This window comes from Lucilia sericata, unplaced genomic scaffold (genome assembly GCF_015586225.1).
Source record: "Lucilia sericata isolate MDLA Ls3-8-SP2 unplaced genomic scaffold, ASM1558622v1 Contig000461F_arrow, whole genome shotgun sequence".
Lineage (NCBI taxonomy): Eukaryota > Metazoa > Arthropoda > Insecta > Diptera > Calliphoridae > Lucilia > Lucilia sericata.
The window spans coordinates 70,001-195,000 of record NW_023994476.1 but is presented as its reverse complement, the minus strand read 5'-3'; the positions used below and the strand labels follow the sequence as shown (position 1 = coordinate 195,000).

General features: G+C 31.2%; 10 protein-coding genes and 2 pseudogenes across 15 annotated transcripts in view; 5 read left to right on the top strand and 7 right to left on the bottom strand.

Moving 5' to 3' along the window:
• LOC119605148 (lambda-crystallin homolog) overlaps window positions 1–2,126 on the top strand; it is an 8,234-nt gene extending 6,108 nt beyond the window's left edge. Inside the window, exon 3 of the mRNA XM_037958123.1 lies at window positions 1,367–2,126. Coding sequence (XP_037814051.1) covers window positions 1,367–1,903 — 537 coding nt within the window. The 3' untranslated portion in view covers window positions 1,904–2,126. The remainder of the gene's footprint in view (window positions 1–1,366) is intronic.
• Window positions 2,127–5,685: 3,559 nt separating this feature from the next.
• Window positions 5,686–13,798, bottom strand: LOC119605146 (protein rogdi-like). 3 transcript variants are annotated; one of them, XM_037958120.1, is made up of 6 exons: window positions 13,684–13,798; window positions 12,654–12,725; window positions 12,450–12,581; window positions 12,211–12,368; window positions 7,177–7,297; window positions 5,686–7,101 (listed from the first exon to the last, which is right to left on the bottom strand). In XM_037958120.1, exons 1-6 carry the CDS (start codon window positions 13,717–13,719, stop codon window positions 6,859–6,861), a joined length of 762 nt encoding a protein of 253 aa, XP_037814048.1. In that variant the 5' UTR covers window positions 13,720–13,798; the 3' UTR covers window positions 5,686–6,858. The 3 variants fall into 3 exon arrangements, with proteins under 3 accessions (XP_037814048.1, XP_037814047.1, XP_037814049.1); XM_037958119.1 differs by lacking the exon at window positions 13,684–13,798 and adding an exon at window positions 13,102–13,257; XM_037958121.1 differs by lacking the exon at window positions 13,684–13,798 and adding an exon at window positions 12,863–12,987.
• A 387-nt stretch (window positions 13,799–14,185) lies between these two features.
• Window positions 14,186–17,761, bottom strand: LOC119605160. The gene is made up of 3 exons (XM_037958134.1): window positions 15,634–17,761; window positions 14,365–15,085; window positions 14,186–14,307 (listed from the first exon to the last, which is right to left on the bottom strand). Exons 1-3 carry the CDS (start codon window positions 17,601–17,603, stop codon window positions 14,230–14,232), a joined length of 2,769 nt encoding a protein of 922 aa, XP_037814062.1. The 5' UTR covers window positions 17,604–17,761; the 3' UTR covers window positions 14,186–14,229.
• A 318-nt stretch (window positions 17,762–18,079) lies between these two features.
• Window positions 18,080–20,442, top strand: LOC119605156 (dynactin subunit 4). The gene is made up of 6 exons (XM_037958129.1): window positions 18,080–18,343; window positions 18,410–18,555; window positions 18,660–18,796; window positions 18,937–19,254; window positions 19,316–19,940; window positions 20,003–20,442. Exons 1-6 carry the CDS (start codon window positions 18,215–18,217, stop codon window positions 20,211–20,213), a joined length of 1,566 nt encoding a protein of 521 aa, XP_037814057.1. The 5' UTR covers window positions 18,080–18,214; the 3' UTR covers window positions 20,214–20,442.
• Window positions 20,443–20,818: 376 nt separating this feature from the next.
• LOC119605145 (IWS1-like protein) lies at window positions 20,819–24,015 on the bottom strand. 3 transcript variants are annotated; one of them, XM_037958116.1, is made up of 6 exons: window positions 23,953–24,015; window positions 23,794–23,859; window positions 22,461–23,657; window positions 22,223–22,397; window positions 21,788–22,151; window positions 20,819–21,722 (listed from the first exon to the last, which is right to left on the bottom strand). In XM_037958116.1, the coding sequence occupies exons 2-6, from the start codon at window positions 23,810–23,812 to the stop codon at window positions 21,186–21,188; spliced, it is 2,292 nt and encodes a 763-aa protein (XP_037814044.1). In that variant the 5' UTR covers window positions 23,813–23,859; window positions 23,953–24,015; the 3' UTR covers window positions 20,819–21,185. The 3 variants fall into 3 exon arrangements, with proteins under 3 accessions (XP_037814044.1, XP_037814045.1, XP_037814043.1); XM_037958117.1 differs by lacking the exon at window positions 23,953–24,015 and adding an exon at window positions 23,922–23,939; XM_037958115.1 differs by having other exon boundaries at window positions 23,794–23,995.
• A 327-nt stretch (window positions 24,016–24,342) lies between these two features.
• Window positions 24,343–30,994, top strand: LOC119605151 (exonuclease mut-7 homolog). The gene is made up of 7 exons (XM_037958126.1): window positions 24,343–24,820; window positions 25,742–25,879; window positions 25,953–26,164; window positions 26,230–26,435; window positions 26,506–27,777; window positions 29,971–30,526; window positions 30,590–30,994. The coding sequence occupies exons 1-7, from the start codon at window positions 24,610–24,612 to the stop codon at window positions 30,710–30,712; spliced, it is 2,718 nt and encodes a 905-aa protein (XP_037814054.1). The 5' UTR covers window positions 24,343–24,609; the 3' UTR covers window positions 30,713–30,994.
• A 3,914-nt stretch (window positions 30,995–34,908) lies between these two features.
• On the top strand, window positions 34,909–35,666 carry LOC119605163. 2 transcript variants are annotated; one of them, XM_037958139.1, is made up of 4 exons: window positions 34,909–34,986; window positions 35,052–35,204; window positions 35,265–35,425; window positions 35,492–35,525. In XM_037958139.1, the coding sequence occupies exons 1-4, from the start codon at window positions 34,924–34,926 to the stop codon at window positions 35,514–35,516; spliced, it is 402 nt and encodes a 133-aa protein (XP_037814067.1). In that variant the 5' UTR covers window positions 34,909–34,923; the 3' UTR covers window positions 35,517–35,525. The 2 variants fall into 2 exon arrangements, with proteins under 2 accessions (XP_037814067.1, XP_037814066.1); XM_037958138.1 differs by having other exon boundaries at window positions 35,265–35,666.
• A 1,220-nt stretch (window positions 35,667–36,886) lies between these two features.
• LOC119605143 lies at window positions 36,887–38,381 on the top strand (annotated as a pseudogene).
• A 458-nt stretch (window positions 38,382–38,839) lies between these two features.
• Window positions 38,840–39,792, bottom strand: LOC119605147 (antigen 5 like allergen Cul n 1-like). Its single transcript, XM_037958122.1, has 3 exons — window positions 39,627–39,792; window positions 39,183–39,571; window positions 38,840–39,114 (listed from the first exon to the last, which is right to left on the bottom strand). The coding sequence occupies exons 1-3, from the start codon at window positions 39,750–39,752 to the stop codon at window positions 38,883–38,885; spliced, it is 747 nt and encodes a 248-aa protein (XP_037814050.1). The 5' UTR covers window positions 39,753–39,792; the 3' UTR covers window positions 38,840–38,882.
• A 3,802-nt stretch (window positions 39,793–43,594) lies between these two features.
• On the bottom strand, window positions 43,595–44,538 carry LOC119605153 (annotated as a pseudogene).
• Window positions 44,539–55,970: 11,432 nt separating this feature from the next.
• LOC119605155 (antigen 5 like allergen Cul n 1-like) lies at window positions 55,971–56,903 on the bottom strand. The gene is made up of 3 exons (XM_037958127.1): window positions 56,770–56,903; window positions 56,329–56,714; window positions 55,971–56,258 (listed from the first exon to the last, which is right to left on the bottom strand). Exons 1-3 carry the CDS (start codon window positions 56,899–56,901, stop codon window positions 56,006–56,008), a joined length of 771 nt encoding a protein of 256 aa, XP_037814055.1. The 5' UTR covers window positions 56,902–56,903; the 3' UTR covers window positions 55,971–56,005.
• A 257-nt stretch (window positions 56,904–57,160) lies between these two features.
• Window positions 57,161–63,448, bottom strand: LOC119605150 (venom allergen 3 homolog). The gene is made up of 2 exons (XM_037958125.1): window positions 62,398–63,448; window positions 57,161–57,516 (listed from the first exon to the last, which is right to left on the bottom strand). The coding sequence occupies exons 1-2, from the start codon at window positions 63,255–63,257 to the stop codon at window positions 57,231–57,233; spliced, it is 1,146 nt and encodes a 381-aa protein (XP_037814053.1). The 5' UTR covers window positions 63,258–63,448; the 3' UTR covers window positions 57,161–57,230.
• Between the last annotated feature and the right edge of the window lie 61,552 nt (window positions 63,449–125,000).

Here is a 125,000-nt window from a genome sequence, read left to right as displayed (position 1 = left end):
AAGACCAACAAAAATATATAGTGTTTGTTTCATCGGGACAGAGAAAAACATTAGATAAGATAAACAGTTTTTCAAGCGGAATGGTAAAAATAAGCTATAATAAAACGTTAAATTGTTAAAGTTAAAACCGTTACCGTTAAAACATCAAAAGATAACTCAAAACAAGAAGTTTTCAAGTTTTAGATTAGGATAGGATTAGGATAACGAAAACCATTTTATAAAGCAAGATGTCTACGTCCTGTTATATCGTCTATTTTTTGTCTGTAGAAAAGTATACAAAAAGATGTCTGAGTTTCGAGTCCTTCAGACTCCCAGACGAATACTGTGCCTTACAAGCGTCGTAACTCGTCGTAACGGAATCGCATCATTCTGGGGTCTGTTGTGTCAATTTATGTCGAGAATAAGGTCGCATTTAGAACATTGATATGTTCTATGGAGTATTCTTATCTAGTCGTAGAATATAGGAATGGTGTGATGGCTAGCAGGACACTGCAATGTATAGATAATGAGTTGGCAAGACAAGGTTCTAACCTGGGCCTAAATGGAAGTATATGGTTCTATAAAACAGTTCATTTGTCACTCTAATCTCTGATAGTTTCCGAAAAACTTTCAATTAAGTTTTCTACTAGTAAATAGGACAATACAATAGTGTTCTGGATCGCTAATCGCATGAGTATACTTCCTTCATTACCAGATTCTTTTCGTCTCGTGTGAATCCACGCAAAACTGTCTATCTCCTTCAGTTATCACAGACTACAATTAGTTAATTTGTTATCAGATATTACTGCTCCGTATAATAACTTCTCCAGACGTTGTCATAATGAGGATAAGAGGAGAATAGGTAGTCCATCTTCTTTGTTACAGTCAAGTCCTAGAAACTGTTAGATCTCAGGGTCACTTCAATGATATATCCGATGTTTTATTAGAACGATGAATTCATTTTTGAATTTGTCAAATTGGGTGTGAACTCGAAATTTTAACTTACTGCACTAGGTCTGTATTTAAGTTCCCCTTCTTTCTCGTCTCTCCTTTTTCCTTTCCCCCTTTATCTTTCAATCCACACTCTGCCTTTATCTATAGTCTTCTAAGCATTTTTATAAATAGATCAATCCGGACCCAAGTAAAGCTGTACCGATTTTTTGACAAGCAGCTGCTCATAAACCTAACCATACTTAGGCCGGGTATCTTGGGCCTCAGTCTTATTACATACCTCTCTTCCTTCAGTCTTTCTATTCAAACTTTCTCGCTATTTTAATCTTGTTAGACCACAGCATCTTCCGCATTTTATGGATTATAATATATCAAGAAATTATTATAAACATATTTACCGTTTAATAACTTATTTGTTTTCCATCCTACATTACAGGTCCTCGTATCTCACCCCGTAAATCCACCCTATTATGTACCCCTAGTTGAAGTAGTACCCGCACCCTGGACTAAACCAGAAGTTGTTACCAAAACTCGTGCTATTATGGAAGAAATCGGTCAGAAACCCGTAACATTGAGCCGTGAAATAGAAGGTTTCGCTCTCAATCGTATACAATACGCCATACTTAACGAATGCTGGCATTTGGTTAACGATGGTATACTCGATGTTAAGGATGTTGATAGTGTTATGTCAGACGGTTTGGGTATGCGTTATGCCTTCTTGGGACCCCTAGAAACAGCTCATCTTAATGCCGAAGGCATGACTAACTATTTTGAACGTTATACCAATACCATTTATGCTGTTAGTAAAACTTTTAATCCAACACCCAAAATGGAAGGACCCACTGCTGTGGCGGTAGCTAAGCAACTGGAACAAATGGTGCCTCTGGATAAATTGGCTGAACGCAGAAATTATCGTGATAATTGCTTGACCCAATTGAGTATATTGAAACAACAGTTGAATAAGAAAAACTAAGTTTTATTTTATTGTTTTCTTAACATTTTATTGAAACTTTAAATCATGCCTTTTTGTTATAATTAATTAAATATTAAACAATAATAACAATTATATTTTAATTTTATTTTCACATTATTCTTTGTATATATGTATGTATGTATAATGAAATTGCATTTAAAAGTGCTTTAATACTTTAAATCGTCTGTTTTTTAATAAAATTTTTTCTTGTTTTTAAATAATATTATTGTGTAAGAGAACAATTTATCAATTAGTTTTTGAAAACAATTTGTTATATTTTAATATACTTACTAGCTAAAATATATAATTAATTAAGTACCATTTAAAGAAATCAGTTCTTAAAATTATTTAAACTTTTTGTTAGTAACGACATTTTGAGACAAAGTGAAAATTTTAGATTTATAGAAGAAAATTTTTTTTTAAATAGAAAGAAAGTAAAGTTAGTAGAGAAAATTTAATAAAACTTTTAGATAGAATTTTTTAATAAAAATAGAATAGAAACGTTCAAAATGCTTACATGGTTAATTCACTGGTTAATTTAAAGTAAAATTAAAATAATTTTAAATTCCTAACATATATAAACAAAAAATTATGAAAAATTTGTTAAAGGAATTTAAGAATTTAACGTTTAAAGTACATGTATTTGACTAGTCCGAAATAAAAAATTCTTTACACACTTTTAGTCATCCAAGTTATCGTATCCACTAATCTGATTCGTAATATGTTCAATAATTCGGCACTTGTTTAAATCTAAACATACATGGGAGTAGTTAATTATATCGACTAATTAATTGACGATTTCATTAGCATTAAATTGAAAAAAATTATAATTATTTTTTTTTTTTCATTAGCATTATTTTGTCTAATGGTAATGGTTTTTAATGAAACGATTTCATTAGTAATTATTTAAAAATAAATTTTCATTACCATTATTCAATGGATTTTCAAAATTTTCGAACATTAGTTGGAATTTCGAAATTAATTTCGAATATCCGAACATTATAATGTATTGTCATTAGGTGAAATCATGTATGCCAAATTTCAGCACATTCGGACTAGAAGAACTAGTTTTAACAGCTTTAAAAATTTTTCGAACACGAGTTCGAATTTTCGAAATTTTTTTTTTAGGTTTTATGACACATAGATTAATTTAAAAACATAAAAAAATTTTCGAAAATAACTTCGAATTTTCGAACTTAATTTCGAATATTCGAACATATTATTGTATTGTCATCAGATGTACTTATGACTGCAAAATTTCAATTTGGGCTACGGGAACTGGCTTTCAAACCAAACATCTTCGAAAAATTTTCCTTAATATATTTTTCGACAATTATAAATACTAATTAAATTCGTTTTTGAAAATTCATTATCAAATTCATTACCATTATCAAAAAAAGTTATGAAAAAAATATAATTTTCATTAAATGGTACTTAAAATATTTTTCATTACAATTTTTTCTATAAATGGTAATGAAATTTTAATGCTTAATGAAAAATTCCCATGTATGAATCTAAATAGTATTACAATAACTCGATGCAATCGTTTTTAGTAAAAAGAAAATTCTGAATACCAAGATTCTTCAGTATTCGCATCAGGTGTTATTCAGGTCTGAGTCGTTGCCATTATTTTTTAAGAACGTTACATCTTACTCTCATTGAGTCTTCAATATTAGGATCAGTCGTAATTCAGGTCTGAGTCATTATTTTTTAAGCACAATTAGGTTTGTTGCAGAGTTTTCGACAGAGTTACGTCTAACTCGCACTAAGTCTTCTATATTAGCATCAGTCATAATTCAGGACTAAGTCATCGCATCATCGCCATTATTGTTAAAGAACGGTAAGGCTTGTTTTTGCTGCCGTGCTTTCAACTGAGTTATATTTCATTCGCACTAATTTAATGCATTACTTAGTATAACTGTTTCTAAATTAAGCATTGTCTTCATTAAACGCGTGCTTTCGTTTTAACGCGGAGTGAGGTTACAAGGAATATTTTTGATAAAACTCTGTTCGATGTTTCAACTTCTTATTTGAAGGTATAGGTCGTTGGGTGGGGTTTCTTCGAACCTATGCTTGATGAACAGCTATCCTAACTTAAAACCCGGAATATTATGGTGACTGTCAGTTTTGGGGAATGTCATATATACAGTTCTGTATCACGGAAGGTTCATTCTTTAGAAACTAAAACACCAGTCGAGGTCAAACCCAATCTGAAGGGAATGTTAGACATCGGTTTATATGATTCAGACGCATTTGTCATGTCACCATGCAGATCGATCAATAAATGAAATATATTCTGCCATCGTCAAGCTTCGATTTGATCTTCCGGAGCAGAATTTCAACAAATGCGAACTGATCTTTAAATACTGTAGCAGTTTTTGCCACTACAATTACGCACTAATTTCGAAGTAGAAAGCGCTAGCCGGTATGGACACAGAAACCTTGTTAGCTTGTTACTTACTTGGAGCTAACAAGGAGCATAATTGCACCAGTCCCCTTTCGCTGAGTAATACCCAGTGGAAAAATTCGAAGCTGACAAAATGTTGGCTTATGGAAAGTAACAATGTTACCTGAGGAATCATTCCAACTTTAACATGACACAGTTGGATGCTCTCCCTAGGCATGTCTTGGATCGTAATACGTATACAGCCATTTCGAACGTTATTCACAGAGAATGCCCACCGTCTATAGCAGAAATAGAGAAGAACCTGCCACGCAAAGCAAAATATATGCTTAGCATCAGAACAGGGTCCCTATGTAACCCACCACATATTCAACTCTCTAGCCCACTTGCTCTTAACTTTGTGGTCAGACTGAACACTTGAGGTTCGTGGTCTGGTTGTAGAAATAATAGGAGCGCAAGAATTATAAAATACTTCGCATAACTATATTTCAATTTCACGTGGATTTCAAAACGGCATTAGCTTTCAGAGGCTCACCCGTCCCTAAGAGTAACAAGAAAAGTGGAAGTGTGGGTTTATTCATTGAATCATACTTCAGAATATCCAAGAAATATCTGCTATTAGACGAGCAGAGAACTGGCTGTTTAAATACTGATAGCTAATCCTATAGATATCTATCGGATGTCTTTGCGATATTTAGGATATCGCTAGTATGGCTTCCTGATAATAAGAAATACCAGGATAAAGCTGATGAATTAGAAATCAACTTTACCGGTATCTCTGTATCCAATTGTAAGTCATTCCTTTAAAATAAACTGTATGAAAAGTCTCCAGTCAGACTTCGAGATTCCTCCTCTATATGATGGGTTAAGATCACGATTACGTGATCGCGCAAAGAGCGCAAAAAAATGCTATTATCAGTAATTACTTGACACTTAGTCATTAGGCATTTACCGACAACAGAGAGTATTACTTTGTTACTCCCTTTCCGTCAGACATGGAGGATCTATCTGGGATAAATCTTAAGCATATTTTCAACTCTATCAATGAAATCAGATGGTTTAATCTTGGAAGAAGAGAGCATTACTCATTGCATACTTCTGTGATCACTAGTAATACAATGTGATCTGAAATTATACGGAGCTGTTCAGAGAGTGATCGCTCCTTGAGACTGATCTAACCTCAAACACGATCATGCTAATATATCTAACAAAAATGAGGTGAATGAACGAGCCAAAACTTGTTACCCCTTTACAAGAGATAAATAGGCTTGAGAGTTGGACTTTTGCTTTCGGTATATGTTCTAAAGTATCTTAATGATTCATCATAACCTTCTTAAGATCTACACTACAATATCGATGTAGATTTGGTTTTTTGAGACATTGGTAAGATCATGACTGATGTTTTCACTGGAGCGTCATGGTATACTGAAACGAGTAGGTTTGAACAAAGTAGAGTATTCGAATTGTGAGTTATTTTTATAATTTCTTGTTGTTGTTACTTCTTCTATCAAATATTCAGACCAAAACATATAGGGCGCGATTAAAAGTCTCATAACTCTTGTACTTTACAACTAAAAATGTGTTTACGTGTTTCTGTTAATTAAAATCGTTTTGTATTTTTAGTTATAACTATTTAAAAAATAAAAATTTTAATAAATTTTAACTTTTTTTGTCACACTGTAAATTCGCTAAAGTACACAATAAAGATAAATTTAAGATTTTTTTTTTAGTTAAACTTTCAAATTGACACATAATTTAAAAATTGAGCCGTTTTTAAAAGATTTTTAAAGAATTAAAGAAAATAATATACTGGCAAGTAGGCAGGTTTGTATTATAATAAATAAACAAAAGCAAATAAGTTGAGATCTTTGTTTTTAAAAAAAATACTGTTTAATAAACTTCAAATTTAACGGTTAAAAGCATTAAAATTTGGAATTTTTTGAAACGGAGGGCGGGGGTTTTCAATTAAACATAAAAGCTTTTTACTTAATTTATAAGCTTTACGTTATTTATTTGGTTTCTACTATTATTTAAATAATCTTGCTTAAATGTTATTGTCATTATTGTATGCATTGTTTAATTTATTTCTTTAAATATTTTACTTTAGTTACTAACCATTTTTTAGCAATGCATTTTTTTATAATTATTTAATTAGGATTATTTTTGTTATGTTTTCTAAAATAAAAACAAAGAAACAAATTGCTTTTGTTTTAGTTAAAATGAAGTAAGTAAGTAGAGTCCTTCACTGGACTCTTGTCCATTTCAAGTTCACGTTTAACTTAATAAACTTAATAACTATTTTTTTTTTTTTTTGTTTAAATAGCTTAAGTACAATAATTAATACATTCACATACTGTTTGTAGTTATTTTTGTTGTTGTTTGTAGTATAAGTACATTAATTAGTGACATACATACATATTTCTAAATGTATGTATGTATGAACTTGGCTTAGTTTTTTTTTATATATTTGCTAAATAAAATTTATATAAACAGAAATAAATGGGGGATTTTTCTCTTGTAATTTTGTGAAAACATTTAAACATAAATTTTACTAACTTATGGTATCCATTTTAAATGCATTCATTTTATCTTTAAGCTGTTGACACAAAGTCAAACCAACGGTAAATAATACTAAAACATCATTAAGCCAACCTACCGAACATTCGGCCTGTGTTGCCTCCATTTTCATAGTACCCTGAACATTTAGCAATTGATAGACTGCTATAATCAATTTATGACATTGTAAGAAAAATGATATTGCTTGATCTTCGGGTAGATTGGGCGATAAAGATTTCTATATATTTTGTTTTATTTTTTTTTATTAATTTATTTTCTGAATACTATCAAAATAAAATTGAGAAGTACTTACCATATTTCGTCCTTTCATTAAATCATCTATAGATTTTTTCTTTGGTATTATAAGACTAGTGCGTCCACGTTGTAAAGCTCCTATTAGTTCGGTGATTATTTGTAAAACTTCCTCGGATGATCTGAAATTATTTAAATTATTTTTTAAAGCCAATTTATATTTTTCTTATGGAAGAATTTTGATTTCTAAACTCTTTTATAGAAAATGCTCGATCAATTTTATTTTTATAGATAAATTTTAATAAATATTCTATTTTTAAAGAAAATTATTGTATTGAGAATTTAGATAAATTGGGCTCTATCTTAGCTATAACTGAACTAGAACTGAACGAGAACTGAACAAGAACTGAACAAGAACTGAACAAGAACTGAACAAGAACTGAACAAGAACTGAACAAGAACTGAACTAGAACTGAACTAGAACTGAACAAGAACTGAACAAGAACTGAACAAGAAGTGAACAAGAACTGAACTAGAACTGAACTTGAACTGAACTATAACTGAACTAGAACTGAACTAGAACTGAACTAGAACAGAACTAGAACTGAACTAGAACTGAACTAGAACTGAACTAGAACTAAACTAGATCTGAACTAGAACTGAACTAGAACTGAACTAGAACTGAACTAGAACTGAACTAGAACTGAACTAGAACTGAACTAGAACTGAACTGAACTAGAACAGAACTGGAACAGAACTAGAACTGAACTAGAACTGAACTAGAACTGAACTAGAACTGAACTAGAACTGAACTAGAACTGAACTAGAATTGAACTAGAACTGAACTAGAACTGAACTAGAATAGAACTGAACTAGAACTGAACTAGAAACTGAACTAGAATTGAACTAGAACTGAACTAGAACTGAACTAGAACTGAACTAGAACTGAACTAGAACTGAACTAGAACTGAACTAGAACTGAACTAGATCTGAACTAGAACTGAACTAGAACTGAACTAGAACTGAACTAGAACTGAACTAGAACTGAACTAGAACTAAACTAGAACTGAACTAGAACTGAACTAGAACTGAACTAGAACTGAACTAGAACTGAACTAGAACTGAACTAGAACTGAACAGAACTAGAACAGAACTAGAACTGAACTAAAACTGAACTAGAACTGAACTAGAACTGAACTAGAACTGAACTAGAACTGAACTAGAACATAACTAGAACTGAACTAGAACTGAACTAGAACTGAACTAGAACTGAACTAGAGCTGAACTAGAACTGAACAAGAACTGAACAAGAAGTGAACAAGAACTGAACTAGAACTGAACTTGAACTGAACTATAACAGAACTAGAACTGAACTGGAACTGAACTAGAACTGAACTAGAACTGAACTAGAACTGAACTAGAACTGAACTAGAACTGAACTAGAACTGAACTAGAACTGAACTAGAACTGAACTAGAACTGAACTAGAACTGAACTAGAACTGAACTAGAACTGAACTAGAACTGAACTAGAACTGAACTAGAACTGAACTAGAACTGAACTAGAACTGAACTAGAACTAAACTAGAACTGAACTAGAACTGAACTAGAACTGAACTAGAACTGAACTAGAACTGAACTAGAACTAAACTAGAACTGAACTATAACTGAACTAGAACTGAACTAGAACTGAACTAGAACTGAACTAGAACTGAACTAGAACTGAACTAGAACTGAACTAGAACTGAACTAGAACTGAACTAGAACTGAACTAGAACTGAACTAGAGCTGAACTAGAACTGAACAAGAACTGAACAAGAAGTGAACAAGAACTGAACTAGAACTGAACTTGAACTGAACTATAACAGAACTAGAACTGAACTGGAACTGAACTAGAACTGAACTAGAACTGAACTAGAACTGAACTAGAACTGAACTAGAACTGAACTAGAACTGAACTAGAACTGAACTAGAACTGAACTAGAACTGAACTAGAACTGAACTAGAACTGAACTAGAACTGAACTAGAACTGAACTAGAACTGAACTAGAACTGAACTAGAACTGAACTAGAACTGAACTAGAACTGAACTAGAACTGAACTAGAACTGAACTAGAACTGAACTAGAACTGAACTAGAACTGAACTAGAACTAAACTAGAACTGAACTAGAACTGAACTAGAACTGAACTAGAACTGAACTAGAACTGAACTAGAACTGAACTAGAACTGAACTAGAACTGAACTAGAACTGAACTAGAACTGAACTAGAATTGAACTAGAACTGAACTAGAACTGAACTAGAACTGAACTAGAACTGAACTAGAACTGAACTAGAACTGAACTAGAACTGAACTAGAACTGAACTAGAACTGAACTAGAACTGAACTAGAACTGAACTAGAACTGAACTAGAACTGAACTAGAACTGAACTAGAACTGAACTAGAACTGAACTTGAACTGAACTATAACAGAACTAGAACTGAACTGAACTGAACTAGAACTGAACTAGAACTGAACTAGAACTGAACTAGAACTGAACTAGAACTGAACTAGAACTGAACTAGAACTGAACTAGAACTGAACTAGAACTGAACTAGAACTGAACTAGAACTGAACTAGAACTGAACTAGAACTGAACTAGAACTGAACTAGAACTGAACTAGAACTGAACTAGAACTGAACTAGAACTGAACTAGAACTGAACTAGAACTGAACTAGAACTGAACTAGAACTGAACTAGAACTGAACTAGAACTGAACTAGAACTGAACTAGAACTGAACTAGAACTGAACTAGAACTGAACTAGAACTGAACTAGAACTGAACTAGAACTGAACTAGAATGAACTAGAACTGAACTAGAACTGAACTAGAACTGAACTAGAACTGAACTAGAACTGAACTAGAACTGAACTAGAACTGAACTAGAACTGAACTAGAACTGAACTAGAACTGAACTAGAACTGAACTAGAACTGAACTAGAACTGAACTAGAACTGAACTAGAACTGAACTAGAACTGAACTAGAACTGAACTAGAACTGAACTAGAACTGAACTAGAACTGAACTAGAACTGAACTAGAACTGAACTAGAACTGAACTAGAACTGAACTAGAACTGAACTAGAACTGAACTAGAACTGAACTAGAACTGAACTAGAACTGACTAGAACTGAACTAGAACTGAACTAGAACTGAACTAGAACTGAACAAGAACTGAACTAGAACTGAACTAGAACTGAACTAAAGAACACTTTCAAAGTATGTAGATGAGTTTCTTAAAAAAATATTAAATATTGATGATGATTGTCTTATAGAAAGTTTTCAATGCTGATGATGTTTTTATAGAAATTTTGCAAATTTTATATTTTCTAACGAAAACTCCAGTCATCTAACATTTTCCTATGGAATACATTATGTATTGACAAATTTTACATCTCTTGTTTTAAATCTCTTTACAAAGTTATATTATCTTTACAATTTCATATGTAAAATGTTTGGTGCCTTTTTTGTATTATACATGCAGTTGAATTGAATACAAGTATAAAAAATTTATTTAAAATTCAAGAATTAAACATCAGTTTTAATTATAATTGGTATATATATATTACTAAGATGTTTTTTTTTTTAAACTTTATTTACTAAAGATGCTGTCTGTATATATGTATTTCATTAACATTCAAGTCATTAATAATAAATTAGTGAATCCGAATAATTGCACGTACGTTAACGAAATTTATTTTTAAACCATGTAATCATCTAATATCAAAAGCTAAGTTTTCAGATGCAATACATGCTTTCTGTTCAGGTAACAATAAAAAATATATATAATCTAGGTATAAGCTTAGATACATACTAGAATGTACATTGTACATATTTCAATGGCAGTCTTTTTTATATAAAAACAAACATATGCATTGTATTTTTTTCGAATTTATAAAAGTACCGATCAAAACAATGATTGTGACACTTGTATAGTGAAAATTTGAGTTATACGAATTTAAAGTGAGTTTTTAGCTAAGTAATACGTACTTTACTTATAACAGATAGATAGATAGAATTCTTTGAATTTTAAACATTTAGTAAGATGTTTTTCATTATTGTCACGTACTTTAATGCTTGTCATTATAAGGAATTATGATTCATTTCAATAACAATTAAAAGATTCATATAGGAATCACATTTAATAAAGTTTTTGGCATTTTAATTTAAACTGAACTAGAACTTAATTAGCAATGAATTAGAACTGAACTGAACTAGAACTGAACTAGAACTGAACTAGAACTAAACTAGAACTGAACTAGAACTGAACTAGAATTGAACTAGAACTGAACTAGAACTGAACTAGAACTGAACTAGAACAGAACTAGAACAGAACTAGAACTGAACTAGAACTGAACTAGAACTGAACTAGAACTGAACTAGAACTGAACTAGAACTGAACTAGAACTGAACTAGAACTGAACTAGAACTGAACTACAACTGAACTAGAACTGAACTAGAACTGAACTAGAACTGAACTAGAACTGAACTAGAACTGAACTAGAACTGAACTAGAACTGAACTAGAACTGAACTAGAACTGAACTAGAACTGAACTAGAACTGAACTAGAACTGAACTAGAACTGAACTAGAACTGAACTAGAACTGAACTAGAACTGAACTAGAACTGAACTAGAACTGAACTAGAACTGAACAAGAACTGAACTAGAACTGAACTAGAACCGAACAAGAACTGAACTTGAACTGAACTAGAACTGAACTAGAACGAAACAAGAACTGAAGTGGAACTGCACTAGAACTGAACTAGAAGTGAACTATAACTGAATTACATTTAAAGTAGAACTCACCTAGAACTTTTTTATTTTAGATCGGATTATCACTCATTTCAATAAACAGAAAAAGTTCGTTACGTTTTTTTTTTTATTTGTAGACAATTTTTGTTTAATCTTGTTTTAAAATTGTTAAATATTTTACCAATATTACTTTAGGTTTTAGCAAATATTTTTTAAAAATAACCTTTACTTGTTTTATTATACCAAATAATTCATAGCAATTAATAATGAATATGTAGTAGGTACATATATAAAAGACTTACCGAAATTTATAATTCTCATCGACATTATCGATGTGATTGATGGCCTGTTGCAAATGATTGGCAGCGTCTTGTACTTGTTGCAATTTCCAGGGGGCATCTGAAGTAATAGCAGTACGTTGAACTTGACTAGAGGAACGTTTTAATTTGAAACTGATGTCCTGCATATAATAAACATAAAACAAGTAAAATGTATTTATTTGATAAAGAGAGTGTGTTAACAATTTAACAAGAACACCTACCGCTTGTGTTATACTATCACCCGTCAAAGTTACCGAACATTTTAATTGTTCCTGGGCTGCTACTAAATGGAATTTTTCTGTACGCTTGCCCTCATTATCGTATAAGGGTACCGGGAAGCGGCGAGCACATTCCTATTAGTAAGATTAAAAATACATTTAAGATTATTGTTAACCATTATGGTGTTATTAGTGTTCAACACTTACCACTAATATTTCCCTTAACTTTCTGAGTATAGAGTGTACCTCATCCCTCATTACCCATTCAAATTCAATTTGCTGGAAATTAAAATGTTTTTTTTTTTATAAAAAATTAATTGTAAACAGCAGATTTTTTTTTGTATATTCTGGTTTTGTGCAAAATTTATATTTTCTTTAAATAAAGTTAATAAATATTTCAATTAAACAATAAGTACTTTTGCTCTTCTTGTTGTTGGGAACAATCAACAAACACATTGTGTAAATCTGGTAGTAATAAATTAGTTTGTTTTTGTATTTGTTTTTCAATTTCAATTTAATATTGGTATTTTTCACACAGTGGCCCCAAAGTGTGTGTGTTATGATACCCTACACCGCTATGAGGGTAGGTTGCAAAATGTTTGTCCTTCAGCCACAACATACCAATTCACTTAGAATCATTTTTCAGATAGCCTACCTTAAGAACCATCTCTCGATAATCACTATACATATTTATCAAAATTCTCTTGAACATGTTGTTATCCAGATCCAAATTAATCATAAATAACTTTCATACGTCCTGAAATCTCATTCCGGTATTCTAAGAAGATCAGGCCCGCTGCCGAAAAAAGCTTTTTCATTAATAAATCTATAATTCTAATTTCCCAAAATTATGGCTGTAGGGTATCATCTACAACGGTCTGACCGTCTTTACCTTTTTACTAGCTTTATTAAGAAATATATGTGTTTGTTGTTGTATTTGTTCTAAATACATTTTCTTTTGTAGTGGTTGTTGTTGTTCTTATACTTGTTCGGTTTTTTTCCCATACAAAATATTGATTTTTTGTTTGGTTGTTTTTTTTTTCATTCTTTTCTTGAAATTGGGTCTGCAATTTTTTCACCAATTTTAAAACATAAATTTAACACTTAAACTTTATTAGTTTTACTTATTTTTCATATTCTTTATAAAGTTTACAAACTTTTCCATTAATTTATGTAATTTTAATTAATTTTTTTATGATTTTTATATTAACAATTTAAATTTTAATTGAACACTTACAAGGTTCTTCACCTCTTCACTTTCGATATCAGCCATTGTTTGTGGCAATTTTTGACAACTGTATGCAGTTTTTTGTTACCATTATTTTTGTTGTTGTTGTTATACCCAATCAGCTGTTGGGTGGTTGTTGTTGTGAGAGAGCTTAACAGTGAAACAAATTTAGCGTTTTTTTCTATTATGTAGTTAAAAGGAAATTTATCCCAGTATTTGTTTTAACAACATTGACCGAAAATTGACAATAACAAAATTTAAATCGAATGAACTGTTAGACAGTGGGTTGTAATTAATGTTTAGAAGAAGAAATTATACGTAAAAAATTAATCTAAAATATCTGAACAAACCATTCTTTCTTTTTATAGAAAATGTTAAATAAATTTCTTTCTATTTTAATACTGATCGAAAAGAAATTTATAAAAATTTTATTGAAAACAAATTAAGCAGGAAAACTAAAATATGAAGAAAAAAGTAAAACAAAATAAGGGGTCAACAGTAAATCTATTTATATCTAGGATACTTATTAAAATAAGACAAAAAATATATATGAAATTAAGGACGTTTATTTTCCTTATTTCTGGTCGATAAGGCAGAGCCACCAACGGATATGCGAGAACTCAAACGGCTTGTCTGAAATGAAAAACATTAAAAAAAAAATCTACATTAAAAAAATACAACAAAACTTACCGGCTTCACAGTAGCTGTCTTAGCTGGGGCCGGCTTAACTGGTGTTTTAGAAATTTTAGCTCCCGCTGATGTGGATAGACGTGTGCTGCTAGTTGAAACTTTAGAAGATGAAGCTGCTGTAGCAGCAGCCGCTGCTAGGCCAACACTGCTAACACGAGGTTTTAATGGGGACTTCGCTTTAAATTCCGTTATAGTACGTCTCTTTAAACCCGCTGATGCAGTCGAATTCGAGGAGGACGACGATTTTGGATTGGGTGTGGCAGACATATAAGAATAACGTGGTTTATTAACTGGTCCTGTGGTGCGTTTTAATGGCGAAGTAAATGCAGCTGGGGTAGAACAGGCATTTGGATAGCCCACTCCCAAGCTAGATGCTGAACCCTTTGTTGACATGGGTGTTGTGGGTACTCTACTAACTTTCGAAAGACTTTGTAGAGATGAATTATGAAGTGTTGAAGACTTGCCATTATTATTGTCTGGTGTTGGAGGTGAAGTTTTTAACATGGGCGCTACTTTCTTTACAGGTATGGTAGCCTTTAGGGGACCAGATTTTATTATGGATTCTGTATTGTGTTTAGGTTTTTTCTTGAGATCCGGTTTAAATGTTGGCAAGTTGTTAGATGGCATAGACATAGGTCTAACAATGGCCTGTTGCTGACCTTCGTGATGAGTATCCAAAGTTTGGGTTCTTCGTATGTTAGTAGGATTTTTATTATCAGATCTAGGGGATATTAGAAAGTAATGTTGTGATTAAATTCAAAAGATTTTGAATATTTGTTATATGGAAATATTGTTTTTGCAAGATCATCGTATATGAACAAATTCCAAATCTATCTATATATCTATCTATCTATCTATCTATCTATCTATCTATCTATCTATCTATCTATCTATCTATCTATCTATCTATCTATCTATCTATCTATCTATCTATCTATATATCTATCTATCTATCTATCTATCTATCTATCTATCTATCTATCTATCTATCTATCTATCTATCTATCTATCTATCTATCTATCTATCTATCTATCTATCTATCTATCTATCTATCTATCTATCTATCTATCTATCTATCTATCTATCTATCTATCTATCTATCTATCTATCTATCTATCTATCTATCTATCTATCTATCTATCTATCTATCTATCTATTTATCTATCTATCTATCTATCTATCTATCTATCTATCTATCTATCTATTCTATCTATCTATCTATCTATCTATCTATCTTCCTTTCTATTGTCCCTTTAAAAACTACTTACCCAAATCCTGTACGTCTAACACCCACTTGAGCTGTATACGGTGTACCACTGGAATACGAGTTACGTCTGATCATTCGAGCTGGGGTCTTAAATTCCGGAGTATCCTTGTCTCCGGAAGGTGGTGTAGTCGTGACTGGTGGTGAATCGTCCATTTGTACCCGTTGCTGCTTCTGAATGCTGCGTGGTGTAGGCGGCTGTAGGGGCAACTGAACAATTTTCACTTTGTCATGTATCGAGAGCGATTGAGAACGACGACGACCCACAGGATTGACTTTTGTCAAGTCCGGTGAACCATCATTAATGGAATTTTCCAAATAACTAGCCACTAGGGCAGATCGTTGTTTAGCATCCACAATATTTTGTTGGGAATTGTTAATATGAGAATGATTCAATTGATTCGCATTCATGACTACAATAAAAGTGGGATTGTGATTTGTGGGATGATTATCCGAAGAGTTGTTAATGAAAAGTTTACTCAATTGTTCCATAATGTCATTAACATCAGGTTGCATATTGTGACCAACATTTGCTGTGTTATTATTATCTTCATAGTTGTAATCAGAAGTTGAAGGTTGTGGTGATAAGGGGGCAATTTCGGGTAAATTTAAATCTTGTTTGTCTTCGGCAGATTCACCATCATATGTGGCCGAGGAGCTAATCATACAATTGGGCATTTCTTGCACCAGAGGCTGATTATCACCATCATAAGTGGCCGAAGAACTAGTCATACAATTAGGCATGTCCTGCACCAAGGGTCGATTATTAAATTCGTTCTCTTCATTATCCTGCAGCTCAAGATCGAAAGTACCCTGTCGTTTAATAGGTTGTGGTGGTACTCCTAACATATCCACCGGTTTGAGGGTTTCTTCTGCATCTGCAGGTTTTAGGGCTGAACTAAGAGATTCTAATAATTCACTAGCCTGTTGTTTCTTATTCTTATCTACCATTTCACCACTTGCTATTAAGGATTTGAGATTATGTATAAGAGAGGAAATTTCCTGCTGTTGGTTATTATTGATTTCATCACGTTTAGCTTTCAATTTAGCTTTAATAGCTTCTAAATTGGGTAGAGCCTTTTCTAAAGTGTTGGCACTCTTAACAACATCAGGTGTAATGGGAGTGGTGTTGGTAGAAATTGGCTCTACTACTGGTGAAGGTAATTCATTTAATATGGGAATTTTTAACATTTCCAAATCGGCCTCGAAATTTTTCTCTGAATCAATAAAGTTGGGAGGTTCTTGAGACATTATATCTTCATCTTCCACCAGTTTTAAGGGAGACTCTGACGCCAACAAATGTTCGCCAAATTCTGCTGCCCGCGATAACATGGAGGAAACTGGTGTACCCAATATATCCTCAAATTCCAAGGAAGCTTTACGTGCTACTGGTGAACTAAAGGCAGCATTGGAAATGCTTAGTTTTAATAATCTTTTGCGATATTCCATATTTTTCTTTAATTTTGCCGAGGCTGATGTCTCTGCACTACTGTTGGGATTAGAGTCGCTATCGGGGCCACTAACACTATCTGGTGGTTGTTTTTCCAACAACATAATAGGTGGACTTTCTTCTTCTAATTCGGGGGGCTTAAATTTATTTAATTCTTCCGCCAATAAGTGGGGAGTTTCAGGCATTTGCTCCTCATCTAGTAGATTATCATCACTCAAAGACAATAGGTTGCCCAGTTTTACTTCTGGCTTAGGTTTGAGCGCCTGTTGTGCCTTCCAACAGGCCTCCTTTTCTACGATATCAAAAGGATCATCTATGCGATGAGCCAATTTTTGTACACAATCAAAAGGATTATTATCTAAACTTTTGCGCCAATTGTTCGGTATAAAAGGTGGTGGACCCTCCAATGAAGGCGCGGACGGTTGTGGTTCAAATTCAGTCTTAATTGGTGCTGGAATGTTGCAGGGACTGTCATCATCTTCTAAACTTAAATCTATTAAATTAGCACAGTTAAAATCACTCATTTTCAAGTAAATTGTTTAAATAAATACACTATGTTTTATATTTTATTATTTTTCTTGTAGAATTGTTATATTTTGTGGTCATTTAAGTGAAAAATTCCGATAGTCCTTTCAAAAAATCAAGCGGCATTTTTTTAAAACTTGAAAGACAAAAAAATAGTGTTTTTACCTGTCAACAAAAAATACTGGGAAAAAGGTAACACAACAATATGGTGAAAAAAGTGTAGTCAACTTTATACTTTTCAGACAAGCAAAAATGACAGTCAGTACATATTTTTGAACATATAAATGAAAAACACAAAAATATTTAGTATTTTTGACTTTCATGACAAGATTACATTATAAAAGTAAAAAGTGAATGAAAAACAAATAAAAAACAATAGAAACATTAAAAGAGATGTGAAAGCATCTCTTACAGCAATGTTAACATTAAATAAAATTTTCTTTGAAATCACAACAATGATATTACTAAATAAAAGTAATGCCAAGTTCAAAAATGATACTTCTGACAGCTGTTCAGTGGATTGATGTCATTAGTCCAACAACAAATAAGAAAAATTGCAAATTTTTGCATTTGTTATAATTTAAAATAAAACATTTAAATTTCCTAAGAAATGGCCAACTTTATGCAAGATAGCGTGGTAAAATATGCCTGCTCCTGCGGCATATTGAATCCCATAAGTAAGCTGTTCTTTTGTCGCCACTGTCCCAAGCTGAGGTGTGGTTTCTGTGTCTGCCACGAAGTGAGTAATAATTAACTGGTTAAACAAAACTGTTTTTTTTAATTTCTATTGCCATTGCCTTTTAAGGTTGACTCACATTTCTGTTCGAATTGTTTGGAGAACATACCCTCATCGGAGGTGCGTCACAAGAAAAATTGTTGTGCCAATTGTTTTGATTGTCCTTGCTGTCAACATACTCTGTCGGCTCGTGCCACCACTGTGATTGTACAGAAGTGAGTTGGATGTTGTAGTTTACTTAATTAGAATATGTTGTAGTTTACTTAATTAGAATATAAAAAATATTATTATTTGTGTGTTTGCCTTATAATTTTCTTAGAAAGCCAGATGAGGCCAAGGAAGGTGAGGAGGCTAAGCCGGATGCTTCTAAGGTTATTACCAAGAAAATGTATTATTTATCTTGTTTGGCATGTCGTTGGACTTCAAGAGATGTTGGTATACCCGATCAATCTGTAGGTAGGTAGCATTTTTCTATAAAGGAAACCAATTTTTTCGAACATTTTCTACAAAAAGGAAAGTTTTATGAAAATTTTCTATAAAAAGACATTTTATAAAATTTTTCTAAAAAATGAAAAAATTAATTTAATATTTTCCAGCTACTGGCGCCTGGCCTGACAACGAATGTGCTTACCAAACACGTTTCAATGCTTTGGCCGAATACTATCAAGCTGTGGTGCAACAGGATAAACAAGAACGGCAAGAGTACTTAAGACGTAAAGCTCCTAAGGCCCACAAATTTCCCAGTCTTACCGATCGTACTGGCTTAACTGTATCCATAATACGACGACAAATGGGCTGGTCCGATAAGAATACACAAAAAGCTAAACCAGTCAATATAGCACCATCAATAGAAAGTGCTGATGTGGGAGAATTACCGGAAAGTATTTTTACGCAGAAAATTAATTTGCGCAATAGTAAGTAAATAAAAATTAAAGACAAAAAACCTTTTGTTTAACTAAAATTTCTTTCGAACAGTTACCACGGTTAAGCAACGTCACAATCAACCTTGTGAGCAACCCTTTACTATTAATAAACTTTATCCGCAACGTCGTTGCATGTGGATTAAACGTTCTTTACGCTGTCGTCAGTGTGAACATAATGTTATTAAACCGGAATATCATCCTACTTCGGTTAAATATCGCATACAACTGTTTGCTAGTTATCATGTGCCCGATGTTTTGCTGGTCAGTTGTGATGAACCGCTTAAAGCCGGACAATTGAATTCATTTACTCTGAAACTAAGTAATCCAACTATGCATGATATGATTATAAAAATCTTGGAATTACCTTCCTTAGAGGAGGAATTACAATTAATTGAAGAGTTTAAACGTTCTTGCACATTGAAGGACTCTTCATTAACTGCTGCTACCGCTATGGATTCTTTGAAATCTTTAACTGGTTCTCCTAGCTTAACTGGTACCAATAGTTTAACTAATACTTCTCTGGTAAGGCAAACTTCTATACATGAAGAGCCCCGAGTGGTGAAACAAAAAGTTAATTCCAAACTACTACCTTTGGAAACTGAATTTACTTTAAATTTACGTGATGACTCCAAGGAATTCGATGAGGAACCTCAGTCAGCACAAAAGGAGGAACCTAAGTGAGTTGATGGCATTTTATTTTAATAAATTTATATTATTTTTATTAAATTTGTGTTTGCAGATTTATTGTTTGGCGCAAATCCAATAAGGTATTACTACGTTTACAATTTACTCCCGATGCTGATTTGAAACCAGGAGAGGATGTTTATGTTGGCTTTAATTTGCTCTACACTTATGTCAATACCGTTACTAATACTCCCGAAAAGAAGGAACCAACTACTCATAACTTAAACTGTCGTGTTTTCGTTAAGGTTGGATCTATTGAAGGTTGATAGTTCGAAAGTTATAAAATGGAAAGGTTCATTGGTAAATGCTGTAAATTTGAAGAATATTGAAGCCGTGATTTGCAAATATTGTAAATGAATTTTCTTTTCGACGTTTTGCCGCATTTACCTCCGTTACCGCATTGTATTGATTAATTTATTTTCTGTAAGCGTTTGCTTTTAATTTTAAGCTTGAAATGAAATATACATACGTATTGGAAATATTACTAATATAAAATAATGGATTCATAAATTAACTTCGCCATAATTTTCTTAATGATTAAATACAATTCAGAATGCAAATTGTTAGTTACATCGTAGCGAAAGATTCATAAAAATTAGAATTCAAGTACATATTTAATTCAACAGCAGTAAGTCGCGGCATGTCCCCATAAAAGATGTCGCATTCTAGATTTATCGCACTCACTCTTCTGCGTAGATAGTTATAGGAGACTCTAATACTAAAATAAAAATAACTCGTAAAATAAATTCAATCCTGGGCTCCTTTTTTCTTTTCATTTCTCCTTACTTATGACATAAAGACCAGGGAACCTTTTTTCTTGTTATTTCTTTTTACACTACCTTGTGGAATGAAAATTAAAACATTGAGCCAGTGGTTTTAATTTTATATATTTTTATTTAGCAGCCATATGGAAATCGGTCCTGCACATACTTCTTGCAAATTTATATGTTGGGGCTATAATCCAATCTTACAAAGAGTAAATGATTTCATTGCTGAAGTAACATACTGACACGTTCACTAATACGGCTGCATGTATTTACTAATATTTATAAATAAAGGAAATGGGATACTTTTTTAAATATATTTAAAAAAATTACATTAAACAAAATGTTAAATGAAATCATTGAAATTAGGTAGCAAAAAAAAAAAAAAAGAAGAAAAAAAAACTTATAAATTCTAATTTGGACATAAATTGATGATAATTTCTATTAAATAAGTATTCCCCATACTATATGCATTTATAAAGCCATCTTACGGCCCTCTATAGAAATCTCCACAGCTCTGCGTGAACCACCCTTAAGTCTTTTTTGATCGAGGAACTTTTTCATATGCTTTTCGAAACGATTCGGTTTACGTTTCTGTGGTCCTGATACCGTACCCTCTACCGTCGACTTGGGTCTAACCAAATAATCCTTGTTTGAAGGCAATGGTACACGGGCACGTGCCACCCAACCAGGATCACCAGGACCTAAAGGTTTCTCTTCGCTGGTGGTGAGGGCAGAATGTAAACCTTTACGTTTCTTGGATGTTGTTGGTTCTGGTTCAGGTGTTTTCTTACGGGTATTTTGTATTTGACGCATGTCTCTTTCCTGTCGTTCCTCCTTGGACATGGCCTTGAAATCACAACTTAAATTGAAAATAGGACGAGCCCATTCCGAGATAATACGGCCAGCTCTATCACGATTTTGTTTAGTTTCCTTAGGATGTTTATACAAGTACATAACAGCTTTTCCAATGCCAGATTGTTTAAGGTAACTTTTGTCAATGGGAGGAAACTGAAATGAACAGCGAAGAAATTAATTAGAACTTAATTAAAACGTTTACTTAGTTAAATACTCACATCTGCTAATAATTTTAGAATACTTTCTCTGATCTGCAAGCAGGGTAAACTTTTGTTGGGTAATGGTGCCAACCAATCTGTTAGTACATTGAGTATATTGTGTTCCAAAAAGGCCAATTGTAAATCTTTCTTAATCAACTGTGACATACATTGTTTTAGAATAGCAATTTTCTTTGTGGCCGGTTTTCCTTCTACATTCAATTGACGATCTTCATCAGAAGCACTTTTCATATTCATTATTAACTGATCTATAAGATCATCATTGTCGTTAATTAAATCAATATCACGCTTGCGACGCTTGAAACGCTTTTCTTCCCTCTTACGCATTAACATGGCATCAAAATCGGAAACAAAATTGTCGTTTCTAAAACGAAAAAATAAAAAATTACAAGAGTGATTTAATTTAATTCTTATTTATGCACAATATCATCTTACCCTCTGTCACTGTCTATGGGTATATTCTCATCATCTGAACTGTCTACTACTTTTTTACTCTCGGCCTGAGCACCTCCTTCCTCTTCATTTACCGCCTTATCCTCGTCATCGTCTTCATTATCGGTATCCGTAATTTTTGGTCGCTTCTTTTGGGCCGATGATGGATCATCTTCTCCTGGAATAGAAATATAATTATTTTAAATTTTGTATTTTTGTAAAAAAATTTTAATTTACTTACCCTCTGAATCACTTAGAACGTTACGTTTGTGTGCTTTTTTAGCTTTGGAAGTAGGTGATATAGAACCACTACGTGATCGAGATCTTGATCTGGATTTCGATCGTGATCTTGATCTAGAGACTGAGCGAGAACGAGATCTACTACCGGATTTACTACGAGAACGAGACCGTGATCTCGATGATCTGGAACCACTGCGAGAGCGTGATCTTGATCTAGAAGCTGCAGAGCCTGAACGTGAGCGACGACTAACTGATCTCGAACGACGACGAGAGCCACTACGAGATCTTGATCTGGAACCACTGCCGCTGCGACTACGTCTAGATCCAGAACGACTACGCGAGCGCCTAGAACCGCTTCGTGATCGTCGAGAACCACTGCGTGATCGTCTGGAACCACTGCGTGAACGCGAACGAGAGCCAGATTTAGAACGACTACGTGATCGGGAGCCCGATCCTGAACGAGAACGTCTTGACCCGGAGCGTGATCGTCTTGAACCTGATCTAGATCTACGAGAACCTGAACGTGACCTTTGGGAGCCAGAACGAGATCTTCTGGAACCTGATCGGGATCTTCTTGAGCCTGATCTTGATCTTCTTGAACCAGATCTTGATCTCCTGGAACCAGAACGGGAGCGGCTACGTGATCTACTTCCCGATCGACTTCTTTTTGAGCCACTTCTGGAGCGACGAGAACCAGAACGACTTCTACGGGAACCACTACGTGAACGTCTGCCTGGAGAGCCGCTCACAGACCGAGATCTACTGCGACTTTTTGATTTTGAACCACTACGACTCCGCTGACGACTGCGACTACGGCTTTTACGACTTTCATCACCATTTTTCTGAGGACTGCCACTACGACTGCGGCTACGTGACTTTGAACTTCTACCACCCTCCTTTTCGTCTACCTCACCCGTTGTATTGGGTGAGGCTGGTCCTGCATTTGAACTTCGAGAACGAGACCTCGAACGAGATTTACTAGATCTCTCTGTATCTTTTGATATATTTGCTTCATTTGGGCTTGGAGATCGTGACTTACTAGATCTCCCTTCTTTAGAGGTATTGGCGGCGTCTTCTGCATCAGACGTCACAGATCTGCTGCGACTTCTGGATTTGCGCATTTTCTCCGGCGAAGGTGAAGCCGGTTGTTCATTTTCCTTAGGTTTTTCTACGCCACATTCTGTTGTTCCATTTTCACCTGTAAATATAAAGAAATTTGGAAAATTTAAAAAATTAAAACCTTGAACACCTAACCTCAACTTGGAAATTATAGAAAAGAAGTACGTTGATCAAAATTTCTAGGAAGTTTTCTTTGTGCTGCAAACAATACGTACCATTTTCTACAGAAGGCATTTTATCTTTACAATTTATACACAAACAGTGCCGGAAAGACCGGAATGCTTAAATTAAATAAGTAGAATTAGTATTAGTTTTATTTTCTTCTATCCAAATAAAAAATTACGCGTCTCAAAGAAAATTTTTTTCTTCTTTACTTTTATAAAATGATGCTGCTTCTTCTTCTTATTCACTTTTTTATTTGACAAACAGTGTTGATATTTTAGCGATTTTTAGATTAGTTTAGCGGTTAAAGTTTAAGTAATTCGCAGAAAATGTTGATTGCCAGTCAAATACTATATATTTATAGATTTTTATCATAGAGTTTAAGCAGATTTAAGAATTATACATCATGTGCTAATAAATTGTAAATATGTATTAACAACGAAATTTTAAATTATTTTCAGGAATATGCTTGTCAAGTAAAGTTATCAACATTGTTTATCACAATTTACAATATGGCTGCCCTGTTTTGAGCTGTGTTTAGTAAATAAACAAAAGCTATAATAACAGAGTTGTTTAGTATCTATTAAGAGCCGCTGAAGTTGTTTAACGTCGTCACCGTGAGGTTTGGTCGGCACAGATTTCTAATTGTGTAGCAAAAAAAATATATAAATTGTTTCATTTGTGTTGTTGTTCTGCTACGAAGAAAAATGCAATATTTATTTATACATAAATTTGCATATTATCAAGTTTAACATATTACAAAGAAAGAAAAAAATATGAAAAACTAATTAAAGTTTTGTAGTTTAATAAAAATACAAAATATATTACTACTATTTTCCTTTGGGGATTTCGTTTGTTATTGAAACAAAATGTTACCCTATCGTGGTATACCAGCTGGCTACGAGGACGAAAATGATGAGGATGATTTGGATTTAATGACGTATTCTACGCAAAATTTAAAAATCACTGTGGTACCTGATATAACCACAGCAGCTGGTTTGAATGGCCAAAATTTCGATTGTAAATTAAGTCCTGAGATGGAACAATGGTTTGAGGACTTTCGAGAGACGTACAATAAATGTAAGTTAGTCGTTTCCTGGAAATTAGCTAAATTGTTTAGAAAGTATGTTGGAAGGGAGAGAATAAGTTAAAAAATATTTGGGAGTTAAATACCAATGTTATGTTTCAAGTAGCTTTTTCTTAAAACACAGTGGAGCTGGACAAATAAAATAATAGATAAATTTTTCTACGTTTTAGAATTATTGAAGAGTACTATAAAAAGTACTGTAAATTTACTAATAATATTTCTTTAAAAAACAATTTTTCAAATATTTTACACTATAATAAAAAAAATCTTGCAAATTTTCTATAAAAAGACAAGTTTTGCGAAAATTTTCTATTAAAAGAGGAAAAGAGAAGTTTTGCGAAAATATTCTATAAAAAGAGAAGTTTTGCGAAAATATTATATAAAAAGAGAAATTTTGCGAAAATTTTCAATAAAAAGAGAAATTTTGCGAAAATTTTCTATAAAAAGAGAAATTTTACGATAAAAATTTCTATGAAATGAGAAATTTAGCAAAAATTTTACGATAAAATTTTCTATGAAATGAGAAATTTAGCAAAAATTTTCTTTAAAAAGAGAAGCTTTGCGAAAATATTATATAAAAATAGAAATTTTGCGATAATTTTCTATAAAAAGAGAAATTTTGCGAAAAATTGTCTAAGCAAAGAGAAATTTTACGATAAAATTTTCTATGAAATGAGAAATTTAGCAAAAATTTTCTTTAAAAAGAGAAAGTTTGCGAAAATTTTCCATAAAAAGAGAAATTGCGAAAATTTTCTATAAAAACATAATTTTATGATAATTTTCTAAAAAAGAGAAATTTTTTAAAAATTTTCTATTAAAAGTGAATTTTTGCAAAAAAAAAAAGAGAAATTTTGCGAAAATTTCCTAAAAAAATGTTCTGTACGAGACAATTTAATGACTTTTTTTGCTTCCAGGTAAACGCACTCCTGCTACACTGCATCAATTAAAATTAGTACTCTCCAGGGATCCTCAACCTTTGCTACAGGCATTAAAACTCTTTGCCTCCAGTCCAGGTTGTAATTATTTAAAAAATAAAAATATGGCTCTATTTAGTAAGTTTTTCAACATACATTAAGTACAAAATTTCATAAAGAAAACCAATTCCCAACTCTTCAAATTGTTTAGTACTTGAAACTGTTTGTGAACTTTATAAACAGCATCCAACTATAGAAGCATCTTGTGATGACAATACACGTATGGTGGCTTTTAATTTTGTGAAAACCTGTGGTATAGTGCCACTCTACAAGGCTGTGACAGAAACGTATCAATTACAAAAAATTCAACAACATTTAATACCAAAATTACAAACACTACAGGCAGAAGGATTTTACAAAGATGTAAGATGTTTTCTTTAATAACAATTATAAAACACGATTTCAATTTAAAGTTATTTTTCATTTAGGCTGCTTATTGGTCTATATTTCTAAATGTTACGCATATTTTTGGTTTATTTGATCTCATATTGCCGTTAATATTACAAGATAAAATTTCCTTAGCTGAGGAATTTTTAAGAGTAGCCCACGAGCAACAATTACCTACAGTACAATTTTTGGATGCTTTGTTAGATCGCAAAAAGACTGTATATGAAAATTGTGATGAAGTATTAAAGTGAGTTGTAGATTTTCTTGTCATTTTTCTATTGTAGATAAAAAAAAACATTTTTAATTTCCTATTACAGAAAATACAAATATTCAGAAATTAAACATAATATACTTAGTTACCGTCCTATGTCCAAGCTAGTTACCCGTTTAGCTAAGAAATACAATATAGACTTTCAATATACACCCAATTTGAAATATTCGAAATCGTGTTCTTATTTGCATTATCTATTTCACAAATATCAAGATGGTGGCATGAGTTTTGATTCTTGGCGTGAATTGGCCCGTGAGGAAGCCAACAAAAGTAAAGCTTTACAATTGGATCTTATTACGAAGATAACAGGTGCTGGTGATTTAGAGGAGGCCACCTATTGGGCACAATTATATAAAATTCCTTTAGAGGAATGTCCCTTAGCATTACAATTAAAACTAGAGAATCTCGATGGTACTACAAAGAAAAATACCCAAAAATCTAATTCCAGCAGCAGTTCAAATGAATCCTGGGATAAGGGGGCAGCTACACCTACTCCCAAGAAACATAAACATTACGCATCAGCCTATTTGAAAAAAGATGAATATTTATCCCTAAAATTACCTGCTGAATCTATAGTATTGGTGGATAGTAAACCAAAGTTCCTAGATATGTTGTCATATTTAGAGCAACATTTACTCATTGGTTTCGATTCAGAGTGGAAGCCTTCGGTGTCAAATGATAATCGTGTCTCACTCATACAACTGGCCACCATAGAAAGAGTTTACTTGGTAGATTGTTTATCTCCCCATTTAGATGAACGTTTGTGGAAACTAATGGGTCGTAAGATTTTTAATAATTTAGAAATATTAAAATTAGGTTTCTCTCTACACTACGATCTACAAATGTTGCATAAATCTTTGCCTTTACAATTGAATCTCCAGGCTACATCCTGTTATTTGGATTTACGTGATCTATGGCGTCGTTTGAAATATATGCAAATTTCTCCCTTTCCCTATGAACAAATCTCGGTGGCGGGAGAAAGTCTTTGCGCCTTAACGGAAATGTGTTTGGGCAAAAAGTTGGACAAATCAAATCAATGCTCAAACTGGGCCAATCGTCCTCTAAGACATGATCAAATAGTATATGCTGCTCTTGATGCTCATTGTTTATTGCAAATCTATCAGGTATTGACGGAGCTTTTATTGCGGATTGGCATTAATATTGATGCTGTGGTAGAGGATATTACCAACTCTAAATCGGGTTATTTGTTTCGCATGAAAGCAAAAACTAGTTCGGGCAATTCGGCTTCAAGCAATCGGAGTTGGCAGCAAAATGGCAATGAAATGGAGAGAAATAAATCGAGAGCGACAATTGGAAAGTAAGTAAAAATGAGAAATTTTGTTTTTTTTTATAAAAAGAGAAATTTTATGAAAATTTTCTATAAAAAGAGAAATTTTGTAAAAGTTTTCTATAAGAAGAGAATTTTGTGAAAATTTTTCTTAAAAACAGAAAGAAATTTTGTTGAAAATTTTCTATAAAAACATAAATTTTGTTAAAAATTTTCTATAAAAAGAGAAATTTTGTTAAAAATTTTATATAAAAATAGAAATTTAGTTAAAAATTTTCTATAAAAAGACAAATTTTGTTAAAAATTTTCCGAAAATTTTCTATAAAAAGAGAAATTTTCCGAAAATTTTTTATAAAAAGAGAAATTTTCCGAACATTTTTTATAAAAAGAGAAATTTTGTGAAAATTTTTTAATAAAAGAGAAATTTTGTGAAAATTTTCTATAAAAAGAGAAATTTTGTGAAAATTTTCTATAAAAAGAGAAATTTTGTGAAAATTTTCTATAAAAAGAGAAATTTTGTGAAAATTTTCTATAAAAAGAGAAATTTTGTGAAAATTTTCTATAAAAAGAGAAATTTTGTGAAAATTTTCTATAAAAAGAGAAATTTTGTGAAAATTTTCTATAAAAAGAGAAATTTTGTGAAAATTTTCTATAAAAAGAGAAATTTTGTGAAAATTTTCTATAAAAAGAGAAATTTTGTGAAAATTTTCCATAAAAAGAGAAGATTTTGTGAAAATTTTCCATAAAAAGAGAAATTTTGTGAAAATTTTCTATAAAAAGAGAAATTTTGTGAAAATTTTCCATAAAAAGAGAAGATTTTGTGAAAATTTTCCATAAAAAGAGAAGATTTTGTGAAAATTTTCCATAAAAAGAGAAGATTTTGTGAAAATTTTCCATAAAAAGAGAAGATTTTGTGAAAATTTTCCATAAAAAGAGAAATTTTGTGAAAATTTTCCATAAAAAGAGAAATTTTGTGAAAATTTTCCATAAAAAGAGAAATTTTGTGAAAATTTTCTATAAAAAGAGAAATTTTGTGGAAAGATTCTATAAAAAGAGAAATTTTGTGAAAATTTTCTATAAAAAGAGAAGATTTTGTGAAAATTTTCCATAAAAAGTGAAGATTTTGTGAAAATTTTCTGCAAAAAGATAAATTTTGTGAAAATTTTTTTTGAAAACAGAAACTTTGTTAAAAATTTTCTATAGAAAGATAAATTTTGTTAAAAATTTTCTATAGAAAGATAAATTTTGTTAAAAATTTTCTATAGAAAGAGAAATTTTGTTAAAAATTTTCTATAGAAAGAGAAATTTTGTGAAAATTTTCTATAGAAAGAAAAATTTTGTGAAAATTTTCTATAAAAAGAGAAATTTTGTGAAAGTTTTCTATAAAAAGAGACATTTTGTGAAAGTTTTCTATAAAAAGAGAAAGTTTGAGAAAATGTTTCTATAAAAAGAGAAATTTTGGAAAATTTTCTATAAAAAGAGAAATTTTGTGAAAATTTTCTATAAAAAGAGAAATTTTGTGAAAATTTTCTATAAAAAGAGAATTTTTGTGAAAATTTTCTATAAAAAGAGAAATTTTGTGAAAATTTTCTATAAAAAGAGAAATTTTGTGAAAGTTTTCTATAAGAGAATTTTGTTAAAAATTTTCTATAAAAAGAGAAATTTTGATAAAAATTTTCTATAAAAAGAGAAATTTTGTTAAAAATTTTCTATAAAAAGAGAAATTTTGTTAAAAATTTTCTATAAAAAGAGAAATTTTGTTAAAATTTTCTATAAAAAGAGAAATTTTGTGAAAAATTTCTATAAAAAGAGAAATTTTGTAAAAACTTTCTATAAAAAGAGAAATTTTGTGAAAATTTTTCTATGAAAAGAAAAATTTTTGTGAAAATTTTTCTATGAAAAGAAAAATTTTGTGAAAATTTTTCTATGAAAAGAAAAATTTTGTGAAAATTTTCTATGAAAAGAGAAATTTTGTAAAAATTTTCTATAAAAAGAGAAATTTTGTAAAAATTTTCTATAAAAAGAGAAATTTTGAGAAAATTTTCTATAAAAGGAGAAAGTTTGCGAAAATTTTCTATAAAAAGGAAAATTTTCTATAGAAAGAGAAATTTTACTATAAAAAGAGAAATTTTTCTAAAATTTTCTTTAAAAAGACAACATTTCAAAAATATCCTTAAAAAAGGGAAACATTTTTTATTTAAATATTTCTTAATCTATCCCTAGATCATCCAATATAAAATTTCTTTGTGATTCAATGCTTATTGGCCTATCGAAAGAATTGCGCAAACTAGGACTCGATTGTGTGGAAATTCATAATAATGTCGACATCAATCGTTATATCGATATGGCACGCAATGAACAACGTTTTGTACTCACCAGAGATTCAAGATATTTAACCTTTTCACGCGATTTGCCACAAAACCAATGTTTACAAATACCTTCGGATTCTGCAGAGATGCAAGTACTTAATATCTTACAATATTTTCAAATACAAATCGATCGGCGGTCACTCTACACACGCTGTACACAATGTAATGGCAATGATTTTTTGTTGGCCAATCGTAATGAAATGAAATTAATGCGTTTTTCACAATTGCGTCGCAATGAAGCCAATGACATGCTGCCACCTTATGAAGAGAGTCCAGAGAAATTGTGGAAATTGCAGCGTGTAAACGATCATATCATTGAGACGAAGACCACTTTGCGTGGTAAATATATAAAAGTAAATCGTATAAATCCGTATGTTCTAAACAATCAAAATTATTTCTTTATATGTGATGTAAGTCTAACATTTATTTGTGGTTTACTATTCATTTAACAATTTTCTTTTGATTTCTTTTAGAATTGTGGTCTATGTACTTGGCCTGATGCCGTACATTTGCATCAATCTGTTTTGGAATATTTATATCCAAACTCAGCATCTGGTTATGCCACTAGTAATTACAATACAAATGTATCCCAGTGATAAATTATTATTTAGATGTTCTACCTATAAAATATAATAGCAATTGAATTTGCTATAATTTCCATGAATTTATTGTAGAGATTTAATAAGTTTTTTTTAGTTTTTTTCTTTTGAATGAATGAAATGAAAATCAAACTGCAATGTGTGATTATTTTTTTTTTTAATTTTGTTTTAATTTCTATACCTGAAAATATTTTTCTTATTTTTTCATCCTAACTATAAAACAATATATTATAATATTATATTTAAATAAAGCTGAATTGTTATTTGTATAATGGATAATTGTAGTTGTTTTAACTTCAAAATTATGGGAACGAAATTACACCCAATTTAGACAAATTTCTATAAAAAGAGCAATTTTCTGAAAATTGTTCTTAGATTTTTAAATATTGTTCACATCAACTCCCACAAAATTATATATACATACATATATACATAAATACATATGAATCAATTAATTAGCCCAATATCAGGTAATTGCGTCTTTAAATCAATATAATTGCATTGACAAATTTTTTTATAAATATCAATCAAGCTTCAATTCAAGGTTAAAATAGGTTAGCTTATGTTAGGACAGAAAGGCTTTAAAACAGAATGGCTGTAGTATCTAACTAACTAACTACTAACTAACTAACTAACTAACTAACTAACTAACTAACTAACTAACTACTAACTAACTAACTAACTAACTACTAACTAACTACTAACTAACTAACTACTAACTAACTAACTAACTAACTAACTAACTAACTAACTAACTACTACTAACTAACTAACTACTAACTAACTAACTAACTAACTAACTAACTAACTAACTAACTAACTAACTACTAACTAACTAACTAACTAACTAACTAACTAACTAACTAACTAACTAACTAACTAACTAACTAACTAACTAACTAACTAACTAACTAACTAACTACTAACTAACTAACTAACTAACTAACTAACTAACTAACTAACTAACTAACTAACTAACTACTAACTAACTAACTAACTACTAACTAACTAACTACTAACTAACTAACTAACTAACTAACTAACTAACTAACTAACTAACTAACTAACTACTAACTAACTAACTAACTAACTAACTAACTAACTAACTAACTAACTAACTAACTAACTAACTAACTAACTAACTAACTAACTAACTAACTAACTAACTAACTAACTAACTAACTAACTAACTAACTAACTAACTAACTACTAACTAACTAACTAACTAACTAACTAACTAACTAACTAACTAACTAACTAACTAACTAACTAACTAACTACTAACTAACTAACTAACTACTAACTAACTAACTAACTAACTAACTAACTAACTAACTAACTAACTAACTAACTAACTAACTAACTAACTAACTAACTAACTAACTAACTAACTACTAACTAACTAACTAACTAACTAACTAACTAACTACTAACTAACTAACTACTAACTAACTCTAACTAACTAACTAACTAACTACTAACTAACTAACTAACTAACTAACTAACTAACTAACTAACTACTAACTACTAACTAACTAACTAACTAACTAACTAACTAACTAACTAACTAACTAACTAACTACTAACTAACTAACTAACTAACTAACTACTAACTAACTAACTAACTAACTAACTAACTAACTAACTAACTAACTAACTAACTAACTAACTAACTAACTAACTAACTAACTAACTAACTAACTAACTAACTAACTAACTAACTAACTAACTAACTAACTACTAACTAACTACTAACTACTACTAACTAACTAACTAACTACTAACTAATAACTAACTAACTACTAACTAACTAACTAACTAACTAACTAACTAACTACTAACTAACTAACTACTAACTACTAACTAACTAACTAACTAACTAACTAACTAACTAACTAACTAACTAACTAACTACTAAACTAACTAACTAACTAACTACTAACTAACTAACTAACTAACTAACTAAAACTAAAAACTAACTAACTAACTTAACTAACTAACTAACTAACTACTAACTAACTAACTAACTAACTAACTAACTAACTAACTACTAACTAACTAACTAACTAACTACTACTAACTAACTAACTAACTAACTAACTAACTAACTAACAACTACTAACTAACTAACTAACTACTAACTAACTACTAACTAACTAACTAACTACTAACTAACTACTAACTAACTAACTAACTAACTAACTAACTAACTAACTAACTACTAACTAACTAACTACAACTAACTAACTAACTAACTAACTAACTAACTACTAACTAACTAACTAACTAACTAACTAACTAACTAACTAACTAACTACTAACTAACTAACTACTACTAACTAACTAACTAACTAACTACAACTAACTAACTAACTACTAACTAACTAACTAACTAACTAACTAACTAACTAACTAACTAACTAACTAACTCCTAACTAACTAACTAACTACTAACTACTAACTAACTAACTACTAACTAACTACTAACTAACTACTAACTAACTAACTAACTAACTAACTAACTAACTAACTAACTAACTACTAACTAACTAACTAACTAACTAACTAACTAACTAACTAACTAACTAACTAACTAACTAACTAACTAACTAACTAACTAACTAACTAACTACTAACTAACTAACTACTAACTAACTAACTAACTAACTAACTACTAACTAACTAACTAACTAACTAACTAACTCCTAACTAACTAACTAACTAACTAACTAACTAACTACTAACTAACTAACTAACTAACTAACTAACTAACTACTAACTAACTACTAACTAACTAACTACTAACTAACTAACTAACTACTAACTACTAACTAACTAACTCACTAACTACTAACTAACTACTAACTAACTAACTAACTAACTAACTAACTAACTAACTAACTAACTACTACTAACTAACTAACTAACTAACTAACTACTACTAACTAACTAACTAACTTAACTAACTAACTAACTAACTAACTACTAACTACTAACTAACTAACTAACTAACTAACTAACTAACTAACTAACTAAAACTAACTAACTAACTAACTAACTAACTAACTACTACTACTAACTACTAACTACTAACTAACTAACTAACTAACTAACTAACTAACTAACTACTAACTAACTAACTAACTAACTAACTAACTAACTAACTAACTACTAACTAACTACTAACTAACGAACTAACTAACTAACTAACTAACTAAACTAACTAACTAACTAACTAACTAACTAACTAACTAACTAAACTAACTAACTACTAACTAACTAACTAACTAACTAACTAACTAACTAACTAACTAACTACTAACTAACTAACTACTAACTAACTACCTAACTAACTAACTAACTAACTACTACTAACTAACTAACTAACTAACTAACTAACTAACTAACTAACTAACTACACTAACTAACTAACTAACTAACTAACTAACTACTAACTAACTAACTACTACTAACTAACTAACTAACTACTAACACTAACTAACTAACTAACTAACTAACTACTAACTAACTAACTACACTAACTAACTAACTAACTAACTAACTAACTAACTAACTAACTAACTAACTAACTAACTAACTAACTAACTAACTATTTAACTAACTAACAAGTTTTTACGCTTTTTCCTAATGTCATTTCGAAGAACCTTTGCGGGCTAAATGAAGCTTCTCTCCGGAGTTTCAAAAGGATTAGTTGAATCCCTTGATGTCAGTTTTCTTTATTTTTAGTACTAGAATTTTGTGTCATAATTCGTTATGAAAGATCAGGTTAAAATGAGAGGATATAACACTCTGACATTTACATTCTCAGTCAGAATTGATTTTTGATTATATCTCGAGGTAAAAACTTTTGAAACTCTTTAAAGAGAGAAAATTTCGAAAGTTATTATTTTTATAAATAAAGAAAGTTTTCGGGAATTCTAGAGAGCAGTTCAAATAAAATTCCATTAGTATGTTGTCCAATAATGACTAGAGCATAATCAAGGGAATCCACCTTACTGGAAGATGAACAAACAATATAGACAATTCTAATAATTAAATGATAGCCAATGATCATTATAATATATAGTATTTATATTAATTTGAGTAAAATTAATTTAGTTATAATTATTTTAATTAATAAACCATAAAGGTATAAAATTCTAAAGTAGCTTTAATAAATAATGTGAAAACCATTTATTATTTTGAAAATGTTTTCAAAAGGTAACGTTTTAATAATCGGCTGCATTTTAGTAATTTCTAATAAACTTACCGTAAGTAAAATTAATAGAATTTCGTGCAGTCCGAAAATAAACTAAACTATATAATCTTGAAGCAGTATTCACACGTACGTTTCACCAATGTAGTGTGTGAATGTGTGGATCCTACTTTTTGCACTATTGAACGTTGTGATCTAATTGCAATTTCCCGAGATTCAAAAAATATGACACTTAAGGCGGTACTACTACAGTTACCTATAACTGATTTTGAGGTGATATTATAGAATTCTTTATTTCCTATCTAATATAAAATCTTTTTAATTTATTCGCAGTTAAGAATACAAGTCATGAAAAGGGCTAATGGTTGGAAACCATTTCTATACGATTTAACCGTAAATTGTAATTTTACTAAGAAATTAAATGTTGTCACCAGATTGATTTGGAATGGTGTTCGAAATTATTCAAATGTTAAACATGATTGTCCTTATAATGTGTGTGTGTGTTTAATATTTATTTATAAATTTATAAGAAATTTAATTTGTATCCAAAAAAATTTCAGCAAAATTTGGAAGCAATCAATTTAAATAATGCTGCTATAGAGAAGGCCTTAGGTCCTTTGCCAGTTCCTGAGGGTGAATATGCGATTTTTACAACGTGGAAAACTTTAAATGTAACTAGAGGAACATTAAATGTGTTTGGTGCTTTTTATTAATCAAAACTTAAATATATCAGTGTTAAAATAATATATTTCGATCCACAATTCTAACAGAGTTAGATCATTTTTATAAGTCGTTTTATCGATATCCACCTGTTAAAAGGATAATCTAATTCTAGGCTATAATGAACCCAGGTTCTTGGACATACTTAAATACCTATGCTTAATCCTTGATCGACAATTAAAATTGAGAGTTAGCAGCTATGATAATATTAGGGCCGGTTATGGAAAAAAGTGTAACATAATAACTATTATGAAGAGTTCTCCGTACAAAGCTTTAGAGACCTTGCTGGTTATTCGCCCGATCGAAATGCATATACATAATTTAATGTTTAGTCTTTAGGAAAATTGACTAAAGTCCAAGTTCCAAGACTCATCACCAATGAATACAGAAAGGACGTGACTGATTGCATACCGGAAACATAAATTGTCGGGAACAGAGAAACATTGGTACGATATACGATATGTTGGATCGGGCCATAATTGATCATAATATTCCATATAAAGTCCACTTTCGAAAATCACTTAATAGTAAATAAGTCATGAATTAATAACGTTATCGCGATAAAATTATACTCGCATATGATCGGCCTATAATTGGTTTTAGCTTCCATATAAAGGCCTCTTCTTATGATATCGGTATAAAATTATATTATATTGTAAATATAAAAATCATTCTGCGATACTTTTTCCGGGTCGATCCATTAGTTGCTTATTATTTAAGCTTTCTGTTTTAATTTTATAAAAGGTTTATAAATCAAATTTTATTTGGAAAATTTACAAAAAACTTTTAATAATTTTTATAAAATTATATTAAAATAATATGCAATGGTGTGGAAAATTGACTTAGTTTTATTATAATTATTAAAAACAAGTTAGCATGGCCGGCCATATAATACCCTACACAATAATTCAGAAAATGATTCGATTGGTTACCAGCGGTATAGCAAACTCAATATTTGAACTATTTAGAAATATTGTAAATAATATAATTAGTTTTTAATTTATGTTTAAATTAATTAACCACATATAGTATTTTAATTTAGCATAAACAATTAATAATTATAATTTATCCACACGTTTAATATTTAGGTTTGGTACATTGTTTATTATTTTCAAAATCATTTCAATTAAAATAATGTTTTCAAAAAGTCAAATGATCGGTTTTATTTTGATGTTTATTTGCCCTAAACATATAGTAAGTATAATTTAATTGATTTTGAGTTATTGGGAGATATTATGTATATGTATTATTGAACACAGTATTCACGCGTACGTTTTACTAATGTGGCATGTACAAATTTGGATCCTTCGTTTTGCAATATTGAATGTTGTAAACTTGTTGCAGTTTCAAGAGATGCTAAATATATGACCCTGAAAGCTATACTATTGCAGGTTCCAGTAACTGACTTCGAGGTAAGATTGCTTTTACATATCTACATACTTAGATGTATGTATGTAAACTGATTCTGTCATTTGGAAAGTAATATTGATTTATATTTTGGGTCCTTATAAAATCGAAATTGACCCATATTCAGTTCCAGTTCAGTTCTAGTTCAGTTCTAGTTCAGTTCTAGTTCAGTTCTAGTTCAGTTCTAGTTCAGTTCTAGTTCAGTTCTAGTTCAGTTCTAGTTCAGTTCTAGTTCAGTTCTAGTTCAGTTCTAGTTCAGTTCTAGTTCAGTTCTAGTTCAGTTCTAGTTCAGTTCTAGTTCAGTTCTAGTTCAGTTCTAGTTCAGTTCTAGTTCAGTTCTAGTTCATAGTTCATTTAGTTCAGTTCTAGGTTTCAGTTCTAGTTCAGTTCTAGTTCAGTTCTAGTTCAGTTCTAGTTCAGTTCTAGTTCGTTCTAGTTCAGTTCTAGTTCAGTTCTAGTTCAGTTTAGTTCAGTTTTAGTTCAGTTCTAGTTCTAGTTCAGTTCTAGTTCAGTTCTAGTTCAGTTCTAGTTCAGTTCTAGTTCAGTTCTAGTTCAGTTCTAGTTCAGTTCTAGTTCAGTTCTAGTCAGTTCTAGTTCAGTTCTAGTTCAGTTCTAGTTCAGTTCTAGTTCAGTTCTAGTTCTAGTTCAGTTCTAGTTCAGTTCTAGTCTCAGTTCTAGTTCAGTTCTAGTTCAGTTCTAGTTCTAGTTCTAGTTCAGTTCTAGTTCAGTTCTAGTTCAGTTCTAGTTCAGTTCTAGTTCAGTTCTAGTTCAGTTCTAGTTCAGTTCTAGTTCAGTTCTAGTTCAGTTTCTAGTTCAGTTCTAGTCTAGTTCAGTTCTAGTTCAGTTCTAGTTCAGTTCTAGTTCAGTTCTAGTTCTGTTCTAGTTCTGTTCTAGTTCTAGTTCAGTTCTAGTTCAGTTCTTGATATTTTGTGGATTTTAATTCCAATTATTGATTTTTTCCAGCTAAGAATACAAATAATGAAAAGAGCCAATGTTTGGAAACCATTTCTATACGATTTAACAGTTAAATGTAATTTTCCAAAAAAATTAAATCCGGTCACCAGATTACTTTGGAATTTCTCAAATATAAAACACGATTGTCCATATGATGTAAGAGCAATCTGATATTAGAATTTTAAATTTCTATCTGAACCTTAATGAATATTTCAGCAAACTTTGGAAACACTTAATTTAACTAATGCAATAATAGAGGATGCATTTCGAGCTCTGCCCGTTCCACAAGGAGAATATGGATTTTTTACAACATGGAAAGCTTATAATAAAACCCGAGCAACTATAAACTTTTATGGTATTATATATTAATTGAATAATTGAATTAGAAATTAAAAATTAATTTATAATGAAAGTGTAATAAAAGAATTTGAAGTGGAAGTAGTAAAGGTAAGTGCTTTATGGGTAAAGCTAACGGATTTAATTTCTGACAGCGTTTTGAGATAATTGTTTTGGATAAGTTTTGATTTAACACTGAATTTATAATTTTAATAATTTTGAAATATTAATATTCAAATTAAATCGTGTGGAAAATTAATTTAGTATTTTTGTAGTATTTGCATACAATTTAAACATTTTAAGTTGTAAAAAAATATTTATTATTTATTTATTTTAATGTAAATTTTTAACAATTGTTCATAACTGTTAAATTTCCCAAAAACTTTGGAAAGTTTGGTCTGAATTAATTAATTTGTTTAATTGATTATTGTATTATCTTATTTTTCATGATTGTTATACCCTGTAATGTCCCCGATAAAACAAATTTATTGAAATGCCGTTCAAAATATTTATTTCAGAATTACTTTTCAATTATTAATATTTTTCTCGAAGAGAACACAAAGAAGGAAATCTCTTATGGGTACCACTAGCACATTTAGAGGCAGTTGGACCTTGTTCATAAACCGGAGCTCCATTTATATTAGTATAAGCATAATTACAGGTCATTAACTGTTGAATATATGCATTTCTATTATGTCTCAAGATAGCGCAACCCACATGAGTAGCTTTATCTTGTATCATAGCCGTAAAATGACCAATAGCTTTGCTGGAATATAGGAAACATAAAAAATATATAAATAATCTGAAATTTTTAAATTTAAAATAACATCTTACCCAGTATTTGGTTTTGAATAACTTTGGATAACATCCACCGGACAATCTTTATATTCATTAAACCAACGTTGTATATGATTATTAACAACTTGTAGAACAGTCTTTTGCATGCCTTTCCAGGAGGATATTGCAATGTTTTGTCCAGCATATGGAAAATCTTTAGTGTTGCGACATTGATCATGACGCATTTGACATTGTTTAACATTATACTCAGCCAGTTTGGCTAATTCGTTATTCCAAATCATGCCCGCCATACGTGCGGCTGGGGGAAATTTACCAAAACCCTGGGCGATTTGATTACGCAAGGCATTGTGCTTATTGACAATTTGGGTTCGTATAGCTGGTGTTATTTGAATTATTCTAGGATTTCTACAAATTGCTGCAAAATTCTGTAATTAATTATAATTTAAAATAGTTTAGGAAATATTTAGTAAATTTACTTACTCCATTATTGTTGCATCCAATGTGTTTTCTACCATTTCTACACAGATTTGCACTACAGTAATCTGTTTGGGCAAAAACTGCTGGCAGTAGTACCAGGAGTAAAGTATAAATTTTACCGCTGAACATTTAATTATCTATAATTCAAACACGTTCGGCAGATAACTGTCATTTTAACACTTAGTTCTAATGAATTTTATATAGTCACGCAATGGAAAATATATACAGTGAAGAGAAAAATTTAGCGCACAATTTTTTCAGTTCTATTTCGGCATTATTTCAAGTTCAAGTTCAGATGTAGTTCAGATCTAGTTCAAGTTCAAGTTCAGATGTAGTTCAGTTCTATTTTAGTTCTAGTTCAGTTCTAGTTCAGTTCTAGTTCAGTTCTAGTTTAGTTCTAGTTCAGTTCTAGTTCAGTTCTAGTTCAGTTCTAGTTCAGTTCTAGTTCAGTTCTAGTTCAGTTCTAGTTCAGTTCTAGTTCAGTTCTAGTTCAGTTCTAGTTCAGTTCTAGTTCAGTTCTAGTTCAGTTCTAGTTCAGTTCTAGTTCAGTTCTAGTTCAGTTCTAGTTCAGTTCTAGTTCAGTTCTAGTTCAGTTCTAGTTCAGTTCTAGTTCAGTTCTAGTTCAGTTCTAGTTCAGTTCTAGTTCAGTTTAGTTCTAGTTCAGTTTAGTTCTAGTTCAGTTTAGTTCTAGTTCAGTTTAGTTCTAGTTCAGTTTAGTTCTAGCTCAGTTTAGTTCTAGTTCAGTTTAGTTCTAGTTCAGTTCTAGTTCAGTTCTAGTTCAGTTCTAGTTCAGTTTTAGTTTAGTTCTAGTTCAGTTCTAGTTCAGTTCTAGTTCAGTTCTAGTTCAGTTCTAGTTCAGTTCTAGTTCAGTTCTAGTTCAGTTCTAGTTCAGTTCTAGTTCAGTTCTAGTTCAGTTCTAGTTCAGTTCTAGTTCAGTTCTAGTTCAGTTCTAGTTCAGTTCTAGTTCAGTTCTAGTTCAGTTCTAGTTCAGTTCTAGTTCAGTTCTAGTTCAGTTCTAGTTCAGTTCTAGTTCAGTTCTAGTTCAGTTCTAGTTCAGTTCTAGTTCTAGTTCAGTTCTAGTTCAGTTCTAGTTCAGTTCTAGTTCAGTTCTAGTTCAGTTCTAGTTCAGTTCTAGTTCAGTTCTAGTTCAGTTCTAGTTCAGTTCTAGTTCAGTTCTAGTTCAGTTCTAGTTCAGTTCTAGTTCAGTTCTAGTTCAGTTCTAGTTCAGTTCTAGTTCAGTTCTAGTTCAGTTCTAGTTCAGTTCTAGGTTAGTTCTTGTGCGAACACTTTATCCACTCAGTGTATTACCAAATTCCCGCTTAAACTATATTTAAATAAATATTAGTTATTTTAGTTATTTACTTTCAAATACTGTTGTTTGCGAAATTTCAAACAATTGTATTTGCCTTTCCTATAGTTTCTAAATTATAATATTTTTATTTAATTTGCAAAAACGTGGACTTTTTATTTCAAAAATTAGCAAACCTCTTTGTTGTTAAAATATTTATTTCCAGGCTTCCCTTAAAATATACATGTTGATATGGAAATTTTTAAATTATCATTAAATTGACTACAGATGCATTTTCTACAATAACATGATCTTTGACAAGTTCCTAAAGAAATATGATCTCTGACAAGCTTTTTTAAGAAAACTATCTATCTACCAGTTTTCTAAAAAAATCTGACCTTTGAAAGAAAACTGATCTTTGAAAAATTTTTTAAGGAAAAGTGATCTTGGAAATCTAAAAAAATCTAAGGAAATCTGATCTTTAAAAAGTTTTTTAAAGAAAAGTGATATTTGAAAAGTTTTCCAAAGAAAACTCATCTTTGAAAAGTTTTGTAAAGAAAACTGATTTTTGAAATGTTTTCTAAAGAAAACAGATCTTTGAAAAGTTTTTTGAAGAAAACTAATGTTTGAGAAGTTTTCTAAAAAAATGATTTTTGATAAGTTTTGACAAATTTTCTAAGGAAAACTGATATTCGACAAATTTTCTAAACAAAACTGACTTAATATAAAAATAAGAAAATGAAGTTAATATACAAATTGATCGTAATTAGTGAATGATCTCGAGTTTTAAGTTCTAATCGAAAAAATACAAGTTTAATTGATCGTATTTAGTGAATGATCTTCTTGTTAACATGGCATGTGTTTAGTAGAACACAGCTAAATAAATAATCGTGTATCAAGAAGTTTGAGCATTTTATAGAAGTGCGTTAAATTTATGTAAATATTAGATATATATTATGGGTTCATTAAACAGTTTTAATAACAGCTGTTGGTATATAAGTAAAACTGTTCTAAAATTAAACTAACAAGGCCATTTTCTATAAAATCTATATATATAAAAATGAATGTGTGTTTGTTTGTATATTTGTATGTTTGAACGTTATAGACTACTAAACGGCTGAACCGATTTTCTTGAAATTTTCACAGCATATTCCTGCATGTCTGGAATAGGTAATAGGCTACTTTTTATTTCGAAATTTCAAGTGGGCGATGAGCCACGCCCACATTAAGAAAATATAAAATCCGTATATTTTAGATAATATAACAGTTAGAGTCCTCAAATTTTGTCGGAGCCACTTTAGTGTCAATATGATCATTTAGGACAAAAAGTAGGCGGACTAGCATTAGGGGGCGTGGTACCTCCCATATCTATATATATAAAAATGAATGTGTGTTTGTTTGTATGTTTGTATGTTTGAACGTTATAGACTACTAAACGGCTGAACCGATTTTCTTGAAATTTTCACAGCGTATTCCGGCATGTCTGGAATAGGTAATAGGCTACTTTTTATTTCGAAAATTGAAGTGGGCGATGAGCCACGCCCACATTAAGAAAATATAAAATCCGTATATTTGAGATAATATAACAGTTAGAGTCCTCAAATTTTTTCGGAGCCACTTTAGTGTCAATATGATCATTTAGGACAAAAAGTAGGCGGACTAGCATTAGGGGGCGTGGCACCTCCCATATAAATTAGACACAAAAATTCGTTTATCTGGGAAACTAATATAACTAAATTCTTAAAATTTAGCACGAAGAACTTTAACATCCATGTAAACATTTTGGGTAATAAATTGGGGGACTACCCATGAGGGGAGCGGCACCTCCCATATTAATTAAAAACAAAAATTCGTTGATCTGGGAAACTAATAGAACTAAATTCTTAAAACTTTGCACGTGGCACCTCCCATATAAATTAAATACAAAAATACGTTTATCTTGGAAACTATTACAGTTAGAATCTTAAAATTTTGCACGAAAAACTTTAACCTCCCTCAAAACATTTTGGGTAATAAATTGGCGGACTACCCATGAGGGGAGCGGCACCTCCTATATTAATTAAAGACAAAAATTCGTTTATCTGGAAAATTAATGGAACTAAATTCTTCAAATTTTGCACGAAGAACTTAAATATTCATTTGAACATTTTGGAGGAAAAAAGCGGTCTTTCATCTGGGGGGTCTTGAAGCCCCCACATGAATCAAATAGAAAAATTCGTATATCTGAGAAACTATTAGAGCTAGAATCTTCAAATTTTACATGGAGAACTTTGAAATTCATGTGAACATTTAGAGCATAACGGGCGGACTTTCAATGGGTGGCTTGGCACAACATATATGAATTAAATACAAAATTTCGTGCATATTGGAAACTCTTATATTATTCAAATTTTTTATAGATAGATAGAAATTGGCGATAGATAGAAACTGGCGAACTTGCAATAATTTGCTTGACATCTTTCATATGTAACATATAATAAATCTGGTATTTATTTATACATATTCCTTTTAGGGTAGCAAAGCACACTGGGTATAGCTAGTATTAAATATAACTCTTTTAAATAAATAAAAGTATTTTTTAAAGAAACCCCTTACCCTAGACTACTAAATCCTTAAGCAAAAGTAAACTTTCAATTATAAAAGCTTAAGAATCAAATTAAGAAAATGCTTTGAATTTTATATGTTGTATATGCTTTTATTTAATTTTTTATTTTAAATTATATTTTTCCTTAATGGAACATAAGGACTTATACTTTTTATCTTTGCCAGTTTTACACTTTGAGGCACTGCGACCTGCACGATATACGGGAGATTTCTTCATATTAGTATAAGCATAATTACAGGTCATAATCTGTTGTGTGGAACCACTCTTTCTGCTTCTCATGATAGCACAACCAATATGTGTAGATTTATCTTGAACCATGGCAGTGAAATGGCCAAAAGCTTTGCTGAAATTTTATGAAAATTAAAAAATAAAATATTTCAAAATATTTTGTGCAAATAACTACATACCCCGTTTTAGGACTAGAATAACTTTTTATAACACTTAAGGGACAATTTTTATATTCATTAAACCAATTCTGTATATGGGTATTGACAACTTGACCGACTGACATATCCTTACCACTCCATGTAGTCATGGCTATATTTTGTCCAGCATGTGGAAAATCTTTAGTATTGCGACATTTATCATGTTGCATTTTACATTGTTTGACATTGTACTCGGCAATTTTGGCTAATTCGTTGCTCCAGACCATGGTGGCCATACGTTCAGCTTTCGGGAATTTGCCGAAACCTGCTGCTATTTTATTACGTAGGGTATTGTGTTTGTTGAGGATACGGTTACGTAAAGCAGGAGTTATTTTTATAATTTTAGCATTTTTACAACCTGAGGCAAATTTCTATAAGAAACGGAGAGTAATCGGTAGGTTTAGAATCTGTTTAACATAATGTTTATTTCGCAAACTTACTCCCTTATTTCCACATGCAATATGTTTCCACTTTTACACAAATTAGCACGACAATAATTAGTTTGCGCTAAAACTGCTGGCATTACTACCAGTAGTAAAATACATATTTTACCGTTAAACATTTGAATATTTATTATTCTTAGACGTTTGAAATATAACTGATATTTTAATATCTAGATCAAATCTGTTTTATACTTAGAAAATGTAGCAAGTAATATTTACAGTGGCTGGAAAGATTGTACTTATAATACATAGTACGTAAACAATTTGTATCTGTTCGCTCTTTAAAATCAGAGTTTTCTAAATCGCAATCAAAATTTACTCAAATGTTATTCATATACTTTCATCAGTGGATTAAGAAATTCACGCTTTGTAAATATTTTGAAAATTTTGTTTATTTTTAAATGTTATTTATTTACTTTATTTAGAATTATGTTTTTGTCATTTGATATTTATGGTTTTCCAATGTTTCTATAAGACGATTGATTGCAAACGAACCAATCTTATTGACATAAACTTAGAAATTTTCACATTCAATCAGTCATGCGATTTTGAAATTTTAAAATAGTACTGACTTATATCAAAAACAAGAAAGAGTGCACAGCTACGCCTAATCTTACATACTAGACTAATTATAGACTCAAGTAAAGATTATACTAAAGACTAGACTATAAATAGACTATAGACTAGACTATGAACTAGACTATAGACTAGACTAGAGACTAGACTATAGACTAGACTATAGACTAGACTATAGACTAGACTATAGACTAGACTATAGACTAGACTATAGACTAGACTATAGACTAGACTATAGACTAGACTATAGACTAGACTATAGACTAGACTATAGACTAGACTATAGACTAGACTATAGACTAGACTATACTAGACTATAGACCTAGACTATAGACTAGACTATAGACTAGACTATAGACTAGACTATAGACTAGACTATAGACTATACTATAGACTAGACTATAGACTAGACTATATACTAGACTATAGACTAGACTATAGACTAGACTACAGACTAGACTATAGACTAGACTATAGACTAGACTATAGACTAACTATAGACTAGACTATAGACTAGACTATAGACTAGACTATAGACTAGACTATAGACTAGACTATAGACTAGACTATAGACTAGACTATAGACTAGACTATAGACTAGACTATAGACTAGACTATAGACTAGACTATAGACTAGACTATAGACTATAGACTAGACTATAGACTAGACTATGACTAGACTATAGACTAGACTATAGACTAGACTATAGACTAGACTATAGACTAGACTATAGACTAGACTATAGACTAGACTATAGACTAGACTATAGACTAGACTATAGACTAGACTATAGACTAGACTATAGACTAGACTATAGACTAGACTATAGACTAGAACTATAGACTAGACTATAGACTAGACTATAGACTAGACTATAGACTAGACATAGACTGCTATAGACTAGACTATAGACTAGACTATAGACTAGACTATAGACTAGACTATAGACTAGACTATAGACTAGACTATAGCTAGACTATAGACGAACTATAGCTAGACTATAGACTAGACTATAGACTAGACTATAGACTAGACTATAAGACTAGACTATAGACTAGACTAATAGACTAGACTATATAGACTAGACTATAGACTAGACTATAGACTAGACTATATACTAGACTATAGACTAGACTATAGACTAGACTATAGACTAGACTATAGACTAGACTATAGACTAGACTATAGACTAGACTATAGACTAGACTATAGACTAGACTATAGACTAGACTATGACTAGACTATAGACTAGACTATGACTAGACTATAGACTAGACTATAGACTAGACTATAGACTAGACTATAGACTAGACTAACTAGACTATAGACTAGACTAGACTATAGACTATACTATACTAGACTATAGACTAGACTATAGACTAGACTATAGACTAGACTATAGACTAGACTATACTATAGACTAGACTATAGACTAGACTAGACTAGACTATAGACTAGACTATACTATACTATAGACTAGACTATAGACTATAAGAGAGACTAGACTATAGACTATGACTAGACTAGACTATAGATTAGACTAGACTAGACTATAGACTAGACTATAGACTAGACTATAGACTAGACTATAGACTAGACTACTATAGACTAGACTATAAACTAGACTATAGACTAAACTATAGACTAGACTATAGACTAGACTATAGACTAGACTATAGACTAGACTATAGACTAGACCTATAGACTAGACTATAGACTAGACTATAGACTAGACTATAGACTAGACATAGACTAGACTATAGACTAGACTATAGACTAGACTATAGACTAACTATAGACTAGACTATAGACTAGACTATAGACTAGACTATAGACTAGACTATAGACTAGACTATACTAGACTATGACTAGACTATAGACTAGACTATAGACTAGACTATAGACATAGACTATAGACTAGACTATAGACTAGACTATAGACTAGACTATAGACTAGACTATAGACTAGACTATAGACTAGACTATAGACTAGACTATAGACTAGACTATAGACTAGACTATAGACTAGACTATAGACTAGACTATAGAGACTATAGACTATAGACTAGACTATAGACTAGACTATAGACTAGACTATAGACTAGACTATAGACCTAGACTATAGACTAGACTATAGACCTAGAACTATAGACTAGACTATAGACTAGACATAGACTAGACTATAGACTAGATATAGACTAGACTATAGACTAGACTATAGACTAGACTATAGACTAGACTATAGACTAGACTATAGACTAGACTATAGACTAGACTATAGACTAGACTATAGACTAGACTATAGACTAGACTATAGACTAGACTATAGACTAGACTATAGACTAGACTATAGACTAGACTATAGACTAGACTATAGACTAGACTATAGACTAGACTATAGACTAGACTATAGACTAGACTATAGACTAGACTATAGACTAGACTATAGACTACTATAGACTAGACGATAGACTAGACTATAGACTAGACTATAGACTAGACTATAGACTAGACTATAGACTAGACTATAGACTAGACTATAGACTAGACTATAGACTAGACTATAGACTAGACTATAGACTAGACTATAGACTAGACTATAGACTAGACTATAGACTAGACTATAGACTAGACTATAGACTAGACTATAGACTAGACTATAGACTAGACTATAGACTAGACTATAGACTAGACTATAGACTAGACTATAGACTAGACTATAGACTAGACTATAGACTAGACTATAGACTAGACTATAGACTAGACTATAGACTAGACTATAGACTAGACTATAGACTGACTAGACTAGACTATAGACTAGACTATGACTAGACTATAGACTAACTATAGACTAGACTATAGACTAGACTATAGACTAGACTTAGACTAGACTATAGACTAGACTATAGACCTAGACTATAGACTAGACTATAGACTAGACTATAGACTAGACTATAGACTAGACTATAGACTAGACTATAGACTAGACTATAGACTAGACTATAGACTAGACTATAGACTAGACTATAGACTAGACCTATAGACTAGACTATAGACTAGACTATAGACTAGACTATAGACTAGAACTATAGACTAGACTATAGACTAGACTAGAGACTAGACTATAGACTAGACTAGACTAGACTATAGACTAACTATAGACGAGACTATAGACTAGACTATAGACTAGACTATAGACTAGACTATAGACTAGACTATAGACTAGACTAATAGACTAGAGACTATAGACTGAGACTATAGACTAGCTATAGACTAGACTATAGACTAGACTATAGACTAGACTATAGACTAGACTATAGACTAGACTATAGACTAGACTATAGACTAGACTATAGACTAGACTATAGACTAGACTATAGACTAGACCTATAGACTAGACTATAGACTAGACTATAGACTAGACTATAGACTAGACTATAGACTAGACTATAGACTAGACTATAGACTAGACTATAGACTAGACTATAGACTAGACTATAGACTAGACTATAGACTAACTATAGACTAGACTATAGACTAGACTATAGACTAGACTATAGACTAGACTATAGACTAGACTATAGACTAGACTATAGACTAGACTATACTAGACTATAGACTAGACTATAGACTAGACTATAACTAGACTATAGACTAGACTATAGACTAGACTATAGACTAGACTATAGACTAGACTATAGACTAGACTAAGACTAGACTATAGACTAGACTATAGACTAGACTATAGACTAGACTATAGACTAGACTATAGACTAGACTATAGACTAGACTATAGACTAGACTATAGACTAGACTATAGACTAGACTATAGACTAGACTATAGACTAGACTATAGACTAGACTATAGACTAGACTATAGACTAGACTATAGACTAGACTATAGACTAGACTATAGACTAGACTATAGACTAGACTATAGACTAGACTATAGACTAGACTATAGACTAGACTAGGACTGACTAAGACTAGACTATAGACTAGACTATAGACTAGACTATAGACTAGACTATAGACTAGACTATAGACTAGCTATAGACTAGACTATAGAACTAGACTATAGACTAGACTATAGACTAGACTATATCTGACTATAACAGACTATAGACTAGACTATAGACTAGACTATAGACTAGACTATAGACTAGACTATAGACTAGACTATAGGACTAGACGATAGCGACTATAGACTAGACTATAGACTAGACTATAGACTGACTATAGACTAGACTATAGACTAGACTATAGAGCTATACTAGAGACTAGACTATAGACTAGACTATAGACTAGACTATAGACTAGACTATAGACTAGACTCTAGACTAGACTTAGACTAGACTATAGACTAGACTATAGACTAGACTATAGACTATAGCTAGACTATAGACTAGACTATAGACTAGACTATAGACTAAATTAGACTAGACTATAGACTATAGACTAGACTATAGTCTAGTCTATAGTCCTAGTACTATAGATCTAGACTATAGACTAGACTATAGACTAGACTATAGACTAGACTATAGACTAGACTATAGACTAGACTATAGACTAGACTATAGACTAGACTATAGACTAGACTATAGACTAGACTATAGACTATAGACTAGACTATAGACTAGACTATAGACTATATAGACTACTAGACTATAGACTAGACTATAGACTAGACTATAGACTAGACTATAGACTAGACTATAGACTAGACTATAGACTAGACTATAGACTAGACTATAGACTAGACTATAGACTAGACATAGACTAGACTATAGACTAGACTATAGACTAGACTATAGACTAGACTATAGACTAGACTATGGACTAGACTATAGACCTAGACTATAGACTAGGACTATGGACTAGACTATAGACTAGACTATAGACTAGACTATAGACTAGACTATAGACTAGACTATAGACTAGACTATGACTAGACTATAGACTAGACTATAGACTAGACTATAGATTAGACTATAGACTAGACTATGGACTAGACTATGGACTAGACTATAGACTAGACTATGGACTATAATATAGACTCGACTATAGACTAGACTATAGACTAGACTATAGACTAGACTATAGACTAGACTATAGACTAGACTATAGACTAGACTATAGACTAGACTATGGACTAGACTATAGACTAGACTATAGACTAGACTATAGATTAGACTATAGACTAGACTATGGACTAGACTATGGACTAGACTATAGACTAGACTATGGACTAGAATATAGACTCGACTATGGACTAGACTACAGGTTATACTATGGACTTGCCTATATATTATAGACTAGACTATAGACTATAGAGTCGAATAGAACTAGAACTGAACAAGAACTGAATTAGAACTGAACTAGAACTGAACTAGAAGTGAACTACAACTGAACTAGAACTGAACTAGAACTGAACAAGAACTGAATTAGAACTGAACTAGAACTGAACTAGAAGTGAACTACAACTGAACTAGAACTGAACTAGAACTGAACTAGAACTGAACTAGAACTGAACTAGAACTGAACTAGAACTGAACTAGAACTGAACTAGAACTGAACTAGAACTGAACTAGAACTGAACTAGAACTGAACTAGAACTGAACTAGAACTAAACTAGAACTGAACTAGAACTGAACTAGAACTGAACTAGAACTGAACTAGAACTGAACTAGAACTGAACTAGAACTGAACTAGAACTGAACTAGAACTGAACTAGAACTGAATTAGAACTGAACTAGAACTGAACTGGAACTGAACTAGAACTGAACTAGAACTGAACTAGAACTGAACTAGAACTGAACTAGAACTGAACTAGAACTGAACTAGAACTGAACTAGAACTGAACTAGAAGTGAACTAGAACTGAACTAGAATTTAACTAGAACTGAACTAGAATTTAACTAGAACTGAACTAGAACTGAAACAAAATATTAATAAAACTACCCAGCAATTCTTACATTTTCATAAAAAATTTAATTTACTTTTTTTGTTATTTTAACGCCTTTTTTTGCATATATGTACGATTTTTAATTTCCTTTACTAAACTTTCGAACTTTTCCTCTTTTATATAAAGCTTTCTTATTACTCCCCATACCACCCCACACTTCTCACTACTGAATCTCTTTCCTTTTAATCCACTCACGCATTTTACTTTTATCCCATTTACTCCCTCTTCGAAAATAACAACAACCACACATAACTTTTTGCAACAGAGTACCAATGACAATAACAACAACAATTACTTGCATTTTGCTTTTAGTTTTCTAGAAATTTCTGAAGTGTTCGGTTGCCCGGTGATTTGCGTTCGCTTAATTAATTAATAAATCCTATTAAAAGTTAATAAATTGCAAATAGTTTTACATAATTATTTAGTTTAAATGTTGTTTAATATTCGTGTGTAAAAATATCGTTAAAAAATATCAAGTAAATTAGTTAAATTTTGTTGAATAATTTTGCAATTTTGTGCCGGTCGCTTTGTTGCTTTGGCCATTCGTTTGTAGGTATACATATAAATTGTTTGTTTGTGTGAATGTGTATGGCTGATTGGTTGGTTGGTCGCTTGTTTAGTGGAATAGCGAAAAAGAAATAAAAAGTAAAGAAAAGGCTTAAGAAAAAGCTTTTAGTGCAAAGAAAAAAAGAGGCAAAATAAAGTTAAATAAGCTTTTATGTGCAGTGAAAAAATATAAAGAGGAAATAAATTCCATATCGTTAAAAAAGCTTTATAAAAGTCAAATAAAAAGGTTGTTAGAATAAATCACATACATATCAAATTAAAGAAAGGAAACAAGTGCTAAATAGGTGAGTGATTATTTTAAATTTACATAACACAGTGAGACAAAATAAACATTTCATGAACATTGACAACTTTGTCGAGGGACGTTTTCTTGTCACTGAATCTATTCCGACATTCATCATGTTGCATTTTACATTGTTTGACATTGTATTCAGCTATTTTGGCCAATTCGCTGCTCAAAACCATGGTAGCCATACGTTCAGCTTTCGGGAATTTACCGAAAGCAGAATGATGCATATTTTGCCGTTAAGCATTTGAATATTTGTTTTTTCTGGAAAGTTCGAAATATAACTGTTTATTTAACACCTATTAATATTTAACAAATTAATATTATACTTAAACAATGTAGTTGAAATTATTTACAGTGACCTAAAATTTTAAAATTTCATTTAATACTATTAATTCAAACAAATTTGTTTTCTAATACTCCTTCAGGAAACAAATTACCTTTTTTTTTGATAAAACTGAACCGAAATAAGATAAGTGTAATTAGACATTAGATATCAACAATTTATTATTTATTTCTACAATTTTGATTGTGCTCTATTGTGTTTTGTTAAGGCATTAAAGCGTTAATATTGTTACTAATACAACGGAAATCAGCGTTAGCAATAAGTTTTAACTGTTTCGAATCTGTTGCCAACCATGAAAAGAAAATTTTAGTCAAAACAAATAAAAAGGCAGAGCGCAGTAGTTGGCCTTAACGAGTTCTAGTTCTAATTTGTAGGACCAATGTAATGTGAGTGTTTATATTTTTAAAATAATATTTACGGGTTTAAAATAATAACGTTTGAATATTTGTTAATATTTATTTAAAACTGTAAACACAGTGGTGTAGATCTTAAGCAGTAATCTATTTATTTGACTTATGTATGAAACACAATTAAATAAATAATTTTGAGACATGGAGTCATTTGCGCATTAGAAACAAAAGTTTAAAATTTGTAACACTTTGTTTTCTGTAATACTTATGATAATTAAACAAATTCAGCTTTGAACGAACGAACGAACGAACGAACGAACGAACTAACTAACTAACTAACTAACTAACTAACTAACTAACTAACTAACTAACTAACTAACTAACTAACTAACTAACTAACTAACTACTAACTAACTAACTAACTAACTACACTAACTAACTAACTAACTAACTAACTAACTAACTAACTAACTAACTAACTAACTACTAACTAACTAACTAACTAACTAACTAACTAACTAACTAACTAACTAACTAACTAACTAACTAACTAACTAACTAACTAACTAACTAACTAACTAACTAACTAACTAACTAACTACTAACTACTAACTACTAACTAACTAACTAACTAACTAACTAACTAACTAACTAACTACTAACTAACTAACTAACTACTACTAACTAACTAACTAACTAACTAACTAACTACTAACTAACTACTAACTAACTAACTAACTAACTAACTAACTAACTAACTAACTAACTAACTAACTAACTAACTAACTAACTAACTAACTAACTAACTAACTAACTAACTAACTAACTAACTAACTAACTACTAACTAACTAACTAACTAACTAACTAACTAACTAACTAACTAACTAACTAACTAACTAACTAACTAACTAACTAACTAACTAACTAACTAACTAACTAACTACTAACTAACTAACTAACTAACTAACTAACTAACTAACTAACTAACTAACTAACTAACTAACTAACTAACTAACTAACTAACTAACTAACTAACTAACTAACTAACTACTAACTAACTAACTAACTAACTAACTAACTAACTAACTAACTAACTAACTAACTACTAACTAACTAACTAACTAACTAACTAACTAACTAACTAACTAACTAACTAACTAACTACTAACTAACTAACTAACTAACTAACTACTAACTAACTAACTAACTAACTAACTACTAACTAACTAACTAACTAACTAACTAACTAACTACTAACTAACTAACTACTAACTAACTAACTAACTAACTAACTAACTAACTAACTAACTAACTAACTAACTACTAACTAACTAACTACTAACTAACTAACTAACTAACTAACTAACTAACTAACTACTAACTAACTAACTAACTAACTACTACTAACTAACTAACTAACTAACTAACTAACTAACTAACTAACTAACTAACTAACTAACTAACTAACTAACTAACTAACTAACTAACTAACTAACTAACTAACTAACTACTAACTAACTAACTAACTAACTAACTAACTAACTAACTAACTAACTAACTAACTAACTAACTAACTAACTAACTAACTAACTAACTAACTAACTAACTAACTAACTAACTAACTAACTACTAACTAACTAACTAACTAACTAACTAACTAACTAACTAACTAACTAACTAACTAACTAACTAACTACTAACTAACTAACTAACTAACTAACTAACTAATACTAACTAACTAACTAACTAACTAACTAACTAACTAACTAACTAACTAACTAACTAACTAACTAACTAACTACTAACTAACTAACTAACTAACTAACTAACTAACTAACTAACTAACTAACTAACTAACTAACTAACTAACTAACTAACTAACTAACTAACTAACTAACTAACTACTAACTAACTAACTACACTAACTAACTAACTAACTAACTAACTAACTAACTAACTAACTACTAACTAACTAACTAACTAACTAACTAACTAACTAACTACTAACTAACGAACTAACTAACTAACTAACTAACTAACTAACTAACTAACTAACTAACTACTAACTAACTAACTACTAACTAACTAACTAACTACTAACTAACTAACTAACTAACTACTAACTAACTAACTAACTAACTACTACTAACTACTAACTAACTAACTAACTAACTAACTAACTAACTAACTAACTAACTAACTAACTAACTACTAACTAACTAACTACTACTAACTAACTAACTACTAACTAACTAACTAACTAACTAACTAACTAACTAACTAACTAACTAACTAACTAACTAACTAACTAACTAACTAACTAACTAACTAACTAACTAACTAACTAACTAACTAACTAACTAACTAACTAACTAACTAACTAACTAACTAACTAACTAACGAACGAACGAACGAACGAACGAACGAACGAACGAACGAACGAACGAACTAACTAACTAACTAACTAACTAACTAACTAACTAACTAACTATACATACATACATCATTTGTAGTACAAGCCGCGTATTGCATCGACTTGTATCTTTGCACACATGTCACACATTACATACACACTAACAAATTACCAATGCCCTGTATTACCACTCTCAAACAAATACAAGCTGTATAACCAACATATTACTGCCTTATCTCTGTTCTTTATGCTTTTATTTATAATTTGTTGAGGAAATTTTTAGAGGTAGTCTCAGATTTTTGCCCATATCTCAGTTATTTATGGACCGATTTTTCTGATTTTTAATAGGAAACGGAATGACAAAATGACCTTCTCACGAAGGTGAAGGGTATAAAAAGAACAACGGATATTGACATTTTTCATTTTGAATTCAGAAAAGTAATTACATAATTAATTAAAAATTACATTTTTCATTTAAAATTCAGAAAAGTGCAATTGAAATTAATATGTTTTATTTAAATTTCTGAACAAAATAATTGAAATTTTGAGTTAAAAAAAAACATTAAAAATAAGATTTTTTAGTTGAAATTCAGAACAAATGATATTGAGAATAATTCAATTATGTTTGTGATTTTAAATAAAAAGACAAGAAATAATAATTTAATAGTTTTTTTCTTATGTAAAACTAATTCATTTCCTTGTGAATACTAAATGAAAAATCTCACTTGAATTGATCATTTTCGAATTTGAAATTGAAAATAACAGTTATAATTTGGCTTCTCTGAGTTTTATTGGTCTTTAGTGAAAATTCTCAATTAATATTTTCTGAATTTATAATAAAAAAGAGTTTCTAAGTTCAACTATAATAGAACTGAAAAAGACCTGCAGAAGTGATGCAGGTTTGTCATAGAAGTGATGTCGTTTATATTTGATTCCAAATTCACTACATCTGAAGTCATTTTTTAAGAAGTGAATTTAATGTTTTGTTTGAAAGTGAAATTGTGGTATTATAGAAAAAAAAAACTAAATGGACTTAAAAAAAAAAACTTCTAAAGAAGTTAAAAAAAAATTGCCTTTTAAATCGGACATTTGTCACATTTTTGTTTTTATTTAAACATTAATATTTGTCACTTTTAAGATTGTAATTCTCATTGACAGAACATAACGACTTAAAATTAGGATTGCGACCAGTAGTGCATTTCGAGGCCGTACGTCCATGCCTATAAACGGCTGAACCTAGAATATTCGTATAAGAATAATTACAGGTCATTAACTGCATAGTTTGACCATTCGATCTTTGACGTAAGATGGCACAACCCACAGCCATGTTTTTCTCCTGAACCATAGCGGTAAAGTGACCAGATTTGGAACTGAAATTAGAGGAAATACCAGTGATAGTTTTTGTAAAAAACCACTTAAATTGTTCAGTGTTTTACTTACATATTTTTCAACTTCCTAATATCACTCATAGAACACTTTTTATGCTCTGAAAACCAAGATTGAATCTGTTGTATTAATACGGCACCAACAGGTTTCTTCTGGCCACTCCAAGAACTTTTCGCTATATTTTGTCCAGCAAAACTAAACTTGTCGGTATTGCGACATTTGTCATGTGACATTTTACATTGTTTGACATTATATACAGCCAGTCTAGCTAATTCGGGACTCCAACGTATCGTAGCCATACGAACGGCTCCCTTCAAACCATTAACTTTACCGCTAGCCACACGATTTCTCAAAGAATTATGTTTTTGGACAATTTTTCTTTGTAATTTAGGGGTTATACGTATAATTTTGGCATTTTTTGCACAGGCACCAGCAAATTTCTAGAAAATGGAAGAATTCATTTATAATTTTCGGTAATTTTGTATTCAAACTTACTCCATTATTGTTGCAGGCAATATGTTTTCCCTTTTTACACAAATTAGCCTTACAATAGTTGGTCTGCGACAGGGAGAACTCGATTATACAAAGAGTTAGTAAAACAGCAAAAATTATCTTGAATTGATACATGTTTATAGTTAAAGGTAAAAGTTTAAACTGACTAACTGTCTAAAAAGTATTTTTATTAAAACTGAAGTTCTTTTAAACAAAATTTGGATAATGTTTGAACAAATGTTTCATTGTTGCAACTTGCTATTATTCTGGTATATTTCTAAATATATCAAACACAAATGCATTTATATGTTGACCTATATTTTGAACCAATTGAGTTAAACATCTGTTATTAGGTAAAAACTGCAAGTCATACTTTCTCAGTTCAATTCTTTCTTAATTCTCTTTATTCTTATTACTAAATTCTTATTTAACACACTAATACTTAATTGTATAACAATTAATCTCTATATACGCAATACTAAATTACTATTATTTTCATCTTCTATTGCTTCATATTCATACGTGGGTTTCTTCCAATCACACAGACCTGGATATTTTTCACTAATCTTGTAATTACATTTTGATGCTGTGGGCCCTGTCTGATAAACCGGTTCATCGGAAAAGTTATTATAGTCATAATTACAAGTCATTAGGATTTGGGTTAAATTTGATACGTAAAAGCGTATGGCAGCACAGCCGACATGATGTACACGATCGCCCACCATGGCGGTAAAATGACCGATTACTTTTCTGAAAAGAGAAAAATTTCAATGTTAGAAAAATTTATATTTTGATGAATTTTAATTTGCTATATTTAGCTCTGTCCGTTGCAAAATATTTAATATATCTGCAAAATCGGTCCACTAACTAAAAAATTTCAGACAACTTCGAGAAAATTGTGTTTTCTCCCCTATTCTTTAGTAGTTTTATTATGTCATTTCTTATGTTTTTCATTCACAGATGAAATTTATTCAAAAATATAGAAATCAATCAATAAAATATCCTCTAGCCCCCATACTAAGGTACATATTTATTCCCAGATAACAGATTTATCATTAAGAACTCCCTCCAAATTATCGTTATCATCACAAAAATGTTCAGATATACATATAATAACAACAGAAATCATATCAACAACCAAGATTTCGATCGGCCCATAATAGGTCATAGGTCTATTTCCAAAAATTACTTAAATGCTCTCAACTAATGTATATATATAAAAATGAATGTGTGTTTGTATGTTTGTATGTTTGAACGTTATAGACTACAAAACTGCTAAACAGATTTTCTTGAAATTTTCACAGCGTATTCCTGTATGTCTGGAATAGGTAATAGGCTACTTTTTATTTTGAAATTTCAAGTGGGCGAGGTGCCACGCCCATATTAGAAAACATTAAATCCGTATATTTGAGATAATATAACAGTTAGAGTCCTCAAATTTTGTTGGAGCCACTTTAGTGTCAATATGATTATTTAGGACAAAAAGTAGGCGGACTAGCATTAGGGGGCGTGGCACCTCCCATATAAATTAAAAACAAAAATTCGTTTATCTTAGAAATAATTACAGTTAGAATCTTAAAATTTTGCACAAATAACTTTAACATCCAAGTTAACATTTTGGGAAATAAATTGGCGGACTACCCATGAGGGGAGCGGCACCTCCCATATTAATTAAATGCAAAAATTCGTTTATCTGGGAAACTAATAGAACTAAATTCTTCAACTTTTGCACTAAGAATTTAAATATTCGTCTGAACATTTTGGATGAAAAAGATCGGACTTCCATCTGGGGGAGGGGGGGGCTTGGAGTCCCCATATGAATTAAATAGAAAAATTCGTATATCTGAGAAACTATTAGAGCTAGAATCTTCAAATTTTACTTGAAGAACTTTGACATTAGGGTATAACGGGCGGACTTTCAATGGGGGACTTGGTATCTCCCATATTAATTAAATACAAAATTTCGTTTATCTGGGTAACTAATAGAACTAGATTCTTCAAATTTTGCACAAATTACTTTAATATTCATCTAAACATTTTGGAGAAAAAAGGGAGGGCTTTTATCTTGGGGGCTTGAAACCCCCACATGAATTTAATAGAAAAATTCCTATATCTGAGAAACTATTAGATGTAGAATCTTTAAATATTACATGAAGTACTTCGACATTAATGTGAACATTTAGGGAATAATTGGCGGACTTTAAATGGGGGACTTGGAACTTCCCATATTAATTAAATACAAAAATTAATTTATCTGGGAAACTAATAGAACTAGATTCTTCAAATTTTGCATAAATTACTTTAATATTCAACTGAACATTTTGGGGGAAAACGAGCGGACTTTCATATGGGGGGCGTGGAGCCCCCATATGAATTAATTAGAAAAAATCGTATATCTTAGAAACTATTAGAGCTAGATTCTTCAAATTTTACTTGAAAAATTTTGACATTTATCTGAACAATTAGAGTATAACGGTCGGACTTTCAATGGGGAACTTGACAACTCCCATATGACTTAAATATAAAATTTCGTTTATCTGGGAAACTAATAGAACTAGATTCTTCAAATTTTGCAGAAATTACTTCAATAATCATCTGAATATTTTGGAGGAAAAAGATCGGGATTTCATCTGTGGGAGCTTGAAGCCCCCACATGAATGAAATAGAAAAATTGTATATCTGGAAACTACTAGAGCTAGAATCTTAAAATTTTACATAAAAAACTCTGACATTCATGTAAACATTTAGAGACTAACGGGCGAGCTTTCAATTGGGGGCTTGGCACTACATAAATGAATTAAATACAAAATTTCGTATATCTTGGAAACTATTATATTATTCAAATTTTTCATAGATAGATAGAAATTGGCGAACTTTCAGTAATTTGCTTGGCATCTCTAATATGTAACATATTGTAAATCTAGAGAACTATTGCAGTTAGAATCTTCAAAATCGTTAAGTGGGTTTTTTATTTATACTGCTTTTTGGGTAGCAAAGCACACTGGGTAAAGCTAGTTAACCTATAAAGTTACGAAATTTGTTTCACATCGGAATGAAGTGGGCACAGCTCCCATGTAAGCTCAACTTGGAGAGATAGTGTAGCGTTGCCTTTAAATCAGCGAGTATCGGAAACTAGTTTCCTAATATCAGAGGAACACAGACCATGTCACGTGAACACCTGCTTTGAAGGCTTAATTTCACGGTGATCTTTTTCATTCACAGGATGAACTTTTTTGACGACTCACCACCGCCCCTTTGTGTATATTACACTACGATGGTAATTTTTTGGTTTAGTCGGTCATGTATAAGAATTTTGCTCAAGTACGTTAGCTATCTAATATCTGACCCTTGCTTCCCCGTTGCTTAATTTTCAAGATGCAAAAACATCACTATCGTTTGCAACGCAGATGGGATGGCCTTAGTTAAGTAGGCAACAGCATCTATAGACATAATCGGTAGATCGAAACAGTTCCACCATCCAGACGAGGTACTGTTCTGGCTCACAGAGAGCACACTGTGGTAAACCTGGTATGAACAGATTAAACTTTGAACTTACCCAGACGGAAAAATTCAATGATATCAATTGTATGAGATACCTTGCATCTATCACCATTTAACCCAGCACACTTTCATTCATCCGAAATACTCACTCTAGATATACGGGTGGGTAAGGCCCGCATACCCCGTACCATAACACTTCATACTAACTCATTTTCAGCACCGAACTTATCCAAAATTATAAACATTACCGTGCCTAAGTCTTTTAACTGATATTCTATTACTGCGAATTTCTACCCTGAATGGACCTCTCCAATAACCGGGGCAAGACAAAGTCCTGAAATTCTGCCCTGCGGTTTACCGGTTTCCCTGGTACCAGATTATGTGGTACTCTGGATCAACCCCATGTCAAATCATTCCAAGGAAGGATACATTTGATCATCACTAGTTTATTGTTCCACAGAATCAGTACCTCCAGTATACTCGAGGTATTGGTAGCACCTCTTTTTCTCGAGATTGCAATAACACCAAGATGAGGGTCTTTCATCCAGGAAACAGTCCCCGAAGGGATAGCAGTGAAACACAACCCACATTACGATGGAGATATTGTGGTTCAACCCCATGTCAAATCATTCCAAGGAAGGGCCGAGGATACATTTGATCATCATTAGTTTATAGTTCCAGCAGACTGGAGGTACTGGTAGCTCTTTTTATCGGGATTGCAATTACACCAAGATGAGGTTCTTTCATCAAGGTAACAGTCCCCGAGGAGATAGCAGTAGGACAGTGAAGTAGCTTTCTCCTACACGCGGTCGAGTAGCTTTAAACAATACTTTGAAGCATACATACGAGTTACTATAGTTATTCCATTTTTGGTCGTATATAATAAACCCGAGGCCCTTAAATGCTTCCTTCGACACTTGAAATATGTGTTGACTCGCATACCAAGAAAATCAAGAGCTCAACATCCACTTAATTTTACATGATGCAACATGATCTGACAGACGTTGAAATCTATTCGCATGTCCCTATTCTGAGATTACCTTGTGGTACCATATATAACAACATGCCAACCCAAAATTATGAATTGAACTATATACATTTTTTCCGATAAAAGGCCTTGTAGGTCTTTCACAGAGCGACTGACACGAAAGCTGGCGGTCGGTAAGAAAATTTGTTGGACGCTGAATACTTAACAAGATGTTATTTTCAATAACTTAAAAAATTGCTGAACAAATTGCTAATAAATGGTGTTACATCAGAAATCTTCAGCATATAGAAAATTCATTGGCAGGATATAGAATGCTCAAGAGATTAGCAAATTAATGAGCATTGTTTCTAGACTTGTGCTGGTATGCCATTTGACCCCAACGACAAGCGAGGTGTCACGCCCATATATAGAATAAGTATTAAATGTCGCTTATCTCAAAACCTACAACAGCTAAAGCCCTCAATGCTTGTATGAACAACTTTGACTTCCATATTAACATATCCTGATAAAAAAGGCGACTGAGCTGTAGTGGGCGTGGCATCTCCCATATAAAGTACATTTTAAATTAGTATATCTGAGATAATATAACAGCAAAGCCATCGACATGAATAATTAGGACAGAAATAGTGGGCGTGGCACCTCCCATATGGATTAAATACTAAAATTCGTTCATCTGGCAAATCATTAGAGCTAGAATCTTAAACTTTTGTGCGAAAGGCTTTAACATTTGTGAGCAGTTGTTGCTAAATGGGCGGACATTCATTAAGGGGCCTTGGAAACTCCCATATAACTGAAATACAAATATTTTTATATCTGAGAAACTTTGACATTCATGTGAATATTAGGGTAATATTCACGTGGCGGACTAGAAATTGACCCCTATATGAATTAAATGCATATAGGGAAACTATTAAAGCTGGAATCTTTAAAAAACATAAAGTGGGTTTTAATATTTATATTTTTTACGGTAGCGAAGCATACTGGGTATAACTAGTTAAGTTTTATATATTTTTAAACAAATAGAGAATTTTAATTTCCTAATTCTTTAAATAGATTTAAAAACCAACATGTCAAATTCCTACAGTTTTATACTGTACTCTGTTACAAAAGCAACAACAACAACAACAAAAAAGAAAACTTACCTCTCTGGATGCAAATGAAATGAATCGATAAATGTTTGATTTGCATCCTTATGTTCCTTATACCAATTGACAATGAAATTCTTCATACGTTTCGAATGTGATGTGATATTAGCGCCTTTCCAAAAATAACCAATATTCTGACCACTATACGGGTAACGCGGTGAATTGTGGCATAAATCATGTTCGAATCTGCAACGTTTTACATGCAACGTAGCTAAATACTCTAATTCATTGTCCCATTTAAGTTGTGGCATATGAGATGCCGTCTTATAGCCGTCCACTTGGCCGGATGCGATGCGAGAACGTGCCAAATTATGCAAATCTAAAATGAGGTTTCGTCGTCGTTCGCTCATTTTCAGAAGATGTGGTTGTGAACCGCAAGCTGGACCGAAATTACCATTATTTTTGCAAGCAATATGAGGTTTAATGTTCGTATGGGTGCCATTATAGAATTCACACAAAGAGGGTGAACAGTATTGGTTGCTGGAAGATGAGGTATCTTCAGTGCTAAGAAGAGGAGGAGAAGGAGTAGGAGTTGCAGTTGCTGATGTTGTTGCTGAAGTTGTTGTTGAAGTAGTTGTTGCTTCAGTTGCAGGTTTTGAAGTTGAATTAGTGTGATTGATGATGCCTTCTGTAGTGGATGAAGTCGTCATGGAGGATGTTATTAAATTTTCTGTATTGATTCCATTTTTGTGTGTTGTAGTATCGCTAATATTTAGCTCAATTTTAATCTTTACAAAATCTGTTTTATTTGAATTTAAATGTTCAGTTACATTTTTTTGGTTTCCGTGTGCTGTCACTTGTAACCTTATGCAGCCCAACAATATAACTATGGTTATTAATCTTCTCATTTTTATCATTAATCGTTTTTTAAATTTTGTGTATTTTTTGTTGTTATGTTTTAAAGATTCTCACTATTATAAAAATTATTTTTTTAATTTTTTTTTTTGATTTTAGAATTCTTTTTTATAATTATTCTTTTGTTTGATGTTTTCGTTTGTATCTTTACTTTTTAGCTTTCCGTTAACAAATTCAACCGTTCAACGATCATTCTATGGCTTCAGTCAAATACAAACTGATTTTGCATTTATGCAATCTATCTAATAAATTAGAAAACTATTTTGAATTTTATTTTGTCGAGATTTTTGCTATTGTTTAATGTTTAGTTAATTAATAGATAGCAACATGGCAACATGTTGCCAGCAACATTTGTTGCTTAGGCAGAGAAAGTTTATGTGTGGGGTTAAGGCATATTAACAATATCATTAGAATTTTAAGTGTAATTTCGAACGAGTCAAGTCTATAATCCAGAGTATAAGTATTTCAGACAATATACTAGACTCTAATTTAGGCTGTAGATAATACTATTGACCTGCCGATATGTCAGACAATAGCCAAGGCTAACTAACTAACATTCTATAGAAAAGACTATACTCTAGACTATAGTCTTGTCTATATCTAGACTATAGTATTGTCTATAATCTAGACTATAGTTTTATCTATAATCTATACTATAGTCTTGTCTATAGTGTAGACTATAGTCTAGACTATAGACTTGTCTTTAGTCTAGATAAAAGTCTTGTCTACAGTCTAGACTATAGCCTAGACTAAAATCTAGACTATAGTCTTGTCTATGGTCTAGACTATAGTCTTGTCTATGGTCTAGACTATAGTCTTGTCTATAGTCTAGACTATAGTCTTGTCTATAGTCTAGACTATAGTCTTGTCTATAGTCTAGACTATAGTCTTGTCTATAGTCTAGACTATAGTCTTGTCTATAGTCTAGACTATAGTCTTGTCTATAGTCTAGACTATAGTCTTGTCTATAGTCTAGACTATAGTCTTGTCTATAGTCTAGACTATAGTCTTGTCTATAGTCTAGACTATAGTCTTGTCTATAGTCTAAACTATAGTCTTGTCTATAGTCAAAACTATAGTCTTGGCTATAGTCTAGACTATAGTGTCGTCTATAGTCTAGACTATAGTCTCTTCTATAGTCTATACTATAGGTTTGTCTATAGTCTAGACTATAGACAATACTATATTCTAGACTATAGACAAGACTATAGTTTAGACCATAAACAAGACTATAGTCTAGACCATAGACAAGACTATGGTCTAGACTATAGTCTTGTCTATATCGTCTTGTCTATGGTCTAGTCTACAGTCTTGTATATAGTCTAGACTACAGTTTTGTCTATAGTCTTGTCTATAGTCTAGACTATAGACTTGTTTAAGGTCTAGACTATAGTCTTGTCTATAGTCTAGACTATAGTCTTGTCTATAGTCTAGAATATAGTATTGTCTATAGTCTAGAATATAGTATTGTTTATAGTCTAGACTATAGACAAAGCTATAGTGTAGACTATAGACTATAGAAGAGACTATAGTCTTGTCTATAGTCTAGAATATAGTCTTGTCTAGTATAGTATAGTCTAGACTAAGTCTTGTCTATGGTCTAGACTATTGTCTTGTCTATGGTCTAGACTATAGTCATGTTTATGGTCTAGACTATAGTCTTTTCTATAGTCTAGACTATAGTCTTATCTATAGTCTAGAATATAGTATTGTCTATAGGTTAGACTATAGTCTTGTCTATAGTCTAGACTATAGTCTTTTCTATAGTCTAGACTATAGTCTTTTCTATAGTCTAGACTATAGTCTTGTCTATAGTCTAGACTATAGCCTTGTCTAGTATAGTATAGTCTAGACTAAGTCTTGTCTATGGTCTAGACTATAGTCTTGTCTATAGTCTTGTCGATAGTCTGGACTATTGTCGTACTTATAATTTCAACTATAGTCTTGTCTAATGTTTGGAATATAATCTTGTCTATCGTCTTGTTTTAAAGAGGTCAGAGAAGGGAAATATTTGTTTTGCCCTTATTAGTTTCTTCTTCCCCAATATTACACATTTACCATATGAAAACCACTATCACTGGTAACCTACATACATATCAAAATTTAATTATAATAAAAATCCCATTCTTACTTAAAGACCCAATAAACCAGTAGTGATAACACTTTCTCATTCTATACTTCTTTCCACTTATCTGTCTAATTTATTATGCAATTTAATTAAAAACATAAGGTTAGAAATTTCTCATAAATATTTTTAGCAGCATCTTTAACAAATTAAATATAAATTTTCTCTATAAAGATATAAATAATAAATTTTTTAATATTGTCATGTAAATTAATTTTAGCTTGTTTTCAAACCGCATTTTATTAAATCGGTTAAAGAGGTGAGTAAAATATACATATGTATAAAATATATAGAGCAATGTGTCAATGAACTAAATATTTTAAATAAAAATCGGTATGTTTATTGTTAAAAAAAAAAACAAATTTTAAATCTTTAAATTTTTAAAAGAATATTATATTTACTAATACTATGGTTGAATGCGCTTTTATACAATTAATATTTTAATATATTAATTTATAATAAAATTATTCACTTCTTTAATTAATAAACAATAACTGTGAAAAATTAATTAACAATTTATAAGCGTAGCAAATACAATAAAAATCTAAAAAAATGTTTAATCATTGTTTACAAAACTATATTGTGTACAAATTCTAGTCATGCTATAATCGGTAGTATTTACATACATATGCAAGTTCATTCATATAAAATCCTACAGCCTCAGTTATATAAACACCTTAGCGTAATAGACTTTTGTAACCATAGAAATACGATCCAAACTAGATGGGTGAAATTATTCAAAAACATACTCTATTGATAAGGTAATTTTGACATTTTTGATATTTTCTAGACTCAATACAAGTGCCCTCAGAGAATATGGTTTAATGATTTTATCTATATTCTTTATTTTAATCTTCTTAACTAGCTTTAAAATAATATTGACATTCGATATAAAACAATTTTATAAGAATCATGTCTTCATTAAATTTCATAAGATCAATACATAATTGCCCCTAACATCAAATAAATCACTTTGTACCATCTTATCTTTATATTAATTTCTATTGCGTTTTTGAATATGTGTAACGGGAACTAAAGTTTAGAATATACTTATTAGTGCCGCACAATAATCTAGGTCATACACCCACCTTAAAATAATCGGCTTGTAATCATTTCCAGAGTCTATTTAGCTATCCGTTTGTTCGTCCCTGTAAACCTTGAGGTCGCAATTTTAAAGATAATTCAATGAAATTTGGGACAAAGTTTGTTGAAAATGAATTATATTGGTCCATTATTCCATCTAGCCTCTACAAAACTGAACCGAATAGGGCTTAAAAGCTCAAAATTGAGCTCATGAATATTAAAAGGATAAATACGTTTTATATAAATGTGGATCTATTCATTAAATTTTAAGAGGATTGATACACATAGTCCCCCGGTGTAAAGCATCTTTTAGTTAGTTAGTTAGTAAGTTAGTTAGTTAGTTAGTTAGTTAGTTAGTTAGTTAGTTAGTTAGTTAGTTAGTTAGTTAGTTAGTAGTTAGTTTAGTTAGTTAGTTAGTTAGTTAGTTAGTTAGTTAGTTAGTTAGTTAGTTAGTTAGTTAGTTAGTTAGTTAGTAGTTAGTTAGTTAGTTTAGTTAGTTAGTTAGTTAGTTAGTTAGTTAGTAGTTAGTTAGTAGTTAGTTAGTTAGTTAGTTAGTTAGTTAGTTAGTAGTAGTTAGTTAGTTAGTAGTTAGTTAGTTAGTTAGTTAGTTAGTTAGTTAGTTAGTTAGTTAGTTAGTTAGTTAGTTAGTTAGTTAGTTAGTTAGTTGTAGTTAGTTAGTTAGTTAGTTAGTTAGTTAGTTAGTAGTTAGTTAGTTAGTTAGTTAGTTAGTTAGTTAGTTAGTTAGTTAGTTAGTTAGTTAGTTAGTTAGTTAGTTAGTTAGTTAGTTAGTTAGTTAGTTAGTTAGTTAGTTAGTAGTTAGTTAGTTAGTTAGTTAGTTAGTTAGTTAGTTAGTTAGTTAGTTAGTTAGTTAGTTAGTAGTTAGTTAGTAGTTAGTTAGTTAGTTAGTTAGTAGTTAGTTAGTTAGTTAGTTAGTTAGTTAGTTAGTTAGTTAGTTAGTTAGTTAGTTAGTTAGTTAGTTAGTTAGTTAGTTAGTTAGTTAGTAGTTAGTTAGTTAGTTAGTTAGTTAGTTAGTTAGTTAGTTAGTTAGTAGTTATTAGTTAGTTAGTTAGTTAGTTAGTTAGTTAGTTAGTTAGTTAGTTAGTTAGTTAGTTAGTTAGTTAGTTAGTTAGTTAGTAGTTAGTTAGTTAGTTAGTAGTTAGTTAGTTAGTTAGTTAGTTAGTTAGTAGTTAGTTAGTTAGTTAGTTAGTTAGTTAGTTAGTTAGTTAGTTAGTTAGTTAGTTAGTTAGTTAGTTAGTTAGTTAGTTAGTTAGTTAGTTTAGTTAGTTAGTTAGTTAGTTAGTTAGTTAGTTAGTAGTTAGTTAGTTAGTTAGTTAGTTAGTTAGTAGTTAGTTAGTTAGTAGTTAGTTAGTTAGTAGTTAGTTAGTTAGTAGTTAGTTAGTTAGTTAGTTAGTTAGTTAGTTAGTTAGTTAGTTAGTTAGTTAGTTAGTTAGTTAGTTAGTTAGTTAGTTAGTTAGTTAGTTAGTTAGTTAGTTAGTTAGTAGTTAGTTAGTTAGTTAGTTAGTTAGTTAGTTAGTTAGTTAGTTAGTTAGTTAGTTAGTTAGTTAGTTAGTTAGTTAGTAGTTAGTTAGTTAGTTAGTTAGTTAGTTAGTAGTTAGTTAGTTAGTTAGTTAGTTAGTTAGTTAGTTAGTTAGTTAGTTAGTTAGTTAGTTAGTTAGTTAGTTAGTAGTTAGTTAGTTAGTTAGTTAGTTAGTTAGTTAGTTAGTTAGTTAGTTAGTTAGTTAGTTAGTTAGTTAGTTAGTTAGTTAGTTAGTTAGTTAGTTAGTTAGTTAGTTAGTTAGTTAGTTAGTTAGTTAGTTAGTTAGTTAGTAGTTAGTTAGTTAGTTAGTTAGTTAGTTAGTTAGTTAGTTAGTTAGTTAGTTAGTTAGTTAGTTAGTTAGTTAGTTAGTTAGTTAGTTAGTTAGTTAGTTAGTTAGTTAGTTAGTTAGTTAGTTAGTTAGTAGTTAGTTAGTTAGTTAGTTAGTTAGTTAGTTAGTTAGTTAGTTAGTTAGTTAGTTAGTTAGTTAGTTAGTTAGTTAGTTAGTTAGTTAGTTAGTTAGTTAGTTAGTTAGTTAGTTAGTTAGTAGTTAGTTAGTTAGTTAGTTAGTTAGTTAGTAGTTAGTTAGTTAGTTAGTTAGTTAGTTAGTTAGTTAGTTAGTTAGTTAGTTAGTTAGTTAGTTAGTTAGTTAGTTAGTAGTTAGTTAGTTAGTTAGTTAGTTAGTTAGTAGTTAGTTAGTTAGTTAGTTAGTTAGTTAGTTAGTTAGTTAGTTAGTTAGTTAGTAGTTAGTTAGTTAGTTAGTTAGTTAGTTAGTTAGTTAGTTAGTTAGTTAGTTAGTAGTTAGTTAGTTAGTTAGTTAGTTAGTTAGTTAGTTAGTTAGTTAGTTAGTTAGTTAGTTAGTTAGTTAGTTAGTTAGTTAGTTAGTTAGTTAGTTAGTTAGTTAGTTAGTTAGTTAGTTAGTTAGTTAGTTAGTTAGTTAGTTAGTTAGTTAGTTAGTTAGTTAGTTAGTTAGTTAGTTAGTTAGTTAGTAGTTAGTTAGTTAGTAGTTAGTTAGTTAGTTAGTTAGTTAGTTAGTTAGTTAGTTAGTTAGTTAGTTAGTTAGTTAGTTAGTTAGTTAGTTAGTTAGTTAGTTAGTAGTTAGTTAGTTAGTTAGTTAGTTAGTTAGTTAGTTAGTTAGTTAGTTAGTTAGTTAGTTAGTTAGTTAATTAATTAATTAATTAGTTAAACTCGCAAGGCAAGGGAATCAAGTTTTCAAGCAAGTAACAGTCGCTACCAAGTTTTTATTGGGTTGACTTAAACTGCAATCAAATTCAAATATTTTTTTATTTATGGCCAATTCCGTATAATTATATACATTACTTACTGTTTATTCCCAATTAGTACTTCAGCTGCAACATGTGAAAGGAATTGGAAGAGAAAATCGCATTTAATTGCTAAATTATTTATGATTTCCTAAGATTTATGGATAAAAATTGTTTACCCTCATAGAAATTTGCTCGCACTTATAATTTAATCAAATATCCATACAGAATTTTAGTTTGTTCATTTTTTAAAATTGTACACATTTCATTTCAGTATGCTTTAAACACATACTTTTCTCCGAGTGTAACCATTGATATCTTCAGTCATTTCTCATATTAAAAAATAAATCTGAAATAAAAAGTGAGGCGAAGTGATGAATATGTTTTATTTTCTTTTAAAAACGTTAGAGCAGTAAAACTTAAACGAAATATTAGTTAAACACCTTTAAATCTTCTGTATATTTATTGTTTATAGCTTTTTTTCATTTACTAATTAAACGAAAAATAAACGTAATCAAACAAATAAATAAACGATGGAAAAATAATTTGCATAAAATATGATTAATAATACGATGATAAAACGCAAATGATTTGTTGTTTTTTTTTGTGTATTTTATATCTGTTTTTTTGCTTCAGTTCATTGATTATTACCGTTGTTTAGATTATTATCAAATTTATTGTTTTGTGTTTACAAATTGTTTAGGTGTACCCTATAGTTGGTAGTGGAGAATATTGATGAAATTACATTGCTCATTAATATTAGATAGAAATATAACGACCATAATCAAAAACCTAACGTTTTCATTCAAAATCTTTCAGTAAATACTTTTCTTGACCGGACCTAATCATCCAAAAAGCTTAATAAACCATCACTGTCCTATTTTATATTATAGTTTTTGTTCTTATAATTAACTAACGCTTACTAAATTCCAGAAATTCCCTCTAAGTCCCTGTTAAAAAAAACTCTTAATAATAAACTCGTTGAAATCATTTCTAACGGAAGATTTTGCATAACCGCAATTCTGTAATCATCATCGTCGTTGTCTAATTTAAAACTGTTAAAATAACCGAACAAATATTTTATATCTCATACATCTGACTGATGTGTACGCAATCATCGCATGTTGAGAAGTGATTAAAATACCAAATAGAAATTTGCATTAAAAAGAAATTAATAAGAATTATAATTATGAAATTGTTATATCCAAAGATTTTTAAATATATTAAGAATCTAAACAAATTCGTATGGTGTCATTGTCTCTTAAGTCTTCGTCATTATTAAAAATTTTAAAATTGAAAGAATTAAAAATGTAAAGTATAAAAAATTTGTGATTTGTATGTCAAATTTAACGATATACAGTCATCACGGTACACTGAAAAGAATTATGGGAAAAGTTGAATAGAACTATTTGCGTCATCAATATACTATATATATATAAACTAGACTATAGACTAGACTATACTATAGACTTAACTATAGACAAGACTATAGACTACAATTTAGACTAGAATATAGACTAAACTACAGACTAGACTAAAGACTAGACTATAGACTATGGACTAGACTATAGACTAGACTATGGACTAGACTATAGACTAGACTATGGACTAGACTATAGACTAGACTATGGACTGTACACTAGACTATAAACTATACTATAGACTATACTATAGACTAGACTATAGACTAGACTATAGACTAAACTATAGACTAGACTATAGACTAGACTATAGACTAGACTATAGACAAGACTAGACTATAACTAGACTATAGACTAGACTATAGACTAGACTATAGACTAGACTATAGACTAGACTATAGACTAGACTATAGACTAGACTATAGACTAGACTATAGACTAGACTATAGACTACTAGACTATAGATTAGACTATAGACTAGACTATAGACTAGACTATAGACTAGACTATAGACTAGACTATAGACTAGACTATAGACTAGACTATAGACTAGACTATAGACTAGACTATAGACTAGACTATAGACTAGACTAGACTATAGACTAGACTATAGACTAGACTATAGACTAGACTATAGACTAGACAGACTAGACTAGACTATAGACTAGACTATAGACTAGACTATAGACTAGACTATAGACTAGACTATAGACTAGACTATAGACTAGACTATAGACTAGACTATAGACTAGACTATAGACTAGACTAGACTATAGACTAGACTATAGACTAGACTATAGACTAGACTATAGACTAGACTATAGACTAGACTATAGACTAGACTATAGACTAGACTATAGACTAGACTATAGACTAGACTATAGACTAGACTATAGACTAGACTATAGACTAGACTATAGACTAGACTATAGACTAGACTATAGACTAGACTATAGACTAGACTATAGACTAGACTATAGACTAGACTATAGACTAGACTATAGACTAGACTATAGACTAGACTATAGACTAGACTATAGACTAGACTATAGACTAGACTATAGACTAGACTATAGGACTAGACTATAGACTAGACTATAGACTAGACTATAGACTAGACTATAGACTAGACTATAGACTAGACTATAGACTAGACTATAGACTAGACTATAGACTAGACTATAGACTAGATATAGACTAGACTATAGACTAGACATAGCCTAGACTAGACTATAGACTAGACTATAGACTAGACTATAGACTAGACTATAGACTAGACTATTAGACTAGACTATAGCGAGACTATAGACTAGCTATAGACTAGACTATGGACTAGACTATAGACTAGACTATGGACTAACTATAGACTCATAGCTATGGCCTAGACTATAGACTAGACTATAGACTAGACTATAGACTAGACTATGACTAGACTAATAGACTAGACAATAGGACTAGAATATAGACTAGACTATGGACTAGACTATAGACTAGACTATAGACTAGACTATGGACTAGACTATAGACTAGACTATAGGACTAGACTATAGACTAGACTATAGATAGACTATGGACTAGACTATAGACTAGACTATAGACTAGACTATAGACTAGACTATAGACTAGACTATAGACTAGACTATAGACTAGACTATAGACTAGACTATTACTAAGACTATAGGACTAGACTATAGACTAGATATAGACTAAGACTATAGACTAGACTATAGCTAGACTATAGACTAGACTATAGACTAAACTATAGACTAGACTATAGACTAGACTATAGACTAGACTATAGACTAGACTATAGACTAGACTATAGACTAGACTATAGACTAGACTATAGACTAGACTATAGACTAGACTATAGACTAGACTATAGACTAGACTATAGACTAGACTATAGACTAGACTATAGACTAGACTATAGACTAGACTATAGACTAGACTATAGACTAGACTATAGACTAGACTATAGACTAGACTATAGACTAGACTATAGACTAGACTATAGACTAGACTATAGACTAGACTATAGACTAGACTATAGACTAGACTATAGACTGCACTATAGACAATACTACAGGCCAGTATTGTCAAGAAAATCACTCTAGGCTTCAAACAAACTTTAACATATTTATAAATTTGTAGAAGATATATAAATGTTTTTGATATATCAATAACAGTTACAATAATATTACGATTAATTAATACAAATATTTAAAAAGCACATTAATTTTATATATAAAATATATATGTTAATCAATTGAAGTCATGTTGACAACAGACTTAACCCATATCTACGGTACATATCAAACTTTATTCATCATTTCAATTGTTCTTTTCAGTGTGTCAATACTATCGGTCTATTCAATTCAATTCAATCAATTTATAACCAATACGCTCATTATCATTATCATTTTTATAACGTTTGTCATCATCATAAACGCCTAACATCATTATCATTGTAACGTGATAATGATGATGATGGCAAAATATTTAAATTTGTTTAAATTAATAATAAATTATATATAAATATGTAGATGCTGTTAGTTATTAACTGTCTACCAGCAGATAAAATTATTGATCATTTGTGTAAAGGTGTGTCTTTTTGTTTCATTTTTAAGTATAATTTTTGTTGTTGAAGAGTTTTTTTTTAAATGGCAAATTAATTAATTAATTAATTAATTAACATACCACAAACTAACATAATCAGTTAATTTGTTGCAATTATTAATGATGCCACTTCCTCGACTACAACAACAAACAAAGGTAATATTAAGTTGTTGTATTGGACAATAACTTGTTGCTTGTTTTTTAGTGGTTTGTCAAACTAATTATTCATTACAATTATGATTTAATTAAATTTCAATTTGAAGAAGCTTTAAGTTGCGGTGGTGAGCAACGATCAAGGTTGACTTTAAGTAGTTTACAGTTTGGTCTGTAGTTTATAGTCTAGCCTATATTCTAGTCTATAGTCTAGTCTATAGTCTAGTCTATAGTCTAGTCTATAGTCTAGTCTATAGTCTAGTCTATAGTCTAGTCTATAGTCTAGTCTATAGTCTAGTCTATAGTCTAGTCTATGTGTAGTCTATAGTCTAGTCTATAGTCTAGTCTATAGTCTAGTCTATAGGCTAGTCTATAGTCTAGTCTATAGTCTAGTCTATAGTCTAGTCTATAGTCTAGTCTATAGTCTAGTTCTATAGTCTGGTCTATAGTCTAGTCTATAGTCTAGTCTATAGTCTAGTCTATAGTCTAGTCTATAGTCTAGTCTATAGTCTAGTCTATAGTCTAGTCTATAGTCTAGTCTATAGTCTAGTCTATAGTCTAGTCTATAGTCTAGTCTATAGTCTAGTCTATAGTCTAGTCTATAGTCTAGTCTATAGTCTAGTCTATAGTCTAGTCTATAGTCTAGTCTATAGTCTAGTCTATAGTCTAGTCTATAGTCTAGTCCTCTATAGTCTAGTCTATAGTCTAGTCTATAGTCTAGTCTATAGTCTAGTCTATAGTCTAGTCTATAGTCTAGTCTATAGTCTAGTCTATAGTCTAGTCTATAGTCTAGTCTATAGTCTAGTCTATAGTCTAGTCTATAGTCTAGTCTATAGTCTAGTCTATAGTCTAGTCTATAGTCTAGTCTATAGTCTAGTCTATAGTCTAGTCTATAGTCTAGTCTATAGTCTAGTCTATAGTCTAGTCTATAGTCTAGTCTATAGTCTAGTCTATAGTCTAGTCTATAGTCTAGTCTATAGTCTAGTCTTAGTCTAGTCTATAGTCTAGTCTATAGTCTAGTCTATAGTCTAGTCTATAGTCTAGTAGTCTAGTCTATAGTCTAGTCTATAGTCTAGTCTATAGTCTAGTCTATAGTCTAGTCTATAGTCTAGTCTATAGTCTAGTCTATAGTTAGTCTATGTCTAGTCTATAGTCTAGTCTATAGTCTAGTCTATAGTCTAGTCTATAGTCTAGTCTATAGTCTAGTCTATAGTCTAGTCTATAGTCTAGTCTATAGTCTAGTCTAGTCATAGTCTAGTCTAGTCTAGTCTAGTCTATAGTCTAGTCTATAGTCTAGTCTAGTCTAGTCTAGTCTAGTCTAGTCTAGTCTAGTCTAGTCTAGTCTAGTCTAGTCTAGTCTAGTCTAGTCTAGTCTAGTCTAGTCTAGTCTAGTCTAGTCTAGTCTAGTCTAGTCTAGTCTAGTCTAGTCTAGTCTAGTCTAGTCTAGTCTAGTCTAGTCTAAGTCTAGTCTAGTCTAGTCTAGTCTAGTCTAGTCTAGTCTATAGTCTAGTCTATAGTCTAGTCTATAGTCTAGTCTATAGTCTAGTCTAGTCTATAGTCTAGTCTATAGTCTCTATAGTCTAGTCTATAGTCTAGTCTAGTCTAGTCTATAGTCTAGTCTAGTCTATAGTCTAGTCTATAGTCTAGTCTATAGTCTAGTCTATAGTCTAGTCTATAGTCTAGTCTATAGTCTAGGCTATAGTCTAGTCTATAGTCTAGTCTATAGTCTAGTCTATAGTCTAGTCTATAGTCTAGTCTATAGTCTAGTCTATAGTCTAGTCTATAGTCTAGTCTATAGTCTAGTCTATAGTCTAGTCTATAGTCTAGTCTATAGTCTAGTCTATAGTCTAGTCTATAGTCTAGTCTATAGTCTAGTCTATAGTCTAGTCTATAGTCTAGTCTATAGTCTAGTCTATAGTCTAGTCTATAGTCTAGTCTATAGTCTAGTCTATAGTCTAGTCTATAGTCTAGTCTATAGTCTAGTCTATAGTCTAGTCTAGTCTAGTCTATAGTCTAGTCTATAGTCTAGTCTATAGTCTAGTCTATAGTCTAGTCTATAGTCTAGTCTATAGTCTAGTCTATAGTCTAGTCTATAGTCTAGTCTATAGTCTAGTCTATAGTCTAGTCTATAGTCTAGTCTATAGTCTAGTCTATAGTCTAGTCTATAGTCTAGTCTATAGTCTAGTCTATAGTCTAGTCTATAGTCTAGTCTATAGTCTAGTCTATAGTCTAGTCTATAGTCTAGTCTATAGTCTAGTCTATAGTCTAGTCTATAGTCTAGTCTATAGTCTAGTCTATAGTCTAGTCTCTATAGTCTAGTCTATAGTCTAGTCTATAGTCTAGTCTCTATAGTCTAGTCTATAGTCTAGTCTATAGTCTAGTCTATAGTCTAGTCTATAGTCTAGTCTCTATAGTCTAGTCTATAGTCTAGTCTATAGTCTAGTCTCTATAGTCTAGTCTATAGTCTAGTCTATAGTCTAGTCTATAGTCTAGTCTATAGTCTAGTCTATAGTCTAGTCTATAGTCTAGTCTATAGTCTAGTCTATAGTCTAGTCTATAGTCTAGTCTATAGCCTAGTCTATAGTCTAGTCTATAGCCTAGTCTATAGTCTAGTCTATAGTCTAGTCTATAGTCTAGTCTATAGTCTAGTCTATAGTCTAGTCTATAGTCGAGTCTATAGTCTAGTCTATAGTCTAGTCTATAGTCTAGTCTATAGTCTAGTCTATAGTCTAGTCTGTAGTCTAGTCTATAGTCTAGTCTATAGTCTAGTTTAAAGATAAGCGTTTATCATTCGGTAAAACAAAATTTTGCAAATTTCTATAAATAATATTTTTATTGTTTTCTTCTTCTTTAAAATGTATTAAAACATGTAGTTATTCAGTCAGATCTGTGTTATTATTAAAACATGTTTGTATTTTCATTTAATTAGCTTGAAACCACAATATTTTAATTATTGTTTTAACTATTTGTTATTTTCACGTTTTAAACGTGAATGGGCGGGCGCATTCATGTAAAATACATAATTAACCATGTTAAAACATGCTGAATGCATCATAATATAGTAAAATGAAATTAATTAATGACGAAACGAAATGAAGATGTAAAAACTTAAGAAAAAAAAAAAAAAAAAAAAAACAGAATAGTATATATTCTAATATGCCGAACATGTAATACCCATCATCAAACTATTTATCTTCTAGATTCTCCCATTTAGATTCTATCGTGATTTCAATAGCTGGACATTTATATTTATAGAGTTATGGATTTATTTTAATTCGATTTTTGGGAACCGCTAATGTCACCGGCTTAGGTCCTATTATGATTCTAACAGGCAGGTGGACGGACACTGCTAGTTCGTCTAAGAAGTTATAAGTACTCAGAATATCTAATATTTCATAGTGTTACAAACGCTTAGACAAAATCATTCTATTTCCCATCTTTTTTCACGATGTTGGCTATAAAACAAAATAATTTCACTCATAATTGCTACTGTTAACGATGAAAACTACTATTGACTGCTAAGGTGCTACTCTTCTATAATTGCAAGTACTATTTGTCTATTGAATGCAAAATTACACCTCAAAAGTATACAGAAAATAACTGCAAACAAAGTTTGTTAGTTTAATAAAAAAAGCCAATATGAAATTTCATATTTAATTACATGTTCGTGAATTGTTTACATTTTGTTTTAGAACATAGAAAAAGAGCAGAAAAATTCAAAGTATTAAGTGATAAAGAGAGAGAGAAAAAAACTATGCAAAAAAATATTAAATTCAAAGAAGTGTAATAAACAGTTAAGGTTAAGTCGAATATGGGAGAGAGCTAAGTGTTAATTTAGATAAAGCTTTATAATGCTATTGCCATACATATGTAAGTAGTCATATTTGAATTTTTCGCGAACAAATTGTAACGAATCCGTCTTGAGCTCTAGTTCGTCTATAATGATCGATATCGCAGTTGCTGTTTCTAGAAATACTTGCTTTTGCAGCTTTTTGTCGCGATACGAGTATATTGAACATAATTATGAACTTAAAATCCCTATTCGGGGAGTTCAGTTGTATGGGGGCTAGGTCAAATATTGTACCGATATTACCCATTTTCAATAGGATTCATACAATACAATAGCAGATCATGTGCAAAATTTAATTGAATTATCTTGAAAATTGCGACCTGTACTTTGATTACAAGGTTAACAAACCCTTTTCGGGGGTTCAGCTATATGGGGGCTAGGTGAAATAATGGACTGATCATAACCATTTTCGTCACTGAGACAATAGAAGATTATGCACCAAATTTCATTGAATTATCATCAATGTGACCTGTAGTTTGATTACAAGATTTACATGGACGGACGGACAGACAGACAGACAGACAGACAGACAGACGGACGGACGGACATAGCTAAATCAGAAAATGATTCTAAGCCGATTGGTATACTTTAAGGTGGGTATATGACCAATATTATTGAGCGTTACAAACATCAGCACAAACCCAAAGTGGTGTAGGGTATAAAAATGTTAAAAAGTACCTTTTGAAAAAAGAAAAGTTGCCAAAAGTCCTATTCTTGATTAAATTACAGAAATCTCAAAAAGTTCCAGTTAATGAACGAAAAAGTATCCAAAAGTCCCTTTTTATACCCACCATCAAAAAAGATGGGAGGTATATTGATTTTGTCATTCCGTTTGTAACACATCGAAATATTGGTCATAGACCCATAAAAGTATATATATTCTGGGTCCTTATTAAATTCTAAGGCGATCTAGCCATGTCCGTCCGTCTGTCTGTCTGTTGATAACACGATAGAGTCCGAACGGAATGAGCTAGAAGGTTGAAATTTTTCAAATATTCTCTATAGGTAAGGTTTGTTTGGTATTGAATATCGGTCTACGTTTTCGTATAGCTCTCATACAAGTGGAGCCCATAAAAACAGCCTTAAAGGGCATATGTGTTTTAAAAGTGTTAGTATTGCCATGAAATTCTTCATAAATAAGTTTCATATGAGTCGAAATCTCCCTACCAAATTTTATGAGGATCGGTCCATAATTGACCCTACCCCCTACCAAATTTTATGTAGATCGGTCCATAATTGCCTCTACCCCCCATATAACGTCCCCTTCAAATAATGACTTTAACGCTCATTGCTGGATTCAAAATACGAGTATGGCGCTGAAATTTGACATAAGTAAGTCTCTTATGAGCTCTACCAAATTCTATGTGGATCGGTTCATAATTGACCCTATCCCCCTATAAGATCCCCTTCATTACTGGCTTAAAAGTACGAGTATGGAGATGAAATTCGGCATAAGTATGTTCCTTATGAGCCAAAACGTCTCTACTGCCTTTTTTGAAAATCACCATATTAGCTCCCCCCATATCAGATGCCACACCTACTATTTAGATACTGACCACTGTTATTTTTTCTAAATAAAATCATAATCATTTACTTATCATAATCATTCTTACAATATTTTGATGCTATCTATTAAATATTTATGGAAATATACGATAACGCCCACTTTCTGATCCCGCCTACTTTAGTTATGGTAATAGTGTTATCTATAAGAAACTAGTTTAAAACTAGTAGCTCATCTATACCCATCATATAATTCTAACTTTATTTACTAAACAAATAAATATGTATATTTTTTTTGTTAAATATTGTTTGCATTATAAACTTTGTTGCATATAATTTTGTTCTTTTTTTGCGCCTTTAACTTTTAACTAAACCAACAAAAAAACAAAAAAAAAAAAAAAAGAAAATACAAATAGTAGAAAAAAAACGTATAAAAACGAAAATAATAAACTAATTAAATTCATGGAAAACTGTTTCTAATTAAAAAGTTAAATTAGTGTGAAAACGTGCACTTGTTCGCCAAAAAATACTCGCATTCATTCACTTACTCACTCACTCATTTTCATACTGTTCAGGCATTTTGTTCATTCACTACTTCATTTATTTACTTTATAAATATATTTATATATCCAACATGAATACACACACTACTGCTGCTATAACTCTACTGTGTATAAGTATATTTCTGCAACTAATTTTAGTCTAAATTTGTAGTTTTTTTCATTTAGTTTTTTGTTATTTGCCATTTTTGTTTTCCTAATACTTTTTATGCGTTTTCATACAAAAATTTTCTATGTATTCATAGCAATTTTTAGATCACTAGCTTTAGTTTTTTTTGTTTGGCTTGTTTGTGTATTTCGTTGCATTTCATTTTCGCTTTAATACACTTGCAAATTTTATTCCGCTTGCATTATTTTATAGTCATAGTTATAGTCATCGCCATAGCTAAAGCCAAAGCCTTCAACATCATCAAAAACACAATCATCATCATCATCACAGCCCATCATCAGCTATACTATGTATGTGCCATTCTCCTCCTTCTCTATTTTTTTACCACAATTTGTTTTCGCAAAATCCATCCGGCGACTTAAACAAACTAAACGACTGAGTGGCTTTTAACCCAGTCGCATGAAAAAATATGAAATTAAAATTATCGTTTGTATGTATGTGCATTATATAATGTCCCATAGAAAATTTTGTTATAGTAGACTATAATTTTTATCATCCCACAATAACTGCGGAAATCACCAGGATACTGGATTGCTTTTTTTTTCCTACTCTCTTGCCACCCAACTACTGGTTGATTTTAGCTTCGTTTTTGTTTTGCATCTCGTCTCACTGATACCATTATTAAATTATATTTGAAAATTGTGCATGTGGGTATATGTAGAGTTGCCGGAATTAAAAAAAAAAAAAATAAATAAAATATGGAAAATAATTTGCATTTTTATATTGCTGCAGTAAAATATTTTATTTTTTTTAACTTTAAATATTGTTTAGTGGGAATTTTAATGGTATCCACAAAATAATAACTTTTACTTAATTTCATATGCACAATTATTATGAATATAAATAAAGGAAAACGTAATTAGTCGGAATCGTAGAAAGTTTGATCTTTATTTTGGTCCATAGTCTGGCTTAAACTCTGATCTATAGTCTTGTCAAATCTAAAATCAAAGTCTAATCTATAATGTAAAAAATAGTAAGGTCTATATTTCCATCAATAGTTTGGTTGTTATATAGTCTGATGTGGACCTTAATCTGATCTGTAGTCTCATTTATAGTCTGGAATATTACGATCTATAGACTGATCAACAATCTGAATTAGTCTGATCTATGGACTGATCTTTTATCTTAATGTACAGCCTGGTCTACAGTTTATTCTATAGTCTAGTCTAATGAATGGCCTATGTTCTGATCTATAACCTGGTCTCTAGTCTGATCTATGGGAGTAAGTCCTTTATAATGAATTACTATTGCATGTATTTAGAATAGTTCTGATGATCGATATTTAATTCTCTAGTGACTCTCAACTTTTGATATTTACCGCTATGCTATACATTTTTACTAGTTGTTGCATGTAATCCGATTTGACTCAAATTTTTAGCTTTTGAGCAAACTGCAGCCTTGCAAAAATAAATGAATTAATAAAGTAACTTTTACATTTTTCTCAGATATTAAATAGATACTGTCTAATTTGTACCACATTTGCATTAGGATATTACTCTTCATTGCTACTAACTACTGCACTCGTAATCTTCCGTATAATTCAATAAAAATATTCTGTATCAAAAGCAATTTCACTAAGCTTTTCCAAAAGTTTCCCTAAGCTTTAAAAACAAATCATGATCTTAAAATATAAAATAAATACCAAATTCAATTAAATCGTAAATAATGCTGGGAAGAATAAAGAAATTTGTTCCAAATTTGTTTTGCTTGCAACGTATAGCGAGGTTAAACTTAAGTTAATGCAGTAAAATAGCAACAAAAACTGTTTTTAATAAGCTAAAAATACTACAACAATGTTTTCCAAAAAATTTAAAAAGATAAAATAAGACTTAAACCAATGAGACTACCACTAGGAGAACAGTGGGACTAACTAACTAACTAACTAACTAACTAACTAACTAACTAACTAACTAACTAACTAACTAACTAACTAACTACTAACTAACTAACTAACTAACTACTAACTAACTAACTAACTAACTAACTAACTAACTAACTAACTAACTAACTAACTAACTAACTAACTAACTAACTAACTAACTAACTAACTAACTAACTAACTAACTAACTAACTACTAACTAACTAACTAACTAACTAACTAACTAACTAACTAACTAACTAACTAACTAACTAACTAACTAACTAACTAACTAACTACTAACTAACTAACTAACTAACTAACTAACTAACTAACTAACTAACTAACTACTAACTAACTAACTAACTAACTAACTAACTAACTAACTAACTAACTAACTAACTAACTAACTAACTAACTAACTAACTAACTAACTAACTAACTAACTAACTACTAACTAACTAACTAACTAACTAACTAACTAACTAACTAACTAACTAACTAACTAACTAACTAACTACTAACTAACTAACTAACTAACTAACTACTAACTAACTAACTAACTAACTAACTAACTAACTAACTAACTAACTAACTAACTAACTAACTAACTAACTAACTAACTAACTAACTAACTAACTAACTAACTAACTAACTAACTAACTAACTAACTAACTAACTAACTAACTACTAACTAACTAACTAACTAACTAACTAACTAACTAACTAACTAACTAACTAACTAACTAACTAACTAACTAACTACTAACTAACTAACTAACTACTAACTAACTAACTAACTAACTAACTAACTAACTAACTAACTAACTAACTAACTAACTAACTAACTAACTAACTAACTAACTAACTAACTAACTAACTAACTAACTAACTAACTAACTAACTAACTAACTAACTAACTAACTAACTAACTAACTAACTAACTAACTAACTAACTAACTAACTAACTAACTAACTAACTAACTACTAACTAACTAACTAACTAACTAACTAACTAACTAACTAACTAACTAACTAACTAACTAACTACTAACTAACTAACTAACTAACTAACTAACTAACTAACTACTAACTAACTAACTAACTAACTAACTAACTACTAACTAACTAACTAACTAACTAACTAACTAACTAACTAACTAACTAACTAACTAACTACTAACTAACTAACTAACTAACTAACTAACTAACTAACTAACTAACTAACTAACTAACTAACTAACTAACTAACTAACTAACTACTAACTAACTAACTACTAACTAACTAACTAACTACTAACTAACTAACTAACTAACTAACTAACTAACTAACTAACTAACTAACTAACTAACTAACTAACTAACTAACTAACTAACTAACTAACTAACTAACTAACTAACTAACTAACTAACTAACTAACTAACTAACTAACTAACTAACTAACTAACTAACTAACTAACTAACTAACTAACTAACTAACTAACTACTAACTAACTAACTACTAACTAACTAACTAACTAACTAACTAACTAACTAACTAACTAACTAACTAACTAACTAACTAACTAACTAACTAACTAACTAACTAACTAACTAACTAACTACTAACTAACTAACTAACTAACTAACTAACTAACTAACTAACTAACTAACTAACTAACTAACTAACTAACTAACTAACTAACTAACTAACTAACTAACTAACTAACTAACTAACTAACTAACTAACTAACTAACTAACTAACTAACTACTAACTACTAACTAACTAACTAACTAACTAACTAACTAACTAACTAACTAACTAACTAACTAACTAACTAACTACTAACTAACTAACTAACTACTAACTAACTAACTAACTAACTAACTAACTAACTAACTAACTAACTAACTAACTAACTAACTAACTAACTAACTACTAACTAACTAACTAACTAACTAACTAACTAACTAACTACTAACTAACTAACTAACTAACTAACTAACTAACTAACTAACTAACTAACTAACTAACTACTAACTAACTAACTAACTAACTAACTAACTAACTAACTAACTAACTAACTAACTAACTAACTTCAAGAAGGGGTCTTTCATTAATGTAACGTGCGCTCGAATAGAGCGCCACAGACAGTCGTAGTAAGATCTTCTTATTATACAATTTTTACAGACCACAATCAGGCCGTCTTTGTGATTTTTAAATCAGATTTCCTAATATTTAGTAGGTAAATAAGTTAATTTCATTTCAACTAGAAGTGATGGATACGCTCTCTTCTTAATTTTCATATTCTCAAAATATTGCTTTGTCTGTAAATTCATTGTATCCTTTCTTGAATTTACTGATGATGGCTTTGTTCCCGAATCTAACGACTAAAATCTGGGAAAAATATAGACTAGTTATAATTAAACATTTAATTTAATGATTCCCTCAGTTTTCCTACGCGTATGACTAATATCTAATTATTTGTATGAAGTGCTTTCAATTCATCATACGCTACGTAGGCTTTGTTGCTTTTATTTAAAATTTTATATACATATATTTCCGTTCTATAACTTCCAATCTATTTAGTATTACTTTTATTATTCAACTAGTTACGTCAAATGTTAATAAAAACCAACTTAGGTGTTTATGACCACAAAATTTTGCTCCTGACCTACTGTAATGCAAAGTATTTTGCTATACAATACAAGTACGTGTTTACTTTAAAAAATATTTTATATTTCTAAGCGTGAGAGTGTAAATATTTCACTATATACAAATATGTATTCATGTGTATTTGTTTAAGAAAATTTTCACTTTGCTCGAGAAGTAAAGCCAAAAATAGCCTTAAAAATAATACAGAAAAATATTTCAATAAAATTTCTATAAAACGGAAAAAAATCTCTGACCACATATTTTAAGATTTTACTATATCTTCCGACTATGTGTGTTTATACGGTATTCTTTATGTTGTAGTATGTGCTGTTTAATAGTTTCTCTTAGACAATTTTTTTCTCTTCCCTCTCTCTGAATACTACTAGCATTTGCTCCATTTTCTCCATTTAGTATTTATCACATTTCAGTAAAAATCTAAGAGGAAAAAATATAGAAAATGTTAGTATTAAAGCAAAGAAGAACGTGTGAGTCTTTTGTAAAGTATTTGCTAAGACAACATAATTGTACTGACAACATAACAGATGGAACATGCGACACATACTCATTCAATAAACATTCCAAAAATATGGGGGTTTCATAGAAAATTAAACTAAAAAATTAAACTTTTACATTTATATTTTTAGATTTAATTCTATATCTTTTTTAAATTTTAGTTCAGTTCTAGTTCCGTTCTAGTTTAATTCTAGTTCAGTTCTAGTTCAGTTCTAGTTCAGTTCTAGTTCAGTTCTAGTTCAGTTCTAGTTCAGTTCTAGTTCAGTTCTAGTTCAGTTCTAGTTCAGTTCTAGTTCAGTTCTAGTTCAGTTCTAGTTCAGTTCTAGTTCAGTTCAGTTCTGGTTCAGTTCTAGTTGAGTTCTAGTTCAGTTCTAGTTCAGTTCTAGTTCAGTTCTAGTTCAGTTCTAGTTCAGTTCTAGTTCAGTTCTAGTTCAGTTCTAGTTCAGTTCTAGTTCAGTTCTAGTTCAGTTCTAGTTCAGTTCTAGTTCAGTTCTAGTTCAGTTCTAGTTCAGTTCTAGTTCAGTTCTAGTTCAGTTCTAGTTCAGTTCTAGTTCAGTTCTAGTTCAGTTCTAGTTCAGTTTCCTAGTTCAGTTCTGTTCAGTTCTAGTTCAGTTCTAGTTCAGTCTAGTTCATTCTAGTTCAGTTCTAGTTCAGTTCTAGTTCAGTTCTAGTTCAGTTCTAGTTCAGTGCTAGTTCAGTTCTAGTTCAGTTCTAGTTCAGTTCTAGTTCATTCTCAGTTCAGTTCTAGTTCAGTTCTAGTTCAGTTCTAGTTCAGTTCTAGTTCAGTTCTAGTTCAGTTCTAGTTCAGTTTAGTTCAGTTCTAGTTCAGGCTAGTTCAGTTCTATTCATTCTAGTTCAGTTCTAGTTCAGGTTCTAGTTCAGTTCTAGTTCAGTTCTAGATTCAGTTCTAGTTCAGTGTTCTAGTTCAGTTCTAGTTCAGTTCTAGTTCAGTTCTAGTTCAGTTCTAGTTCCAGTTCTAGTTCAGTTCTAGTTCAGTTCTAGTTCGATTAGTTCTAGTTCAGTTCTAGTTCAGTTTCTAGTTCATTCTCGTTCAGGTCTAGTTCAGTTCTAGTTCAGTTCTAGTTCAGTTCTAGTTCAGTTCTAGTTAGTTCTAGTTCAGTTCTAGTTCAGTTTCTAGTTCAGTTCTAGTTCAGTTCTAGTTCAGTTCTAGTTCAGTTCTAGTTCAGTTCTAGTTCAGTTCTAGTTCAGTTCTAGTTCAGTTCTAGTTCAGTTCAGTTCTAGTTCAGTTCTAGTTCAGTTCTAGTTCAGTTCTAGTTCAGTTCTAGTTCAGTTCAGTTCTAGTTCAGTTCTAGTTCAGTTCTAGTTCAGTTCTAGTTCAGTTCTAGTTCAGTTCTAGTTCAGTTCTAGTTCAGTTCTAGTTCAGTTCTAGTTCAGTTCTAGTTCAGTTCTAGTTCAGTTCTAGTTCAGTTCTAGTTCAGTTCTAGTTCAGTTCTAGTTCAGTTCTAGTTCAGTTCTAGTTCAGTTCTAGTTCAGTTCTAGTTCATAATTTGATAGTAATAATTTGATTTTCCTTTTGTGTTATTTTTCCTGCTCATACCCATATGTGGTTATCTGAATCTGACACTTTTGTTTTTCTTATACTTGTATTCCCATATTGGATCTCTGGTTACCCAACACCTTTTTATCAAATCAGAATTTGAAACTAGATTCGTTCCCTCAACAAAAATATCTTCAGTTTTTTATTGTTGCTCATGGTATTTGTGGGTGTATGCGTGTATTTGTCATCCTAATCATTGGACATTTCCTGTTGAAAATTAAAGTATTTTTTCTCATATACATATTTTCAAGTAAAAAAATAAAAAACAGGAATTTTATGTTTTCATTTGTTCAGGAATAGAATAACGCAGGAGAAGAAAATATCCACGCATGTGATAAAACCGATATACATATGTATATAAACTTCATATAAACACACATATACATACATACGTATCTATAAAAACGTACACACATAGATAGTATTTCTATTGTATTTTTACCCAAATGCAATTTCTGTGTAGTATGTGGGATAGAAAAATATTAATAAACATACAAAACATAAAAATTTTCTTTCCATGACAAAACTAGTAAAGGTTAAAATAAAAAGGAATTGAACTGGATATTTTAAGTCTTGATTGAAAATAGAAAACGAAATTTCCGTAGAATTAAGCTTGCCAAGTTTAAATATTATTTAATTTTAAGAGCAAATTTTAAGAGACTAGACTATAGACTATACTATAGACTAGACTATAAACTAGACTATAGACTAGACTACAGACTAGACTACAGACTAGACTATAGACTAGACTAAAGACTAGACTAAAGACTAGACTAAAGACTAGACTATAGACTAGACTATAGACTAGACTATAGACTAGACTATAGACTAGACTATAGAGTAGACTATAGACTAGGCTACAGAGTAGACTATAGACTAGACTACAGAGTAGAGTATAGACTAGACTACAGAGTAGACTATAGACTAGACTATAGACTAGACTATAGACTAGACTACAGAGTAGAGTATAGACTAGACTACAGAGTAGACTATAGACTAGACTATAGACTAGACTATAGACCAGACTATAGACTAGACTATAGACTAGACTATATACTAGACTATATACTAGACTATATACTAGACTATAGGCTAGACTATAGACTAGACTATAGACTAGATTATAGACTAGACTATAGACTAGACTATAGACTAGACTATAGACTAGACTATAGCTTAGACTATAGATTAGACTATAGATTAGACTATAGATTAGACTATAGACTAGACTATAGACTAGACTATAGACTAGACTATAGACTAGACTATAGACTAGACTATAGACTAGACTATAGACTAGACTATAGACTAGACTATAGACTAGACTATACACTAGACTATAGGCTAGACTATAGACTAGACTATAGACTAGACTATAGACTAGACTATAGACTAGACTATAGACTAGACTATAGACTAGACTATAGACTAGACTATAGACTAGACTATAGACTAGACTATAGACTAGACTATAGACTAGACTATAGACTAGACTATAGACTAGACTATAGACTAGACTATAGACTAGACTATAGACTAGACTATAGACTAGACTATAGACTAGACTATAGACTAGACTATAGACTAGACTATAGACTAGACTATAGACTAGACTATAGACTAGACATAGACTAGACTACTATAGACTAGACTATAGACTAGACTATAGACTAGACTATAGACTAGACTATAGACTAGACTATAGACTAGACTATAGACTAGACTATAGACTAGACTATAGACTAGACTATAGACTAGACTATAGACTAGACTATAGACTAGACTATAGACTAGACTATAGACTAGACTATAGACTAGACTATAGACTAGACTATAGACTAGACTATAGACTAGACTATAGACTAGACTATAGACTAGACTATAGACTAGACTATAGACTAGACTATAGACTAGACTATAGACTAGACTATAGACTAGACTATAGACTACACTATAGACTAGACTATAGACTAGACTATAGACTAGACTATAGACTAGACTATAGACTACACTATAGACTAGACTATAGACTAGACTATAGACTAGACTATAGACTAGACTATAGACTAGACTATAGACTAGACTATAGACTAGACTATAGACTAGACTATAGACTAGACTATAGACTAGACTATAGACTAGACTATAGACTAGACTATAGACTAGACTATAGACTAGACTATAGACTAGACTATAGACTAGACTATAGACTAGACTATAGACTAGACTATAGACTAGACTATAGACTAGACTATAGACTAGACTATAGACTAGACTATAGACTAGACTATAGACTAGACCATAGACTAGACTATAGACTAGACTATAGACTAGACTATAGACTAGACTATAGACTAGACTATAGACTAGACTATAGACTAGACTATAGACTAGACTATAGACTAGACTATAGACTAGACTATAGACTAGACTATAGACTAGACTATAGACTAGACTATAGACTAGACTATAGACTAGACTATAGACTAGACTATAGACTAGACTATAGACTAGACTATAGACTAGACTAGACTATAGACTAGACTATAGACTAGACTATAGACTAGACTATAGACTAGACTATAGACTAGACTAGACTATAGACTAGACTATAGACTAGACTAGACTATAGACTAGACTATAGACTAGACTATAGACTAGACTATAGACTAGACTATAGACTAGACTATAGACTAGACTAGACTATAGACTAGACTATAGACTAGACTATAGACTAGACTATAGACTAGACTAGACTATAGACTAGACTATAGACTAGACTATAGACTAGACTATAGACTAGACTATAGACTAGACTATAGACTAGACTATAGACTAGACTATAGACTAGACTATAGACTAGACTATAGACTAGACTATAGACTAGACTATAGACTAGACTATAGACTAGACTAGACTATAGACTAGACTAGACTATAGACTAGACTATAGACTAGACTATAGACTAGACTATAGACTAGACTATAGACTAGACTATAGACTAGACTATAGACTAGACTATAGACTAGACTATAGACTAGACTATAGACTAGACTATAGACTAGACTATAGACTAGACTATAGACTAGACTATAGACTAGACTATAGACTAGACTATAGACTAGACTATAGACTAGACTATAGACTAGACTAAGACTAGACTATAAACTAGACTATAGACTAGACTATAGACTAGACTATAAACTAGACTATAGACTAGACTATAGACTAGACTATAGACTAGACTATAGACTAGACTATAGACTAGACTATAGACTAGACTATAGACTAGACTATAGACTAGACTATAGACTAGACTATAGACTAGATAGACTAGACTATAGACTAGACTATAGACTAGACTATAGACTAGACTATAGACTAGACTATAGACTAGACTATAGACTAGACTATACACTAGACTATAGACTAGACTATAGACTAGACTATAGACTAGACTATAGACTAGACTATAGACTAGACTATAGACTAGATTATAGACTAGACTATAGACTAGACTATAGGCTAGACTATAGACTAGACTATAGACTAGACTATAGACTAGACTATAGACTAGACTATAGACTAGACTATAGACTAGACTATAGACTAGACTATAGACTAGACTATGGACTAGACTATGGACTAGACTATAGACTAGACTATAGACTAGACTATAGACTAGACTATAGACTAGACTATAGACTAGACTATAGACTAGACTATAGACTAGACTATAGACTAGACTATAGACTAGACTATAGACTAGACTATAGACTAGACTATAGACTAGACTATAGACTAGACTATAGACTAGACTATAGACTAGACTATAGACTAGACTATAGACTAGACTATAGACTAGACTATAGACTAGACTATAGACTAGACTATAGACTAGACTATAGACTAGACTATAGACTAGACTATAGACTAGACTATAGACTAGACTATAGACTAGACTATAGACTAGACTATAGACTAGACTATAGACTAGACTATAGACTAGACTATAGACTAGACTATAGACTAGACTATAGACTAGACTATAGACTAGACTATAGACTAGACTATAGACTAGACTATAGACTAGACTATAGACTAGACTATAGACTAGACTATAGACTAGACTATAGACTAGACTATAGACTAGACTATAGACTAGACTATAGACTAGACTATAGACTAGACTATAGACTAGACTATAGACTAGACTATAGACTAGACTATAGACTAGACTAGACTAGACTATAGACTAGACTATAGACTAGACTAGATAGACTAGACTATAGACTAGACTATAGACTAGACTATAGACTAGACTATAGACTAGACTAGACTATAGACTAGACTATAGACTAGACTAGACTATAGACTAGACTGGACTATAGACTAGACTATAGACTAGACTATAGACTAGACTATAGACTATAGACTAGACTATAGACTAGACTATAGACTAGACTATAGACTAGACTATAGACTAGACTATAGACTAGACTATAGACTAGACTATAGACTAGACTATAGACTAGACTATAGACTAGACTATAGACTAGACTATAGACTAGACTATAGACTAGACTATAGACTAGACTAGACTAGACTAGACTATAGACTATAGACTAGACTATAGACTAGACTATAGACTAGACTATAGACTAGACTATAGACTAGACTATAGACTAGACTATAGACTAGACTATAGACTAGACTATAGACTAGACTATAGACTAGACTATAGACTAGACTATAGACTAGACTATAGACTAGACTATAGACTAGACTATAGACTAGACTATAGACTAGACTATAGACTAGACTATAGACTAGACTATAGACTAGACTATAGACTAGACTATAGACTAGACTATAGACTAGACTATAGACTAGACTATAGACTAGACTATAGACTAGACTATAGACTAGACTATAGACTAGACTATAGACTAGACTATAGACTAGACTATAGACTAGACTATAGACTAGACTATAGACTAGACTATAGACTAGACATAGACTAGACTATAGACTAGACTATAGACTAGACTATAGACTAGACTATAGACTAGACTATAGACTAGACTATCCTATAGACTAGGGACTATAGACTAGACTATAGACTTAGCCTATAAGACTAGACTATAGACTAGACTATAGGACTAGGACTATAGACTAGCCTTATAGACTAGACTATAGACTAGACTATAGGACTAGGACTATAGACTAGACTATCGCTAGACTATGACTAGACTATAGACATAGACTATAGACTAGATAGACTATAGACTAGAATATAGACTAGACTATAGACAGGACTCTAGACTAGAACTATAGACTAGGACTATAGACTAGACTATAGACTAGACTATAGACTAGACTTATAGACCTAGACTATAGACCTAGACTTATAGACTAGACTATAGACTAGACTTATAGACTAGACTATAGACTAGACTTATAGACTAGAACTATAGACTAGACTATAGACTAGACTAGACTAGACTATAGACTAGACTATAGACTAGACTATAGACTAGGACCTATTAGACTAGGACTATAGATAGACTATAGACTAGACTATAGACTAGGACTATAGACTCGACTATAGACTAGACTATAGATAGGACTATGACTAGACTATAGACTAGACTATAGGACTAGACTATAGACTAGGACCTATAGACTAGACTATGACTGACTAGACTAGACTATAGACTAGACTATAGACTAGACTATAGACTAGGACTATAGACTAGACTATAGACTAGACTATAGACTAGACTATAGACTAGACTATAGACTAGACTATAGACTAGACTATAGACTAGACTACAATCTAATTTAAAGTCACAAAAGTTTGAACTTTATTTGTTACCGCTGAATGTATGTATGTACTTTTAGAACCTTCTCTCGTAGTTGGTATTTTTTGTTGTTATTTTTGTTGACATCTTTGCTGCTTCGTTGCTGTTGACTTGACATTTTTTGCACTCTCTAAATGTCATGTCGTTTGTAAAAGTGTGTAGTCATCATACATTATTTTTAGTTTTTTAAACATGTATTAAGTTAAATATGTGCTATTTTTCGGTGTTATTTTCATGTTTTTGTTGTTGCTGTTGTTGTGGTATTTAGTTTTGTTGTTGTTTATAATTTGTTCACCAGTCACGTGAGTTGCAACAGCGGTCATAGTTCGTGGTTTTTTTTTTCAATGTAAAAACATATTTCTAACATTCATTTCTTTTCACACATACATATGTACATAAGTGCCACGATCAAATGAATGCAAATGTTGTTATTAAAAATTTTGCATAAAAATGTTTATAATTAAAATTAGTTGTGTTTTTAATTCTTGTTGTGAAAGATGAGGGAGGGAGGAGGGGTTTGTTTAGTGTGTAAAATTAAATTAAAAGTATTATTTAAATGAAAGTTATTTAAGTTGCAGTGATCTTTGCTTATTTAACGCAATTGATGTTGGTTGCCTCTGCATTTATTACTTTCATGGTTTTTCAATCCTTTTCAATAGTTAAACAAATTATTATTCAGTTTTTGTGTAACGAATATAAATGATTTAATATTAATAAAATATTATATTAACAAAAAAAACATAAATATTTGAACTTTTGAACGTCATTTCCCACATATATTTAATGCAAAATGTATGTCAGTTTTTGCTCATACATATACAATAAATTAACCTTGATATTTATTGCAAAACCTTATAAATTTGGTTATCAATTTCACTTAATTTCTTTTGGTATGTTTCATTTTAATATAAAAACAAGTAAGAAATTATAGTCGGGCGTGGCCGACCATATGATACCCTACACCAATTGCGAATATTAAATGTGATTAATTTCAATAATAAAGCATTTCTGTTAATCGATTGTATGCTGACTAGGAGAAATAAAAGACCGATTTCAATCATTTTCAACAGCCATCGTCAGTGGATCCAGAAAATAGTGCGATCTGTTGCGTGTACACAAGGTTTATACGGTCACAAAGAAGGACATAGCTTAATAAGGACAAATATTTTTGAGTGTTACAAACATCACCACATTGTGCCGACTTTTGGATAGATAGTAGTATATTAGACGTAGTTAAAAGATAAACGGCCGAAATCGGAAGGTCCGGATGTATGGGAGCTAAGGCAGAAATTGAGCCGATCCTTATAAAATGTGTTATTGGGAATTATCTATATACATATATAAAAATGAATGTGTGTTTGTTTGTTTGTGGGTTTATATGTTTGTATGTTTGAACGTTATAGACTACTAGACGGCTAAACCGATTTTCTTCAAATTTTCACAGCACATTCGTGTATGTCTGGCAATAGGCTACTTTTTATTTTCGATCATGGCGAAAAATGACAGTGTTATTTATAATTATATTAAACTTAGTGGTTCCAATTTTTGGGAAGATAGTAGTATATTTATAGTAGTTATGAGCTAAAAGGCCCAAATCGGTAGGTCCGGTTGTATGGGGGCTAGGGCAAAAATCTATTTGTGGCAAATTTCATCGTGATACTAGTGTTTATAAGTGAATTGTGGACATTCAAGAAGGGAATTTTGTATGGGGGATAGGGTCAAATAATGCCCGATCATTATAAAAATCGACAGTGTTATTTATAATTATATCAAACTTAGTTGTGCCGATTTTTGGAGAGATAGTATTATATTTGACAAAGTTATGAGCTAAAAGGCCCAAATCGGAATGTCCGGTCATATGGGGGCTAGGGTAAAACTTGGTCCGATCCCTATAAAATTTATTGTTGGGAATTATGTTTATATAAAACTCATTTGTGCCAAATTTCATCGTGATACTAGTGTTTATAAGTGAATTGTGGACATTCAAGTCATTTTCTGAGGGGGACTTTGTATGGGGGCTAGGGTCAAATAATGCCCGATCTTTACGAAAATCACTATAATTATTAAGACATATATAAAACTAAATTTTTCCAATTTTTGTAGAGATAGTGGATCATTTAACATAATTATCAGGTCAAAAGCCCTATTGGGGGGGTCCGGTTGTATGGGGGCTAGGTGAAATAATGGACTGATTTCAACCATTTTCAATAGCGTTCGTCCTTGGACCAAGAGAAGTGCATGTTCCAAATTTCATCAAATTATCTCAAAAATTGCGACCTGTAGAGTGCGCACAAGGTTTACATGGACACACAGACAGACGGACGGACGGACAGACGGACATAGCTTAATCGACTCAGGAAGTGATTCTGAGCCGATTGGTATACTTTAAGGTGGGTGTAAGACCAATATTTTTGGGTGTTACAAACATCAGCACGAACGCATAATACTCTCACCACTATAGTGGTGTAGGGTATAAAAAACTGAAAAAAGTATAATTTGATTTATTTGAATAATTTTAATATTTTAAATGTTGACCACAAGGTCAATTTTGACTATAACAACACATTCATTTAATTATAAATCTTATGATTTATGTTCTGTTGCATGCTATATACAGGAAAACGAAAAGAAGAAAAATATTACACAGAAAATGGAATTGAATCAAATGCAAATAAATATAATTTTTTTCATGTGATTTATGTAAGAATTGACACAAAATCAAGAGATCTTATGTGTCCTGGCAGTGAAAGTGTTTTGTTTAAGAATGAATGAGTATCAATGAAGGAGTGAAGAATAAGTTTTCTTGTTATAACAATGTGAGTAAATAAGAAAAAAATCTATATTTGAGATTGGGTGGATGTATAAATGATAAAATCATTCCCGATTTGATTGGTTAAAGATTTTTTTTGTAATCGTTTAAAAGATAAGATCGAAGAGCCCGAAATAGCTTAAAACAAATAGATATGTCTATTGAATCAAATCGTTGGTCTAATTCAAATCCGTGTTCAGATAGTATGGCCTAGTATTGATCTCTCTGAAGTAGATAGGTTCGCATATTATTTACCCACCGAATACTTCATAACTACATTTTTTTAAAGTATTTGTTATGTATACTTTAACTTTAACATTGTTTTAATTTCTGTTCTGGATAGGGTATTATGGGTTTGTGCTGATGTATGTAACCCATAGAAATATTAGTTCTACATCCACCTTCACCAGTATCATTTAGCTATGTCCGTTCTTCCGCCTATCTGTCCATGTAAATTTTGTTATCAAAAGAGAGCTAGACATTTTCAAGACTTAAAGGCGAAGGGCACTGAAAATACTTGAAATCGATTCATTGTACCACATAACGTTATGCGATCATTTAATAAAGATCGTATAATACTTGGTCAAGGGTATCAAATGGCAGCCTATGTCCGACTACACTTTCTGACTTGTATTAATTTAAACGTTTTTTTTAGACCCTTCATCTTCGTGCGAAGGTTTGTCATTCTGTTTGTATAAAGTATATGAATTCCGAGTCCTTATGGATAGCGAAATCTATTTATCCATGTCTGTCCGTCCGTCCGTCCGTCCGTCTGTCTGTCTGTCTGTCTGTCTGTCTGTCTGTCTGTCTGTCTGTCTGTCTGTCTGTCTGTCTGTCTGTCTGTCTGTCCGTCTGTCTGTCTGTCTGTCTGTCTGTCTGTCTGTCTCTCCATTTGTCCATGTGAGTGTACGAATGAATGTCGAAGTGCTGTACGTGAACACCTGTGGTGTTAACCTTATTTCATGTTGGCGTTTTTAACCATTAGGTGAGCTTCTTTGAGGACACACCACAGCCCCATTGTGTATCTTACATGCAGGTGGCAATTTTTCGTATATTGAGGAATGATAGATGTCATGAGTTAAGCTTAATCTAACACCGACAAAGGAAAACGCAATCTCAGGTTAGAGCCGATAGAAAGGGCGGACCTAACATCAGGTGAAAGTACCCTATTGATGCTATTGCTAATGCTATGTCCCTACAAACATTCTGATAATCTAAAGACTCACCCCAGTGCATTCCTGGACCTCTTAAAGTCGCCCAACTACACTACTGAGACGCTATTGGTGGTTCGAAAACACATATCTTTATGTAAATTAGTCAGATTTATTTCAGGGACCACAAGGACCTACTCCGATAAGTTGAGCATGTTTAGAGTAAACTCCAACACACTCATCAGTGAAGGAAAATTTCCGACAAATTGAAGATTAAGGAACTAGGAGCGCTCCCGAAAATTTTATATTTCACCGTGTATCAATCTTTTAACCAAGCACCCCTTCCGTCAAATTTGGGTTTAAACTATAGCCACTACGTAGATCCCGAAGGAACCTCAACCAACTGACCAGTAAGGACAAAGTCCTGCGCGCAAATGGACACCCGAGTATCAGATTATGTGGTGCTCTGGTTCGACCCCATGTCAAATCATTCCAAGGAAAGGCCGAGGCTACTTTTTATCATCATCAGTTTATAATCTCGGCAGACTAGAGGTAAAGGTAGCACCTTTATTCTCCGGGACTGCAATACACCAAGATGAGGTCTTTCACCAAGGTAACATGCCGGGAGGATACCATGTGTATGTTGAAATCAGTTTTGTGATGAAGAAATGCTTTCGGGAAGATCAGCAAAATTAGTCCAAAATTTGGTACTTTTTATACCCTACACCACTATAGTGGGGAGGGTATTATGCGTTTGTGCTGATGTTTGTAACACCCAAAAATATTGGTCTTAAACCCACCTTAAAGTATACCAATCGGCTCAGAATCACTTCCTGAGTCGATTAAGCTATGTCCGTCCGTCCGTCCGTCTGTCTGTGTGTCCATGTAAACCTTGTGCGCACTCTACAGGTCGTAATTTTTGAGATAATTTGATGAAATTTGGAACATGCACTTCTCTTGGTCCAAGGACGAACGCTATTGAAAATGGTTGAAATCAGTCCATTATTTCACCTAGCCCCCATACAACCGGACGCCCCGAATAGGGCTTTTGACCTGATAATTATGTTAAATGATCCACTATCTCTACAAAAATTGGAAAAATTTAGTTTTATATATGTCTTAATAATTATAGTGATTTTCGTAAAGATCGGGCATTATTTGACCCTAGCCCCCATACAAAGTCCCCCTCAGAAAATGACTTAAATGTCCACAATTCACTTATAAACACTAGTATCACGATGAAATTTGGCACAAATGAGTTTTATATAAACATAATTCCCAACAATAAATTTTATAGGGATCGGACCAAGTTTTACCCTAGCCCCCATATAACCGGACCTTCCGATTTGGGCCTTTTAGCTCATAACTTTGTCAAATATAATACTATCTCTCCAAAAATCGGCACAACTAAGTTTGATATAATTATAAATAACACTATCGATTTTTATAATGATCGGGCATTATTTGACCCTATCCCCCATACAAAATTTCCTTCAGAAAATGACTTGAATGTCCACAATTCACTTATAAACACTAGTATCACGATGAAATTTGCCACAAATAGATTTTTGCCCTAGCCCCCATACAACCGGACCTACCGATTTGGGCCTTTTAGCTCATAACTACTATAAATATACTACTATCTTCCCAAAAATTGGAACCACTAAGTTTAATATAATTATAAATAACACTGTCATTTTTCGCCATGATCGGAAATAAAAAGTAGCCTATTGCCAGACATACAGGAATGTGCTGTGAAAATTTGAAGAAAATCGCTTTAGCCGTTTAGTAGCCTATAACGTTCAAACATACAAACATATAAACCCACAAACAAACAAACATATAAACATACAAACAAACACACATTCATTTTTATATATGTATATAGATAATTCCCAATAACAGATTTTATAAGGATCGGCTCAATTTCTGCCTTAGCCCCCATACATCCGGACCTTCCGATTTCGGCCGTTTATCTTTTAACTACGTCTAATATACTACTTTCTATCCAAAAGTCGGCACAATGTGGTGATGTTTGTAACACTCAAAAATATTTGTCCTTATTAAGCTATGTCCTTCTTTGTGACCGTATAAACCTTGTGTACACGCAACAGATCGCACTATTTTCTGGATCCACTGACGATGGCTGTTGAAAATGATTGAAATCGGTCTTTTATTTCTCCTAGTCAGCACACAATCGAACATGAACAGACATTATTTGGAACCTATATAAGATTAACAGAAATGCTTTATTATTGAAATTAATCACATTTAATATTCGCAATTGGTGTAGGGTATCATATGGTCGGCCACGCCCGACTATAATTTCTTAATTGTTTTTAATTATGAAACCTTTCATATTCTGTTAAGACACTTGAAATGCATTAGTGTGAAAGTAACCTAAAAAATCTATGAACTATTTGCATTTTTTCAACTGTTCAAGGAAAATATGAAAAGATGAAGTTGGACAAGGAAAAGGAAATTATATGTTTGTGACACTTAGAAAAATTGAAATCAATTTCTAGAAACTTTTAGAATACTAGACAAAAACAAAAAATAACCGATTTTCAAAAGTTTTGCTGTCTCTAACTCTGTAATCTTGACCCTTAAAGAACACTAGAAGTAAATATTAAAATCGCGAGTTTAGCTAAGATCACTGATCACTCAATAGTGGATCTTAAGTGATCCTAATGGTAGAGAATTTTTAAATAAATTGACAAAATTATATCTTCCAAATCAAGTATCAATATGATAGTAGCTGTAATCTAAAAAGAAGTCATAACTCTATCGTAAACTAACTTCAGTAAATTTCACTATTAAATCCTTAATTTCTTTCACTGTAACCTATGCACTATACGGAATAAAAGTCATCAGTAAGAAATACTTCTTTGTAAATTGATTTTTATATAAGAATATAAGCTTCCATGCAAATCTTACATGTTCATTCTTTATTCTTCTCTACTTTGCTTCCTGACGTTATAACTACATGCATACTACATGAACGCAACCCATTTCGTTACGTATTTTACGCCTGCAATGCGAGCGACAATATTTATGTTTGCAATATTTTTTTCCACTCCAAGGCAGACTTTTCACTGTCTTTTGCTTCCGCTTCTTTTTTGCTCTAAAATCCTTTTTTATAACTCTTTTATTTAAATTTCATTCGATTTTCTTGCAACATTAAATCAGTTGCAACATAAAAACTGTTTATATGAAAAAAGAAATGAGAAAAAAGTAGAACTTTTCTCTTTTTTTAGATTACGCTGTGATTTTGTTCATTGTGCATATTTTGCATTTTATTCAATACAAAAACATTTTTTATGTTTGTCGTTGCAGTTGTTGACGTTGTTGTTGCTATTGAGATATAAAACAATTTGCAGCAACATAACAACGCAATTGCACTGTGGGGGGGTAAACGGCAGGAAGGAGGTTGGCAGGTGCTAGCAGTAGTGGGAGAGACTGAAAAGCAGTGCGCTAGGAAGGATGAAGAGTAATGAAATAGAATAAAAATGAGTATGAAATCTTGAAAATATGCATTTAGTTTGCAATACCGAATGTTGATGCTGATGATGAGCTTTGAAATCTCTATGATGATGATGTTGTTACTGTTGATATTTACAGTTGTGCGATTTGATACGTTGCTGCTGATAATAACAATAATAATAATAATGATGATGATGACGTTGCAACAAAGTTGTAAATTAGTTTAAGTCATTTTTTTACGTCTGTGATAACTGTAGTCACTAGACTCAAACACATACGTTTTTATAAAGCTGCTGAAATTTTACTTACACACCAGTGCTCTAGCATTTGCTTGTGAGGTGTGTTCTTATTTTGTAGCATGTAGTTTTTTTTGCAACTGTCATCAGCGTTGCAATTTTTTCTTTATTTTGATAGTGCATTATTCCTTTTTTAGTCACTCTCTCTCTCTAGGATCTCTGTGAATAATTTACGTGACGTAAATACTAGAATTAATAATACATTCAGCGTTTTTTTCTCCTGTGCGTGCATTAATACAGCCTGCATATTCAAGCGATTTTTTTTTTATTTTTTGACTTTTCTACCATTTGTACATATTGCAATGCAATGAGATATTTTGTGTACCTTTTAAACGTTTTATCGCAGTAAAGTGAATGTTTTTTATTTATTTATTCAACAAGACCTTGTTCGTCCTTCTGGGTGAATTGTTAAAAGTTTAACAGTGGTGTGGAAAGGAGAAATCAGCTTTAGTCAGAGAGAGATTAAAAATATATTTCGTGGCTAAAATGGGCCTTCAAGAATTATCGTTCTAAAGGACGCTAATGGTTGACAGTCATGCTAACTAAGAGGGCAACATTCTTACGAACTAAGAGGCAGACAGATAGACAGACAGATAGCCACATAGACAGACAGATAGCGAGCTAGCTAACTAACTAACTAACTAACTACTAACTAACTAACTAACTAACTAACTAACTAACTAACTAACTAACTACTAACTAACTAACTAACTAACTAACTAACTAACTAACTAACTAACTAACTAACTAACTAACTAACTAACTAACTAACTAACTAACTAACTAACTAACTAACTAACTAACTAACTAACTAACTAACTAACTAACTAACTAACTAACTAACTAACTAACTAACTAACTAACTAACTAACTAACTAACTAACTAACTAACTAACTAACTAACTAACTAACTAACTAACTAACTAACTAACTAACTAACTAACTAACTAACTACTAACTAACTAACTACTAACTAACTAACTAACTACTAACTAACTACTAACTAACTAACTAACTAACTAACTAACTAACTAACTAACTAACTAACTAACTAACTAACTAACTACTAACTAACTAACTAACTAACTAACTACTAACTAACTAACTAACTAACTAACTAACTAACTAACTACTAACTAACTAACTAACTAACTAACTAACTAACTAACTAACTAACTAACTAACTAACTAACTAACTAACTAACTAACTAACTAACTAACTAACTACTAACTAACTAACTAACTAACTAACTACTAACTAACTAACTAACTAACTAACTAACTACTAACTAACTAACTACTAACTAACTAACTAACTAACTAACTAACTAACTAACTAACTAACTAACTAACTAACTAACTAACTAACTAACTAACTAACTAACTAACTAACTAACTAACTAACTAACTAACTAACTAACTAACTAACTAACTACTAACTAACTAACTAACTAACTAACTAACTAACTAACTACTAACTAACTAACTAACTAACTAACTACTAACTAACTAACTAACTAACTAACTAACTAACTAACTAACTAACTAACTAACTACTAACTACTAACTAACTAACTAACTAACTAACTAACTAACTAACTAACTAACTAACTAACTAACTAACTAACTAACTAACTAACTAACTAACTAACTAACTAACTAACTAACTAACTAACTAACTAACTAACTAACTAACTAACTACTAACTAACTAACTAACTAACTAACTACTAACTAACTAACTAACTAACTACTAACTAACTAACTAACTAACTAACTAACTAACTAACTAACTAACTAACTAACTAACTAACTAACTAACTAACTAACTAACTAACTAACTACTAACTAACTAACTAACTAACTAACTAACTAACTAACTAACTAACTAACTAACTAACTAACTAACTAACTAACTAACTAACTAACTAACTAACTAACTAACTAACTAACTAACTAACTACTAACTAACTAACTAACTAACTAACTAACTAACTAACTAACTAACTAACTAACTAACTAACTAACTAACTAACTAACTAACTAACTAACTAACTAACTAACTAACTAACTAACTAACTAACTAACTAACTAACTAACTAACTAACTAACTAACTAACTAACTAACTAACTAACTAACTAACTAACTAACTAACTAACTAACTAACTACTAACTAACTAACTAACTAACTAACTAACTAACTAACTAACTAACTAACTAACTACTAACTAACTAACTACTAACTAACTAACTAACTAACTAACTACTACTACTAACTAACTAACTAACTAACTAACTAACTAACTAACTAACTAACTAACTAACTAACTAACTAACTAACTAACTAACTAACTACTAACTAACTAACTAACTAACTAACTAACTAACTAACTAACTAACTAACTAACTAACTATGTCTATTATTTTGGGTATGTCTGTCCGTCCGTCAGTCTGTGTGTGTGTGTGTCCATGTAAAGCTTGAGCTTAAAAATTTTTTCTTTGGTTCAAGGACGAAGCCTATTGAAAGTGTTTAAAATCTGTCTATTGTTGCGCCTAACTGCCAAACACCGTACCTCCATTAACCCTTACGCCCATATAATCCTTCTTGTAGAAAATGTAATTTTACCAACAAAAAGTACAAATATTTTTGAATTATGGTAAAAGCAAATTAACCCTTTCAGGGTCAAAAATAATTTATGTCTAAAAAAAACTTGAAAACTTATATTTAAGATAATTTGAGTATGCTGAATCCGGGAAAAATAATATTTTTGAATTTGAGTTTTCCCTAGTAAGTTATAGAAGGTCAAAGTTTAAAAAACAGTCTCCAAAAAGTACCACCAATATTTTTTATGATTTTTTTTTTTTTTTTTATAAAATGTCTTCTTAAACTTCTTTCAATACAATACTATTTAAATCTGCATAGTCCGATCTCCTAAAATACAATTTTTTTGGCCATTAAATGAAGCTGTTTTTTAAACGTTGTTAAAAAGCACTTTTTAAAAAGTAGTCATAAGTGACAATTTCTTAAAATCTGATTTTAAATACTTTTAAAATACGGAAGTTCTTTCAAAATCTCAATTATAAATATAATAAAGTCTTCATTTTCATCTAAAAGAAACAAATTAATACTAAAGTTAAATATTATATCCAAAAAATGCTTAAAAACAGAGTGTATTGTAATGTCGAATATATTCCACAAAACCACGGAAAGGGTTAAATAATTTATTATTTAAAAAATATTTACATATTCTTAACATACTCACTAGTCGGCCATGTCCGAGTATACATTCATACTGATTTTCCTTATATTGGATTAGAAACTTAAAAATTCGACTTTTTCTAATTTTTTATCGTATCCCATTTTTCTGGCAGCATAGAAACTACGCTCCAAATGAATTGCTTATATTTTGAGAGCAATAATGTATAACCTGTTCGGAATTTCGGAAAAACGTATTCGAACACTTTTTAAATTCTATAATAAAACATTGAATTCAATGATATCTATAGTTATCCTATACGTATGACTAATATCTAATTACATGTATAATGTTTTTTATTCATCATACGCTGCGTGGGATTGCTTGGTTTAATTTAAGAATATCTGCATGAAAAAAGGTGTTCTTCTCCACTGTCTACAATTTTTGTTGCCTATCATTGCTGCTTATAATCTTTAGCAACAATGTTGTCTTCTGCTGCTATTTATCGTTGTTGTTGTTGTTGCTATTATTATCGTATTTAGTATTTTTTTCAAAATTCTCTGCCTCTACTTTAGCTATATATTGTTGTTATTGCCATTTCACTTGATATCTATATAACAGCAAACTTGTTTTTCCATAAGGTATGCAAAGTATTCTCTATTGATATTGTCTGCTACTGTTTGTAGGTCATACTTATACATACATACGTAGGCAATAGCAAACACATGTGTGAGAGTTTGTGTTTGTTGGCATACTTATACGTATAAATACTGGTAACGTAGTTTTGTATTTTAAAGGTATATTTTTGTGACTTTTGCAACTGTTATACTTTTTTTCATCACACTCTTCTGTTTTCCAGTTTTTTTTTTTTTCATTTTAACGTTAAACATCATTAAATGCATCTGTATACAATGTCAACGTCATTATATTTATAGACTCTACTAATACAAGCTTATGTATATAATACAGGCAGAATACCCAATGAGATAAAATTGAATTGTTAAACAATTTTGCTAGGAAATAATGGAATTATAGTAAAGATGGAAAAATGTTAAAAAGTAGAAATATTAAAGAGGGAATTGAAAATTCTTAGAAATGTTATAAGTTTGGGTTGGTGGGAAATAAATACCCAACAATTTTACAGATCAGATACATATCTATGTTATTAATGTCGCATTTCCAACTATTTTTAACGTCCAGAGATATCCTTATGTTCTTTAAAATTGTTTATTGGGCTTTCAAAATTTTATTAATAGTTGTTGACTGTGTATATATGTATACATGCTGTTTAATTATTTTTTTATTTCTTCCTATAATTTCGTTTTTTCCAGTTTTTGTTTCTGCAAAATATTTTGCATCATTCGAGATTGCATGAACATTTTGCCTGGTATTTTTAACCACAATGTTCATTATTGTGGTTTTTCTGCAGCACATGAAAAACTCACAACAAACTACGAACTGTTTTGCTTAATTTTATCCCCCCAAAAAAAAGTTAAAATAATTTCAGTTGTTGTATTGCAAACGGAAGGAAAAATTTAATCACTGACAAAGAAGTTGATGTGTCATGGTTAACAAAAAAAGTTGCGTTTTTTTATTTGGAATTGAGATTGATTTAAACTTTGAGACAAAAATATATTGTCCTTGAAGTAAATATTAACAAGAATTTAAATAGTTTTATTTAAATTAGGAAAAGGGTATATAAACTTGGATTAAAAACAAAATTTTGATTGAAAATCGAAGATAACTAATACTTAAGACGACTTTACTACATATATACATACATATGTATACGTATATATTTAGATACATATGTGTATGACTATAGACTAGACTAGACTATAGACTAGACTATAGACTAGACTAGACTATAGACTAGACTAGACTAGACTATAGACTAGACCTATAGACTAGACTATAGACTAGACTATAGACTAGACTATAGACTAGACTATAGACTAGACTATAGACTAGACTATAGACTATAGACTAGACTATAGACTAGACTATAGACTAGACTATAGACTAGACGATAGACTAGACTATAGACTAGACTATAGACTAGACTATAGACTAGACTATAGACTAGACTATAGACTAGACTATAGACTAGACTATAGACTAGACTATAGACTAGACTATAGACTAGACTATAGACTAGACTATAGACTAGACTATAGACTAGACTATAGACTAGACTATAGACTAGACTATAGACTAGACTATAGACTAGACTATAGACTAGACTATAGACTAGACTATAGACTAGACTATAGACTAGACTATAGACTAGACTATAGACTAGACTATAGACTAGACTATAGACTAGACTATAGACTAGACTATAGACTAGACTATAGACTAGACTAGACTAGACTATGACTAGACCTATAGACTAGACTATAGACTAGACTATAGACTAGACTATAGACTAGACTATAGACTAGACTATAGACTAGACTATAGACTAGACTATAGACTAGACTATAGACTAGACTATAGACTAGACTATAGACTAGACTATAGACTAGACTATAGACTAGACTATAGACTAGACTATAGACTAGACTATAGACTAGACTATAGACTAGACTATAGACTAGACTAGACTAGACTATAGACTAGACTATAGACTAGACTATAGACTAGACTATAGACTAGACTATAGACTAGACTATAGACTAGACTATAGACTAGACTATAGACTAGACTATAGACTAGACTATAGACTAGACTATAGACTAGACTATAGACTAGACTATAGACTAGACTATAGACTAGACTATAGACTAGACTATAGACTAGACTATAGACTAGACTATAGACTAGACTATAGACTAGACTATAGACTAGACTATAGACTAGACTATAGACTAGACTATAGACTAGACTATAGACTAGACTATAGACTAGACTATAGACTAGACTATAGACTAGACTATAGACTAGACTATAGACTAGACTATAGACTAGACTATAGACTAGACTATAGACTAGACTATAGACTAGACTATAGACTATAGACTAGACTATAGACTAGACTATAGACTAGACTATAGACTAGACTATAGACTAGACTATAGACTAGACTATAGACTAGACTATAGACTAAGAACTATAGACTAGACTATAGACTAGACTATAGACTAGACTATAGACTAAGACTATAGACTAGACTATAGACTAGACTATAGACTAGACTATAGACTAGACTATAGACTAGACTATAGACTAGACTATAGACTAGACTATAGACTAGACTATAGACTAGACTATAGACTAACTATAGACTAGACTATAGACTAGACTATAGACTAGACTATAGACTAGACTATAGACTAGACTATAGACTAGACTATAGACTAGACTATAGACTAGACTATAGACTAGACTATAGACTAGACTATAGACTAGACTATAGACTAGACTATAGACTAGACTAATAGACTAGACTATAGACTAGACTATAGACTAGAACTATAGACAGACTATAGACCTAGACTATAGACTAGACTATAGACTAGACTATAGACTAGACTATAGACTAGACTAGACGATAGACTAGACTATAGACTAGACTATAGACTAGACTATAGACTAGACTATAGACTAGACTATAGATTAGACTATAGACTAGACTATAGACTAGACTATAGACTAGACTATAGACTAGACTATAGACTAGACTATAGACTAGACTATAGACTAGACTATAGACTAGACTATAGACTAGACTATAGACTAGACTATAGACTAGACTATAGACTAGACTATAGACTAGACTATAGACTAGACTATAGACTAGACTATAGACTAGACTATAGACTAGACTATAGACTAGACTATAGACTAGACTATAGACTAGACTATAGACTAGACTATTGACTAGACTATAGACTAGACTATAGACTAGACTATAGACTAGACTATAGACTAGACTATAGACTAGACTATAGACTAGACTATAGACTAGACTATACTAGACTATAGACTAGACTATAGACTAGACTATAGACTAGACTATAGACTAGACTATAGACTAGACTATAGACTAGACTATAGACTAGACTATAGACTAGACTATAGACTAGACTATAGACTAGACTATAGACTAGACTATAGACTAGACTATAGACTAGACTATAGACTAGACTATAGACTAGACTATAGACTAGACTATAGACTAGACTATAGACTAGACTATAGACTAGACTATAGAGACTATAGACTAGACTATAGACTAGACTATAGACTAGACTAGACTAGACTAGACTAGACTAGACTAGACTAGACTAGACTAAACTAAACTAAACTAAACTACTAGACTAGACTAGACTAGACTAGACTATAGACTATAGACTAGACTAGACTAGACTAGACTAGACATAGACTAGACTATAGACTAGACTATAGACTAGACTATAGACTAGACTATAGACTAGACTATAGACTAGACTAAAGATTAGACTATAGACTAAACTATAGACTAGACTATAGACTAGACTATAGACTAGACTATAGACTAGACTATAGACTAGACTATAGACTAGACTATAGACTAGACTATAGACTAGACTATAGACTAGACTATAGACTAGACTATAGACTAGACTATAGACTAGACTATAGACTAGACTATAGACTAGACTATAGACTAGACTATAGACTAGACTATAGACTAGACTATAGACTAGACTATAGACTAGACTATAGACTAGACTATAGACTAGACTATAGACTAGACTATAGACTAGACTATAGACTAGACTAGACTATAGACTAGACTATAGACTAGACTATAGACTAGACTATAGACTAGACTATAGACTAGACTATAGACTAGACTATAGACTAGACTATAGACTAGACTATAGACTAGACTATAGACTAGACTATAGACTAGACTATAGACTAGACTATAGACTAGACTATAGACTAGACTATAGACTAGACTATATACTAGACTATAGACTAGACTATAGACTAGACTATAGACTAGACTATATACTAGACTATAGACTAGACTATAGACTAGACTATATCAGAGATACACAAAATCCAAATTTATCCTTTCCTATTCAAATTAAACCTTGATTACGTCAATTTAACACACACAATTTATTTTATATGAAAAAATAGTGTCCCTCAATTAAAATGCACTTATGTCAATGAAATATTTCATTAAAAACTATAGTGTCACTATTATAACGTTCAACTTGTTGTATTTTATTGATTAATGAAACGAATTAAATGCCACACTGACCATATAATATTTGCAGTTGTTTGTATGTATTTTGTATCTATGAGTAAATTAAATACAAATGACACTTCAAATGCTCATGTTAACACATGTAAATGTCTATTTTGTTTGAATGTGTATTGTATTATTTGTTTCTGTATGCGGGCATTATTAACCACTTTTAATAGAATATTGTTGGTATAATATACATATTTACAAATAAAATGCGCAAAATAACTAAAAAAATACTTGGAATATATTAAATGTCACGTAAAAGCAGGTGTTAAATATATAAAAAATTACGATTTAAATATATTTTTTTAAACTAATATCGTTAATTTACGCGGAAAGTATTAAAAGGTCAAATGTGACAGAAAAATAATTAGAGAAAAAATATTATATTTTATTAAAAAAGAATAACAATTAATGGCGGCTAACGTAATAAGGTATTAAAGAGTTTTTTGTAAATGTTTAAAATATAAAAATTTATACAGAATTAAATGCCTTCATAAATAGAGCGGAACATTGAACTTTGTTATTGGTCATGAAAGGACTTTTGCATTTGAATAAGTTATCATTTCGAAATGTTTTTGAAAGTGTTATTTTGTTTGTAAAAATCCGTAGACTTGTTCAATATTGGTTAAGACAAAGAAAGCAATGACAAATGACACTTATGTATACATGTTTAGTTTTTTTTCTCCAGATTATTATAATAATATTTGTTTTCTTTGATAAAGAAGTCTGCGTGCATGTTTTTGATGACATTTCAAGTGGAAAATCACTTACAATGCATGTGGCTTATATTATTATTGAAATATACTACTTATTTGATAGTTGAATGACCTCGAATCAAAATCAAAATTTATGTAGTATAGACATTGTCAAACAAATATGGATAATTTAGCTTTTGGCAAAAAGAAAACTGTCTGGTAGAAAAATAAAATAAATATTATTAAAAGCAAAATTTAATAGATAAATTTAACATAACTGCCAGACCTAAATAGAAGCTTTGATGGAAGCGTTATTTGTATTTTGTTTTTGTTTTGAGAAAATGTATATGAAACACAATGCTTTTGTTTAGATATAATGTAAAAGATGGTGAAAATCTATAGTCTATAATTTGGACTATAGACTCTATAGTATATTTTATAATCTGTAATACAGTTTAGTCTATAGCCTGGACTATAGTCTAGTCTATAGTCGGAAACATAGATTAGTATATAGTCTGCACTAAAGTCTAGTCTATAGTCAGGACAATAGTTTTGCTATAGACTGGACTATAGTGTAGATTATATTCTGGATGGTAGTCTGGGCTATAATCTGAACTATACTTTCGACTATAATCTGGTTTATGATCTAGTCTATAGTCTTGACCATAGTCTAGTCTATAGTCTTGACCATAACCTAGTCTATAGTCTTGACCATAGTCTAGTCTATAGTCTGGACTATAGTCTAGTCTATATAGTAGTCTTGACCATAGTCTAGTCTGTAGTCTTGAACATAGTATAGTCTATAGTCTTGACCATAGTCTAGTCTATAGTGTGGACTATAGTCTAGTCTATAGTGTGGACTATAGTCTAGTCTATAGTCTGAACTATAGTCTAGTCTATAGTCTAGACTATAGTCTAGTATATAGTATGGACTATAGTCTATTCTATGATAATAGTCTAGTCTATAGTCTAGACTAAAGTCTAGTCTATATACTAATCTTTAGTGTGGACTACAGTTTGGACTATAGTCTGGACTATAGTTTATAGACTAGACTACAGTCCAGTCTATAGACTAGACTATAGTGCAGAATATAAAATATAGTCCAGACTATAGTTCAAACCATAGTCCACACAATAGATTAGTCTATAGACTAGACTTTAGTCTAGACTATAGCTTGGACTATAGTCTGGACTATAGTTTATAGTCTGGAATAAAGTCTAGTCTATAGTTTGGACTTTATTGTAGTCCATAGCCCGGACTGTAGTCTAGTTTATAGTCTGTACTGTGGAATGAACTTTAGTCTAGTCTAGTCTGTATCTTGGACTATAGTCTATAGCTTGCACTATAGTCAAGTCTGCAGTCTAAACTATATTATAATCAACAATATTCCAGTATATAGTTTGGACCATGGTCTGACTATAGACTGGACTATAGTTTAGACTGTAGTCTGGACTATAGTTTGGACTATGGTCTGGACTATAGTTTGCACTATAGAAAATTATAGGCTATATTATAGCTCAAACTATAGACTAGTATATAATCTGGATTATAATCTGGACTTTACTCTATAGTTTGGACTATTTTCTAGTCTTTAGTTTGGACTATAGCCTACTCTAAATTCTGCACTATATTCTAATCTATAGTCTGGACTATAGTCTAGTCTATAGTGTGGTAAGTAGTCTATGGTATGTACTATTTTATGGATTATGGTTTAGTCTATAGTTTTGACCACAGTCCAGTCTGTAGGCTGGCTTAGTGTATATTCAATACTCTAGACTATATGTAGTATAGTCAATATTCTAGTCTATAGTTTGGACTATATTCTAGTCTATCGTCTGGACTATAATCTTTACTATAGTCTTGTCTATAGTCCGGACTATAGTCTGGATTATAGTTATTAGTATTATAGTCTTGTCAATAGTTTGGACTATATGTTAGTATATAGTCTAGAAGATAGTCTGGACTATAGTCTAGTCTGTAGTCTAGTATATAGTCTAGTTTAAAGTCTGGAAGATAGTCTAGTCTATAGTCTTGACTATAGTCTAGTCTATAGTCTGGACTGTAGTCTAGTCTATAGTCTTTACTATAGTCTAGTCTATAGTCTGCACTATAGTCTGGACTATAGTGTGATCTATTTATAATAGTAGACTACAGTCAAGTCTATAGACTGGACTAGAGTTTAGGCTATAGTCTGGACTACGGCCAACATTCTGATTATAATGAAGTCTATAATATTCTAGTCTATAGTCTTGACTATAGTTTAGTCTATAGTCTGGACTATAGTGTGGTCCAGTTATAATAGTGGACTATAGTCAAGTCTATAGACTGGACTAGAGTTTAGGTCTGGACTACAGCCAACAGTCCAGTCTATGAACTACTGCCTACACTATATTTAAGGTTTCATTTTAAACTTCAGTCTGACAACTTCACTATAAGTGTATCTTTATATATAGTCTAGAAAATGGTCTAATCTATAGTCTGGAAGATAGTCTTTTCTATAGTCTGGACTATAGTCTAGTCTATAATCTGGACTATAGTCTAGTCTATAATCTGGGCTATTGTGTTAATCTTGACTATAGTCTAGTCTATAGTCTGCACTATAGTCTAGACTATGGTGTGGTCTATTGTCTGGACTATAGTCTAGTCTATATTCTGGACTAGAGTTTACGATAAAGTCTGGACAATATCCAATATTCTGATTATTGTCCAGTTTATGAGCTACTGCCTACACTATATTTAAGGTTTTATTTTAAACTACAGTCTGACAACTTTATATAAATTTTTATATATATTTTTGTACTTTAACCCAATATTTATACCCTACACCACTTTAGTGGGGAGGGTATATTGGGTTTGTGCTGATGTTTGTAACGCACAATAATATTGGTCCTACACCCACCTTAAAGTATACCAATCGGCTCAGAATCATTTTTTGAGTCGATTTAGCTATGTCCGTCCGTCTGTCCGTCCGTCTGTCCGTCCGTCTGTCCGTCCGTCTGTCCGTCCGTCTGTCCGTCCGTCTGTCCGTCCGTCTGTCCGTCCGTCCATGTAAACCTTGTAATCAAACTACAGGTCGCAATTTTGAAGATAATTCAATGAAATTTGCTACATGATCTTCTATTGTCCCAGGGACGAAGCCTATTGAAAATGGTTAAGACCGGTTCATTATTTCACCTAGCCCCCATACAACTGAACCCCTCGAATAGGGCTTTTAAAACTTGTAATCAAACTACAGGTCGCAATTTTGGAGATAATTCAATGAAATTTAGCACGTGATCTTTTATGGTACCGTAGACGAAGCCTATTGAAAATGGTTAACATCGGTCCATTATTTCACCTAGCCCCCATACAACTGAACCCCCGAATAGGGCTTTTAAAACTTGTAATCAAACTACAGGTCGCAATTTTGAAGATAATTCAATGAAATTTGGCACATGATCTTTTATGGTACCGTAGATGAAGCCTGTTGAAAATGGTTTACATCGGTCCATTATTTCACCTAGCCCCCATACAACTGAACCCCTCGAATAGGGCTTTTAAAATTTGTAATCAAACTACAGGTCGCAATTTTTAAGATAATTCAATGAAATTTGGTACATGATCTTCTATTGTCCCAGGGACGAAGCCTATTGAATATGGTTAACATCGGTCCATTATTTCACCTAGCCCCCATACAACTGAACCCCTCGAATAGGGCTTTTAAAACTTGTAATCAAACTACAGGTCGCAATTTCGGAGATAATTCAATGAAATCTAGCACATGATCTTTCATGGTACCGTAGACGAAGCCTATTTAAAATGGTTAACATCGGTCTATTATTTCACCTAGCCCCCATACAACTGAACCCCCGAATAGGGCTTTTAAAACTTGTAATCAAACTACAGGTCGCAATTTTGAAGATAATTCAATGAAATTTGGCACATGATCTTTTATGGTACCGTAGATGAAGCCTGTTGAAAATGGTTTACATCGGTCCATTATTTCACCTAGCCCCCTTACAACTGAGCTGCAATAACCAAGTTGTATACAAGACTTGATGACCCCCACGAATTCCATAATAATAGGTTCTCATATGACCCTAGCCCCTATGAAAAGCATCCATCAAAATTTCACTTAAATGTCCATAATTTTATTCAACAATAAACGGCTTAAGTATGTATGTCTAAGGCAAGGTACAATTGAACTTAAATGCTTTATTATGGCAACTAAATCACATTATATTTTTGTCAAAGGTGTAGGGTATTATATGGTCGGCCTCGCCCGACTATAATTTCTTACTTGTTTTTTATATAGATTAGTGCCTAAGGAGACCTACATATTTTTAATTTCTTGGGATTTTTTCCATTGAATATATCTATTTAGCTACAGAATTCATGTAGCTATGATGTTTCCTTAAAACCCACTCAAAGTATCTACCAACAGGTAATAGGAAACAGTCGCCATGTAACTAGAGATGATTTTTTCCGAAAAAAAATTGTCATATGAATATTTGAATTTTTGTAAATGTTTAGGAATATTGATAACTTAAATTTATATTGAGTAAAGCAGTTATTAAATAGAATTTAAATATTTGTTAACGAAAAATAAATAAATGATTTATAATAGTGGAAATAACCTTCACAAAAATTTTGTTAATAAAACAAAATGTAATGAAGTAATAAAATAAATATTTAATATTATTTGTATAATTAAATAAAAATGAATAAAATTTAAATATTGCTCTTAATATGATAAAAATAAAACAAATTCAAAACCTTGAATACTTTATTAAATAAATATGTAAATTTAAATTTCTCTTGATGACTTCGCTCAATTAAAAAATATTGAATTTTTAATCAATATTTTGCACAAAAAAAATGCACTCTGTTTAATTTACGTTCATTAGTACCACTAATTGACCTTAAAACAGGTGAAAAAGTACATATTTGCTAGAATTATTGAGAGAGAGAGAGCAATTACTGTGCTGCTATTCAAATATGATGATGATGGTGATGCATGGAATTGAAATAATTTTCACACCAACAACAATATGAAATGAACAAACTATAAAACTAAGCAAGAAAAAAAGGTTAATTTACAAATGTAAATTCATTTTTCCCGTTAAAAAAATATGTTCATTTCCATTTGAAATGTATTAGAACAATAGACTAAATGAATACAATTTCATAAAAAATACTAGGAAACTGATGAATAGTTTAGAGTGCTGAATTGAAAAATGTTTTAAAAACTTAAGTTCCTAGACTGGACGAAACAAAATTAATAAAATAAACAATAAAGTCTTAATTGATTATACCAACAACTACTATGATAAGAATAATATATACAACATAAGTTTTAGTTAAGTTTTAACGCATTTAACTAACAAAACTTTTCTGAGAAACGAATGGATTAAATAAAACTATTATTTTTTCTTAGCATCACCATTTTCATAGCATTAATGTATGCAAAATGTAAAAAAGAATTAGCATATTGTAGTTGGAGTTGTATGCATTTAGTTAAGAGTTCTACAAAACTAGTACATAGTCACTAGTCTTTGGGTTAAAAGGTGTCTAATGGGTGTCATCAAACAAAAAGTTTTTGTTTTTAATTTAAGCAAACAGTTTTTCCCTCCCTCTCAGTCCCTCAATTATTGTAGTATAAATTTTGTACGGAAGTTAATTGTCAATAATGGTTGAATATGTTGCAACAAAAATACATCGATAGTCATCAACATCTTCTTCTTCGTTATCAGCATATCCCCTCGCTGTTAGTTGGTGAACAAAAAAGCAAAACAAATAGAAAACTTGCATTTCCAATCATGTTAACGAAGGCAGCCAGCTAACTTGCTGCTGCATTTGCTTAATTGGACAAAATTGATTTACAAACATTGGATTAATATTGCTGCCGCACCTAGTTTTCTTTAAGCTATTTTACTTCTTCGTCCAATTGAAATGCAAATGTGCAGTTTGGAAAAAAAACGTGTAATTAGAATTTGGCAAGAAATTCAATTCGTTACCATGACAAAAAATTACTATGTATGACACATTCACACAGTAGTTATTGACAATAAGCATAATAAAACTCAAAAAATTTCAGCATTGCTTAAGATAATGGACTAGATTGTAGAGTAGACTATTGACTAGACTATATTCTAAATTATAGTGTTATTTATAGTCTAGTTAATAGTCTAAAGTCAAGTCTATAGTCTTGCCTATAGTCCAGTCTATAGTCTAGTCTATAATCTAGCCTATAGTCTAGTCTATAATCTAGTCTATAATCTAGACTATAGTCTATAGTCTAGTCTATAGTCTAGTCTATAGTCCAGTCTTGCCTATAGTCTAGTCTATAGTCTAGTCTATAGTCTAGTCTATAGTCTAGTCTATAGTCTAGTCTATAGTCTAGTCTATAGTCTAGTCTATAGTCTAGTCTATAGTCTAGTCTATAGTCTAGTCTATAGTCTAGTCTATAGTCTAGTCTATAGTCTAGTCTATAGTCTAGTCTATAGTCTAGTCTATAGTCTAGTCTATAGTCTAGTCTATAGTCTAGTCTATAGTCTAGTCTATAGTCTAGTCTATAGTCTAGTCTATAGTCTAGTCTATAGTCTAGTCTATAGTCTAGTCTATAGTCTAGTCTATAGTCTAGTCTATAGTCTAGTCTATAGTCTAGTCTATAGTCTAGTCTATAGTCTAGTCTATAGTCTAGTCTATAGTCTAGTCTATAGTCTAGTCTATAGTCTAGTCTATAGTCTAGTCTATAGTCTAGTCTATAGTCTAGTCTATAGTCTAGTCTATAGTCTAGTCTATAGTCTAGTCTATAGTTTAGTCTATAGTCTAGTCTATAGTCTAGTCTATAGTCTAGTCTATAGTCTAGTCTATAGTCTAGTCTATAATCTAGTCTATAGTCTAGTCTATAGTCTAGTCTATAGTCTAGTCTATAGTCTATTCTATAGTCTAGTCTATAGTCTAGTCTATAGTCTAGTCTATAGTCTAGTCTATAGTCTAGTCTATAGTCTAGTCTATAGTCTAGTCTATAGTCTAGTCTATAGTCTAGTCTATAGTCTAGTCTATAGTCTAGTCTATAGTCTAGTCTATAGTCTAGTCTATAGTCTAGTCTATAGTCTAGTCTATAGTCTAGTCTATAGTCTAGTCTATAGTCTAGTCTATAGTCTAGTCTATAGTCTAGTCTATAGTCTAGTCTATAGTCTAGTCTATAGTCTAGCTATAGTCTATTCTATAGTCTAGTCTCTAGTCTAGTCTAGTCTAGTCTATAGTCTAGTCTATAGTCTAGTCTATAGTCTAGTCTATAGTCTAGTCTATAGTCTAGTCTATAGTCTAGTCTATAGTCTAGTCTATAGTCTAGTCTATAGTCTAGTCTATAGTCTAGTCTATAGTCTAGTCTATAGTCTAGTCTATAGTCTAGTCTATAGTCTAGTCTATAGTCTAGTCTATAGTCTAGTCTATAGTCTAGTCTATATCTAGTCTAGTCTAGTCTATAGTCTAGTCTATAGTCTAGTCTATAGTCTAGTCTATAGTCTAGTCTAATAGTCTAGTTCTATAGTTTCGTCTAGTCTAGTCTATAGTCTAGTATATGTCTAGTCTATAGTCTAGTCTATAGTCTAGTCTATAGTCTAGTCTATAGTCTAGTCTAATAGTCTAGTCTATAGTCTAGTCTATAGTCTAGTCTATAGTCTAGTCTATAGTCTAGTCTATAGTCTAGTCTATAGTCTAGTCTATAGTCTAGTCGATAGTCTAGTCGATAGTCTAGTCTATAGTCTAGTCTATAGTCTAGTCTATAGTCTAGTCTAGTCTATAGTCTAGTCTAGTCTAGTCTATAGTCTAGTCTAGTCTATAGTCTAGTCTAGTCTAGTCTATAGTCTATAGTCTAGTCTAGTCTATAGTCTATAGTCTATAGTCTATAGTCTAGTCTAGTCTATAGTCTAGTCTAGTCTAGTCTAGTCTATAGTCTAGTCTAGTCTATAGTCTAGTCTAGTCTATAGTCTAGTCTAGTCTAGTCTAGTCTATAGTCTAGTCTAGCCTATAGTCTAGTCTATAGTCTAGTCTATAGTCTAGTCTATAGTCTAGTCTATAGTCTAGTCTATAGTCTAGTCTATAGTCTAGTCTATAGTCTAGTCTATAGTCTAGTCTATAGTCTAGTCTATAGTCTAGTCTATAGTCTAGTCTATAGTCTAGTCTATAGTCTAGTCTATAGTCTAGTCTATAGTCTAGTCTATAGTCTAGTCTATAGTCTAGTCTATAGTCTAGTCTATAGTCTAGTCTATAGTCTAGTCTATAGTCTAGTCTATAGTCTAGTCTATAGTCTAGTCTATAGTCTAGTCTATAGTCTAGTCTATAGTCTAGTCTATAGTCTAGTCTATAGTCTAGTCTATAGTCTAGTCTATAGTCTAGTCTATAGTCTAGTCTATAGTCTAGTCTATAGTCTAGTCTATAGTCTAGTCTATAGTCTAGTCTATAGTCTAGTCTATAGTCTAGTCTATAGTCTAGTCTATAGTCTAGTCTATAGTCTAGTCTAGTCTAGTCTTTAGTCTAGTCTATAGCCTATTCTATAGTCTAGTCTATAGTCTAGTCTATAGTCTAGTCTAGTCTATAGTCTAGTCTATAGTCTAGTCTATAGTCTAGTCTATAGTCTAGTCTATAGTCTAGTCTATAGTCTAGTCTATAGTCTAGTCCATAGTCTAGTCTATAGTCTAGTCTATAGTCTAGTCTATAGTCTAGTCTATATTCTAGTCTATAGTCTAGTCTATAGTTCTAGTCTATAGTCTTAGTCTATAGTCTAGTCTATAGTCTAGTCTATAGTCTAGTCTATAGTCTAGTCTATAGTCTAGTCTATAGTCTAGTCTATAGTCTAGTCTATAGTCTAGTCTATAGTCTAGTCTATAGTCTAGTCTATAGTCTAGTCTATAGTCTAGTCTATAGTCTAGTCTATAGTCTAGTCTATTAGTCTAGTCTTATAGTCTAGTCTGTAGTCTAGTCTATAGTCTAGTCTATATTCTAGTTTATAGTCTAGTCTGTAGTCTTGTTTATAGTCTAGTCTATAGTCTATTCTACAGTCTAGTAATTGCCTAGTCTAGTGTAGTCTACACTCTAGTCTATAATATAGTCTAGTGTAGTTGTATAGTATAGTGTATAGTTTAGTCTATAGTCTAGTTTAGTTTATAGCCTAGTTTAGTCTATAGTATAGTCCTTAGTCTAGTCTATAGTCTAGTCCTTAGTCTAGTCTATAGCCTAGTCCTTAGTCTAGTCTAGTCTATAGTCTAGTCTAGTCTACAGTTCAGTCTCTTTTGTAGTCTATAGTCTAGCTTAATAGTCTATAGCTTAGTCTACAGTTCAGTCTTTTTTGTAGTCTATAGTCTAGTTATAGCCTAAAAAATTAAGGTGTTGCAACCCATTATGAAGGTTAAATGTATTTTGTATCCTTAACCCTATATTTGTATACAAACAAATCTAATTTAATTGCTCTGTATAGATATTTCATGAAATCATACACATTTTCTTATACCTATAAAATGATATTTGTAATAATGATAATTCCAAACTTATACTTTGTTACTAAATATTAGAACAATTTACTGACTCCATATTATTACCAAAATCCTTATATTATTCATTAGCTTAAGTTATTAGAAAATAAGGAAAAAGACCTATAAAAAGAGTAACGAAATTCCCTACATACTATTATTCTTATAGTTTCATACATATGGATACAAATTGATTACTCACATGTCTGTAACTACAAAACAGATAATTTGCCCAAAACCCAATAGAAAATCAGTCAAACGCATCTAAATGGTTATGTGGCATGCTATAAAAGCACTCGCAGCTTGTTCTTGCCCACCCTTAAAGAGGCTCTGAGAACTTAAAACAAAAACTCAAACCTCTACCACACATCAATTTTCTCTGCAATTTTCAACAACATTTATGCAGACGATTATGCACGATACTTGCACTTATTTCTTACATGGAAAGAAATTTTTTAAACGTTTAGACTAGACTAGACTAGACTAGACTAGACCTAAAGACTAGACTATAGACTAGACTATAGACTTGACAATAGACTAGACTATAGACTAGATTATAGACTAGACTATAGACTAGACCATAGACTAGACTATAGACTAGACTATAGACTAGACTATAGACTAGACTATAGACTAGACAATAGACTTGACTATAGACTAGACTATAGACTATACTTTAGACTAGGACTATAGACTGGACTATAGACTAGACTATAGGCTAGACTATAGACTAGACTATAGACTAGACTATAAGCTAGACTATAGACTAGACTATAGACTAGACTATAGACTAGACTTTAGACTAGGACTATAGACTAGAATATAGACTAGACTATAGACTAGACTATAGACTAGACTATAGACTAGACTATAGACTAGACTATAGACTAGACTATAGACTAGACTATAGACTAGACTATAGACTAGACTATAGACTAGACTATAGACTAGACTATAGACTAGACTATAGACTAGACTATAGACTAGACTATAGGACTAGACTATAGACTAGGACTATAGACTAAGACTATAGACTAGACTAGACTGACTATAGACTAGACTATAGACTAGACTATAGACTAGACTATAGACTAGACTATAGACTAGACTATAGACTAGACTAGACTATAGACTAGACTATAGACTAGACTATAGACTAGACTATAGACTAGACTATAGACTAGACTATAGACTAGACTATAGACTAGACTATAGACTAGACTATAGACTAGACTATAGACTAGACTATAGACTAGACTATACTAGACTATAGACTAGACTATAGACTAGACTATAGACTAGACTATAGACTAGACTATAGACTAGACTATAGACTAGACTATAGACTAGACTATAGACTCGACTATAGACTAGACTATAGACTAGACTATAGACTAGACTATAGACTAGACTATAGACTAGACTAGACTAGACTATAGACTAGACTATAGACTAGACTATAGACTAGACTATAGACTAGACTATAGACTCGACTATAGACTAGACTATAGACTAGACTATAGACTAGACTATAGACTAGACTATAGACTAGACTATAGACTAGACTATAGACTAGACTATAGACTCGACTATAGACTAGACTATAGACTAGACTATAGACTAGACTATAGACTAGACTATAGACTAGACTATAGACTAGACTATAGACTAGACTATAGACTAGACTATAGGACCTAGACTATAGACTAGACTATAGACTAGACTAATAGACTAGACTATAGACTAGACTATAGACTAGACTATAGACTAGACTATAGACTAGACTATAGACTAGACTATAGACTAGACTATAGACTAGACTATAAGACTAGGACTATAGACTAGACTATATACTAGACTATAGACTAGACTATAGACTAGACTATAGAATATACTATAGACTAGACTATAGACTAGACTAGACTATAGACTAGACTATAGACTAGACTATAGACTAGACTATAGACTAGACTATAGACTAGACTATAGAATATACTATAGACTAGACTAAAGGCTAGACTATAGAAAATATTTTAATGAATATAGAAAATATTTCAATCATTAGATATTATACCGAATCGACAATCTTAACCGATAACCAATAAAATGGTCATTTGTTTTCAAATTATAAATAAAATATTTTTCAGTGTCTCTCTATCGGAGCTTTAATGGCAGATATACTCCTATTAAATATCTTAATGCATGGAAATGTTAATAACGGAATGTATGTGTATGAAAATTTTAGCTTGCCTGGTAAGTACCTGGTCAATTTAAACACAGATTATAGGCCAATACAGCAGACCAACTATTCTAAGAAAAATGCCTGCAACGAACATAAAATAATGGGCATATTATGCCGACTGTAAAGTGAAAAGGGCGCAAAAAGCAAAATTCCAAAGTCTTTAAATGAAAATATCTACAGAAAATGATCTAGTAAGAAGTGAAACTAAGTACTGGGTATATGTATGTAAAGGGATTTTTTGCTTTTTTTGTAAAATAATGAGAAAATTATAATCTTCAAAAAGTACTTGATATACTAGAAACTTTGCCATGCAAACGTAGTAAATTACTTAAGGTCATTTATTAACAAACTTACCACAAGATGAATTGGAAACCCATCAACATTATTTAAAGATGGAGTATTTGAAGATAGCCAGGACACGCTGGTCATTATGAATTTATATAGTTACATATGTTAAAAAAGTATCCTTTAAATAAGCAGCTTTTTTCGTGTAATTTTAATACTGTGATAACAATTTAATTACATTATGTTTAGTATCAGAGTTTTTTTCTGCTGTTGCTAATGTTTCCAGTATGTGTGTCTTGTTTGTTGCTAAACGCAAATCATTTTGACCATATAACAGCTAATTAGCCATTGCATATAATGAGCAACCAGTCCAACATTCTCGTTTTAACCAACGACTACTGGTTGGTTTTGACGGACAAATTTGCATTTAGTAGAGGATGGTGCAGTGAGTGTCAAATGAATGAGGATAAGAAATAAATTTACTAACATAAGTTGTATTCAGGTGTAGTAGTGTAATTTTTTTTTAATTTTTAAAAAATTTTACTTCTGCATTGTCAACATTTTTAAAGATTTTGAATTATTTAAATGTTTATTTACTTATGCTACTCACTGTTCATCCTTTTAAACCATGTAGTATGTATTATCATAATAAACCTCAACCATCGACATGGCATATCTAAAATTCCAATGATGTCAATATTCATTAAGTGGTACAATTTTATACCATTTAAAACAGAGACAGGAGTTTAAATTTTCTCTGAGTAAATGAATTTATTCCAGAAAAAGTTTGAAATTTCTGAACTAATACTGAACTAGAACTGAACTAGAACTGAACTAGAATGAACTAGAATGAACTAGAATGAACTAGAACTGAACTAGAACTGAACTAGAACTGAACTAGAACTGAACTAGAACTGAACTAGAACTGAACTAGAACTGAACTAGAACTGAACTAGAACTGAACTAGAACTGAACTAGAACTGAACTAGAACTGAACTAGAAATGAACTAGAACTGAACTAGAACTGAACTAGAACTGAACTAGAACTGAACTAGAACTGAACTAGAACTGAACTAGAACTGAACTAGAACTGAACTAGAACTGAACTAGAACTGAACTAGAGCTGAACTAGAACTGAACTAGAACTGAACTAGAACTGAACTAGAACTGAACTGAACTAGAACTGAACTAGAACTGAACTAGAACTGAACTAGAACTGAACTAGAACTGAACTAGAACTGAACTAGAACTGAACTAGAACTGAACTAGAACTGAACTAGAACTGAACTAGAACTGAACTAGAACTGAACTAGAACTGAACTAGAACTGAACTAGAACTGAACTAGAACTGAACTAGAACTGAACTAGAACTGAACTAGAACTGAACTAGAACTGAACTAGAACTGAACTAGAACTGAACTAGAACTGAACTAGAACTGAACTAGAACTGAACTAGAACTGAACTAGAACTGACTAGAACTGAACTAGAACTGAACTAGAACTGAACTAGAACTGAACTAGAACTGAACTAGAACTGAACTAGAACTGAACTAGAACTGAACTAGAACTGAACTAGAACTGAACTAGAACTGAACTAGAACTGAACTAGAACTGAACTAGAACTGAACTAGAACTGAACTAGAACTGAACTAGAACTGAACTAGAACTGAACTAGAACTGAACTAGAACTGAACTAGAACTGAACTAGAACTGAACTAGAACTGAACTAGAACTGAACTAGAACTGAACTAGAACTGAACTAGAACTGAACTAGAACTGAACTAGAACTGAACTAGAACTGAACTAGAACTGAACTAGAACTGACTAGAACTGACTGAACTGAACTAGAACTGAACTAGAACTGACTAGAACTGAACTAGAACTGAACTAGAACTGAACTAGAACTGAACTAGAACTGAACTAGAACTGAACTAGAACTGAACTAGAACTGAACTAGAACTGAACTAGAACTGAACTAGAACTGAACTAGAACTGAACTAGAACTGAACTAGAACTGAACTAGAACTGACTAGACTGAACTAGAACTGAACTAGAACTGAACTAGAACTGAACTAGAACTGAACTAGAACTGAACTAGAACTGAACTAGAACTGAACTGAACTAGAACTGAACTAGAACTGAACTAGAACTGAACTAGAACTGAACTAGAACTGAACTAGAACTGAACTAGAACTGAACTAGAACTGAACTAGAACTGATCTAGAACTGAACTAGAACTGAACTAGAACTGAACTAGAACTGAACTAGAACTGAACTAGAACTGAACTAGAACTGAACTAGAACTGAACTAGAACTGAACTAGAACTGAACTAGAACTGAACTAGAACTGAACTAGAACTGAACTAGAACTGACTACTGAACTAGAACTGAACTAGAACTGAACTAGAACTGAACTAGAACTGAACTAGAACTGAACTAGAACTGAACTAGAACAGAACTAAATTTGAAGTAGAACTAAAACTGAATTAGAAGAATTTTTTTCTTTGATTCATTTTGTATGGGCGCTACTGAATGTGTGTATATATTTATTCATATAGTTATGTATGTATATAAAGTCATACCAATATTATAAATGGACAATAACGCGGCTAAAATACTTAAATTAAAATCATATAGACATGCCGTTAAATGGACACATACAGACTTTTGTATATTCATTTATTCGTTCATGCAAAAATAGTTTGCAATTGCTGGATATCATAATGACTTCCTGCAGCTCAGAGTGGCTGTCCCGAAGTGCAATATTACCGGGCATAAAACACCTTAGAGTATTAGTTATACTTCGCTACGATTCGAAATTGACAGTTAGTACTTAAGTAGAATTAATTTCATTCATATGTATAAATTTGACTGACTGAATTTGAAGAATGTATTGACTCTCTTTAAAACTGCTGGGTTTTGAGTTGAGTGTGTGTTTGTTTATGCGTGAATAGAAAAGTGAAACAGCACCTTTAGTAGACACTAATTTCAAATGTAATAAACGTTAAAATGACACAAATTAACCAAAGTAAGAACAATATCAATCCAATACCTGCAAATGATGAACAAAATGAATGAATATTCTCTATTTTGAAAAGAAACAACTTTAGCATACACATTTAATTTACATATATACATACATACATACATACATACATACATACATACATACATACATACATACATACATACATATGTATGTTGTATTAATATTGAAAGCGCTCATGCATATACATGTATGCATCATATTTCCATGTATACAATTAAACACACCTTTAGATTTCAATTGTAATTATATTTGTATTTGTACACACAACACACACTCACTTTTGTACGCACATAAATATTTGAAAATAATTTCTGAATGTGAAATATTCTTCAATCAATTTTGTATGAAAAAGTACCTGAACATACATATATGCATATGTATGTGTATGTGTACATGTTGGCAAAACAAATATTTTCCATGAATATTTGAAATAAATTCATATTGGTTAAATGTTTATTGGTTATTCTGCTATTTGTCAGTATGTGGTTTTGAAATGAAGCATACAGATGACAATATCATGTTCATGCCTGCATTTGTGTATATTTGCAGGTTTTCAATTGCTATTTTTCATAATTTTATATATGAATAAACATTTTACGAAGATTCACAAATAACTCAAAAAGCTCTAGTTAGAAGCCTTTTATCTCTCGAGAATTGAAAATTAACATTTATAATTATCAGGTTAAATTTCCTAAACTAAGTACAGTAGTTTTCCGATTTAACGAACCCATATGTTGTCAGGCCTGTTCGTAAAATTGAAAAGTTCGTTATATGCAGTACTAACTAAAACGTGGGTTTTTGGTAGGAAAATAATTAAAAATAGGTACATAAAATATTTTTTAAATGTATTTTATAAAAATTAATTCTTTTTTTTTTTATAAAAATAGCACAAAACACAACATTCCGAATCTTATATACCCACCTTCAAACCATATTTGTGTCGAATTTAATCGATGTATTTTTAATTCAGTCATGAGCTTTAAAATCATTTCTCGAAGTTCATCGCTATACTCGTATTTTTAAGCGAGTAATAAGCGTAATTTTCTTAAGGGGGCCTGATA

Excerpts from the sequence above, each read along its gene's own strand:
- LOC119605146 (XM_037958119.1), bottom strand. The coding sequence starts at position 13,185 with ATGATTAATTTGGATCTGGATAACAACATGTTCAAGAGAATTTTGATA. Across the intron at positions 12,582-12,653 it reads AGTTAAGGGAAATATTAGTG|GAATGTGCTCGCCGCTTCCC; the intron begins GTAAGTGTTGAA and ends TCTTACTAATAG. Across the intron at positions 7,102-7,176 it reads TAATGAAAGGACGAAATATG|AAATCTTTATCGCCCAATCT; the intron begins GTAAGTACTTCT and ends CAAAATATATAG.
- LOC119605160 (XM_037958134.1), bottom strand. The coding sequence starts at position 17,603 with ATGAGTGATTTTAACTGTGCTAATTTAATAGATTTAAGTTTAGAAGAT. Across the intron at positions 15,086-15,633 it reads GTTAGACGTACAGGATTTGG|ATCTGATAATAAAAATCCTA; the intron begins GTAAGTAGTTTT and ends AATATCCCCTAG. Across the intron at positions 14,308-14,364 it reads AGACAGCTACTGTGAAGCCG|ACAAGCCGTTTGAGTTCTCG; the intron begins GTAAGTTTTGTT and ends TTTTCATTTCAG.
- LOC119605156 (XM_037958129.1), top strand. The coding sequence starts at position 18,215 with ATGGCCAACTTTATGCAAGATAGCGTGGTAAAATATGCCTGCTCCTGC. Across the intron at positions 18,797-18,936 it reads TATACCCGATCAATCTGTAG|CTACTGGCGCCTGGCCTGAC; the intron begins GTAGGTAGCATT and ends AATATTTTCCAG. Across the intron at positions 19,255-19,315 it reads GAAAATTAATTTGCGCAATA|TTACCACGGTTAAGCAACGT; the intron begins GTAAGTAAATAA and ends TCTTTCGAACAG.
- LOC119605145 (XM_037958116.1), bottom strand. Across the intron at positions 22,398-22,460 it reads CGTTCTAAGTGATTCAGAGG|GAGAAGATGATCCATCATCG; the intron begins GTAAGTAAATTA and ends TTTCTATTCCAG. Across the intron at positions 21,723-21,787 it reads TTCTAAAATTATTAGCAGAT|TTTCCTCCCATTGACAAAAG; the intron begins GTGAGTATTTAA and ends TGTTCATTTCAG.
- LOC119605151 (XM_037958126.1), top strand. The coding sequence starts at position 24,610 with ATGTTACCCTATCGTGGTATACCAGCTGGCTACGAGGACGAAAATGAT. Across the intron at positions 24,821-25,741 it reads TCGAGAGACGTACAATAAAT|GTAAACGCACTCCTGCTACA; the intron begins GTAAGTTAGTCG and ends TTTTGCTTCCAG. Across the intron at positions 26,436-26,505 it reads AATTGTGATGAAGTATTAAA|AAAATACAAATATTCAGAAA; the intron begins GTGAGTTGTAGA and ends TTCCTATTACAG.
- LOC119605163 (XM_037958138.1), top strand. The coding sequence starts at position 34,924 with ATGTTTTCAAAAGGTAACGTTTTAATAATCGGCTGCATTTTAGTAATT. Across the intron at positions 34,987-35,051 it reads TAATTTCTAATAAACTTACC|TATTCACACGTACGTTTCAC; the intron begins GTAAGTAAAATT and ends ATCTTGAAGCAG. Across the intron at positions 35,205-35,264 it reads TACCTATAACTGATTTTGAG|TTAAGAATACAAGTCATGAA; the intron begins GTGATATTATAG and ends ATTTATTCGCAG.
- LOC119605147 (XM_037958122.1), bottom strand. The coding sequence starts at position 39,752 with ATGTTCAGCGGTAAAATTTATACTTTACTCCTGGTACTACTGCCAGCA. Across the intron at positions 39,572-39,626 it reads TTGGATGCAACAATAATGGA|AATTTTGCAGCAATTTGTAG; the intron begins GTAAGTAAATTT and ends AATTAATTACAG. Across the intron at positions 39,115-39,182 it reads TATTCAAAACCAAATACTGG|CAAAGCTATTGGTCATTTTA; the intron begins GTAAGATGTTAT and ends CCTATATTCCAG.
- LOC119605155 (XM_037958127.1), bottom strand. The coding sequence starts at position 56,901 with ATGTATCAATTCAAGATAATTTTTGCTGTTTTACTAACTCTTTGTATA. Across the intron at positions 56,715-56,769 it reads TTGCCTGCAACAATAATGGA|AAATTTGCTGGTGCCTGTGC; the intron begins GTAAGTTTGAAT and ends TCCATTTTCTAG. Across the intron at positions 56,259-56,328 it reads ATTAGGAAGTTGAAAAATAT|TTCCAAATCTGGTCACTTTA; the intron begins GTAAGTAAAACA and ends CTCTAATTTCAG.
- LOC119605150 (XM_037958125.1), bottom strand. The coding sequence starts at position 63,257 with ATGATAAAAATGAGAAGATTAATAACCATAGTTATATTGTTGGGCTGC. Across the intron at positions 57,517-62,397 it reads TTTCATTTGCATCCAGAGAG|AAAAGTAATCGGTCATTTTA; the intron begins GTAAGTTTTCTT and ends TTCTCTTTTCAG.